Source organism: Medicago sativa, chromosome 3, assembly GCF_051527215.1.
Source record: "Medicago sativa cultivar Bolivia chromosome 3, Bolivia_mono, whole genome shotgun sequence".
Lineage (NCBI taxonomy): Eukaryota > Viridiplantae > Streptophyta > Magnoliopsida > Fabales > Fabaceae > Medicago > Medicago sativa.
This window is the reverse complement of record NC_140751.1, coordinates 68,687,392-68,831,570: the sequence shown is the minus strand read 5'-3', so window position 1 is coordinate 68,831,570 and position 144,179 is coordinate 68,687,392. Positions and strand designations below refer to the sequence as shown.

Genomic DNA, 144,179 nt, shown 5'->3' with positions numbered 1-144,179 from the left:
CGTTCACATTCAAACAAAAATCCAATCTTTAAAAATTATTGATCCATTTCATGTAGCGATTAAGGGTTATTGGTCGGTCATATCACTATAGTCAACAAAACCCCCAAATCTATTTCAATACTTAGTGTTCTTGCTGTGAAAATCTCATCCGTTTAATCACTAGTACATTACAGTGATGGGCCTATAAATGGGCTTCAGGCCCATCCCATTGGGCCTATTATGTGAGAATCAATTGAAATGCTGACTTGGACAACTGCCACAACAGAAACAGTTATATTTCCCTCTATAACACTAACAGCTACTTTTCCCTCCATAATCTGCGATTCAAGTTTCAACCTTCCCCTCAACAATGGCGTCAACCTCTAGTTCTTCTGCCTCTAGGAAGAGACCTTCTTCTCCGCCACCGCCACCACCACCACCACCACAACAACCTCCCCTACGCAATCCGTTTGATCCGGATATAAACCCGCCACTGCGCAATCACTTGGAAGAAATAATGAACAAGAGAAGGCGCATCGAACATAACCAAGATCAATCACTCATCCACGGCCTCCAACTTCAAGAACACGCAACAAGATTCCTCGGATCCAACGACCTCTTGTCGCTGCGACAAGCAATCCAAGAATACACTCAAACCAATGACGAATCTTTGATGAAAATCTTTAAATCATTCGCACACCATTACGTTAATGGCTTCTCATTGAAGCTTGCCAAAATCCTCGAACTCCACCCTCCGCTGCAAACAAGAACCGTAATCGTTTCTCTCATTCTTCAAACACTTCCCAGAGGGATAAACAGTTCAATGAGTTTGTCTATCTTACTCGAACTAAAAAATCCTCTCTTTAATTCGCTCAAGGTAGAATCCGAAGAAATTCTGTTTCCTTCGCTATGCGAAATGATGGGTTTATTCGCTGACAGGTTGTACCGGTTTACTCACAGCAGTTGGGGGGAGCTTCTCCAGTATGTTTGTGATTGCATTTCTGGGGATGTGAGATCCAACAAAAAGAAGGGGCTTTTGTTGTTAACGGAATTTTCAGTGCTCGTTGTTCAAAACAGAGAGTTCTGGCTGAATCAAGGAAACCTTGATCTCGTATTCTCAAACATCTCAGAATTGATTAACTCAATGGATCAGGAATTGAATGCATTGGCATTCAATGCATCACTTTCGTTGATGTTATTGTCGAAGGATCTTCAGAGAACAGACGTATACGATTTTCTCTTGCCGGTTTTGTTGAATATTATCAATCAACATGGAGAAGAAGAGATTCTGGTGAATCGGATTAAACGTTTGGGGGATTTAGCTAAGCTGGATGATGGAAATATCTTTAAGGGGAAACTTGGTGAAGTGTTTTGGTGCATGATTCGAGTAGCGGAGATAGAAGATGCAAGCGAGGAACTTAAATTTTTTGCGGTTAGTGTCATCAAAGATGTTGGTTCAGCAAACTCGAAAGAGATGGGAAGTTTGATAAAAAAAATTTCTCATGAGGAAGTGAGAAGGGTAGTTACAGTTGCTGTGAACATGTTGTCGTGTTTTATTGATGATCCTCTTTGGTATGATATTGATGATAAGAATTGTATTACTGCTGGGATGTTAGATGCTTTCTACCACGGGGTCTTCTTGTTCAAATCGCTCACTACAGATGGGCATGAAGATGTTTTTGTTCCCACGGCAATTGAGATGATGACACAGCAATATGTATCTCATGTTGATTGGTGGTTCCGTTGTGCAGCAATGCTCGCCATTAGTTGGATTGCAGAGAGTAACATCAAAGGGGGGGTATGTATGCATATTCAATGAGCTTTAAGCTCAAGTGTTTTCTTGATGATGCGTTACCTTATAGAAATCATGTCATGTCAACTAATTTTTCTGTGTACTCTGTAGAACATAGTTTTCAGAAGCATATACGTGTTTCTAAGCATTACAAAAAAAAATGATTAAAAGGATAAATCGTGTGAGCTAGGGTAAATCGTGATAAAGGATTTAATTAGGTCTGCAGTCGTACTGCATTGTTTGTAACTTCATGCAGATTAAGTTGTGCATTTGTATTTTGGTTTCTCTTACAGAAACCTAAATCTTAATGACACCACCGAGTTTTGGACTTTCACTTATCAATCAATAATATTTAACAAATTAAAATTTAATGGATTATGTAAGTTACCGGATACTCGGCTTGTAACTCTGTTGGTTACTTGTATTTGTGTTATTAGAATGGTATTTATTAATGGATGCTTGCACCATGCATTCCTGTGCCTGAAGTTGACCATTACGAACCTACAATAATATTTGCTGATTTCATACATATCATGTTATTTGTAATGCTAACAATCTCATTCATATATGATTCTCTCTTCCCTTTTTCTACCACAGAACATGATGCTACACTTTAACCACGTTGCGATGCTGGCCCTTAACTCACTGGATGATTTGGACCCTCGAGTACTTTGGGCTACTATGCCAACAATTTCGTTTTTGAGTGAACATAAGGAACTACTAATTCAGGCTCAATATCACAAGAAGTTTTTGGAGAAACTAGTTCCCATCATTAGATGTAACCCTTGTGCCCGTGTACAGGTACAAACATATTAATGCTGCAGATTTCAATGTATACTTTGAAGCACTATTTGTTAAGTTGTTTTATAAATGATATCCTTTGTTTACTACTTTCTTCAGTCAAATGCTGTTCTCGCCATTCACTCCTTGGTAAAAAATTGTGGCTTAGACAAAATATCGCCTTTTGGGGAACAGATTGTAGCATCAGTACTCGTATTAATTAAGGTACTTAGTCTCTAATTTTCCCTGTGTATATATTAACTTCTCATTTGCACATGTATTATGCTTTTATATGCAATTATTGCATACTGTTATTAATCCATGTGATTGTTTCTGCATATTTACATATCGTATTTGTGTAGTCTCAACCATTATTTTTCTATGGTTACTTATGTTTAATGTACTTACAATAAGCTAATTGGTTTTTCAGCATGAAAAGCAGAAGTTACAGATCGAAGCTACTGATACCCTGAAAACGTTTGCAGCTTTAATGCCGGTATACATTAACATCAGAAGTCTAGGAATGATGTAGGTTTTTATTGCGGTAAATGATTATCCTCATGTGATTTGATGTGTAATTGTTTCAAGCAGGGGACTTTTCGCCAAAATTATTACGATACAACGATGGAAGCACTTAAAGTCCTTGTGTTTGATAATAGCAGTTTACCCAAACTGGTGCTCTGTGCTAAATGTCTAGAATTCATGATATATCTTGTTAGGAAAATTGGGCCAGATAATTTCGAAGAGCAGGAAGCTGTTCAGGTTAGTATTTCTCCTAATTCTGAGTTGACTCAAATTATATATGATGTATTATTGAAACCAAAGTTAAAATTGAGATAAGTAGAAAAATATTTAATTATTTTATTGGTCATACAAATAATTTTGCGATCGTTCAAGAATGATCATGATGTACCTTATGATCTTGGTATATATCATTCAAAATTTTGGTACATTTGTGACAAATTCGTATGTCTTAAAGGTTGCCAAATAATTGTGAATTAATTTCTTTTTGTGCTAATGTATCATGTAACCTTCAAAGGTCATGGAATCTCTAATATCGCTTGAAGGAAAATTGACCAAGACAGATTACTTAACAAAATGTATCATCCTAAAGGTATATCTGAAATCAATGATAGTCAATTTCACTCATAGTTGAAAGTTTGTATTCCTAATTGAATAAACATTGTGCAGGCTCTGGATCACATTCTTCAATGCCCTAGATTGAGTATTAACAACTTTATTGCTAGAATTATGCCAATGTTGCTTGGAACTGCTGAACCCCGTTGTGACTTAACGGTTGATAAGATCAAGGATGACGATGTGAAGCATTCGGTTGAAACTATGATAGTTCAGGCTTGTAATACGATGTCATATTGTGCTGTTCGGTCACCTATAAACTTTTCCCCCCACATTGGTGAGGTTAGTTTGATAGATCTGATGTTTCTGGTTTATGTAGAGGTTTCTAGCTAAAAACCAAACCTGCAACTGATTAAACATGTATTTAAATGTTTAGGTTGCTACAATGTTTATGCGCTTGATTGGTTGTTCTAATTCTCAACTTCGCAAGGCTTCTATTTTAGGTGACTATAAATTTAATTTATTTGAGTTCAATTTAAAATCTTAAATTTCTGTTTTAGCCATTTTTGATAAATTAATTTACTTTCTGTTTTTAGGTCTTCCAAACTTATTAATCTCACTTAAAGTATGTGACAAAACTAATGACGCAAAAAGAGGCATAACTTTCTGGATTGTGCGAGCTCTGATTGAAATCTTGAAGAAGGTATTGGGTAATTGTCTTTACTTTTTTAATTTATCATTTTAAGCATCGGCTTATTTCTTGACATTGCAAAACACATACAGGAAAAAGATAGTGTTTCGTTTACAACATTATTGAGGTTACTCGCCAGATGCATTCAGGTAGAATACAATTCTGCAAAATATATATTGGTAATATGTTCAGATCATATTTTTCCATATAAGTAATATGCGTTCATTATGCAGATCTGTAGTTCATTTTTCAATGATCAAATGATCAAGGTTATTGCTAATGTGATAAAAGCTGCAATACAACAGATTAGCAAAATTCAAGTAACGAAAACACAAGAATTGGGAACTTTGGCAAGTAGACCTGTAATTTTACCAACAGAAGATACACTTCAGGTTGTTTCTGTAAATTCTTTTGCTATTGATTGAATACATATGCATTATTCTTTTGTACTTTAGCAAGGCACTGGTACCCTTAAGGTGAAAATAATTCAAAACTTAAATTCATTTGTAAATAGTTAAATATAAAGAATGACTTAACATTAAATGATTGGGATGTTATGCATCATATCGAACAAAACACTTGGTACATAGAGTGTTCACCTAATTTTCATTTTCATTTTCATTTATTGATCCTATAGAGTATGAATGATAATCAGCTTTTTTACTCATCACAGGGGGTAGCTCACTTAATAGAAACAACACTTGACACATTTAAAGACCGATTCGTGCAACATGTTGATGACCTCATGACGAATGCTGTCGTGTTTTTGGTATGTTCTCCTTTGCTATTTCTTCTCATCTCGATGTTTTTTAAACAGCATGCTAGAAAACCTGCATTTATAATTTCAACTTCCTGCAAGAATAAAAGATTATTTTCAACTTACCATTTATATTTGAGTTATATATGATGTGATGTTTGATATGATAGATTTATTTGTATATTTTAAACTTTATATTCTTTTTTTGTTTATTCTTTTGAAAAATTGAAAAATCAATCCAAGCCATTTCTATGCAAAATCAATTCAATCCAATCCACACAGACACTCTTCGTTACGATGTCAACTACTAAGAAACTAGAAAATATTCATATTCAAAATGGACAGGATGTTATGATGAATATCTTTATATCTTCTACTTAATCATTCTTAAGTAAAAATTGTGCTCCATGTAATCTTTTGCAGGCTCATGAAAATCCAGATAGATTGATAGCTTTTGGAATTTCCATTTTTAACGTTATCATCCCACTATTCCCAGACAAATTACCAGCGTAAATCTAGTTTCTTTTATCGTTTAGTTGTAGACTTGTAGTAATATTTGTTTTCTTCCGAACATAAAAAATTATTGGTTACATCTTGTAGCAATAACAAATGCCTTAAATCTAGTTTCTGTGTGTTATTTGAACAGGTATCATGACAGATATATTTTAGCCTCCTATTTTGCTTTAAAGAGAAACTATCCTAGTTCCAAACTGGTATTTTTAAATATGTGTCAATAATTTTCTTTTCTTTACTTGTTATATAAGAAATGTGAACATTACTTTTTCGGTAATGATTATTACAGCATGCTACACGGGCGATTGGTATTTGTGCTATGCTTGGAGGAGATCAATTTAATGCCCATGCTAATGGTAAATTTCTGTATGCTCTTAACTTTTTTTTCTTTCTGAAAGGTTATTTAAGCTCTTAACTTAAACTACGAAAGTTTATTTTTGTATATATATTAAATATATTGATTTTTTTTTTTAATATGACAAGTAATTGGTTTAGTGCAGAGGGTATCATAAGACTATCTAATGTCATGAGTAAAAGACTTCCAGTTAGGGATGTTACATTATGTGATACCGCAGTTGCATCTCTTGGAAAAATCTATGAATTTCATCATGACAATGTCGGCCCTAAGGTAATAATCTTCCAAAATAGATTGTCTACCATTGATATTTGGCAACTTTGTTAACTTTAGTTAACAAAGATGAAATGCATATTGTTAAGATGCTTGCAGAATAAATGCTGTTGTTGACATCACTGATTTATTGTTTAGATGGACCCTAAATTCTTTCTGCCAAGTACCAAGTATTAGATAAAGAATATAGTCAGGCTTATTGGAATTATGGGATATTAAGTAAAAAAATTAAAGAAAATTTCATTTTAACCCTTTCATGCTTCTGAAGCTGGAATACAGGAGCAGGACATTGGTTCCGTAAGTTCCTCGTATGCTTCAAATTATAATATACAACGAGATTAAATTTTTGTGCCGGATGTTAGATAGTATTATGTTAACATATAATTCCTCATTTGAATTTACAACCAGATAAATTGCTAATTTTTCTCAAGCATCTACAATATCAGTCATTACACCTTCGTCCGTGGAACTAAGTTAGTAGCACGATAGAAATTGTTAACTTTTGTCATTTTGTGCCGGATTTTAGATAGTATTATGTTAAATTTTGATCATTATAGTTACAATAGTAATTTAGACTTCTGCAATTGTTGATCTACAATGTTACTGCAAGTGCTATCCTTTATTTTGTCATCCTCAATCATAATGCTTTTAAGCAGGCGGTTCAGAAATGGTTAAGTTTCTTGCCATTGAAGCATGATTTCGACGAAGCTAGATATGCACATGGACTGCTTTCTAAATTGATACAAAGGTGCTAAATTGTTATTAATTCTCCTTCATACCACTTCAAATTATTATTATATATATAATTTGGTACATGTATTGACTAAGCAAAAGTTGTATACTGCGTGCATTGATCAGATCGGATGAACACCTATTTGGAAGTTATAATGAGAATCTTCCCGAGATTATTTCGGTTGTAAAAGAAGTAAGTAGAAACAATTTTCTTTACTTTGTGAAATAGGGATTTATTTGAATTAACATATTTTTCTTGTATCTGTAATATATATTTTCTTATAGATTTTATCTGAACCTAACCGCCTGGGAACCGAGGAAGCTATTAATCAGATGGCTGACTTCATATATAGATCAACATGATGGAATGGAAAGTGGAACTGAGGAAGCATCAAGCACTGAAGGAAGTGAAGGAAGTGAAGAAAGTGATTGATTTTTTGATTTCAAATTAAATTGTACAATAGACAATAAGAAAAGGAAGATTTCAATCTTTCCAATGTGTAAAGGTACAACAGCATTTGTGCATACAAATAATACAAATGTACAGTAGTTTTATACAGCATTTGTGTTTTTCCTTTTTTGAGAGCACCCTTAAGATTTGGCTTTTATAACAAATTATAAAACATAATTTTTTATATTAGGATTTGTTTTGATAAAAGTATTTTTCATCTGATGAGTAATCAATCGCACAGGTACAATTGTTGAGTGGAGTGCACATGTGGATTTAACCACAAATTGCAGGATAGGAGTATTTTTTTAATAATTATATTGTGAACTATGTAGTAGTGTACTAGTGTGTTATTAATTTTATGTTATCTTCTATATATGCAAGCGTTTGAAGATATGTGACTCTAGGTATAACAAGGTTGAAATATTTCATTTGCCTTGTTGCACAAGCATTGCTATCTGTGAGAGTGAGACAGCATGGTCCAAGTACAAACCTACCTGTAGTTGACAGCACCAAGGACTGAATTACTTGGTCTGGAGTAGAACCCTAATTTGAAGAAGGGGAAACTGAGATTTGCCGAAATTCTAAGAGAGAGGACTAACATACACTTTTTCCTAGATGTTTCGGTTGTATATAATATATTAATTTGTAAATATGTATGTATTTATTTGTAATTCTTTACTTGTGACTGAGTTATACAGTTCAACCAATGACTCGCTAATTTGATTGATGATTTGGCGTTACCGATTGGCTCATCGGCTGATCCGAGTTTTAAAAGATTGAATGAAACAGCTAAACTTAATTGATACTAGACCATCGACCCGTGCTTACGCACGGGGTCATATCGATAGTAATAATTGACAATGAAATATAAAATAATATGAGTGAAATGGCATAGTTCATTCCATAATGAAACATCTGTTTTGCGAATGTAACATAATATAATATTGAAATGACATAAGTCGTTTAACACAAAAGAAGGTTTTATATTTTGCGAATACATTCAAAATGACTGTATGTCACATGTTCTTCCATTGATTTGATTTTTGCATATGGTCATTATACATAAACCATATTATATAAACCATATTATGAGAAAGTCTTTAGTTTTGGAATAGTCATCTGATCTGAGATATAAACGGTTTTGTAATACAATCAATTTACTTTTCTACACTCAAAGCAAAAATATAATTATCTAATTCTATAAGTGAATCTTGAAAACATAAGAAATTATAGGCAAATTATATCTTATGATACATTTCACATTTTCACCTACAATCAAAGCAATGCATCAACAATACATTTAGAAAACCCAAGAATTTCCTTTTTGTGATTCCTCTTTCAAGTGATTCTGAAAACTAATAAGATTCTTAATTTGAAATCCCTAAATGAAAGAAAGGATGAGTTGAAAATAAAAATAGCACCATATGTATTTTTGTGAGATAATGAGAGAAAAAGGAACAACAACCTTTACTTAACGGCGGAACAAAAAAATTAGGATATAGGGCCCATTTGGATTGAGCTTATTTTGAGCTTATGCAAAATAACTTATGCAAATAAATAAACTTTTATTTATTATTCATAAGATTGTTAAGGTAGTTTATGAAAAAATAACTTATAAAGGTAAAATTTTCGTTAATTAGAACTTATGAATTAATATAAAAGCTTATTTATTTGCATAAGCTATTTTTCATAAGCTCAAAATAAACTCAATACAAACAGGACCATAGTAAGAAAAAAAAACTTGCTGCGACCTTTTTTGTTGTTGTGCCACATCTTCTTCTTGTTTAAACATTTTACAGTAGTATTAACAAAACATGAACCTTATGGTATTTGATTAAGGAGGAACGTGATCAATAATTTCAATATCAAATTATGTTATAAAATATGTTGTTAATCAAACCTCAGAGAAGGGGGATCAACAAAAAAAAAAATCTGCAAACAACAGGGGATATGAATAGAGAAATCTACAATAATTAATGCGATGCCAAAGGAGGAGTATAGGTCAACATCAATTAATGCGGATTATAGGTCAACATCAATTAATGTGATGCCAAAGGAGGGAAATTTTTAGGTTAGAATTAGGGTTAAGTATAGCTTGACCGATTAAGATTTATAAATAAGAGATATTTGTTCAAATGTGTACCAGTCAAGCAGTGATAGGACAAAAGAGTTTCAATGTTTCTCTCGGCCATGTTGAATATGAATATGGAAGAGATGGGGCGATTTGTTTAGCACCTGGTCAAGGCAATTTGTTTAGCAACTGGTCAGGGCGATTTGTTTAGCAACTGGTGAATTCTTTCCAAAATAATTGCACTTAAATTGCCATTAGAGTAGGAAGGGGCGCGGTTATTCCTTTCCAAAAAAATAGCTCCTAAATTGCCATGAGAGTAGGAAGGATTAAATTGCCAGTAGACTAATATAGGGCGGGGTAATTCCTTTCCAAAATAATAGCATAAAATTAGGAACATAATTTGACTTTAGATAAACATTAAATGCAAAAGTGTGGATGGAAAAATTAGGTTTAGGTTTAGTATAGCGAGACAGGTTAAGCAACTGCTTAATTATTTCCAAAATAATTGCACTTAAATTTCCATTAGAGTAAGAAGGGACGCGTTTATTCCTTTCAAAAAAAAAATAGCACCTAAATTGCCATGAGAGTAGGAAGGATTAAATTGCCAGTAGAGTAATATAGGGCGGGGTAATTCCTTTCCAAAAAATTAGCATAAAATTAGGAACATAATTTGACTTTAGATAAACATTAAATGCAAAAGTGTGGAGGGAAAAATTAGGTTAAAATTAGGTTTATGTTTAGTATAGCGAGACAAATTAAGCTTTACTAGACCATCGACCCGTGCTAACGCACGGGTCATAGAGAAGGTAATATTTGACGGTAATATGTAACAAAATAGTTTAGATGAATGTCATGATTGTCATATAGTATTTCATAATATTAAGAAGCATAAACGTTGGTACTGTACCATAACATAATTTTTCATGACATCGTCCTTGATACCGTAACGTAACATAATAGGTTAAGTATAGCAAGACGGGTTAACATTTATAAGTAAGAGATTAGGTTAAGTATAACGAGACGGATTAATGGTTATTCCTTTCCAAAAAACAGCATATAATTAGGAACATAATTTTATTTTAATTTAGATAAACATTAAATGCAAAAGTGTGGAGGGAAAAATTAGGTTAAGTATAGCGAGACGGGTTAACATTTATAAGTAAGAGATTTCCAAAAAAATAGCATATATAATTAAGAACATAATTTTATTTTACTTTAGATAAACATTAAATGCAAAAGCATGTGGGAAAGATTAGGTTAAAATTAGGTTAAGTATAGCGAGACATATTAACATTTATAAGTAACGTAACATAATGGGTTAAGTATAGCGAGACAGGTTAACATTTATAAGTAAGAGATTAGGTTAAGTATAGCGAGACGGGTTAACGGTTATTCCTTTCCAAAAAAACAGCTTATAATTAGGAACATAATTTTATTTTACTTTAGATAAACATTAAATGCAAAAGTGTGGAGGGAAAAATTAGATAAAATTAGAGATGACATTTTGCATAAATTAAATCTAGGGTTAATATAGTAAAGTCACGCGAAAAAATTAGGTTAAATCTAGGGTTAATATTGCGTCACGGGTTAACATTTAGAAATAAGAGAAATATAGTAAAGTCAAGCGAAAAAATTAGTTTAAATCTAGGGTTAATATTGCGTCACGGGTTAACATTTAGAAATAAGAGATGACATTTTGCATAAATTGAATCTAGGGTTAATATAGTAAAGTCACACAAAAAAATTAGGTTATATCTAGGGTTAATATTGGGTCACGGGTTAACATTTAGAAATAAGATAAGAGATGACATTTTGCATAAATTAAATCTAGGGTTAATATAGTAAAGTCACGCTAAAAATTAGGTTAAATCTAGGGTTAATATTGCGTCACGGGTTAACATTTAGAGATAAGAGATTTGTTAGATTAAATTGCTGCTAATCTAATGCAGCATTTTAGAGGGAAATTATTAGATTAAGTTGCTGCAGACCTAATAAAATTAATAAATAAGGATAAGTAAGAGATGTCAGTAGAGTAATATAGGGCGGGGTAATTCCTTTCCAAAAAAATAGCATAAAATTAGGAACATAATTTGACTTTAGATAAACATTAAATGCAAAAGTGTGGAGGTAAAAATTAGGTTAAAATTAGGTTTAGTATAGCGAGACAGGTTAAGCTTTATAAGTAAGAGATGCAAGTAGAGTAATATAGGGCGGGGTAATTCCTTTCCAAAAATATAGCATAAAATTAGGAACATAATTTGACTTTAGATAAAAATTAAATGCAAAAGTGTGGAGGAAAAAATTAGATTAAAATTAGGTTTAGTATAGCGAGATAAATTAAGCAAGTAAGAGATATTTCAAACAAATTTGAAAGGAAAAAAAAAACTGATCATATATATTATAAGATAATTGGCAGCAAACTAGTGGAAACAAGAATGGGCTTTAAATACATTGGTATTTTTTTTCTTCCAAAAATTAATAATTTAGAACGACATTTTCTTACGTAATTTGAAGTTACAAGGTTAAGAACTTACCATTGAGCTACTACCTCAAGTGTGCCATAATGATATTGAAAGAACAAATGTAGTAAAATAAATTGATGTCAAACAAACCTCCCAAGATAAGAATTTGCTAGAAAACCTCCTAAACATAAAATATTTTTGGTATTAACCGTTCGGTTCCTAGGAAAAGGGGTCTTAATAATCTGAAGTTTGACTGTGAGGTAAGTAAAATCTAGTCTAGCCAAGAAATGTTTACGCTAGGAGAGTTTTAGTAATTCGGAGCTCAACTTTGTGAAGATAAATTTTGAGTTGTTCATTGCTTCCAAGTGGTTGTGGATCCTGTCTTTGTCTTTGGTGGTTAAGATCTAATGCTTCTGCCCTATGGTGGTTTAGCATTTTTCAATCTCTTTGGGCTTTTGCCCTATGGTGGTCATTGGTTAAGCCTTTTTTTTTCAGTCTTTTTGTGCTTCTTCCCTATGGTGGTTAAGCCTTCGGCCTTATGACTCTGTTGATGATAGCTTCCATCATACGATAGTTAAGCATATTTGCGTTATGGCTTTGATTTCAGCCAAAGTATTTTTAGCATCTCATTGTATTTTCTGTAGATTTGATGGTCATTTGTATTAGTCATCGCAAACTAAAAATGTTATGAGCACCTGCCATCTTACGGAGGGCTATTGGAGATATAGGATTAGACACTTAGTTGGTCCTAGTAAGATAGTATAGTATATATATTTGTAACCCTCTCATTAGAAGGTATCTTTATTATTGTAACATTCACATTTACGATCAATACAGATCCCTCAACTTTATCCATGTATGTCATGTTTCATAACACTTTGAAGCTCTCACAGGTTCTTTTTCGTGGATTAGTACCACCCGTCAAGTCTACTCAGCATTTTATGATATTGTAACTCTCTTTAATCTTGTGCTACAATGACCATCTATTCTTGGACTGCCTTAATCTCATGACCTGTGGCAAGAGAATTTTTTTTCCTTTTGATAAATAGAGATAACTTTCATTAACCAAAAACAGTTATTACAAACTACATGACCAGAACAACAAAGAAACAAGAGCTAAGTAAGCTCATACAATCCCAAGAAAAGGCCACAACCTCGCAATCTTAACACTAGGCTCTTCATCTGATTAGTTTTCAAACCTCTAATGTAGACAATCTCTTTGATTTGGCGAAGGAACTCTTGAGCTGACTGATGAATTTCCTGAAATATTATGGCATTCTTTTCCTTCCAAATCATATATTGGGTTACACTCAACGTCATTCTACTCAATGTGCAACATTGTTCCTGTTGCATTAACTTTGAATATATTGCATCACATCCTGCCAAGTACTAGTATTAATGTTCATGTTACTCCATTGTGTTGCACCTTTCCAAACAATCTTAGTCCTTAGATACTCACAAGTGAAGAAAAGATGATGATGAGTTTCATTCTCTTTTTTGCACACAATTGGGCACATTGTATTTCGAATTTACTCAATCTATCACAAGTTGGTAATCTACCATGTATACCAACCAAGTAACAAACAAACATTTTGCAGGAGCAAGGTTATTAACATGTCATTTTCCTCCAACTAACCTTGGCAAAATCACCTCTTAAATCGTTATACATTCGCTTAAGAGAGAAGTGATCTTGCTGAAATACATTACCATTGATATTTGAAAAGGTCTTTGCTGCATCAAAAACCTTTTTCACTACCCATGAAGCTTGTGGAGGTGCCTCCATGAGTAGTATACTCCTCCCTTTTATGTAGTATTCGTCACTTCACCCATAAGACATCTTTTTTATTGGCCAAGTTCCAAAAATGTTTAGTAAGCGCAGCTTGATTCTAACACTTCAAATAATAATAATAATAATAATAATAATAATAATAATAATAATAATAATAATAATAATAATAATAATAATAATAATAATAATAATAATAATAATAGTAATAGTAATAGTAATAGTAATAATAATAGTAATAATAATAGTAATAATAATAATAATAATAATAATAATAATAATAATAATAATAATAATAATATTGACTTCTTCAAAAAAAAAATAATGATATTGAAATTTAGGAGGATGATATTGCATTCAGTGTGGTTTGACTTCTTTCCAACTCTTAAAATGTAGATCTGTACAGTTTCTACTCTTTAAATTAAGTTCTTAATTATGTTAACCATACACACTACCAAAAAATTATCATAGTCAAATTGATGTAATTGTTAAAAAGAAGATTTTTTAAATTATTGTACCTTATTAGTAATTTTGTGTTTCTATAAGTACATATTGTGAATGGTCTCACATTTTTTTAATATATTTTTTTGTTCATATTAGGACTTTTTTTAATCCTTTGTTCATATTTGGACATGTTAAGTCATTTTGAATATTTTCCCTAAAAAAAAAGTCATTTTGAATATTTAAATTTTTTTTTTGAATTTATTAACACATTTTCTATTAGATTCAGAGAGGTAGAAATCATACTTAGTTAAAATCTACGATAATTGATGCAATTAAGTAACAAATATATTCGCTTTAAATCTGATTCCATTGATATTAAAATTGATTTGGTTCCATTTAAATCTACTTTCATATACCGTTTACCCTCAGGCCTCCGAAGATAAAGAGCCTTCAAGGAATCACTTAAAAGAAAAGAATAAGTCTTTATGCAGGGAGTCTCAAATCTTGAACTTGTCATCGCTGACAGCACTCAATTTAGCCAAAAAAATCTGCACTAACATTCCCTTAATTAAGAGAGTGAAATAAACTTCTCAATTCATTCTCAATAACTCTTGAGCACAAGCAACGACAAAAGCATAGCAGTGGTACCTGTTAAGCAGCTTGGTAAATAATAGTTTTTGAGTCTGAATAGCAACAAATTCAATTGCAACCCATATTCTTAGCAAACTTCAAACCTAGAAAAAATGTCATAAGTTCCGCATAAGTATTATTGGCAATACCCAGAAAGTTGTTGAACCCAATTACCCAACTACCATCACCTCATCTAATTAAACCACCAGCTCCAGCTCTACCGTCGCCAAGGCAGCTTTCCATCCACGTTAAGAACAAAGCAATTCTCTCTTGTTGGATGCCAAGACACCCATCTAATGTCAATTGGTGAAATTCTATTAGACTATTATGTACGTTGGAATGTGTAAATTCAAGTTTAGTCTGTGTACCCATTGTGGTATATATTATACCTGTTGGGGTATATATCGGAAATGCTACTTATCCCGACATAATGTTATCACGACAACCTCACGACAGTACTACACTTTATACCATGCTTCACCTCTTTATTTGCAGCCACCCATGTATTCCAATCCATTCTAGATCTAACGGCCACAATCCATTCGGGATACTTTCTTGATTTTTCTTTCGCTTTAAATAGCATCTCCCGGGTATATATTATACCCGTAGGGGTATAAAAGTCTTAGAATATCATTATTGTAAATTAAGTGTAAATTGATTAGTATTGATTAGTCATGAATGTATAGGATCAATTCTATACATTCATGACTAATCAATTTACACATACCAACATACATAATAGTCTAATAGAAACATTACTGTTTGGAAAACAAACTTCCATAATATAGGCAAGTTTTCTTGTTTTTGCTATGACTTGAAACAAAAAGATGGTTTCCTTTCCCACACAAACAATATTACAAGTTCTCCAATTCCACCAAAGCCTGACTAAGAACAGACACATTAATTGAAGGGCCAGTGGAGTTAGTTTGAATCCAATCCTGGAGAACCAAATTTGAGAAGAAGTTGATGTCCATGAATCCAAGACCATGCCACACTTTTTTAGCAGCTGAGCAATCTATAAGACAGAGAAAAATAGTTTTCTCATAAAGTAAACACTGGAACAACAAACAGATTAGGACATATTTCTCTTGTGAAACATAGATAAGGTAGGAATAAATTGGTGGCAAAACGCACCAAATAAAGAATTTGATTTTTTTTAGGAGCTTTAAATGGACGGATTGGATGCTTTTAATGGATGTTTCTCTTGTGATTTTAATGGACGGATCAACATATTCTTATAAAGATGCGGAACAAATGAATGCACTCTTTCTTTCAAAAAAAAAATGAAGAAAACTATTCTTATAAGTGGACGGATTGGAACCATTCATATTTTTAAATGGAAGGATTGAATTCAATCTATTAAAAAAAATTGTTTGGTGGAACATACCGAAGGAACTTGTAATACAAGTTCAATCTATTACTGAAAAAAAGTGTTTACACTGGTAGTTCATTTTAATTTTTCTCATTTTGCACATCCGGTATCTACATATCGAAGGCACATTTTCAAACTGTTGGAATTACTGAAAACATTCAGAGTATTTTTTTGTACACTTAGACCTTTCGCAATTGCAACCTCTTTTGTGCCTAGTTGATGCCGGTGTTGTCATATTCACATCTTCCTCCAAAGGTCACATATAAAAAATATCACCTAATTTTTTAATACAAGCAGGTTGAACAACAGTGATATATGAAGATCTTATATACCATATTATTCCGTGGAACATCAGCTGCACATTGTACAATCTTGGGAGCAAATGCTTGTGGATTACGGGATTCAATTTGTTGTTTTGTTTCAAAAACTTTCTCCTGAAATTCTACTATGTTACCACAGCCTTCGCAAGCACAACCGTCACCACAGAAGATTCCAGCACCAAAACAATCACAGTAACTGCAAAGTACACAAAATCAAAATACATAGATATTGCATATCGTAGAAAGTACCTGTAGTTGAAAATGTGCCTTCAGTATGTACATACCGGAGGTGAAAAATGAGAAAAATTAAAATGAACTACCGGTGTTTATCTACCGGAGGTCTTATAAAAGGTTATTTTTGTATTTTTAGGGGGTCTAAAAAGCAATCATCGTGCTACTAAGTATTTTGATTTTTATCCCGTACATGAATTATATGTGTCAACGACTTCTTTAGTGATGTATTTCTTTAGTCGACGATATTAAAGAAGCACTAATTTTAATTAATCTTTAGTGACAGACATTTGTTCCGTGGAAGGTTTGTAAAATAAACTTAAATTAGTATATTATACTTTTATTATTTAGAAAATATAAAAAAAATACTAAATTTAAAAAATTGATTAGTGATAAACAAACATTTGTCTCGCATATGAGTTGTATGTGATAACGACTTCATTAGCGACTAATTTACACAAAAAAAACATTAAAAAATTGAAGTGTGAAAAAGTTTATAGTTAGTGTATTATAACTATTTTGATATGTGTTAATGCACTATATTCGTTCTAATATTTATATTCAATATTTATATTATCTTGTCAAAAAAAATATTCAATATATTAAAAAAAACTAATCTTAAAAACAAATAATTATAATTTGTTTTTTTAACAAATTATAATTAGTATATTGTAATTATTCTTATTTTTATTTAGAAGATATTCGAAAAATTAAATCTAACTAATTGATTCGTTACAACATGGCCGGATATAGAAGTGGAGGTGCTACCAACATGGTTGAAACCAGAGGCGAATGCTTGTATAGATAAGGGGTAGCAATGGCTGCCCAAATTAAAATTAAATTAAATTAAATGAGTATGTATATTTTTATATTTAGCTACCCTTAAAATATATATTTGGCTACCCAAATTTCGATTATAATTGGAATAATTTTTTGTTTGACTTTGATTACTTTTCGATTGAACTTTGAATTACTAGATTCCGTCTTCCAAAAATTGAAGAATATATCCTTGATAATATCATTTTTTTTTTATTTATCAAAGAAAATATTACAACAACGACAAATTTTTAATCTGTTACTATTGATTCAAACATATATCATATAGTCCCACCACCCACCCAGTATTATTGTTATACTAAAATTATAATATTATTAGTAAATAAATTGGGCAAATGAAAGGAAATAAGAGCATCTCCAATGGGGGGTCTTTACTTAACAAGGACCACTCCCCGTTAAGGACCCTCCATTGGAGGAAGAAAAAATGAGTTCCCGTTAAGGAACGGACAACTATATAAGGACCTTCTCTCTCCTGGGTAACTAACGGGTCCCACGTTTAAAAAAGTAATAAAATGTGTACTACTTGGTCCCACTTGCATAAAGGAGTAATAAAATGTGTTCTACATGGTTCCACTTGTAAAAAGGAGTAATAGAAAAATTATTTTTGTTTAATGATATAAAGATAGTAGGACATATTTAAGTATTTTTTATTGGAGTCCTTATTAGTGTATTACCATTGGAGTCATTGAGTCCTTAATAGCTACTTTTATTAAAAAATTATAAATAAGTGATGTGTCACGTGGGGTCCATTTAAGGAGTCCTTGTTAGGGGACTACCATTGTGGATGCTCTAACGTATCATTTACATTAAAAATGATATTGCAAGTCATTTTAACCCGCACTTATCGCCTGTGCAACAATGGCTTGAACAAGCGCATGAGAATTGGTGCACCAATGCAGCTTGCACATGCACCACGCCACGGGGTGCAAAAAGTGCAGATGCATCCTTCACCATTTCGTATAGAAAAAAGTTACATTAAATATATAAAAAACTAAATCTCAACCTACAAACATTTTCGAATTTAAATCTTCTAGTAAATCACAAAGAACACCTAAATTTGAATATGAGTTTTTGAATCGAAATCTGCGAACACAACCTAAATCTCAACCTAATCGACGAGTTGTTCCAAATCAAAATCTGTGAACTGCAAACATTTCCAGGATAAAGATTAAAATTAAAATTGACGAGTAGTTCCAAATTGAAATCTCAACCTACAAAAGGTTCCAAATCAAAATCGGCAACACAAAATCAACAAGATCGAGATCGAAATTTGCAAACGTCATAAACATCTAAATCTCAACGTGCATGGTTTAACTCAAGGAATCAACACATATTCTCAAACGCAAAAGCAGGGTGAATATAATCAACAAAAGTAGTCAAGGAACGAAACTCAAACAACAACTCAACAAATGAAAATAGTAAGAAGTAGAGGTAACACAATCACCTTTGATATCCAAGAAGAAAAGAGATGACATTAATGATAAAAATATTGAAATAGTTGTTACTAATGTTGAACAAAAATATGTCAAAATATTACGCTTTGATAAACATGACGCTAATGTGTTCGGTGTTTTTTTGATATAGAAACCTCAATCACTTATCAATAAGTCACCAATCTTTACAGTGAAAAAAATCTAAAAAGAAAATAATAGAATAGAAGAGCGAAAAAGAAAGAAAGAAAGAAAGAAAAACAAGTCTAATGAGGGAACCCGAACACCCACAAACCGATATAAAGGAGGAAAATAAATAAGAAGAAGAAAATGAGAAATTAAGAAGAAGGGGGGGGGGGGGGAGGGAAGTGGTTACAACCTCTTTTCCTACCTGTTGTTGTTATGTGGTGAGATGGAGGAAAGGTTATGTCATTTATTTTGTTTTTTTTTCTTCTTTTTCTTTATTGGGTTTTATAACAAAACAACCATGAATCAGATGAAACAAGAGAAACTCTTTTCCCACCATGAGAAACTCTTTTCCCACCCTATATTGTTCTCACATGCTCTGCATATTTTTAATTTTGCCTCATTCGAATTATATAATTTGAAACATAAAAACACGATTATTTGAATTATATAATCTCAATTGTAATTATATTGCATTACTCAACCACTTTCTCTCATCTTTTCTCGGAGAAATTCTTGTGTAGGAACGAACCTAACATATCATTCTTACAAACAACAAATTAAAAACATGACACATCATTGTTTTATTTTAAAATAATTTGGAAATAATTTAAGTAAATGAAAAATAACTGCTCCTCCTCTCTCTCAACCATTATTTGCAGTTAGTATTCACCACCACCAATCATGGTTAAAAGAAAAAAAATGACGTGTCATGTTTTAATTTGTTGTTTGTAAGAATGATAGTTAGGTTCGTTCCTACACAAGAATTTCTCCTTTTCTCGTATCAATTTTCAACTAAATTTCATCAAATTCTTCATATTAGAGCCGTCTTGCACAACTGAACAAGAGGTTAATATACATTTTCTCAAATTTTGATGGTTTGATGGATTTTTATTAGTTTACTTATGTATTTTAGATTATATTTTCCGAAACATATTAATCATTTATTTAAGTTATATGATCCAAAATAGGATTATAGTTGCTAATTTTTGTCTAGTTTTTATTGTTTTAATATGTCTACCTCCAAGTTTGTTGATGAAAGCTGAAATAGGTCAAGGTCGGCCGGGTTTCTTCAATTGCAATTCTCTTTGTTTTAAGGGAGGAATTTCGCCCCTTAGCTATGACACAATTTGTTAGAGTCGCATTATATGATCGGTCGATCTCGAAAACTAAGATGATGTGACGCAATTTGTCAAGGTTGCGCGTGAACAATACCATTATTGTGACATTTTAATAAAAAAAAAACTAAAATGTGTCTTCCAAGAATGGAAAACATCAAGGGAGTAGTTGATAATGTTTTACTCCATAACTCAAGTGAGATAATCTTGGACCATGAACAGTTTTCACAATTGGATCAAATAAGTTGTGATAGGAATTATTGATCCAAGATGGAAAACAAACTTATGGATGGTGCAAAATTAACTTATTTGTACACATTGAAACAAAACCACCTTTACAATCTAAAAAACTAAAATGTCTATTTACTATCTTACTAACTAAGATATCTATTTGTGGAAATAATGTTTTCGGTGAGTAGTTGATACATTTATATACCTGAAAGCTCCGATGTCTATTTCTTGGGAATTCTTAAGCATAAGAATAAGTGATGCTGCATTGGATGAGTTTTGGTGAGTTTTTATAAGGGCAGAGAAGCAATACCTATGTGAGGAATCTACTTACTATCTACTAAAATAAATGTATCATGTTTTTACATTTTTGCTCTTAGGAGGGGCAATTTAGTAATTCCATAATTCATGTGCAACATTGTTCCTGTTGCATTAACTTTGAATATATTGCATCACATCCTGCCAAGTACTAGTATTAATGTTCATGTTACTCCATTGTGTTGCACCTTTCCAAACAATCTTAGTCCTTAGATACTCACAAGTGAAGAAAAGATGATGATGAGTTTCATTCTCTTTTTTGCACACAATTGGGCACATTGTATTTCGAATTTACTCAATCTATCACAAGTTGGTAATCTACCATGTATACCAACCAAGTAACAAACAAACATTTTGCAGGAGCAAGGTTATTAACATGTCATTTTCCTCCAACTAACCTTGGCAAAATCACCTCTTAAATCGTTATACATTCGCTTAAGAGAGAAGTGATCTTGCTGAAATACATTACCATTGATATTTGAAAAGGTCTTTGCTGCATCAAAAACCTTTTTCACTACCCATGAAGCTTGTGGAGGTGCCTCCATGAGTAGTATACTCCTCCCTTTTATGTAGTATCCGTCACTTCACCCATAAGACATCTTTTTTATTGGCCAAGTTCCAAAAATGTTTAGTAAGCGCAGCTTGATTCTAACACTTCAAATAATAATAATAATAATAATAATAATAATAATAATAATAATAATAATAATAATAATAATAATAATAGTAATAGTAATAATAATAGTAATAATAATAGTAATAATAATAATAATAATAATAATAATAATAATAATAATAATAATAATAATAATAATAATAATAATAATAATAATAATATTGACTTCTTCAAAAAAAAAATAATGATATTGAAATTTAGGAGGATGATATTGCATTCAGTGTGGTTTGACTTCTTTCCAACTCTTAAAATGTAGATCTGTACAGTTTCTACTCTTTAAATTAAGTTCTTAATTATGTTAACCATACACACTACCAAAAAATTATCATAGTCAAATTGATGTAATTGTTAAAAAGAAGATTTTTTAAATTATTGTACCTTATTAGTAATTTTGTGTTTCTATAAGTACATATTGTGAATGGTCTCACATTTTTTTAATATATTTTTTTGTTCATATTAGGACTTTTTTTAATCCTTTGTTCATATTTGGACATGTTAAGTCATTTTGAATATTTTCCCTAAAAAAAAAGTCATTTTGAATATTTAAATTTTTTTTTTGAATTTATTAACACATTTTCTATTAGATTCAGAGAGGTAGAAATCATACTTAGTTAAAATCTACGATAATTGATGCAATTAAGTAACAAATATATTCGCTTTAAATCTGATTCCATTGATATTAAAATTGATTTGGTTCCATTTAAATCTACTTTCATATACCGTTTACCCTCAGGCCTCCGAAGATAAAGAGCCTTCAAGGAATCACTTAAAAGAAAAGAATAAGTCTTTATGCAGGGAGTCTCAAATCTTGAACTTGTCATCGCTGACAGCACTCAATTTAGCCAAAAAAATCTGCACTAACATTCCCTTAATTAAGAGAGTGAAATAAACTTCTCAATTCATTCTCAATAACTCTTGAGCACAAGCAACGACAAAAGCATAGCAGTGGTACCTGTTAAGCAGCTTGGTAAATAATAGTTTTTGAGTCTGAATAGCAACAAATTCAATTGCAACCCATATTCTTAGCAAACTTCAAACCTAGAAAAAATGTCATAAGTTCCGCATAAGTATTATTGGCAATACCCAGAAAGTTGTTGAACCCAATTACCCAACTACCATCACCTCATCTAATTAAACCACCAGCTCCAGCTCTACCGTCGCCAAGGCAGCTTTCCATCCACGTTAAGAACAAAGCAATTCTCTCTTGTTGGATGCCAAGACACCCATCTAATGTCAATTGGTGAAATTCTATTAGACTATTATGTACGTTGGAATGTGTAAATTCAAGTTTAGTCTGTGTACCCATTGTGGTATATATTATACCTGTTGGGGTATATATCGGAAATGCTACTTATCCCGACATAATGTTATCACGACAACCTCACGACAGTACTACACTTTATACCATGCTTCACCTCTTTATTTGCAGCCACCCATGTATTCCAATCCATTCTAGATCTAACGGCCACAATCCATTCGGGATACTTTCTTGATTTTTCTTTCGCTTTAAATAGCATCTCCCGGGTATATATTATACCCGTAGGGGTATAAAAGTCTTAGAATATCATTATTGTAAATTAAGTGTAAATTGATTAGTATTGATTAGTCATGAATGTATAGGATCAATTCTATACATTCATGACTAATCAATTTACACATACCAACATACATAATAGTCTAATAGAAACATTACTGTTTGGAAAACAAACTTCCATAATATAGGCAAGTTTTCTTGTTTTTGCTATGACTTGAAACAAAAAGATGGTTTCCTTTCCCACACAAACAATATTACAAGTTCTCCAATTCCACCAAAGCCTGACTAAGAACAGACACATTAATTGAAGGGCCAGTGGAGTTAGTTTGAATCCAATCCTGGAGAACCAAATTTGAGAAGAAGTTGATGTCCATGAATCCAAGACCATGCCACACTTTTTTAGCAGCTGAGCAATCTATAAGACAGAGAAAAATAGTTTTCTCATAAAGTAAACACTGGAACAACAAACAGATTAGGACATATTTCTCTTGTGAAACATAGATAAGGTAGGAATAAATTGGTGGCAAAACGCACCAAATAAAGAATTTGATTTTTTTTAGGAGCTTTAAATGGACGGATTGGATGCTTTTAATGGATGTTTCTCTTGTGATTTTAATGGACGGATCAACATATTCTTATAAAGATGCGGAACAAATGAATGCACTCTTTCTTTCAAAAAAAAAATGAAGAAAACTATTCTTATAAGTGGACGGATTGGAACCATTCATATTTTTAAATGGAAGGATTGAATTCAATCTATTAAAAAAAATTGTTTGGTGGAACATACCGAAGGAACTTGTAATACAAGTTCAATCTATTACTGAAAAAAAGTGTTTACACTGGTAGTTCATTTTAATTTTTCTCATTTTGCACATCCGGTATCTACATATCGAAGGCACATTTTCAAACTGTTGGAATTACTGAAAACATTCAGAGTATTTTTTTGTACACTTAGACCTTTCGCAATTGCAACCTCTTTTGTGCCTAGTTGATGCCGGTGTTGTCATATTCACATCTTCCTCCAAAGGTCACATATAAAAAATATCACCTAATTTTTTAATACAAGCAGGTTGAACAACAGTTATACCATATTATTCCGTGGAACATCAGCTGCACATTGTACAATCTTGGGAGCAAATGCTTGTGGATTACGGGATTCAATTTGTTGTTTTGTTTCAAAAACTTTCTCCTGAAATTCTACTATGTTACCACAGCCTTCGCAAGCACAACCGTCACCACAGAAGATTCCAGCACCAAAACAATCACAGTAACTGCAAAGTACACAAAATCAAAATACATAGATATTGCATATCGTAGAAAGTACCTGTAGTTGAAAATGTGCCTTCAGTATGTACATACCGGAGGTGAAAAATGAGAAAAATTAAAATGAACTACCGGTGTTTATCTACCGGAGGTCTTATAAAAGGTTATTTTTGTATTTTTAGGGGGTCTAAAAAGCAATCATCGTGCTACTAAGTATTTTGATTTTTATCCCGTACATGAATTATATGTGTCAACGACTTCTTTAGTGATGTATTTCTTTAGTCGACGATATTAAAGAAGCACTAATTTTAATTAATCTTTAGTGACAGACATTTGTTCCGTGGAAGGTTTGTAAAATAAACTTAAATTAGTATATTATACTTTTATTATTTAGAAAATATAAAAAAAATACTAAATTTAAAAAATTGATTAGTGATAAACAAACATTTGTCTCGCATATGAGTTGTATGCGATAACGACTTCATTAGCGACTAATTTACACAAAAAAAAACATTAAAAAATTGAAGTGTGAAAAAGTTTATAGTTAGTGTATTATAACTATTTTGATATGTGTTAATGCACTATATTCGTTCTAATATTTATATTCAATATTTATATTATCTTGTCAAAAAAAAATATTCAATATATTAAAAAAAACTAATCTTAAAAACAAATAATTATAATTTGTTTTTTTAACAAATTATAATTAGTATATTGTAATTATTCTTATTTTTATTTAGAAGATATTCGAAAAATTAAATCTAACTAATTGATTCGTTACAACATGGCCGGATATAGAAGTGGAGGTGCTACCAACATGGTTGAAACCAGAGGCGAATGCTTGTATAGATAAGGGGTAGCAATGGCTGCCCAAATTAAAATTAAATTAAATTAAATGAGTATGTATATTTTTATATTTAGCTACCCTTAAAATATATATTTGGCTACCCAAATTTCGATTATAATTGGAATAATTTTTTGTTTGACTTTGATTACTTTTCGATTGAACTTTGAATTACTAGATTCCGTCTTCCAAAAATTGAAGAATATATCCTTGATAATATCATTTTTTTTTATTTATCAAAGAAAATATTACAACAACGACAAGTTTTTAATCTGTTACTATTAATTCAAACATATATCATATAGTCCCACCACCCACCCAGTATTATTGTTATACTAAAATTATAATATTATTAGTAAATAAATTGGGCAAATGAAATTGCAAGTCCCACCACCACCCACCCAGTATCATTTACATTAAAAATGATATTGCAAGTCATTTTAACCCGCACTTATCGCCTGTGCAACAATGGCTTGAACAAGCGCATGAGAATTGGTGCACCAATGCAGCTTGCACATGCACCACGCCACGGGGTGCAAAAAGTGCAGATGCATCCTTCACCATTTCGTATAGAAAAAAGTTACATTAAATATATAAAAAACTAAATCTCAACCTACAAACATTTTCGAATTTAAATCTTCTAGTAAATCACAAAGAACACCTAAATTTGAATATGAGTTTTTGAATCGAAATCTGCGAACACAACCTAAATCTCAACCTAATCGACGAGTTGTTCCAAATCAAAATCTGTGAACTGCAAACATTTCCAGGATAAAGATTAAAATTAAAATTGACGAGTAGTTCCAAATTGAAATCTCAACCTACAAAAGGTTCCAAATCAAAATCGGCAACGCAAAATCAACAAGATCGAGATCGAAATTTGCAAACGTCATAAACATCTAAATCTCAACGTGCATGGTTTAACTCAAGGAATCAACACATATTCTCAAACGCAAAAGCAGGGAGAATATAATCAACAAAAGTAGTCAAGGAACGAAACTCAAACAACAACTCAACAAATGAAAATAGTAAGAAGTAGAGGTAACACAATCACCTTTGATATCCAAGAAGAAAAGAGATGACATTAATGATAAAAATATTGAAATAGTTGTTACTAATGTTGAACAAAAATATGTCAAAATATTACGCTTTGATAAACATGACGCTAATGTGTTCGGTGTTTTTTTGATATAGAAACCTCAATCACTTATCAATAAGTCACCAATCTTTAGAGTGAAAAAAATCTAAAAAGAAAATAATAGAATAGAAGAGCGAAAAAGAAAGAAAGAAAGAAAGAAAAACAAGTCTAATGAGGGAACCCGAACACCCACAAACCGATATAAAGGAGGAAAATAAATAAGAAGAAGAAAATGAGAAATAAATAAGAAGGAGGGGGGGGGGGGGGGGGGGGGGGAAGTGGTTACAACCTCTTTTCCTACCTGTTGTTGTTATGTGGTGAGATGGAGGAAAGGGTTATGTCATTTATTTTGTTTTTTTTTCTTCTTTTTCTTTATTGGGTTTTATAACAAAACAACCATGAATCAGATGAAACAAGAGAAACTCTTTTCCCACCATGAGAAACTCTTTTCCCACCCTATATTGTTCTCACATGCTCTGCATATTTTTAATTTTGCCTCATTCGAATTATATAATTTGAAACATAAAAACACGATTATTTGAATTATATAATCTCAATTGTAATTATATTGCATTACTCAACCACTTTCTCTCATCTTTTCTCGGAGAAATTCTTGTGTAGGAACGAACCTAACATATCATTCTTACAAACAACAAATTAAAAACATGACACATCATTGTTTTATTTTAAAATAATTTGGAAATAATTTAAGTAAATGAAAAATAACTACTCCTCCTCTCTCTCAACCATTATTTGCAGTTAGTATTCACCACCACCAATCATGGTTAAAAGAAAAAAAAATGACGTGTCATGTTTTAATTTATTGTTTGTAAGAATGATAGTTAGGTTCGTTCCTACACAAGAATTTCTCCTTTTCTCGTATCAATTTTCAACTAAATTTCATCAAATTCTTCATATTAGAGCCGTCTTGCACAACTGAACAAGAGGTTAATATACATTTTCTCAAATTTTGATGGTTTGATGGATTTTTATTAGTTTACTTATGTATTTTAGATTATATTTTCCGAAACATATTAATCATTTATTTAAGTTATATGATCCAAAATAGGATTATAGTTGCTAATTTTTGTCTAGTTTTTATTGTTTTAATATGTCTACCTCCAAGTTTGTTGATGAAAGCTGAAATAGGTCAAGGTCGGCCGGGTTTCTTCAATTGCAATTCTCTTTGTTTTAAGGGAGGAATTTCGCCCCTTAGCTATGACACAATTTGTTAGAGTCGCATTATATGATCGGTCGATCTCGAAAACTAAGATGATGTGACGCAATTTGTCAAGGTTGCGCGTGAACAATACCATTATTGTGACATTTTAATAAAAAAAAAAAAAAAAACTAAAATGTGTCTTCCAAGAATGGAAAACATCAAGGGAGTAGTTGATAATGTTTTACTCCATAACTCAAGTGAGATAATCTTGGACCATGAACAGTTTTCACAATTGGATCAAATAAGTTGTGATAGGAATTATTGATCCAAGATGGAAAACAAACTTATGGATGGTGCAAAATTAACTTATTTGTACACATTGAAACAAAACCACCTTTACAATCTAAAAAACTAAAATATCTATTTACTATCTTACTAACTAAGATATCTATTTGTGGAAATAATGTTTTCGGTGAGTAGTTGATACATTTATATACCTGAAAGCTCCGATGTCTATTTCTTGGGAATTCTTAAGCATAAGAATAAGTGATGCTGCATTGGATGAGTTTTGGTGAGTTTTTATAAGGGCAGAGAAGCAATACCTATGTGAGGAATCTACTTACTATCTACTAAAATAAATGTATCATGTTTTTACATTTTTGCTCTTAGGAGGGGCAATTTAGTAATTCCATAATTCATGGATTTTGATTGATGCCACCTCATCATGCCATGAATTTCCATTTTTGCCCCTCATCAATTTTTTTAATTATTATTTTCTAATTTTTATATTTTAATAACTTTTAACTATTTTCCAATTTTTATATCTTTAACAATTTTTTAATTTTTTTCTCCCAAATTCAGTTGCTTCTACATTGCCGTTGTGGGAGATTAAGGTATCGTTTGACCCGACTTTTTTCCAACTTCTCTACATTTTTAAGGAGAAGTTAGGCCAAACACAGTATCAATTAAGTACTTACTAAAAAAATACTTTTTTTAAATGCATAAAATTGAATGGAATGAGCTTTGGCCAAAAGTTGTTGAATGTTACTTTAAAAAACTAATTCTCGACAATTTATTTCACAAGCACCTCTTTTCAACTCACGCTGGGAACCTTTTCTTTTATTTTTTTAATATTATATTTCGATATTTTTTTCTTCCATTTAACTTTATTTTATTTTATTTTATTGAACCGTTCCATTTAATTTTTTAAGGAAGTTCCATTTAATTTTATTATCTTTTTTCAAAGGAATTTTATTATCTTTTTTCAAAGGAATACCAAATAATTTTATTTTATTTCTTCAACCTCGCAAATATATACACACACACATTAGCGTTTAGAGTAATATTTTATGTGTGTCTGTTTTTTTGTTACGCTAATGCGTATAATTTTTTTTGGCATTGCATAATGCATATGATTATTTTTATAAAATTTTGATTTTAATTAAAAGTAAAATTGTAGATGTCTTTTCTTCAAAAAAGGTATAGATTCCTAAAAAATTATATATATATATATATATATATATATATATATATATGTATATATTTTGCAACTTTATATTGTAACAAACTATTCATATCTTTTTCTTATTCAAAAAAACTAAACATAGAAGTTTCCATAACACCAACAATGTAACAAAAATAATATCATATAATATAAATTCTTATCTTTTTCAAAGACACCAAATTTTTTTATTTATTATGTTAATTCATAATAAATTCAAAGTTTTGTCCTCGTGAGCTTAACTCAGTTGATAGAAACAATGCATAAATACATGCCAAGTCCGAGGTTCGAACCCCGGACACCATAAAAAAATAAAAAAATTCACAGTTTGCACAATATTTTGCCAAACAACATTTAACTTAAAAATAGCTTTAAAACTAAAAAAACAAAGAAACCAAACAACTTTAACTTCTTTCTTAAAGGCCTTTATTTTAACTTTGTTTTGAAGTAACTTTGAAGTCGTAAAAAACCTTGGCCAAACGGTATCTAAGTTCAGCTGGAAACACTGTTTCACTTTCTTCTTCATAAGAGGTCATTTTCATCCTTTTTTCATGGTTCTGAGACCATGCATGACTTGAGTTGACTGATTTTTATGGCTTAAGGGGTTCATTTTTCGACATTGTTTCAGTTTGCCTATTCAAAGTTCTGCATTCAACCTAAAATATTGTTTTTGGCATGTGCATCAGCTTTGTTCTTTGTGTGCATTGAATTTTATCATGGTCTTAGCTTAGCTTTCTAATATTTTTCCATTTGGTAAGTTTCAAGTTTATATTAACAAGCATCATTTGTTGCATTTTTATCTGTCAAATATCTTCATTTGTTAATCCTAACATGATGTATGTTAAGATTTTTTAAGCTACCATGTTGCCGTTTTAGAGACTTAAAGCAATAAATATGATGTGTACCACTAAATTCATTAGATTGAAACAATATATGGATAGTGGTGAAGAATGTGAGTTTGAAAAAATTGGATTGAAACTATATATGAATTTTTTTATAGTCCTCCATCCCCAAATAGCCTCAGCAATGAGGAGGAAATTCACACTCCTTTTAAGACCACTTGCACAGGTAAGGAATCAACGAAGGACTGTTTTATAGATAAATCATTCTCTCTATTGTTTTCAAACTATTGATGTGGGACTATTTTAATATGTTTTTCCAACTATAGATAAAACTGAAAAGATTTAGAACAATATCTTTATGTTCTTCCATAGCAATTGTTGTAAAATATGACATACAATATACAATATTGGTGGCATTTATGATGGGAAGGCTTGTTAATTTTCCCATGATGGGAGAATATCAAATATACCATTGATATATTCATAAAATATTAGATGGCCTAGATATGAGATTGGGTACCTTTTGTACCAATTGCCTTGTTAGTTTTAATACATTTATGAATGTGCCCCTCCATTTTTGTCCAATTATAGATCTTAATCAAATATAGGATCTCTGATGGACTGTCTCTCTTTTTTCTTATATATATTTTTAATTTGCTGCGGACTATTTAAGTAAAAAATATTTATGTCCAGGGACGAATCCCTTCATAACAATGGGGCAGCATTGGCTACCTCAAAAGAAAAATAAACCTTGTGTAGTTTTGAACATAGCTACCCCATTAATATATTATTTGGCTACTCCAAATTTTTTTGTTGGTTTAGAAGAGATTATTTTAAAAAAATACTTATAATTTATTTAGTTTAGTGTCAATTATAAGTAAAATTTATCGTAAATTTATTTTACTTATTAATTAAGTTTAATATAATTAATTTTTAAAATATATTTTATTTCTTCTTTATATTTGACCCCCTCGAAAATATATTTTTTATTGAAGTTTTAGCAAATATATTTGACATGTTTGTTACAACATGTATATAATTTTATTTTTTTTAGGAAACAGTATATCAATATTATTTCACGCGTGTATAAATATTTATGTTACATGACTATAATATTTATACACATGTAAAAAATGTAATTCTGGACGGTTTTAACCAATTAAAAAATGTAATTCACGAGTGAAAAGTAGAAGAATGATTTTTTGTGAGTTACAGTATCAGGCAAGTGAATGATTTGTTGAAAGATGGGTGATATCAAAATAGATGGGTGATATCAAGGATTTTTTTTTTTTTTGGGTTAAGAAAAATCAAAGATCTTCATTTGTTATGTACTGTATCAGGATTTGAATGTTGTTGGGTTACGGAATCAGGATTTAGTTCAATGATAAGAATTTTTTGTTTTTTTTTTGTGGTGTCCGGGATTCGAACCCCAAACCTTGCATATATTATGCATTGTCCTTACCAACTAAGCTAAGCTCACGAGGACAGATAAGAATTTTTTGTTAATAAATAAGGGTTTGTGTCAAAAAAATATAATAAACACAATAATTGAGTAGTACAATCATATTTAGTTTTCTGGGGTGAAAATTGTAATAAAGGAAAAACTGGTAGTACTTGCTATAACCAGTCAACCAATTTCTCCCATCATGGGAAAATTAAGAAGTCTTCCCATCATAACCTGCACCTACAATATTAGCAAAAATGGCAAGGCTCCATATCATTAGTGAAACACCAGAGTTAGAGAACTATGCCTACTTTTATTAACAAAGTACCTTAAAAGAAAGAAGAAAAAAAGTTGACCTCATGATATTCTCTAAAGTCTATGTTATTTATGGACTATGGTTGTGAGCAAGCCATAGCGCATGAAGGGGAAAATAACGTTCTAGATTATTTGTTCTTGGCTTGGCTTCTTTGATCTTTTATGGGTGCGTTTGATTTGCTAAAAAATGAAGGACAGGACAGAACAACTCTAGTTGTCCAGTGTTTGATTTGTAAAACAGTTTCAGGTACAGGACAAATTGGAGGCAAGGGACAGGACAAAAACTCATATTTTTGTCCCTCACCAAACCACAGCACAACTTTTTGTCCCACGTACAAGTTGTATAAAATACCAAAATAGCATTTTGTCCCCCAAAAATCGTATAAAACATAAAATTACTCATTGCCGTAAAAAATTTGTCCTGTGCTGTTCTGCCTTGTGTTGTGTTGTTCTGTCTTGTACTGTTATGTCCAGTACTTACTGTTTTGCAAACCAAACACACCGGAATTAATTTTTCAACAAAAAACTTACGGAAAAAGGAAAAGGAGGTTTTGGACAAGAACACGCTATTATAAACCATAACATATTAATAATGATAAATTATTATTTATGAATGGATGAGAAGTTGGATTTTTGTGATAGAACTGACAGAAACATCATCAAACACGGTTGTGTATTGCCTAATCAATTTTGGTGTAACAAATTGATAGAAGTTACTATAGTATGCTCAAGGACACACAAAATCATGTTAGAATTTCTTATAATATTTTGTGGGCTGCAATCAATTGTAGGTTTTGATTTTAATAAAAAAGAACTGATGTTGTGATACATTGATGATGATTAGGCCATAATAAAAGTGATCAATAGATAATGAGTTTTTGGACACTTAAAATGATTTGTGTAGAAACATAGTGTAGGCCCAAACACTAGGGCCCATGATGGGTGGTACCTAGGGTTGCACGGTTATAAATAGAGAGGCTAGGTCCCCTTTGCCATGACTATGACTATTCTGCTCATTAGCGGTTTGCCCCATCGAAAACCTTAAGTTTCGGAGCATATGAAAGGCAAAGGAAGACTCTTGTCTCAAATCTCAACAAGTACGGTAATTATGGTTCCCAAATAAATGTATTCTAATCTCTATCTCTATTATATATATTTGTCTTGAAAAATTGTAAAAGTACACGTGGCACTCTAAATTGTTAATCATCATTAATGCTCTAATTAATGCTCTAATACACCTAAAACTTCAAATTTCAACTTGATATTCCATTTGAAATTCAAATTTCAAGGCTTAGTGAAATAGGTAATGACAATCTGACCATTAAAAAAATTAATTTCATTTAAATTGTTTTAAGGTATGACTTTGATATTATTTTTGTAATTTTGAATAGAAATAATAATAATAATAATAATAATAATAATAATAATAATAATAATAATAATAATAATAATAATAATAATAATAATGATTTATCGTTATAACATTATTTAGATATCAAGTGTCTATATGCACAACAATTATTGAATTTGTTTTAATGTATAAAACTTATAAAAAAAAATATGAATCCTTACATTTTTTAAAAAAAATTACTTTCTTATATTTTTTTTGTAATTTAAAAAAAATCCAAAATAGAGAATAAAAAAAATAGTTTGCTTTAGAAGTTTATTAAAAAGGATGATGAACAATATCAATATAAATGCTTGATGGAATTAGCACAAAGAGAGGTTATAAAATTAAAAGAAAAAGATTTCTAATGATTTCGTTATAAAGACTCATTTTTGAATGTGCTTGGTATGAAACAAAAATACTAAAATACCCTTGCAAAATTGTCTATATAAATGATATTCGAAAGACCATTGCAAATTACATCGCTTCTTCCATGTATTCTCTTTTTCTTATTAGTTTCTTTGCTTCTTTTTTTTTGTCAATCGTTGGTTGCTAATTTTTTTTTTGTGTGAATGAGAAATATTTTGTTTGCCAAACAATATTTGATTGCTTTTTTTTTGGTGGTGTTACAATATTTGATTGTTTATGCAATTTATTTATTTTTGAAAAAATATGATCTTTAGTAATAATCGTTATTATAGTAGTTCCCGTATTGTTGTGTTTTTTTGTGTCTTAATGATTATAACTATTTTTCTAACTATTGTGTTTTATTTATTTTTTTGAGAAAATCCATGTCACTGTTAGAGAACTCTCATAGTATGATAAGATACAGAGTTAGGATGAGAAGATTAACGACACTGTAATGGAAGATTATACATTTGTATTTTAGTTGTCATCTATTTTCATATTCAACCAATTCATTTTTTTGAAGGATCTAATTCATTTGTTTGCTTTACATGTTGTAGTTTGTAGCTATATTTTGTTCTTTTTTAATATGTGTTAGATACACTTTGTTTTTTCATATCATGTTAGAGAAATGAGTGTCATCTTTATAAACATCAAAACTCTTTTGTACATAATGTTTTGTATTATTATTTATTATTTAATCAATTCAATATATTTGTTTATTTTAAAAAATGCTTACCTTAAAATAAATATTTACCTTATAAACTTCTGTGGTCAATTTAGTTTTTTTGTTTATTTGATTTCAATATTGTTTTATCATATTACTCGAATTATTATTTTACAACTTGAATGATGATATTGTTTAAAAGAGGAACTTTTTTTTTTTTGAGGGGTGTTTAAAAGAGGAACTTATATAATTACAAAACAATTTGAAAAATATATATTATCTAAATTTTATTATATTTTTACACAAAAAAAAAAACTTATGTATATTGCCTTTTTTTGGTCACATATGTGTTTTTAATTGAAGTTAACACTTTTATATTGATTTATATTTAGAAATATCATAATAAAAAATCATTAATGTAAAACTTATGTATATTGCCTTTTTTTGGTCACATATGTGTTTTTGATTGAAGTTAACACTTTTATATTGATTTATATTTAGAAATATCATAATAAAAAATCATTAATGTATTTGTTCAAAATAAAATCTGTAATCAATGTTTGTAAACATAAGGTCATAAGTTTCTCATTTATTTTTTTTAAGGAAGTTTCTCATTTATTTATTAATAAGTTTTTAATTTTTTTTTGTTCAAATATGTTTTTAAATTTATTTATTAATATGTTTGTAAACATAAGGTCATAAGCTACCTTTTCATAATTTCACATTTATTTTTTAACATGTTTTTTTTTTAATTTAATGAAACTAAATATGCAAAAGTACATGTGTATTATTTCTCCCTAATTAACTGCTTACATAAAAAAAATTATTCACAAATTAATATGACCATTAATACGCACATTAAACACAAATGGTATTCTTTTTATCTTTTTTTTATCCCCTATTCTTTTTATCTTTAGCAAAACATATTCTTCATCACACATTCAAATTTGTCAATGAGATTATATATTTTAAATGTCCATCAATTCTTAATCTTTATGTTGCATAAAAAAGACAATCTTAACATTTATGAAATATTATACACTTTTTCTACTCAAAACCGAATCAAATTGTTCAGCGCAAATTATTAATGCGCTAATTAAAACATGAATCATAAGTTCCGGTAAAAATAAAACATGAATCATAAACATTCAAAATTAAAACCAATTCAGAACGTGTATCAAAATTATTCAAAATGCACGTATACGGACCTAATCATTAAGGGGAAAATTAAGGTAATTTCTTTTTCATCAATCCAAAAAAATCGAAATTACTAAGTTAAATAATCTCTTAGCCATGAAAGTTGACTCAATTGGTAAGTAATTGACTCATCCGGATGGTTGAAAATTACTTTTGTAAGCGTTCTAGGAATCCAATTCACTTATATTTATTTCCAAAAAAAAAGTTGATGTTAAATTTGTAAATTCATACGGTATAAACATAACTTTTTTTTGTATGATTTTCTCTGTAAAAAAGACAACAGTATAACGTTTGCTTATATTTTTCCCTAATAAATACATTTGCTTATTGTGCCAAAACAAAATACAATTACTTATAGATCGTGAGATTTTTTACTATAGGTAAATGTGTGGGTTCCAAAATTTTATACAATTTACTCATTTTTTAATGACATGTTTGGTCACCCGTCTATAATCATCCTTACAGTTTTCAAAATTTTATACAATTTATTTGTGATTGACTCATTTCCAATTATAAAAAATTTATACATGTTATTCAAGGGTATTTGGATGGGATGGTAAGAGATTTTCTTAAGCTTCATCAAAAATCATATGTTCAAATATAGCCTAAAATATACAACAATGTTAAATCTCCTAAGAGAAACCTTTCCCATTCGTTGTGGTCTTACTCGACTCCATTTACGCTTAAAAGATACACGGTAAAAAAAAATAGTCAATAATACTTGCTTGATTAATTTCCATGAACGGTAGTTACTATAATCATTGTTGTATGTTTGAAACATTAAAAAGTTGTCATCCAACAATAGTGCTTACCAGTTGGGTGGTTTATTGCCTATTTTAGTAACTTTACATTTTTCAAGTATTTTTTTTTGTAAGCCGGGAGAAAGGACAAATATCAAAAGGAAACAACGGCATCTCAACTAGGTTCGCATCCCGTATCCTATGCCTCCAAACTCAAAAAAATTATTAAAAAAAGGGGGGAAATATATACACAAGAGGGGGACTAAGCCAAAACCCTCAAAAGCTGAAAATAAAAGAGAATGTAAAATAAAAGGGCAACAATTTATGTTAAACTTTTAGCACGAGTCTCTGGAATTGCAAAAAGTCAACATCACCAGCAACATGGCTTTGATTTTCATCAAATCCACCAAAATCATCAATAAACATTCAGAACCTGTTCGACACCGCGAAAATCAAAGATTCCGCAATAATAATTAACAATGGTTTATGAGACGGAAAGCAACTCCTGTGTCCGAGTTGCCAATACCTTAAGCACTCCAATATAGGACAATCATTGGACACTTGGAGATGAAGCACCCCTTGAGCGGGTTCTATACGGCGGTTTCCCAAGTACATGTTGTTGTCTCAATTTCTGTTTTTGCTTCTTAAACAAAACCAGTGTGAATAGATATATTTAAGTTTACATATATAATATATATTTAAAACAATTTTATAGTTTGAGAAAATTAGTCCTAAAAATTCCTAACTCAAATAATAAAAATGTCAAAATTGTTTCATCGGATGTTATGATTGATATTCGATATCGGACTCTTTCATGGTGCACACAATTTTTTAGGGGAGTGAACACATTTTACAAAGAAGATCCACAATAGAAATCCCATTTTATGTACCTAAGTGGATCTTAAATGTATACGCCGTTTATTTTATAATATACATCTAACTTACAAGAGTTTCAAAGTACACGTTGCACATAATCTTGCTTTCTATCATTAGTTGATTTCAATTGTTTTTTTTCTAATTGCTACCATTTGTTCATGTCTCTATTGCTTTAGTGGTCTATTTCTTTTTTGGTAACGATATCTTTGGTACTAATATTTTATAGAAGTTGTCGAAGTCAATGCAATTTTCTTTAATGTCTTCCCTTTTCACATTAAACGTATTGAATGCAAATAAAAACGTCTGACAATAATTTTGCATTGATTTTGGGTACCTATTTTGTATTCAAATTTATAGTCATGTCTTCACTATATATACTCACGTTACTCGAATTATTTCTGTACTTTTTCTTTACTTAGTCTCTCTTCACACACATCCAACGAATTTTTATTTTTAATTTACAATTTTTTTATAGGTACAAAACATGGAGTACACTTATAAAAACAATTTTTATATTCATGACATATGCAGAATTAAATAAAATATGCAAAATTATTTTTCTTGCACATTATTAAGTATATTTTTTTAATCTTGGAAAATGTTTTGATGACTTTTCTTATTCTCTTAGTGTTGAATCATTCACTACACGATAGATTCAGCCACTTATCAGCGTTCACTCTGCAACTGATTCAACCACATATTAGCTTCTTATGTTTGTTTTGATTCATGTTGTGCTTGATTCTTAAGCCCGTGTGTGTGTATGTCTCTTATTTTTTTCATTCAACTTTTTGTGTGTATTGAATCAATTTATTTTGGTTTTTCCCCTATGTTCAATTGTTTCATAAGAAGAATTACTACAAACGATTGATACGAGTAATGATGAAATTAACACTGTTTTTCAACTATACAAGCAATATTTGAATATCTATCATATTTCTCTATACATCGTTTTTTATTACAAAATTCATGTAAATTTATTATTCATTTCATCAATAAATTCTTTTACGGTTATTCTACTATCTTTTGATAATATACATATCTATGTAGAAGGCTCTTAGACCATCCACAATGGTGTGTGCTTCACCTATTTAGCACCACATTAAATAGGCACCCTCATTGTGGAGTATAACATATGGGTGCTTAATTTCAAAAAAAAAAAAACATATGGGTGCTTATGGAGGAGGGTGGTTATGGAAGCACCCTCTCTCTCTTCATTTTTCACGGGGTCCCATTTAATAAATCTTAGTAAAATGAATAATTTTTGTTAAAAATGTAATGATATAGAGTTATTTGTAATGGCCTATTTAATAATTCCTTTTGAGGTGCTAGGTTGGAGAAAATTGGTGCTTATTAAGTATTACCGTAAAATTAATGATATGGACATAGGGGACCCACTTAAGCACCCAATGTTGGGTGCTCTGTTGTGGATGGTCTTACATTCACAAGTATGGAATGAATTTCGATTAGAAATTTCTACCTCAGGTCTGGGTTAAAGGATATGAATAAATATTTGTTTTTTCTAGCATTTGTTCTTCTACTTCTTTTACTTCCTTTTTTTTTCAAAGCATTATAATGTATCATTGATGAAAAAGTTCTTGGATGGTCACAAGGATTTAGACACTTCGTTTGGTCGCACACAAACAATGCTTATGATATAATCATTTAAAAACTAATGATTCTTTAATTATTATTTTTCTATTATTTTTGTTCTTTTTATGTATGTGATATCAAATGAAGTGTCTAATTCTTTATGTTCACACAATAATTCTCTCATAGATGTCATTAAAAAGCATTAACATGTATTCAAGTCAAAATTCAAAAAAAAAATCATATTTACTTTCTATACCTTTTTTTCTTTCTAAAATATATTTTGTTGTCATATTTACCTTTTTTATGTTGATTTATTCTTTCTTTTATATAAAAAAAAAAGATTCATTCTTCTACCAAAAAATAAAAGAGATTCATTCTCATATGTTTTTATCTCTTTCGATTATTCTTCGTTATCTATACCTTTTTTTTACACAATCAATTTAAATAAAAATCACACCTTATGAGAAGGAGAATATTACTAAGTGTTCCTGTTTTCTTGAACAATTGTTCTCTTTTACATGTTAAGGAGCAACATATATTTTTAATAGGAAATGTCACTTCCAACCAACTGTTTTGTTCTTCATTATAGGATTGGTTGAATTTTTTTCTCAGTTCACTATTAACTTCCATGTGTATGATAATTTTGAGATATTTTGTTTTTAATTTGTTTAATAGTGTATATTTTTAGTTTAAATTAGTAGCTTAATGGATTTGGTTTTGAATCCACCTTTTTTTTTGGGATTTCCTTTTTATTCGGAGTAAGTTGGTCTAAAAGAAGCTGTATTTATCGGATAATGTTAAGTTGTGTGTCAATTTTATAATCCTATATGATAATCCCTTCATGTATATTTGACTTCTTCTAGATTCTTTTTCACAAATGAAAGGTCTTTTGGAATTAGGAATTCGCCTCAAAAGACAACAAATAAGATGTTGATTTCAGGAACGAGTGAGCGATGATCAACAAAAAGTTATAAATGTGGAAAATTATCAAGTTACAGCAAAATTTTACTTTTGTAAAAATTTGCATCAACAAATTAATCAATCTATATAATTTGTTTTTTCTTTTTCATTGGTAATTTTTTTTAACATATCTTTCTTAGTGTGAGACTATCTACGTTTGTGATTTGGTGACATAGTCAAATAAGGTCAAGCGGAGGCCTAATATGGTAAAAAAATGTGGGTTAATGATGATTTGATAGAGGTAGGTTTATGTTCCTATCCTTCATGAAAAGAGCAAAAGGAAGTATCAAAAATAGAATGAGTTACTGGTAATTTTGTAAGTTAGTTGAAGGAGTTGAAAATTTATGATTGATTATTTTATTAAAAAATAGACTTAATTAAAAAATGCCACGTTATTTTAAAAGAGAAATGCTTCTTAGTACGGAACGAAAAGCTAAGGGAAGAAAATGCATTACGTGGCAGCCAATTTTTTACCCCCATATTGCCTTTATTCCATCCAATACGGAATTATAATTCTCCCAGCGTGAAACACCTATGAGTTTCGTCTTTTTTCGTATGCAAAGCTCCGTACTATATAGCATAACTGATTTTAAAAATGTCTAATTAGCATGTACTTTATCAATTCAACATAACATATCTACATTTTTTCATTGTTAGGCCCCACCAAAGATCAAAAGTGAAGATATTTAAAACATGGAGGTTGGATAAAAAAATTGTATGAAAGCGAACGACATCCAAAAACTTATATTTAATTTTTTTTTTTTAGCAAATGACATCCATATATTAAGTAAATGGATCATCACACTTAAATAATAGAAACCCCACAAGTGAAATTAACATCATATATTCACCCAAAACATTAAGACATTAAGTGTATTGGAAATCTCACTTATATGTTGCACAATTCTACTACTGCATCAAATGTAGATGTTTAACTCACACATGACACATTAACATCTTTATCTTAATTGTGTGACTCTTTGTGTCTGTGATCAGATGAGATAGCCAAATAAGATCAAAGAAACAACATGATAAAAATTATGGGTTGGTGACGGTTTCATCATATAGGGATATTTTTGTTCCATTTGTTCTTGCAAAGAGAGAAAATAAATTAAAAAAAGAAAGAAAATGAAAAAGTAATTTGAACATGATATCAGTGATAAGGGAAGAATTTACGGGGTGTGTATTTTATCTATGATAGTATATGGAATAATGAGTTTCTGTTAATTTTATGAATTTGTTGAAGGATCATTGGAGATTATTGGGTAATTATGTTACCAAAATATCATACTCATTTAGAAAATGCTAGATCAATTTAAAATTTCTAATAACTATGTATTTTTTAAGGATAATAATCATATATTTTGTCAACTTAGCAAAACACATATATATTTTTTCATTGTCTGATCCTACCAAAGATCGACGGTAAAAGAATTCAAAATAATAGAAGTTGAATTAAAATGAATGATATCCAAAAACTAAAATTTAAGATAGAAAATTAAACTAATGATACCTAAAAACTAACCATATAAATCATCATAATATTGAGATTTATGTGGGAGCGTACATTGAATTGCATCATCATATTCGGTTAAGAGTAACCACATAAGTGAGATAGCCATTACATCATTATTCACAGTCTTAAAACATTAGGTATATGGATCATCTCATTTTCAAAGTCTTAAAAGATATATGGGTCATCTCACTTATATATTGCTCAACATCTAATCTTGCATCCAATTTAAAATTTTAACTCGACACATTAACATCTCTCCGCTAAGTGTTGAACTCTCCGTGTGTGTGGTCCACCACCAAGAACCACTCCTGCTCCCCCACAATGTTGAACTGAGATATGATACAACTGTTGGGCCTTCTTGAGGAGTCAACACTATTGTGGATCGACACGCTGAAGAAAGAGAAAACACACAAGTGAGAATGATGCACCGTCTTATCCAAAATTTTAAGGCTTAGGTATGAGTTTTTTTCGCTTGATTTTGGTTCGACTTCCACTCTTTTATCCATTGTTGAGCTTTAGGTGGCACTTGATAAATCACAATATTCTCTACTTTGAGTATGACAAAATTCTAGCCCGTGCTTGGCACGGGCCCACATACTAGTTATATATATTTGCCTTGAAAAATTGTAAAAGTACACGTGGCACTCTAAATTGTTAATCATCATTAATGCTCTAATTAATGCTCTAATACACCTAAAACTTCAAATTTCAACTTGATATTCCATTTGAAATTCAAATTTCAAGGCTTAGTGAAATAGGTAATGACAATCTGACCATTAAAAAAATTAATTTCATTTAAATTGTTTTAAGGTATGACTTTGATATTATTTTTGTAATTTTGAATAGAAATATAATAATAATAATAATAATAATAATAATAATAATAATAATAATAATAATAATAATAATAATAATAATAATAATAATAATAATGATGATGATGATGATGATTTATCGTTATAACATTATTTAGATATCAAGTGTCTATATGCACAACAATTATTGAATTTGTTTTAATGTATAAAACTTATAAAAAAAAATATGAATCCTTACATTTTTTTTTAAAAAAATTACTTTCTTATATTTTTTTTATAATTTAAAAAAAACCCAAAATAGAGAATAAAAAAAATAGTTTGCTTTAGAAGTTTATTAAAAATGATGATGAACAATATCAATCAATATAAATGCTTGATGGAATTAGCACAAAGAGAGGTTACAAAATTAAGGGTGTGTTTGTTTCAAGTTATATTTGTTGATTCCCGAGAATAAAAAGATGGGAATATATATGCCTATGTTTGTTACAAGTTTACTAAATTTTATTCCCGGGTATAAAACGTTCCTGGGAATAGAAAAAATTTCCCAAGGAAAAGGGTGGGAATAAAGTTCCCATGGAGATGGGAATAAATTTATAAATAGTTACCTATTATAATCCCTATTTTTATGGTTCCTAGGAATATTATAAAGTTAACCAAACATATTTTTCCTAAATACCTTGGAATAAAATTCCCATCTTTATATTCCAAGGAATGTTATTCCTAGGAATAAATTTGGTAAACTTGAAACAAACACAAAGAAAAAGATTTCTAATGATTTCGTTATAAAGACTCCTTTTTGAATGTGCTTGGTATGAAACAAAAATAATAAAATATCCTTGCAAAATTGTCTATATAAATGATATTCGAAAGACCATTGCAAATTACATTGCTTCTTCCATGTATTCTCTTTTTCTTATTAGTTTCTTTGCTTTTTTTTTTGTCAATCGTTGGTTGCTAATTTTTTTTTGTGTGAATGAGAAATATTTTGTTTGCCAAACAATATTTGATTGTTTATGCAATTTATTTATTTTTGAAAAAATATGATCTTTATTAATAATCGTTATTATAGTAGTTTCCGTATTGTTGTGTTTTTTTGTGTCTTAATGATTATAACTATTTTTCTAACTATTGTGTTTTATTTATTTTTTTGAGAAAATTCATGTCACTGTTAGAGAACTCTCATAGTATGATAAGATACAGAGTTAGGATGAGAAGATTAACGACACTGTAATGAAAGATTATACATTTGTATTTTAGTTGTCATCTATTTTCATATTCAACCAATTCATTTTTTTGAAGGATCCAATTCATTTGTTTGCTTTACATGTTGTAGTTTGTAGCTATATTTTGTTCTTTTTTAATATGTGTTAGATACACTTTGTTTTTTCATATCATGTTAGAGAAATGAGTGTCATCTTTATAAACATCAAAACTCTTTTGTACATAATGTTTTGTATTATTATTTATTATTTAATCAATTCAATATATTTGTTTATTTTAAAAAATGCTTACCTTAAAATAAAATATTTACCTTATAAACTTCTGTGGTCAATTTAGTTTATTTGTTTATTTGATTTCAATATTGTTTTATCATATTACTCGAATTATTATTTTACAAATTGAATGATGATATTGTTTAAAAGAGGAACTTATATAATTACAAAACAATTTGAAAAATATATATTATCTAAATTTTATTATATTTTTACACAAAAAAAAACTTATGTATATTGCCTTTTTTTGGTCACATATGTGTTTTTGATTGAAGTTAACACTTTTATATTGATTTATATTTAGAAATATCATAATAAAAAATCATTAATGTAAAACTTATGTATATTGCCTTTTTTTGGTCAAATATGTGTTTTTGATTGAAGTTAACACTTTTATATTGATTTATATTTAGAAATATCATAATAAAAAATTATTAATGTATTTGTTCAAAATAAAATCTGTAATAAATGTTTGTAAACATAAGGTCATAAGTTTCTCATTTATTTTTTTAAGGAAGTTTCTCATTTGTTTATTAATAAGTTTTTAATTTTTTTTTGTTCAAATATGTTTTTAAATTTATTTATTAATATGTTTGTAAACATAAGGTCATAAGCTACCTTTTCATAATTTCACATTTATTTTTTAATATGTTTTTTTTAAATTAATGAAACTAAATATGCAAAAGTACATGTGTATTGTTTCTCCCTAAAAAAAATTTTATTCACAAATTAATATGACCATTAATACGCACATTAAACACAAATGGTATTCTTTTTATTTTTTTTATCCCCTATTCTTTTTATCTTTAGTAAAACATCATCACACATTCAAATTTGTCAATGAGATTATATATTTTAAATGTCCATCAATTCTTAATCTTTATGTTGCATAAATAAGACAATCTTAACATTTATGAAATATTATACACTTTTTCTACTCAAAACTGAATCAAATTGTTTAGCGCAAATTATTAATGCGCTGATTAAAACATGAATCATAAGTTCCGGTAAAAATAAAACATGAATCATAAGCATTCAAAATTAAAACCAATTCAGAACGTGTATCAAAATTATTCAAAATGCACGTATACGGACCTAATCATTAAGGGGAAAATTAAGGTAATTTCTTTTTCATCAATCCAAAAAAATCGAAATTACTAAGTTAAATAATCTCTTAGCCATGAAAGTTGACTCAATTGGTAAGTAATTGACTCATCCAGATGGTTGAAAATTACTTTTGTAAGCGTTCTAGGAATCCAATTCACTTATATTATTTCCAAAAAAAAAATTTGATGTTAAATTTGTAAATTCATACGGTATAAACATAACTTTTTTTGTATGATTTAAAAAAGACAACAGTATAATGTTTGCTTATATGTTTCCCTAATAAATACGTTTGCTTATTGTGCCAAAACAAAATACAATTACTTATAGATCGTTTGTCAAAAAAAAATTACTTATAGATCGTGACATTTTTTACTATAGGTAAATGTGTAGGTTCCAAAATTTTATACAATTTACTCATTTTTTAATGAAATGTTTAGTTACCCGTCTATAATCATCCTTACAGTTTTCAAAATTTTATACAATTTATTTGTGATTGACTCATTTCCAATCATAAAAAATTTATACCTGTTATTCAAGGGTATTTGGATGGGATGGTAAGAGATTTTCTTAAGCTTCATCAAAAATCATATGTTCAAATATAGCCTAAAATATACATCAATGTTAAATCTCCTAAGAGAAACCTTTCCCATTCATTGTGGTCTTACTCGACTCCATTTACACTTAAAGGATACACGGTAAAAAAAAATAGTCAATACTTGCTTGATTAATTTCCATGAATGGTAGTAACTATAAACATTGTTGTATGTTTGGAACATTAAAAAGTTGTCATCCAACAATAGTGCCTACCAGTTGGGTGGTTTATTGCCTATTTTAGTAACTTTACATTTTTCAATTATTTTTTTTTGTAAGCCGGGAGAAAGGACAAATATCAAGAGGAATCAACGGCATCTCAACTAGGTTCGCATCCTGTATCCTATGCCGCCAAACTCATAAAATTATTAAAAGGGGAAAATATATACACAAGAGGGGGACTAAGCGAAAACCCTCAAAAGCTGAAAATAAAAGAGAATGAAAAATAAAAGGGCAACGATTTCTGTTAAACTTTTAGCACGAGTCTCTGGAATTGCAAAAAGTCAACATCACCAGCAACATGGCTTTGATTTTCATCAAATCCACCAAAATCATCAATAAACATTCGGAACCTGTTTGACACCGCAAAAATCAAAGATTCTGCAATAATAATTAACAATGGTTTATGAGACGGAAAGCAACTCCTGTGTCCGAGTTGCCAATACCTTAAGCACTCCAATATAGGACAATCATTGGACACTTGGAGATGAAGCACCCCTTGAGCGGGTTCTATACGGCGGTTTCCCAAGTACATGTTGTTGTCTCAATTTCTGTTTTTGCTTCTTAAACAAAACCAGTGTGAATAGATATATTTAAGTTTACATATATAATATATATTTAAAACAATTTTATACTTTGAGAAAATTAGTCCTAAAAATTCCTAACTCAAATAATAAAAATGTCAAAATTGTTTCATCGGATGTTATGATTGATATTCGATCTCGGTCTCTTTCATGGTGTACACAATTTTTTAGGCGAGTGAACACATTTTACATCCACAATAGAAATCCCATTTTATGTACCTAAGTGGATCTTAAATGTATACGCCGTCTATTTTATAATATACATCTAACTTACAAGAGTTTCAAAGTACACGTTGCGCATAATCTTGCTTTCTATCATTAGTTGCTTTCAATTGTTTTTTCTAATTGCTACCATTTGTTCATGTCTTTATTGCTTTAGTGGTCTATTTCTTTTTTGGTAATGATATCTTTGGTACTAATATTTTATAGAAGTTGTCGAAGTCAATGCAATTTTTTTTTAATGACTTCCCTTTTCACATTAAACGTATTGAATGCAAATAAAAACGTCTGGCAATAATTTTGCATTGATTTTGGGTACCTATTTTGTATTCAAATTTATAGTCATGTCTTCACTATATATACTCACGTTACTCGAATTATTTATGTACTTTTTCTTTACTTAGTCTCTCTTCACACACATCCAACGAATTTTTATTTTTAATTTACAATTTTTTTATAGGTACAAAACATGGAGTACACTTATAAAAACAATTTTTATATTCATGACATATGCAGAATTAAATAAAATATGCAAAATTATTTTTCTTGCACATTATTAAGTATATTTTTTTAATTTGGAAAATGTTTTGATAACTTTTCTTATTCTCTTAGTGTTGAATCATTCACTACACCATAGATTCAGCCACTTATCAGCGTTCACTCTACAACTGATTCAACCACATATTAGCTTCTTATGTTTGTTTTGATTCATGTTGTGCTTGATTCTTAAGCCCGTGTGTGTGTGTGTGTGTGTGTGTGTCTTATTTTTTTCGTTCAACTTTTTGTGTGTATTGAATCAATTTATTTTGGTTTTCCCCTATGTTCAATTGTTTCATAAGAAGAATGACTACAAACGATTGATACGAGTAATGATGAAATTAACACTTTTTTCAACTATGCAAGCAATATTTGAATGCCTATCATATTTCTCTATACATCGTTTTTTATTACAAAATTCATGAAAATTTATTATTCATTTCATCAATAAATTCTTTTAAGGTTATTCTACTATCTTTTGATAATATACATATCCATGTAGAAGGCTCTTAGACCATCCACAATGGTGGGTGCTTCACCTATTTAGCACCACATTAAATAGGCACCCTCATTGTGGAGTATAACATATGGGTGCTTAATTTCTAAAAAAAATAAAAACATATGGGTGCTTATGGAGGAGGGTGGTTATGGAAGCACCCTCTCTCTCTTCATTTTTCATGGGGTCCCATTTAATAAATCTTAGTAAAATGAATAAATTTTGTTAAAAATGTAATGATATAAAGTTATTTGTAAGGGCCTATTTAATAATTCCTTTTGAGGTACTAGGTTGGAGAAAATTGGTGCTTATTAAGTATTACCGTAAAATTGGTGATATGGACATAGGGGGCCCACTTAAGCACCCAATGTTGGGTGCTCTGTTGTGGATGGTCTTACATTCACAAATATGGAATGAATTTCGATTGGAAATTTCTACCTCAGGTATGGGTTAAAGGATATGAATAAATATTTGTTTTTTCTAGCATTTGTTCTTCTACTTCTTTTACTTCCTTTTTTTTCAAAGCATTATAATGTATCATTGATGAAAAAGTTCTTGGATGGTCACAAGGATTTAGACACTTCGTTTGGTCGCACACAAACAATGCTTATGATATAATCATTTAAAAACTAATGATTCTTTAATTATTATTTTTCTATTATTTTTGTTCTTTTTATGTATGTGATATCAAATGAAGTGTCTAATTCTTTATGTTCACACAATAATTCTCTCATAGATGTCATTAAAAAGCATTAACATGTATTCAAGTCAAAATTCAAAAAAAAAAATTCATATTTACTTTCTATACCTTTTTTTTCTTTCTAAAATATATTTTGTTGTCATATTTACCTTTTTTTTATGTTGATTTATTCTTTCTTTTATATAAAAAAAAAAGAGATTCATTCTTCTACCAAAAAATAAAAGAGATTCATTCTCATATGTTTTTATCTCTTTCGATTATTCTTCGTTATCTATACCTTTTTTTACACAATCAATTTAATAAAAATCACACCTTATGAGAAGGAGAATATTACTAAGTGTTCCTGTTTTCTTGAACAATTGTTCTCTTTTACATGTTAAGGAGCAACATATATTTTTAATAGGAAATGACACTTCCAACCAACTGTTTTGTTCTTCATTATAGGATTGGTTGAATTTTTTTCTCAGTTCACTATTAACTTCCATGTGTATGATGATTTTGAGATATTTTGTTTTTAATTTGTTTAATAGTGTATATTTTTAGTTTAAATTAGTAGCTTAATGGATTTGGTTTTGAATCCACCTTTTTTCTTGGGATTTCCTTTTTATTCGGAGTAAGTTGGTCTAAAAGAAGCTGTATTTATCGGATAATGTTAAGTTGTGTGTCAATTTTACAATCCTATATGATAATCCCTTCATGTATATTTGACTTCTTCTAGATTCTTTTTCACAAATAAAAGGTCTTTTGAAATTAGGAATTCGCCTCAAAAGACAACAAATAAGATGTTGATTTCAGGAACGAGTGAGCGATGATCAACAAAAAGTTATAAATGTGGAAAATTATCAAGTTACAGCAAAATTTTACTTTTGCAAAAATTTGCATCAACAAATTAATCAATCTATATAATTTGTTTTTTCTTTTTCATTGGTAATTTTTTTTAACATATCTTTCTTAGTGTGAGACTATCTACGTTTGTGATTTGGTGACATAGTCAAATAAGGTCAAGCGGAGGCCTAATATGGTAAAAAAATGTGGGTTAATGATGGTTTGATAGAGGTAGGTTTATGTTCCTATCCTTCATGAAAAGAGCAAAAGGAAGTATCAAAAATAGAATGAGTTACTGGTAATTTTGTAAGTTAGTTGAAGGAGTTGGAAATTTATGATTAATTATTTTATTAAAAAATAGACTTAATTAAAAAATGCCACGTTATTTTAAAAGAGAAATGCTTCTTAGTACGGAACGAAAAGCTAAGGGAAGAAAATGCATTACGTGGCAGCCAATTTTTTACCCCCATACTGCCTTTATTCCATCCAATACGGAATTATAATTCTCCCAGCGTTAAACACCTATGAGTTTCGTCTTTTTTCGTATGCAAAGCTCAGTCATATATAGCATAAATGATTTTAAAAATGTCTAATTAGCATGTACTTTATCAATTCAGCATAACATATCTACATTTTTTCATTGTTAGACCCCACCAAAGATCAAAAGTGAAGATATTTAAAACATGGAGGTTGGATAAAAAAATTGCATGAAAGCGAACAACATCCAAAAACTTAAATTTAATATTTTTTTTAGCAAATGACATCCATATATTAAGTAAATGGATCATCACACTTAAATAATAGAAACCCCACAAGTGAAATTAACATCATATATTCACCCAAAACATTAAGACATTAAGTGTATTGGAAATCTCATTTATATGTTGCACAATTTCTACTACTGCATCAAATGTAGATGTTTAACTCACACATGACACATTAACATCTTTATCTTAATTGTGTGACTCTTTGTGTCTGTGATCAGATGAGATAGCCAAATAAGATCAAAGAAACAACATGATAAAAATTATGGGTTGGTGACGGTTTCATCATATAGGGATATTTTTGTTCCATTTGTTCTTGCAAAGATAGAAAATAAATTAAAAAAAGAAAAAAAAATGAAAAAGTAATTTGAACATGATATCAATGATAAGGGAAGAATTTAAGGGGTGTGTATTTTACCTATGATAGCATATGGAATAATGAGTTTCTGTTAATTTTATGAATTTGTTGAAGGATCATTGGAGATTATTGGGTAATTATGTTACCAAAATATCATACTCATTTAGAAAATGCTAGATCAATTTAAAATGTCTAATAACTATGTATTTTTTAAGGATAATAATCATATATTTTGTCAACTTAGCAAAACACATATATATTTTTTCATTGTCTGATCCTACCAAAGATCGACGGTAAAAGAATTCGAAATAATAGAAGTTGAATTAAAATGAATGATATCCAAAAACTAAAATTTAAGATAGAAAATTAAACTAATGATACCTAAAAACTAACCATATAAATCATCATAATATTGAGATTTATGTGGGAGCGTACATTGAATTGCATCATCATATTCGGTTAAGAGTAACCACATAAGTGAGATAGCCATTACATCATTATTCACAGTCTTAAAGCATTAGGTATATGGATCATCTCATTTTCAAAGTCTTAAAAAATATATGGGTCATCTCACTTATATATTGCTCAATATCTAATCTTGCATCCAATTTAAAATTTTAACTCGACACATTAACATCTCTCCGCTAAGTGTTGAACTCTCCGTGTGTGTGGTCCACCACCAAGAACCACTCCTGCTCCCTCACAATGTTGAACTGGGATATGATACAACTGTTGGGCCTTCTTGAGGAGTCAACACTGTTGTGGATAGACACATTGAAGAAAGAGAAAACACACAAGTGAGAATGATGCACCGTCTTATCCAAAATTTTAAGGCTTAGGTATGAGTTTTTTTCGCTTGATTTTGGTTCGACTTCCACTCTTTTATCCATTGTTGAGCTTTATGTGGCACTTGATAAATCACAATATTCTCTACCTTGAGTATGGCAAAATTCTAGCCCGTGCTTGGCACGGGTCCAGATACTAGTTTCATATAATAACTCGATCTCCATCATTAATTTATTTACATGTGGTATCAGAGCTACAAATCATACCAAAATATGTTCAAGTATAAAAAAAAATTAACTTCTTAGGAGTTTCCTTTTATTGATGGAAGTTATTGAAATCATGGAGAACACGTTTTAAAGGTTTTCCATAACCCAATAACTCTCAACAATGAGAGGAACCCAACAACTCAAGAATGAGGAGGAGCTTCATATAACAAATGACATGACTCCATTACCTAAAGTACATCGCAAGGTGAGACGGACTGCAGTTTTATAGACAAGTCCTTCTCTATATTGTCTTAAAACTCCCGATGTGGGACTGTTTTCATACATTTCGTTTATAAGCGTAAACATCCATGTGGGGCTATTCTTATCCTTTTGTTTTTTTTTTTAAAGGAGATCTTATTCATTAATAGTTTAGATTCTCTTTTATTATTTTTTTTGGTACAATTTAGATTCTCTTTTATAGTAATTGCCAATCACATTGATACTATTTCTTTATTGAATTACTACACTATGTAACGACTTTCAAATTTTGTTATGAAAAATGAGTGGATGTGCATTAGTCATAACTGATCATACCATTGACTCATGTAACTATATTATTGTATTTTCTTATAAATAGGGTTCACCTTCTGGATCATACCATTGACTCATGTAACTATATTATTGTATTTTCTTATAAATAGGGTTCACCTTATAATAGAAAATAAACCACGAGCTTGTTCAAAAAATAAATAAATAAATAAACCACGAGAGAATATTATATAATACATCTCACTTTTTTCTCTTTCTCTCCTTCATCTATACTTTTGTTCTTATTAAGGAATTTCATAACACATTATCTAAATGAACCTCTACCATATTGTAAAGGTGTACCATTTTTTATTTATATTTAAATATTTAGATATGTTGTAATCCTGTTTTTGGAAAGAGAAATGATATTTTGACAACCACTTTTTGACAATTTTTGGACAACTTTCTCTCTCATACTCACATGATGTTGTTATCCTCTCTCTTCTTTTTTCTCTCTCCATTGTTTTTGACCAATAAGAAGTGAGAAAACCAAGGTTGTCAACAAAGTTGTCATTAAATGGATGTCAAAATATCATTACTCTTTTGGAAAGGCACCCATGTTTACTTTGGTGATGATAGATTTGTTTGAACTTTGTATATTGATGATAGATTCAAGGCTTAATAGCACTTTTGGCCCCCTATGTTTGCCAAAATTGCGATTAAGGCCCTCTATCTTTGAAAACTACAAAACCGCCCCTTATGTTTCGGTTTCGTTGCACTTTTGGCCCCCATGGTCAATTTTGACCTGGTCCACGCTGACATGGCATCCACATCACTTATGTGGGGGGCCAAAATCGCAACTTTTGCAAACATAGGGGGCCAAAAGTGCTATTAAGAATATTTTTTATTTTTTTAATTCATTTTCTTTTTTTTTTCATTTTTTTGTTTTGAAAAAATTTAAAAAAAGAGGGAAAATTAATAAAAATCGAAAACAATGAAAAAAATACTGAAATTTTTTTTAAAAAATAGTAAAAATTAAAAAGAATGAAAACAAAAATCTGGAAAAAAAATTTCGCATTTTTTTATTTTGAAAAAATAAAAAAAAAACAGGGAAAATTAATAAAAATCGAAAATAATGTAAAAAATACTGAAAAAATTTAAAAAAATTGAAAAAATTAATGAGAATGAAAACAAAAATCTGGAAAAAAAAATTTCGCATCACATGTGTGTATATACATACCACATCATTAAATCATTTTAATAATAAAAAACATTAAAAACTGAAAATCTTTTAAAAATAACAAAAAATCAGATTATCTTTTTAAAAAATAAAAGTTTAGATTTTTTTTGCGAAATAAAAAACTGGAAAATATTTCAAATTTTAAAAATCTAGATATATATTTTTTAAAATCCAATTACAATATGAAAATTAAATTTTAAAAATCATATAATCTGAAGAAAAAAAATCAATTTTAGTTCAAAAGAGATTGGAAGAGAAACTTGTGGTACTCACTTTTTAAATTTTAATGTCTCCTAAATAAGACACTTTTTAAAATTTTACACGCATTAATAATTCTTTTTACAAAAATATTCCTATGTAATTCAAGCTTCACAGATTTTTTTCCTAAATTTTTAATTAAACTAAAATCAATTTTTTTCTTCAGATGATATGATTTTTAAAATTTAATTTTTCTATTATAATTGGATTTTAAAAAAATATATATCCAGATTTCCAGTTTTTTATTTCGCAAAAAAATCTAAACTTTTTTATTTGGAAAAATTAAATTCCAGTATTTTTAAATATCTTCTATATTTTGTAAAAAATCCAAACTTTTTTCTAATTTTTTAAATTTCGAAAAAAAATCTAAATATCTTTTCTGCTTTTTTCTTTTATTTTTCAAAAAAAATAATCCGATTTTTTGTTATTTTTAAAATTTTAAAAAAATAAATCTTTTATTTTGTAAAAAGATAATAGGATTTTTTGTTATTTTTAAAAGATTTTCAATTTTTAATGTTTTTTATTATTAAAATGATTTAATGATGTGGTATGTATATACACACATGTGATGCGAATTTTTTTTTCCAGATTTTTGTTTTCATTCTTATTAATTTTTTCAATTTTTTTTAAAATTTTTTCAGTATTTTTTTCATTATTTTCGATTTTTATTAATTTTCCCTCTTTCTTTATTTTTTCAAAACAAAAAAATGAAAAAAATGCGAAATTTTTTTTCCATATTTTTTTTTCATTTTTCCAAATTTTTTAAAATTTTTTCATTATTTTCGATTTTTATTAATTTTCCCTCTTTTTTTAAATTTTTTCAAAACAAAAAAATGAAAAAAAAAGGTAAAATGAATTAAAAAAATAAAAAATATTCTTAATAGCACTTTTGGCCCCCTATGTTTGCAAAAGTTGCGATTTTGGCCCCCCACATAAGTGATGTGGATGCCATGTCAGCGTGGACCAGGTCAAAATTGACCATGGGGGCCAAAAGTGCAACGAAACCGAAACATAAGGGGCGGTTTTGTAGTTTTCAAAGATAGGGGGCCGAAATCGCAATTTTGGCAAACATAGGGGGCCAAAAGTGCTATTAAGCCTAGATTCAATATCAAGAAACTTTGTAAAGTGAATGATTGAGTTATATGATTCCAAAAGTTTACACACTTTGAGAAGGAACTTTATGCCGTATGAACTTTGTTCAAAGTATTATAATAATAGAGTTTTGGTTTTGTTGCATTGTTACATTAATTCCTTTAAGGCACGTTTGATATTAATATAAGTTAGGTGGCATTTCACATGGGAAGGGTGATTCCTTTCCCACCATTGAAAAGTTTTTTTTGACCATTAGATCAAGTAAAGAACCTATTCATATCCTACTCTCTCAACATCAAATCTAAAACCCATCTCATATCCATTGCTTTCTTCCTCTTCTTTGCCGTCATAATCCCCCATTGCCAATCCTAAGAAAATCAACAAAATAAAAACAAAATCTTCAATTAATTAAATCTCCACACTTCCAAATTCATGTTTACATATGTTTGTATTTGTTGCATGTAAGTTAAATTTTACATTTGAACCATAATGAGAGAAACTGTAATTTACTCCCTTAATCATTGCAAGACAGATCTACATTCCTAATTAGTTCTTAATTGTCGATTTGTATACTGTCAAAGCTTGATTTCCATCTTTAACTTCCGTTCATGGTTTCTAATTGTGTAAATCATAAAAGGAAACTTAAAACCAAACCGACAACCAAAAATGACAAAGTAGAAGAGATGGAAGAATAATTTAATTTTCTGACTTAGCAACTATAGAATAGACGGTACAAAAGCTATTGACATGGGGAGGAGCTTTGTTTTTTTTTGTGAAGAAGCATGCGTTAGATCTTAGCATTTGGAGAAGAAAATTATGAAACTCTTTAATGATTAAATTGCAGATCCAAACAAGATGTGTTTGATTAAGAATTAGTTTTCTTTGTTTGATTAAGAAACTTTATACATAATGGCATTTTTCAGAATAGTTAATTAAGAAGATGGGAGAGATATGGATTATTTTGCAGATCTAGTGATAATGCTTGTTTTTCATGTTGAAGGAACGAAACTGGAAAGAAGAAAGAAGATTGGGGACGTAGCATTTTTTCCAGCTTTATAGTGTTATGTGTCTATGATAAAACTATGTTCATCATTTCATCCAATGGTCACAATTAACTTTCCCATGGTGGGAAAGGAATCACCCTTTCCATGTGAAATGTCACCTATAAGTAATGTCTCTTGTTTGATGCACCAATAAAATATGATAAATTAAACTTATACGTTGTATGAACAATTTATAATCCAACTACAATACAATGCATTTGATTGATTTTCTTGAAAATTGTTTTTCTGTTAGTCAAATGTACTTTTTTTTTTTGAAGGATGTTAGTCAAATTTACTTATCTTCTACTTATTACTATCTATTAAAATAAATGTATCATGTTTTTACATTTTTGCCTTTAGGAGGGGCAATTTGGTAATTCCATAATTCATGGATTTTGATTGTTGCCACCTCATCATGCCATGAATTTCCATTTTTGCCCCTCATTAATTTTTTTAATTATTTTCTAATTTTTATATTTTAATAACTTTTAACTATTTTCCAATTTTTATATCTTTAACAATTTTTTAATTTTTTTCTCCCAAATTCAGTTGCTTCTACATTGCCGTTGTGGGAGATTAAGGTATCGTTTGACCCGACTTTTTTCCAACTTCTCTACATTTTTAAGGAGAAGTTAGGCCAAACACAGTATCAATTAAGTACTTACTAAAAAAATACTTTTTTTTAAATGCATAAAATTGAATGGAATGAGCTTTGGCCAAAAGTTGTTGAATGTTACTTTAAAAAACTACTTCTCGATAATTTATTTCACAAGCACCTCTTTTCAACTCACGCTGGGAACCTTTTCTTTTATTTTTTTAATATTATATTTCGGTATGTTTTTTTTCTTCCATTTAACTTTATTTTATTTTATTTTATTGAACCGTTACATTTAATTTTTTAAGGAAGTTCCATTTAATTTTATTATCTTTTTTCAAAGGAATACCAAATAATTTTATTTTATTTCTTCAACCTCGCAAATATATACACACACACATTAGCGTTTAGAGTAATATTTTATGTGTGTCTGTTTTTTTGTTACGCTAATGCGTATAATTTTTTTAGGCATTGCATAATGCATATGATTATTTTTATAAAATTTTGATTTTAATTAAAAGTAAAATTGTAGATGTCTTTTCTTCAAAAAAGGTATAGATGCCTAAAAAATTATATATATATATTTTGCAACTTTATATTGTAACAAACTATGCATATCTTTTTCTTATTCAAAAAAACTAAACATAGAAGTTTCCATAACACCAACAATGTAACAAATATAATATCATATAATATAAATTCTTATCTTTTTCAAAGACACCAAAAATATGATATTCTTATAACGAAATTTGTTATAGAGTATAATTGAAATAGAAAAAACAAACTATTTTGATATTATTTATGTTATTATTTCAGACTCCTTAAATTGTTTCTCCTATACAAATATTTAACAAGTCATTTATATGATGATACAAATTTGTATTCATGTTACACAAAATAACGTTATTGAGTAAATATAGTATTTGTAAAAAAAATATCTTTTATTTTTTAACATTTTTAGCCTTCAAAAAATATTTTAAACATTTTTTTATTTATTATGTTAATTCATAATAAATTCAAAGTTTTGTCCTCGTGAGCTTAACTCAGTTGATAGAAACAATGCATAAATACATGCCAAGTCCGGGGTTCGAACCCAGGACACCATAAAAAAATAAAAAAATTCACAGTTTGCACAATATTTTGCCAAACAACATTTAACTTAAAAATAGCTTTAAAACTAAAAAAACAAAGAAACCAAACAACTTTAACTTCTTTCTTAAAGGCCTTTATTTTAACTTTGTTTTGAAGTAACTTTGAAGTCGTAAAAAACATTGGCCAAACGATATCTAAGTTCAGCTGGAAACACGGTTTCACTTTCTTCTTCATAAGAGGTCATTTTCATCCTTTTTTCATGGTTCTGAGACCGTGCATGACTTGAGTTGACTGATTTTTATGGCTTGAGGGGTTCATTTTTCGACACGGTTTCAGTTTGCCTATTCAAAGTTCTGCATTCAACCTAAAATATTACTCCCTCCGTCCCGCAATAGATGACCCATTTGAAAATGTGTAATTTTGACCTAACTTACTTTGACCGTATTTTTATATTAATATACAAAGATAAATAATATCATATAAGATGTCGTTAGATTCGTCTCGATTAGTATTTTCAAAATATCAAATTTTCATATTTTTTCTAATATATTATTCACGATATTTAAGCTTAAAGTTATGCATTGGCATGCGTAATAAGGTCAACTGTGTCAAGTATTATGGGACGGAGGGAGTAGAGCTTACTTATAAAAAATAAATTATAGGGAATATTTTATCTTGGCTTGGCTGTTTAGGATAGAGAATATTAAGTTCATGTGATTCGAAATGTTAATATGTTTGTTGATGATTATACAATGTGATATCATAACTTATTGCACCTCAATGTTTGCAGGAAGAGCAAACAAATGAGCAGGTGATGATGGAAAGGGAAATAGCACAAAAGAGTAGAATTTTATATATCTTCTAGATTGAGTAAGTTGAACTTCTTCTTTAAATTCTCTATTTTGGATTTCTTTCAATCTTCTTTAAATTAATATATTGTTTTTGGCATGTGCATCAGCTTTGTTCTTTGTGTGCATTGAATTTCATCATGATCTTAGCTTAGCTTTCTAATATTTTTGTATTTGGTAAGTTTCAAGTTTATATTAGCAAGCATCATTTGTTGCATTTTTATCTGTCAAATATCTTCATTTGTTAATCCTAGCATGATGTATGTTAAGATTTTTTAAGCTACCATGTTGCCGTTTTAGAGACTTAAAGCAATAAATATGATGTGTACCACTAAATTCATTAGATTGAAACAATATATGGATTGTGGTGAAGAATGTGAGTTTGCAAAAATTGGATTGAAACTATATATGGATTGTGGTGGAGAATGTGAGTTTGATAAATATGTGCATCCTATTGCATTACCTGTATAATCTTGCTATGGAACTTTCATAGCTTAAATCTCATGAAGACATTGGTGTGAAAAATTCATAGGTGTAAGCTTACTTATATGATGGCTACCGGGAAGACATTGGTATCGTTGAGGCTTTCAATAATGCAAATCTCGGAATCGCCAAAAAGCATGTACCTGACTTCAGGTAAATAAACAGGCTATATACCATATAATCATCATATTGTCATGTCATTGCACTTTATGAGAGCATCTTGGTCATGGTGTCAATGGATATTAATTTCAGTTTCTATGATCGTTCATCTCCAGTTTACACTCAACTGCGATATTTGCCTCCGTCGAAGATGCTTGATGTTGATATCACTGATAGTGTTATCGGGGAAGGATGTGCGATTAAGGTAAATTATTTCCGAATCTATTCGAAGAATGTGAGATTTAAACTTTTCTTGAAAAAGATGTCAAATATGATTAAATGGATTTAATTATGAGAAACTTTAATTTTTCTGTTTCCTAGAATTGCAAAATCTTCCATTTAGTGGTTGGGCTGCGGTCTTGCGTTACGTCCAGAAAAACGTAAAAATTCAGCAAATTACATTCAGGAGCTGAAAGGAAGGAAATACATGAAAAACTTGATAAATGGTTTATGATACTTGATTCCTGTGGATTCGGTAAAGTCCCTTTAAGCGCATTTATAAAAAATGCAAATTTTTGTTGGATATTTCTTCAGCTGGTACCTCATCTAACTTTTTCTTACCACTTTAGGTTTAGGATCCATATGAACCTTAATCTGTCATACTGCATTGGTTTCTTGGACCATGTCAGTACTTGCCGAGGCAATCCTTAGTCCTTTTTGGTCTATAAAAGTTAGAACTTATTAAACCACCTTTCACATACATGTATTGTTAGCTAGGTCATTTATGGTCATGCTTGTGGTTGTGCTAACATATATCATGCTTACATATCAAACCATTATATTTACATATCTAAAGTATGGTATTTGGTGCAGAAAATTCGGGTTTACACGTCTTTGACTTCTTTGCTAATTCAATCCTTAGAGAGGTTCTCTTTGCTATTCAGAAGGCAAAACCAGATGCATTTTCTCCTGGAAGACTAGAGTTCTTGAAAAATTGCAAATCAAGCTTGGAGTGCTTGGCTTATCTAGAAGGTAGTAGTCATATCTCCTTTTAGCTAATCTCACTTTTCACCTTGAGAAACAGAAATAAAGAAGAAAATGTGGCCTTAATGTGTCAAACAAATTTGTTAATTTAACAGTGTATTTGCTAGATTTATCGATACATGTCCAAGAGTATATATTCACTAATATATGTCATTTAATTCCATGCAAGGCTACTGTACGTCCAGATCTGCTGTTGCTAAATTTCGATCCGAAGCAATCTATACCGAGTTCATGAAGCAATGGAATTGGAAACTTAGAGAGTATTTTGCTTTGAGGTGATTTTTATCTTTAAGATGGTCATAACTTTATAAGAATACCTGAATTATTAGTGATATGGATCTCATATCTTCAATTGCCTCAGATTTCAGGAAATAGCAAGGTCTTTAGATTCTATGTTGACAACATCTAGTCCTGTCCCCATTCAAAATTTAGATCATGGCGAAGTAAATTATCAGGACTTAAGGCTAAAATCAAGTGTAACTCTGTTGGAGAGTTTGAGATTGTGTTGGAGAGAAGAAAATGGTTGTGTAGTAACTTGCTGGCAGGACAGGTCTTTGTTTTCAACAACAACTTGGAGAGCTAGGAAGTAATTAAGACTAATTTTCAAGTAAGAAGAAGAACGCTATATTAGAAAGAAGAAAAATATGATATGAAGTGAAGAAATGATGGGTAGAGTTTTGAGGGTTTTAATTTTTCTTTTTGTTTTTCTTTGTTTGAAGAAAGAGTTTAGTGAATATGATATGAAGTGAAGAAATGATGGTAATGAGTATTCATTTCATCATTGTCAATTTAGAGATACTTTTATTTTCCTACTTGACTGCTACTCATTTTGTTCTTCATGAACTCCAATACTCTAGCATGTATGGTACTTGAATGTATAATACTTTGGACTTACCCTTAACTCTAATCCAAAACTATCTTAACTTGGAAATGTTGTTTCTTTGGTTCATTTTGTGTCATGCGAATGTAATCGTAATTTGCACATCATTGGTTCCTTCATCGGTTCCAATTAGTTTAATCTTAATTATTATGTTGTTTTTCCGATCTCATGAACAAAATATATGCTCTTTTCATGAATCAAGACCTGGTAAAGCTTTGATAAATATTTCTACACTATTTAATTTGCTTAATTTGCTCATTTTTCCTTTGAAACAATTTTTTTACAAAATACGTTCTTCAACCCGTGCGAAGCACGGGTTTGTAACTAGTTGTTTGAGTAAAATTAAGAAGAGTTTGACATATTTTTCTTTAGGATGAATTCTTATGTGGACAAAAAGAAATACCTAAACCTAATGGATGATCCATGCTGACCTGTTCAACCAACTTAATTTACCGCTGGAGATATCAACAACTTTATTTTATTTTCGCAACAAAGTTGGTGATATCTTATTTATTAAAGCTTAACCCGTAAAGCTAACCCTAAACCTAATTTTTCCCCCCATTTTTTCCTCCACTTTTCTAAGCCATTGGACCTTGCGCATTTAGGCGCCATTCAATTTTAGCCATTGATCATATTATATTTATCTCTTCTATTTTCCGAAACAACTATTTCGTATTTATCTCTTCTATTTTCCGAAACAACTATTTCATATTTATCTCTAATTATAATTTTGGTCATATCCGAAATTTGTTATCAATTCACTTAAATCCGAAATTTGTTTTGCTATAGTTTTGGCCAGCCGAATCCTTATTTATAATTTTGGCCATATCCAAAATTTGTTATCAATTCACTTAAATCCGAAATTTGTTTTGCTATAGTTTTGGTCAGCCGAATCCTTATTTATAATTTTGGCCATATCTGAAATTTGTTATCAATTCACTTAAATCCGAAATTTGTTTTGCTATAGTTTTGGCTATCCGAATCCTTATTTATTAATTACCTAACAAATTTCCCTTTCAAAAAAAAAAAATTTAACCTAACAAATTTCATTCGTATCCTCCTTTTTTTTTTTTGAAACAAATATTTTCTACACTTTTACGATTGCAATTTAACATAACAAATTCCATATAAAAAAATGCATCGCACAAATTTTATTCTTATCCTCTTGCCTTTTTTTATGAAGCAAATATTTTGGTTATATATACGAAGCCCTAAACCTGTTTCTCTCAATAAAAATAAACCCTAAACCGTGGTAAATTTCACACACAACACAAAAATCATATATTTTGATATTTAGAGGTTTGCAAATGGAACGACGTGACCTTACAACTTTCCTCTCATACCACTCCTTAACCGGTAACTTTGATTCAATTCTGAATTTTTTTCCTTCCATTTTTTGGATTGTTATTATTAGTGTTTTTTGAATTATACAATTGTCATACTTTTTGTAACATGTTCTTTTCCATTGATTTGGTAGGTCCTTTGATGACTCATCCTGTTACTGAGATGGACGAGACTATCACCAAACTTCAATTGAAGTACATAACATACATAGTTGAGTACGACACAGAAGATGTAATTTGTCGTTTTCCTTCCTAACTTCTTCCTCTTTTTTTGTTTTCCATTGTTTAATATAAATTTGCTTCTCTCAATTATTATAGTTAACAATTTTAGTGTGCTGTAGAAATTTTAGATCCTGATGTAGTAATCCTCAAATATGTTTTGTCCATTGCGTGTTTGTGTTTTATGCAAAGATTATATTCTTCCTGCTTTAGATGTTGCATAAGCGTTATAACTTGCACTTGATATTTAGAGCACATGATATTTAGAGCATGATGCAGTGAACCTCAAATATGAACCACTAAGCAACCATTATGGTCTACAAGCCGTAAATTAAAAGAAAAAATAAAATTTTCGCTTGACGACAATTGAACTAAAAAAAATCTAAGGACAATTGAACTATGTTTTCTATAAAATGAAAATATAGTGGATTTAGGGTGCTGTCTTCCTAACTTCTTCCTAATATTTTATTTTTTAGGGCACAAAACATGTTAAGTTGTCGTTTTCCTGTCTTCTACTATTTTAGAGATTATGGAAAATGCACTCAATAGCACAAACAAATATAAAAAGTAAAGGCCATAACTGCATGCATTCAATTTCCTATCAATCCAAATAACACCAAACCAAGAGATAGCAGAACGCGGGAAAATCAAAGTGCTCAGGGGACCGGTTTTCACACAAATAACATACATAGTGAAGTTAATCAGAGAAGTAAGATGGGGAATTGGTTACCTCCTCCTTCAAAGTCTGATTCACCTTCGCATCAGATCCGACAGCAACAAAAAAGGTTCATATTCTCTCTAAAACGCCGTTAACGTTGCCACTGTTATCGTCACCGTCATCTCCCTGTGAAACAAAACTTGTGTGAAACAAGAGAGAAATAGAAGAATCACATAGTCTATAATTGAACAATACAATTATACTAAGAACACAAAGGTGTTGTTTGTTACTTCTTTCTTTCATACGGTATAACTATAAATACACATGACCATGGCTGTGAATGTCACCTTCATCCTTGAATTTTCTTATCCATGAAAAAGAAGAAGAAATGGTAGGTGAGAAAGCATGAGTGTGGCCTGATAAATTCTTTCTAAAGATGACCATAGTTTTTTTTTTTCTTTTGATAATAAGTGGTTTGTTGTTGTTCATGTTGTAAGATGTTGAACTGCTGACATTGTTGTTTGTGTTTTAGATGAAGATTGTCACGTGCGCCCCTTTCCATTACCTTTTTCTTTTTTGTTTCTTTAATTATAATATACACATGTGGCTTTTTCTTTTAAATTTAATTGAAAAATAATGCATGTGGCGTCCAACTCACTTAAGTGATGAGCCACGTGGGCGTTGATAGAGTCAAGATTAAGGGGACCTTAAAGTTGAAAAAAAAGGGTAAACTTAGGGGGTTAAAAAGTGGCTTTTTTAATAGGGGACCAAAATTGCAACTATGATAAAGTTAGGGGCCAAAAGTGCGTTTAAGTCTTTTAAATAAGATTTAGGTAGAAGAAAATCCAAAAGAAATTTGGGATCCATTTCCAATTAATATAATCCTTCTTTTATTTTTCAAAAAAAAAATATATAAAATCAATTCAATCAAACTCAATTTTGGTCACCGCATAATCAAACACATGCATAGTAGCTTCTAAAATTGTTTAGTTTAAGTCGATTCTCCAACATGGGTATAATCTGTTGTCGCCCTTTATCATATTTATATTCATGATTTCATATTACTATGATATTTAACTATCGTTATTGTCACACTAAATATCGTATAAGAAATTTTCCCTTTTCTTAACCATTAATTAAAATAATATTTAAACGAATTTAAAAAACACGGTAATAAAATATAGTATATATAGACATAATTATATTTTTAATTTTTAATTTATTTACATACTTTATATTTAACTTATTACAATTTATAGTTTCTTTATCTATATCTAATGAAATTTTATGTTTATAAATAAATATGTTTAGTTCCTATAAAATCACGACATTTTTAAGTTTACTCTGGAATTTTAAACGGTTGCGTGACTATTCATTTGTTTGCTAACAAATCTGTGTGCTGGTATTCTCCTAATATAATTTTTGGTATACTTTTTTAATTTTATAATTGAAACTATGGTTCCCTTACTAAATTAGTTACTAATCAATCAATGTATGGTAACTGATCTGTTCGGTGAGGAATCGATGGAGGCAACAGTGGTGGAAAGTGTTCTGATACAGTGGCGATGAGTCTTTACGGTGGAATGGAAGGTGCATGCAGGCACGTTAGCTCTACGAGACTAAAGTCAGTAGAGAAACAAATACAATTAATAACTCCGACGATGGATCTGTTGTTGAGCTTAGTGTGGATTGTGCTGCGCCAAACAATTCAAATGTTCAGATGGTAATTATTACATTAATCTTTCATGAGTCCGTAAAGGTTTAATCCGTAACACAATTGATCAAATTGTTTGCCGCCAATGTCTGCAGGATGTACCAGAGGCTGAGGACTCATGCAGCAATACATGTGTGATTGACACACCAACCACCAAAACAGGTGCTAAGAGGTCCTCTAATAGCATTGACTATGTTGCTGTTGATGATAATGAAGCTGGCCAGACGTCGGCCACAAAACCTACCAGAGTTGTTCGTGTCAAAATTGAGCACAAGGACGACAAAGATGTTTAGCTTGCTCGAATGCTAGAGCCGTTTGCTTTGTTATCGAATTCCTTCAATCTGCATAAATCAGACATTAAATAATCTGTGTTTTTTCCTTTTGTTTTTTACAGTTTGATTTTTAATTTTCTTCAAGTTGCTGTGTCGGCTATATTTACTTAGCTAAGGAAACTTTTTCCAGTCCACCTAAATAAATTTATTCATTGCCATAAGTATTAATTCAACAATTTATTATCATTGTCTTTTATTAGCGCTTCGACCTCTAAATGTACGAAATTTATTTTTAGATTTACCTCCAGAAGGTGTTAATATTTTTCTGAATGTTAGATAGTCATTCACCAAGTTGGTATGCTTGATGAAGAAAACCCAATACTGATTTGGCTTGAGTAACTAGATCCCACGCATTCACATGTTAAATTAAAAGTACAGATTGATAAAACCAAGTTAGTATGCTTGCCTTTGCTTAGTATGTGTTTAAGCGAAGGAACATTTTATAATGTTTTAAACAAGTATGTAACAGATCATTAAAAAATTTAAAATTTTAAGCATAATTAAATAAATTTTAATTTAATAGGGACTAAACTACGTGCTGAAATTTTTTATAGAAACCAAAATCTATCAAAAAAATTTACGAGGACTAAAAACGAAATTTGATATATTTATAGGGATTAAAAACTTTATTAATTATTCGTTTTATTATGTATCAAATTATTCCGGCCCGTGAGACCCGTGCGTTGCACGGGTCGGCGTTCTAGTTTATAATTAGAATTTTAGTCTGTGAGGTCTTATTATTTCAAAAAAATAAGTAATTTTCAGTGGAAAACAATTGCAAAAAATTAGCTTCAATTTGAACCTTCATGTGAAAAAGGACAATTAAATCGATAACAATGATTAAAGAGAGACGATTTGATCTCTAATAAAGAGAAATTCATAAAGAATCTCTTCTTTAAAAAATTACATAATATTTTCGTCTTTAGCATTCAAATAATCAACATCTACTTAGATGACGAAGATGTGTCCTCCTAGTGGTAAATCTCATGGAACATGGTTTGAATTTCATCTCGAGTATTTATAAAATAACAATTTTTGCCAACGTTATTAAGGGTAAGAATAGGCTAGACTAGCTAGATTTTTCGACTGCAGCTTAGGAAGTTAGGCATTGGTATACTTAGCCTTTTGGTAAATAATAGCGAATAATTGATGTTAGAGGAGTGATAAAAACACTATTTTTTCAACACATTCTTTATCACTCACTTATTTATTTGAGACACACAATTTTATGTTTCTAAAGTATATCACCCACATTTATTTCACACGTTAAAATAGTGAATGTTGGTGAGAAGTTGAGATCCTCTCCATTTAATGAATCATTTTGTACAAAGATAATATTATTTTTAATATAATTCAATAGATTTATTTCTTTCCAAATGGTTGTGTCCATTAAATGAAAGAGAATTATAACTCGTTAAAAAATGTTAAAAAGAGAATGTTCTTGACACTTTTGTAGAAGTAAATAAAATTGTAAAAAGAAGAAGTCAACTATACTAAAGAAAATCTCTTTTGATATGAATCCAATCAAATGATACTATACATGAGATTTTATTGTTACATCATTAAACAATTTCACAAATATGAGTTTGGTTCCTGGTATTGTAAAACTATATGATCTAGTATCTCATATCATCAATATTCTAAAATAATCTTTGAATTGAAAAATGTTAATAAAGTTTATCCTTCTCACTTCTATTTTCTGTTATTTTTCTCTACATCTATGTAGTTTTGCATGAGATCTTATACCTTAACGGAGTGTAATCTTTTTGCATGTTGTAATGAAATTTTGATTCTTAGATTAGTAGGATTTATACGAGTAGTATGTTAGAGATTCTACCAATATACTAACTCATTAGAATTTATATATTTATATAACTTTGAGACTAAATTTTTTTTTAAGTATAAAAAATAGTTATTGTTTAGGACTAAATTTAAGATTTATTTTTTGTTTAAGTTGTGTACCGTAGTTACCTTACAAGTCTATTATTAATATTTTTAACCATTATATTATTGTGATTTTATTCCTTTCATTAGAGTTTTTTTAATCTTGATGTGTTAGTATGTTGCACTAGAGTTTTTTTAATCTTGATGTGTTAGTATGTTGTATTACTCCATCGGTTACATGACCCCCCACAATCAACATTTATTAATCTGAAGTTTCCTATGATAAAGTCTCTATAATCATATTTTTGGTCTTGCCACCAAAATCCAGTGTATTAGGTCACTCCTGAAAATCGAAGTTTTGATGTACTTCCTTTGTCGCCTCAACTTTTTCTTCCTTTTGGAGGATATAACAAAAATCAGTCTTAATATTACAAGGCCTCCAGCTCCACCATATGTTTGGTTCTACTTTGAGTAGAATTGATTTTGTCTAAATTGATTCTGACTAAAAGTAAATTGAAGATAAATTGATTTATGGTTAAATACATTCATATAAAAGTAAAATAAACTATAAATTTATATCTAAAAATTAATTCTAAAATTACGAAAAATGCTAACAAGTTCCCTTAAGGCAAGAAACTTAAAAGAGAAAGTTTATCTTGGAAATGATGTATTCAACACCTTAAAAATTAAAAAATGTAAGCAAGCAGATAATAGTGTTGTGGGTGGGCACACTAAGCATCGAGTGAAAGTTGATGTTATGTGGAAGAAACCAGAGGATGGTTGGATTCGATTGAATACAAATGGGGCTAGTAAAAGAGATATTTCCGCTTTGGGGAGTCTTTGATGGTCTCCGAATTGCTAGAGAGAGAGGTTTTGAGAAGGTTGAGTTGCACATTGATTTTAGTGTGGTGGTGCGGACCCTGCAGACAACTAAGGATGGAAGGAGTCAAGATCCTCTCCGTTTTTGTCCTTCTCCATTTCTACCATTTGGAGAGATATAGACACACAAAGTTTTGAAAAAAGCAAAAAATAATTAATGATGGTGGTACCCACTTAATTGTAGGACCCACATTCAATTTTTTGTGTGTATCTCTTTCTAAATGGCATCCTCCATTTATTTTCATACATGGAGAGGATCCTTACTCGGATGGAAGTGTAGTTGGTTGACGTCTCATTCAAGAAATTCTCCCATTGCTTGCTTTGGAGTGGGAAGTGAAGATTTGTCATTCTTATTGTGAGGCGAATTCGTGTGTAGACGCTCTTGCAAACATGAGTTGTGAGCATGCGTCTAGGTTGCGTGTGTATGAGCAGTGTCCACCTAGGCTAAGTTATCTTGTGTTAGCTGATATTATGGGGATAACGACCCCTTGAGTCATCTCTGTTTAGTTTTCTCTTTCCTCGGGTTTAGGCTCCTTTGTTTCCCAAAAAAAAAAACTTCAAAAATATACTCCCTCCGTTTCAAAATTAGTGGTCACTTTAGCAAAAAAAAAATGTTTCAAAATGAATGTCACTCTTACACAATTATCAATGCAACTTTAAGTTTGTCTTTTTCTTATAAAGTAATGGCAGTTTAGTAAAAATGTTATGTCTAATGATTATTTCATTCCATTCCTTAATCTGTGTGCAATTAGCTAAAACGACACTCATTTTAAAACGGAGGGAGTACTTTTTTTACATCAAAATTATAATTTATTTCTATTTTTAACTTCTTAGCTAAAAAATTTATTGAAATAAAATCAGTTTTACTTAAAAACAACTATAGTATCTACTCTCTCCGTTTCAAAATATAAAGCAAAATTCATTTTTTAGATTCATTTATTTAATGATGTATGTGGTTCATAATATGGACCACATACATCATTAAATGAATTAACCTAAAAAATAAATTTTACTTATATTTTGAAACGGAGGGAGCATGAAAATAAACTTCACAGCTAGAGAAACAGTTCGAACCTTTCTATCGGTAAAATCAGAAATACACTAATTAGAATTTAGAAGTGGAAATAAGCTAATTAGAAGTGGACCAACCACCAAAGTGATTAATGGAGTGGGCCCAAAAACCCAGCTGCGAGGTCAGTTAATTAATGTAATATTCACCTTTTAGTCATCAAATTCTCAACTGAAAAAGCGTGAAATCTCGAAATATCTAGCTAGGGTTTTGGAATCTAAGCTTAAGCGAAAACATGAAATCAATCGAAGAGAATCTCCGCCACCGGATTCCAAAAGCCTCAGAGAATTATCGAGTAACGGGCTTCAGGCCCGCCTCTCACATTGAACCTAAACGACGGGCTTCAGGCCCGTTCCATTCATTACAAAAGCTGACGTGGACAATTTCCACAACAGAATAACCGTTTAAATTGAGTAACGTAACTAACCGTTACTACTCTTCCCTCCAAAATCCACATTCGAACTTTCAACCTTCCTCAACAATGGCGTCAACCTCTGAATCTTCATCACCGCCGCAAGATTCTTCCTTACGCAATCCGTTTGATCCAGAAATCAACGCGCCACCGCGCAATCGCTTGCACGAAAGAATCCACAAGAGAAGGTCCATCGAAGAAAACCAAGACAGATCACTCATCCACGGCTTCGAACTTCAACAACACGCCGAAAAGTTTCTCCATTCCAACGACCTCTCGTCGTTGCAAGAAGCTATCGATGAATACTCTCAAACCAGGAATGAATCTTTATTCACGATTTTCAAATCTTTCGCACTTCATTACCCTAACGCATTCTCATTCAAACTCATCAAAATCCTCAAACTCCAACCTAATCTTCAGAGACGAAGTGAAACCGTTGATCTTCTTAAGGTAGAATTCAAAAATCCGATGAGTCGAATGTGTTCGATTATCCTAACTGCATTAAAGAATCCGCTTCTTTATTCGCTTAAGGTAGAATCCGAAGAAATTCTGTTTCGTTCGCTCTGTGAGATGATCGGTTTATTCACTGAAAGGCTGTACATATTTTCTCTCGGCGGTTGGGAGGAGCTTCTTGAGTATGTTTGTGATTGCATTACCGGCGATGAGAGATTGGAGAATAAGAAAGGGCTTATGATGTTAATGGAATTTCCGGTGAATGTTTTTCAAGACAGAGAGTTCTGGCTGAATCAAGGGAACTTGTATCGCGTAGTCTTGAGCATTTCGGAATTTGTTTCCTCGATGGATCAGGAATTGAAGGCACTGGCATACGATTCATCAATTTCATTGATATTATTGTCAAATGATTTTCTGAAAAATGAAGTATCCGATTCTCTCTTGCGGAATTTATTGAATATCATCGATCAACACGGAGAAGAAGAGGTTCTGGTGAATAGGATTAATCGTTTGTGGGAATTAGTTAAATTGGATGATGGAACTATCTTCATGGGGAAACATGGTGAAGTGTTTCGGTGCATGATTCGAGTAGCGGATGTAGAAGATGCGAACGAGGAATTGAGGATTGTATCGGTTAATGTTATCAAAGACCTCTATGATGGGAATGTGATCAACAATCTTTCTCGTGAGGAATTGAAGAGGGTCCTTGTAGTTACCATAAACATGTTGTCGTGTATTGTTGATGATCCTCTTTGGTATGATGTGGACCATGAGCATCGTCTTACTGCTGGAATGACAGATGCTTATTATCGTGGGGTCTTCTTGTGCAATGCACTCTGTTTTGATGGGGATCAAGGTGTGTTTGTTCCCATGGCAATTGAGATGATAACAATGAATTATGCATCAAATCTTGATTGGAAGCTTCGTCATGCAGCAATATTTACCATTGGTTGGATTGCAGAGATAAACTTCAAAGGGGTATGTATCTATATGACATATGATATTGAATGAGCTTTGAACTCTCAAGTGTTTTTTCGATGATGCATTACCTTGTAGAAAAAGCAATCATGTCATGTAATTTTTCTGTGTACTATGTAGTCATTGTTTCGAGAAGCATGTATGTGTTTCTAGACAGGCACTGTGCTTTTTTTTCCCCTTCATTTTTGTTATCATGCGAGCTAAAGTAAATCGTGATCAAGGATTTGAATCAGGTCTGTAGTCGTATTGCGTCGTGATCCATAATATTATGAAAAATTGCAGACTTGCAATGTAGCTGTAGGGACAAGGAAAACAATTACATTGCGGCCGCAAATACAGTTGCGGGGCATTTTTCAAAACCTTAATTGTCATAAATGTATGTCATAGTGCATGTGTGTAGCTTTATGCAGATGAAGTTTTGTATTTGTATTTTAGTTTCTCTTACACAAGCCTAAATTTTAATGACACCCCCGAGTTTAAATAATTTCATTCCATATGGACTTTCACTTATCAATCAGTAATATTTAACAAATTAAAATCTAACGGATTATGCGAGATATCAGATACTCAGTTTGTAACTCTTGCCTGGATACTTATAATTGCGTCATCAGAACGGTATTTATTAACGGACTCGAACCATAACGGACACTTGAACCATGAAAAAACAATCTTGACCGTTATGCAACTAAGTTTCTTCTGAATACACACAATGCTAGAAAATTATTATTATTTTTGCTGATTTTGTTCATATCATGTTATTTGTGATGCTTATAATTTCAATTATATATGATTCTCTCTTCCCTTTTGCTACTATAGGATATGATACAGTACTTTGAGCAAGTTGCGAGTCTGGTCCTTAAGTCACTTGATGATCTGAACCCTCGGGTACTTTGGGCTACTATGCAAGCAATTAATTGTTTGAGTGAATATAAGGATCAATTAATGCTTGCTGAATATCACTTGAAGTTTTTGGCTAAACTAGTTCCGATCAGTATAAGTAACTCTTGTACTTGTGTACAGGTACAAACATATTCATTATGCTGCTTTATATTGCATACAATTGATTAACTCTTCTTATATTGTGTACAGTTGCAGACAAATAGCTAGTACACATCATGATTGATACTTGTGGGCTTTGCGAGAGATCTTGACCTACTTATCTTATTTTTAACATGTTTTATATTTTTGCCTCTTTTTATAAATTTTCTTCCCAAATATTTGCTATTGTTATTAGTGTACTCATATTGAAATATGTACATTACCTCATAAATTTTTTATCCCTAATTTCTATACATAGTAATTATCTTAAAATCTGATTTTACTGAAGTTTTTCTATGTATACATTGAAGCGTTATTTATTAAGTTGTTTTTATAAGTGATATCCTCTGTTTACTATTTTCTGCAGTTATATGCTGTTACTGCCATTCAATCCTTGGTAAAACAATGTGGCTTAGACAAAATATCACCTTTTGGGGAACCAATTATAGCATCATTACTTGTACTTCTTAAGGTACATAATCTGCAATTTTCACTATCAACTTCTCATATATACACGTATTGTGGTTTCATTTCATATGCAATCATTGCATACTGTAACATAATCCATAGGATTATTTCTACATATTTACACATCATATTGTCTAGTCTCAAGTCTCTACCATTGATTTTATATAGTTTCTTATGTTTTATGTACTTACAATAAGCTAAATGGTTTTTCTGAGTTTTCAGCATGAAAAGCAGAAGATACAGGTTGAAGCTATTGATACCCTGAAATCGTTTGCAGTTTTAATGCCGGTATGCGTTAATATCTGAAGTCTAGGAAAGATGCCGGTTTTGATTACTGTAAATAATTATCCTAATGTGAATTTTAATTGTTGCATGCAGGAAACTTTTCGCCAAAATCATTACGAAACAACGGTGGAAGCACTGCAAGTCATTGTATTTGATGAGCATAGTTTACCTAGACCGTTGATCTCTGCAAAATGTCTAGAATGCATGGTATATCTTGTTATGAAAGTTGGGTCAGATAATTTTAAAGAGCAGGAAGCTGATCTGGTGAGTACTTCTGCTGATTCTGTTTTGAATTGACTCAAATTATATAGAATGTGTTACTGAAACCAATGTTAAAATTGAGATAACTAGAAATTCGAATTTAAAAGGGAATTTATAGGTATTGTGATCGTTCAAGAATAGTCTTGATGCCTAATGATCTTTATATATAGCATTCATATATCTTAAAGGTCGTCAAATAATTATGAAATGATTTCTTTTTTGTGCTAATTGATCTTGTAACATTTGAAGGTCATGGAATCTCTAATATCACTTGATGGAAAATTGAGCAATACAGAATACTTAGCAAAATGTATCATCGTACAGGTATATTTGAAATCAATGATAGGACATTTACCTCCACTCACATGATAATGCTAGGTGAAAGTTTATATTCCTAATTGAACAAACATTGCGCAGGCTCTGGATCAAATCTGTCGATGCCCAAGTGTGAGTATTGACAAATTTATACATAAACTTGTGCCAATGTTGCTTGAATCCACTCAACCCCATCTTGACTTAGCGGTCGATAAGCTCAAGGATGACAATGATAAGCATTTAGTTGAGACCATGATAGTTCAGGCTTGTAATACATTCTCATATTGTGCTGTTCGGTCATCAATAAAGTTTTCCCTTCACACTGGCAAGGTAAGTTCGATAGATTTATGTAGAGGTTTCTACCTTAAAAACAAACATGCAACTTATTAAACATGTATTTAATTGTTTAGGTCACTGCAATGTTTGTGCGCTTGCTTGGTTGTTCTAGTTTTCAAATTCGCAAGGCTTCTATTTTAGGTGAATATAAATTTAAATTATTCGAGTTCAACTTATAATTTAAATCTGTGTTAAAGCCATTTTGGTAAAATTATTCACTTTGTATTTCTAGGTCTTCCAAACCTATTACTCTCACTTAAAGTAGCTGACAAAAAGATCGACGTTAAAAGAGGTTTGACTTTCTTCGTTGTGCAATCTCTGCTTGAAGCGTTGAAGAAGGTATTTGGTTATGTTCTTACTTCTTAATTTATCAGTTTATGGATCGACTTATTTCTTGCCATTGCCAAACACATGCAGGAAACTGAGAAGGTTTTCTTTTTGAACAAGACTGATAAGGTTTTCTATACAATAGTATTGAGAATTCTCACCAGATGCATTCAGGTGCAATACATTCCTGCAAAATATATATTGGTGATTTGTATAGATCATATTTATTTTTCGTATAAGTAACATATGTTAATTATGCAGACCTCTTCTTCATTTGTCAATGATAAATTGATCAAGGTTATTGCCGACGAGATAAATGATACAACAAGAAAGATTATTAAAATTGAAATAGAGAAAGCACAAGAAGTGGTTGCTTCAGAAGATAGATGTGAATCTTTACCAACAGAAGATACACTTCAGGTTGTATCTTTAAATTCTCTTGCTATTGATTGAATACACATGCATTATGCCAAATTCACTTGCTAAACACTTTTCTGATTAAATAATTTGTTTAAAAATAAAATAGTGAAAGATAGAATCAATAACTTGTTAGTATTTTGTATAGTGCATAATATTTAAAAAAATGTAAATGTAAATTAAAGGAAAAACAATATCTACACCGTCGATCCATAGTTATCAAGAGGATCCTTTGCTATCCTAGAATTTGTTGGGTACATACTGGTTTCATATCCAACAAAACTCTAGATACCGATTATTTTCATTTACATTTAATAACTTGTATAGTGTTCACCTAATTGGTACACTCCTAAAATTTCATTTACATATAATATCTTTAGAGTAGAAAACATAATCAGACTTTTTACTCATCACAGGAGGTAGCTAACTTAATAGCAACAACAATCGACACACTCAAAGACCGATTCATGCTACATGTTGATGACCTCATGTCAAACGCTGTTGTGTTTTTGGTATGTTCTCTTTTGTTATATTTCTCATCACGATGTTTTTTAATCGAGCATTTTATAATCATCGTGGTAGAAAACTTGCATATATCAAACAAGAGTAATATAGATCAATTGAAAATTATTTTCAACTTTCTGTAAAAGAAAGATTACTTTTTTTGAAAAATTGAAAAATGTATCCAATCCAAACCATTTCTATGCAACATCGACTCAATCCAATGCACAAACACTTTTCGTTATGATGTCAACTAATAATAAATTAGGAAATATTCATATTCAAACTAGACGGGATGTTATATAATTAATAGCTTTATATCTTCTACTTAATCATTCTCAAGTAAAAATTGTGCTCCTGCAGCTATTTTTCTCATAAATTTTATTATTGCTTCCACGTAACCTTTTGCAGGTTGATGACAATCCAGATAGACCGATAGCTTTTGCAATTTCCATTTTTAACGTTACCTTCCCACTATTCCCAGACAAATTGCCACCGTAAATCTAGTTTCTTTTATCGTTTAGTTGTAGCAATATTTTTTTCTTCCAAACATAAAAAATTATTGGATACATCTTGTAGCAATAATTTTAGATGTAGCAATATTAAATGCCTCAATTAGTAATACGTCTTGTTCCTGTGTGCTATTTGAACAGGTATCATGACAGATATATTTTAGCCTCCTGTTTTGCTTTAAGGAGAGGTTATCCTTGTTCTGAGCTGGTATTTTCAAATATGTGTGACTAATTTTGTTTCTTTACTTATTTATATATGAGATGGAGGGTAATGAACATTAGTTTTTGGGTAATGATTATTCCAGCATGCTACACGGGCGATTGGTATCTGTGCTATGTATGGAGGAAATCAATTTAAAGCCTATGCTAATGGTAACTTCTTTAAGCTCTTAACTTTTATTTTGAAAGGTTATTTAAGCTCTTAAACTTAAAATTACTAAAGTATATTATATTATATATGCATATGAATATATCGATTTTTTGTTGGAATATGACAAGTGATAGGCTTTATGCAGAGGGTATCTTAAGACTCTACAATGTCATGATTAAAAGACTTTCAATAAGCAAACAATGTGAAGATGGAGATGTAAGAATATTATGTGATACAGCAGTTTCAGCTCTTGGAAAAATCTTTGAGTATCATCGTGGCAGTATCGGCCCTAAGGTAACAATCTTCCAAAATATCAATAGAAAATAGATTCTCTACCTTTGATATTTGCTAACTTTGTTTATTTAAGAGAGAAAATACTTAATAAAATAAGATTATTTAGATGAGAAATAATAGTTGGTTCACTGCTGCAACTATTATTCTTTCATGATCCCAAAGCAGGACAGGAATATAGGACCAGGACATTGGTTCCATAAGTTCCTCTTATGCTCAAATTGATCATTAGAGTCTACAATTAGATTAATTTCTAATTTTTCTCAAGCACCTACAATGTAATTACACCTCTGTCCTTGTGACTATAATTTTGTAAAAGGCCTAAAACCTAAGCACGATGCAAACTGATATTATGAATACATTGTATAAAATATTTATCATGGATATATTGAATGAATACAAGAGTAACAATAGTAATTTAGACTTCTATTTTCTGTTCCTTTATTACTTTATCAACATGACTTCTGCAACTGTTGATCTGCAATGTTACTGCTAGTTCTATCTTTGCATTGCCACATTTTTTTTTGTTTTCCTTAATCATAATGCTTTTAATCAGGCGGTTAAAAAATGGTTAAACTTATTGCCATTGAAGCATGATTTCAATGAAGCTAGATATGCACATGGACTGCTTTCTAATTTGATACGAAGGTATTAAATTGTTCTTAATTCTCCTTTGGACTACTTTTGCTTTAAATTCAAATTATTACTATATATTCTACTTTGTTACATATATACATTGGGCTAAACAAAATTTGTAAACTGTGTGCATTGTGTGCATTGATCAGTTCGGATGAACAACTATTTGGAAGTAACAATGAGAATCTTCCCAGGATTATTTCCATCGTAAAAGAAGTAAGTCAAAGCAGTTTTCTCTACTTTGCTTAAATATGGATTTGTCTTAATAAGTATATTTTCTTATAGATTTTATCTGGACCTGACCGTTTGGGAACTGAGGAAGCTATTAATCAGATGATTGATTTCATAGATCAACATGGTGGGATGGAAATTGAATTAGGAGGTTAAAGTTTTTTCAGTGCATCAAGCTCTAGTTTTTAGGCTTCAATTTCTCTGTAGAAATATTCATTGACCAGGAAGGTGAAAGATTGATTGTCTAGTAATTGAATTGTACAACAGACAATAAGAAAGGAAGATTTCAATCTTTCCAATGTGTAAAGGTACAGCAACATTTGTACATACAAATAATACAAATGTACAGTAGCATTTATACTGTTTTTCAGATATGTTTTTCCTTTTCTGCAAAAAAAAGCCTTCTTGAGGATACCCTGAGATTTGCCTCTTGTAACAAATTGTAAAACATAAATTTTGACGTGAGGATTTGTTTTGATAAAAGCATTTTCATTTCAAGAAAATATTTTTACATACTTAGAGAATAACGGGCCATATAACAAGTAAAGATAATGATCCGGTCAAGAAAGAGTACCTTAAAATAAAGAGTTGTTTGGTATTTTACAACCATACCATTGACAATTTGAGTGGCTTGGTGGTCTATATTTGGGAATCTGGTTTTATTGATTAATGTCTAAAAAAAGCATATAATAGACTACAAAGAGCATATATTCCAGCAGTATTAATAAAAGATCTGATAGTCAAGAGTAATTAATTGGTAAAACACCAGCAAATATTGGTCTCTGAATCAAAGAATGTGGATAGATGGATTCTGTTTTTGGAAATCGAAAAAGAAAATATCTGGCCATTGTATTTGCTATCATATCCACCTCAAGTGAAACCACCTTATTAGATAAACGATGAGTAATATGAACACTCTCATTCTAGTACACTTTCTAAGAGTCACTCTTTTAATTGGGTGAAACTCATGTGAGTCTCGCAGTTTAGAAATGAGTCTAATATAAAATGGTGAGATCCACATAAATTTCACCTAATAAAATATGAGTATTTAAGAAAGTGTTAGAAGTATTCCTAACATTTTTCAAAAAGATTAGTTCAACCTCAACCACGTTGAGAAAACACAGAAAACAAATTAGTTTTGTAGATGTTTATCATTGAATGGTGTGTGGCTACTAACTTGAGGTTCATGTTCTATTGTGGTCTACAAGATCAATGATTGGATTCATGATTTAGCTTTTATTTTTTTTTAATAAATGATGTAGTTTCTAAGTTAATTCACCAAATTACAATCATAATATAATCCAACCAAGGACAAATTTTTCATTTCGATTTCTAGGTGAAAACTTTTTTTATTTTTAATTTTTATTATTTTAGATAGTCAAAATATCAATAATCACTTGACAACTCATACACATAAAGTGAGGTATTTAGGTTCAAACATACACTTTCGGTCATTATTATAAGTAAAATTTGACATTTTAGATTCATTTATTAAATGTTGTATGTTATCTATAATAAAGACTATATATATCATTAATTAAATGAATTTAAAATGTAGATTTTAGCTTATAATAGTGATCGGAAGGTGTAATTCACAACATTTAATCTAACAATTTTGACGGTAGAACTTAAGACTTATAGACAAATGGAGTAATAAACATTTATAGTTGAGTTAGGATTTGTGACACTGAGTTGAGATTTAGTAGCTAGAAATTCAATAATTCAATAGAGTATTCTCTCTCACTTACTCTTAACTGGAATCGCAACCAAAGAAACGCTGACGTGGACAAATGCCGAAAACAGAAAAACAGAATCCATGAAATTAACCGTTATTTTTCCCTCCAAAAACCGCGCTCAAACTTCCAAGTTCGAAAACTCTCTCAACAATGGCTTCAACCTCCAACTCCATCTCCCCACCTTCCTCACCACCACCACCACCACCACCTCCGCCACAACCCTCCCTCCGTAATCCAATCCCACCGGAACTACTACCACCAACACGCGACTACTTAGCAGAAAGACCACACAAAAGAAGACGCATTAAACAATCCCAAAAGAAATCACTCATCAACAACTTCGAACTTCAACCACACGTAACAGAGATTCTCCGATCCAACGACACTTCCTCTCTTCTTGAAACAATCCAAATCTTTATCCAATCCAAGGATCCTTCAACCCAAACCGTTTTCAAATCCTTCGCTCATCATTACCCTAACGCATTCGTTTTCAAGCTCGCGAAGCTTCTAGAATCTCACCCTGAATTCGAGATCCGAAACGAAGTTGTTTCGATTCTTCTTCACATTTTCAAAAAATCTGATAAATGGAATCCTAGTATGCTTTTTGAACTCAAAGAACCTCTTCTTAATTCGCTCAAGAAAGAATATGATGAATCTCTTTTTCAACCTCTCTGTGAAACGATCGGTCTTGCTGCTGCTAGGGTTTATCAGTATCCGTATCTCGGCGGTTGGATTGAGCTTCTCCAGTATGTTTGTTTTTGTTTCTCCGGCGGAAATGTAAGACTAATGAAATGGAATCAAATGAAAGGATTAATAATGTTAGCAGAATTGCCGGAAGAAGTGGATGAAAATCGAGAATTTTGGTTAGATCAAGGGAATTTTGATGCTGTGTTTTCGAATTTATTGAAGTTTGCTTACTCGGAGAAGGAAGATTTGCAGGAGTTAACGTTTAATGCGTCGTTGACAGTTATGAAACTGTCGAAGGATTTAGAGAGAACTGAAGTTTGTGATTCTTTGTTACCGATTTTGCTGGGTTTTATCGATCTTCAAGATGGAGAAGACGAGGATTTGCCGGATATGGTTAAGCAATTAGAGAATTTGGTAACGCTGGATATTGGAACAATTTTTGATGGTAAAGAAGGTGATGTGTTTTGGTGTATGATTCGTGTGGCGGAGATGAATGATGCGAGCGAGGAGTTAAGGTCTGCGGCTGTTACTGTTATTAAGGAGCTTGATGAAGCGAATTCGGATGGGATGGAGAGTGTGGTAAAGAAATTTTCTCCGGAGGAAGTGAAGAGAGTATTTTCTGTTATTATGGATATGATGTCGCATGTTGTGGATGATCCTGTTTGGTACGATGTTGATGATAAGAATTGTAAAGATGTTGGGTTGATAGAGGATTATAACCGGGGAAAGTTTTTGCTGAATTTACTTTCTTTTGATGGAGATGAGCGTGTTTTTGTTCCCGTTGCAATTGACATGATAGAAAGTAAATATGCAGTTCATTCAGATTGGCGGGTGCGTTATGCAGCAATGCTTGCCATAGATGCAATTGCAGATAAAAACTTCAAAGGGGTATGCATATATATGATTTGATGATATTCAATAAGCTTTAACTCTGAACTTTGATGTTTGAAGTGTTTTCTTTATGGTGCATTACCTTATAGAAATTTCAATCATGTCATTTACTTTTTATGAAATTGTTTGATCTATCAACACAGTATTTATCAATGAACATTTGCATCTTCCTATTCCAGTGCATGAAGTTGATCGATATGAAATCTTAGTATAAACAATGCCACAAAATGGTATTCTGTTTTGGTGGAATTTGTTCATATGTTCTGTTACTTTTTTATGCCAACAGTTTTATTGATATATTCTTTTACATTCTCTTTTTCTATCGCAGGACATGATTTCGTACATTCATCAAGCCCTTACCCTTGTCCATAAATCGCTTAATGATATGAATCCCCGAGTACTTTGGGCTACCATGCATGCAATTAAGTGTTTGAGTGAATACAAGGACATATTAAACGATTCTCAATATCGCCTCAAGTTTTTGGCTAAACTAATTTCCATCATTAAAGTTAGCCATTGTCCACGTGTACAGGTACAAACAGATTAGTTCTGCAGCTTGACTTGTTGTCTATTTTTAAAGATTATTTTTTGCATTTACTATTTTCAGTATTCTAAACAAGGGAGAATTTTTCAAGTAAATGTGAAAGCAGAACATGTTTTAAATGTTTGCCTCTTTTTTTCCTTTCGAAATATTACTCATAAAATCTGTACATAGATTCATCCTCAATTTTCGAAAAAGTAATAATCTTAGAAGGAGATTGCCATGAAAATTTTCTCTATATGTATTGCAGTTTTTACCTACATTATATCCCTTGTTCGTTGCTTTAATACTTATTCAATTGTATCATATTTTCTGCAGGCACAAGCTGTTGTCGCCATTCGTTTCTTGGTTACAAATTGCGGTTTAGAGACAATATTTTCTGTTGGGGAAGAAATTATAGTATTATTGCTTAAACTTCTAGAGGTATATGGCATGTACACACTGCTTGTGTATACAATCATTGCAAACATTTGTAATCTTTGTGATTGTTGCTAGTTGCTAAATATTTCCACACCATATTAATTTGTGCAGTCTCGCCCCTTTATTTTTGTATGTTTTAACATTTTATGTACTTGCAATAAGCTGAATAATGATTTTTCTGAGTTTGCAGCATGAAAAGCAGAAGTTACAAGAAGAAGCTCTAGAAACTCTAAAACCAGTTGCAGTTCTAATGCCGGTATATCTTTGATATCTTATGTCTAAGAATGATGTAGGTTTTGATTGAAGTAAATTATAATCCCGATGTGCAATTGTTCCTTGCAGGCAATTGTTTATCAAAATCATTACGATACAACAATGGCCGCATTGCAAGTTTTGTTTAATAACTGTAATTCACCCAAATTGCTTCTGATCCGTTCCAAATGTCTAGAGTGCGTGTGCACTCTTGTTAAGAATTGTGGGCGAGACAAAATCAAAGAACATGAAGTTGATGCGGTGAGTATTTCTTCTAATTCCTATTTAAATTTCAAACTTGCAAGTTGCTTCAACCTTACAGGTGTTATTTAAATTTCAAAGAACATGCCAACTATCTGTAAATACTTTGTTGAGGTATACACAACACACGTCTTGTTTCTTCAAATTAATTTAATTATCGTTTGCAATCGTTACTTTGACTACAATATTAAGATTTTAGAAATCTTTGAATGTGTAATGTGATCCCATCTGCAACTTACCAGTCACATTTGTCCAAAGATTTATATAATTTCAATAAAGGTTATATGATTGTAACAACAATTTATACCATGGCTTTCATAACAAAAATTTGAGCCACATAAGGCATCAGTAGTAGAAATAAAAAAATAAAAAACAAATTTCAGGATCTGAGAAGCAATATAAAATGGTGTCAATTCAAATAAAATTTGATTTGAGGAGAAACAAGATTTGACTCAAAATAGATAAGGAAAATGAATTCTGGTTGGATTAATTGGATTAATTGGTACAAATCATATAGAATGTACTTTTATGAAACCTTTAATTGGTTAAAACTGTGATTTCATAGCATTATAAATTAAAATATACACCTTTAGAAGTCATTCAGATACTTTTGCAATTGCCCAAAAATAATATTTTTGTATCATATATATACGATCTTGGTAGATATCATTCAAAATTTGATTAAACTTGTGATATGAAATAATTTCACTCTATGCTAATTCACGCTGTAACGTTTGAAGATTTTGGAAGCTCTAATATCAACTGAAGGAAATTTGAGCAATACAGACCACTTAACAAGTTATGTCATCATAAAGGTATATTTGAAATCAATGGTTGATCATTTATCTCCTTTATACGGCAATTCTGGTTTGAAGGCTGTGATCCTAAATAAATGAACACTGTGCAGGCACTGGATCAATTCTGTCAATGTCAAAGAGTGGATATTGACAAATTCATCGATAAAATTATGCCTATGCTGCTTAAATATGCTCAACTTGATCTTGACTTAACAGACAGTATGCCCGTGGATTTGAGGTTTGCCTCTACATTTTAGTACTACAATGATAAAATAATCTCCATTAGGTTTGATTTGAGTGAATAATATTCTATTGTATTGTGAGACAAATCACAATGTATAACAGGAAGGTAAATTATAAAGAATAACAATATTTGTGTTTGTGCACATCTCTATCCAAGAAATTAATGAATGTTGGAAAGTGAAACCATTCGATTAATGCTCTATTGTTACTAACAAATCGATTACTCATTTGCAGCCTAGATGATAAGCATTTGGTTGAAAAGCTGAGAGTTCGGGCTTGTAATATACTTTTTGCCCCCAACATTAAAATGGTTGGTCTGATACATCATGATTTTGACTTGCATAGTGTTTCTACCTAAAAACAAATATGCGACTAAACATTTAAATGTTCAAATGTTTAGGTCACTAATATATTTTGGAGATGGATTGCACGTTCTAGTTTTGAAACTCGCAAGGCTTATATGTTAGGTAAATATAAACTTAGATTGTTTGAATTTAACTAAAACTCTTGAAAGTATAGTGTTTAATTCATTTTTGATAATAAAATTCACTTTCTGTTTGTAGCTCTTCCAAACCTATTGCACTCAATTACAATAGGTGTGAGTGACCAACAAGATATAATAGATCTAACACAGCTCATTATCAAATCTCTGATTCAAGCCCTAGAGAAGGTATTTGATCATTGTTCTTAATTTTAATTTATGAGTTTATACGTCGACTTATTTCTTGCCATTGTGGAATACATGCAGGAAACTGATAATGATCTGTCTAAAAGAATGTTTAGGTTACTTCCAAAATGTATTCAGGTACACTAAAATTATGCAAACTATATATTTGTGTTATGTTTTGATCCTATTCTTCTCATACAAATGACACATATTTGCAGACCTCTGGCGTTTACTTCGACAGTGAACTTATCTCTAAAATGGTCAACGAGATAAACCGAACACTAAGAAAGACCGTGGAAAATGAAATAGAGAGAACACAAAATGCTGGAACCTCTGAAGCAGGAAGTTACTTTTTACCAACAGAAGGAACAATTAAGGTTATACTTTAAATTCTTTTATTTTAGTGCTTTTGATTTTAATATGTACTCACCAGTCCTCCTGTTATAAGAAAAAATTAAATTCACCTTTTAATTCATTGAATAACTGATGTATTTTGTCTATAATATAGATCAAATACATAAGTTATTCAATGAATTTAAAAAGTGATTTTTTTCTTATAAAAGGGACCAAAGGGAGTAACTTACACTCACTCATTATAATAACAACTGACTTATACTCACTAAAGTATATGCAATTATATGTGCACAAGTGCACAGACCACTGGACTGTTCTTTTATTAATTGATTACGACTGAAACTAAATTTTGTTATATGTTCATGCTTTGATTGCAAAGAGTATTTATCAACCAGAATACTAACTTCATAGTTTATAAACTCGCATCCAGATGATATAATTAATTATAACACGAGTTAAAGAAAATTGTGTTTAAAGAGAGTTCCGGCAGCTCAATTGTGCTTAAAAATTCAATTTGGTAAAGTTTAATAAGATTTAAATGTATGTTAAACTTATTTCAACATCTAATGTCCAATCATAATATTGCTTACCGACATTACATTGGTCTAACTTGAACTTGCGAGTTCAAGTTCGGGAATGTCAGAGGGGTTGTGAGTACTATCATGTTCTTCATCTCCGTCCTTAAATTACTCCCATCCCTGCTCCCCACCTCAGGGAGTTTTCTACCTTATACCCGTCCCTGCATATCCCCAAGAATCTCCCTGTGTCGGTTACCCTGCATGGGTCATACAAAACAACTTAAATAATAGACTAAATTCAATACATATATGTAAAGTTATAAAAGGTTGTATTTTATGACTTACTTGAAAGAAAAAAAGATATGATTGAATCATTCTCTTATGACACATGTTAGCATTCCCTAAAACTATATATGACGTCTCTAAAAAAAACTATATGTAACGTTTTTCTCTCTTTACAGGATGCAGGTTTTTTGATAGCCACAACAATTGACACCTTTAAAAACCGAGACGCGACATATATTGTTAGCCTCGTGACTAATGTTGCACAGTTTTTGGTATGTATGTTATCCTTTTTGTTTGTACATGTATATTATTAAAAACCGAGATGCGACATATATTCTTAGCCTCGTTTCCTTTTTGCACAGATTTTTAAACAAAGATTATACATTTTTCTTTCATGAGCTTAAACAATGGGCATACAAAATTTCGAGAGAAATTATTATTTATTAAAGCGAGACCATGTTTATTTCTCATAAATTATTTTATCGCTTGTGCATGATCTTTAACAGCGGGATGACATGCCAGATAGAGTGATGGCTTTAGCAATTTCCATTTTTAACATCTTGGTGCCACAATTCCCAGAAAAAATTCCGGGGTAAACCTAGTTTCTTTTATCAATTTTGTTTGAAATTATGGTGATAAGTACCTTGTTAATAATATATCTTCCGTTGTGTGCTAATTGAACAGACACCATATCAAATATGTTGGAACTGCCTGTTGTGCTTTAAGGAATGACTATCCTCATGCTCAACTGGTATTTGCAAATCATTAATTTTGTTTCCTTATTTATTTATTTATGATAAATTGTGAAGATCTGTTTTTGAATAATGATTCTTTCAGCATGCTACACGGGCAATTGGTATTTCTGTCAAGTTTGGAAAAGATGAAATTGGTATCTACCTTGTTAGTGGTAAGACATGTTTTTCAACTTAAACGCACAACAATATAAACATATGCTTTTTTATTTTAATATAATGGCAAGTAATAGGCTTTATATGCAGAGTGTCTCGCAAGATTATCCGATGTGATAGCAAAAAGACTTCCAATTAGTGAACAATCTGAAGATGCAGCAAGTTTATGTGACACGGCAGTTGCAGCTCTTGGGAAACTTTGTGAATATCATCGTGACAGTATTGATGGCCCTACGGTAATATCTTCCTAAGAAAAAGAAAGCAATATTTTCAAATTTTAATGCCTATTTTGATCGTCTAAAAGATCTCTATTTATTTGTGTCATTGTGTACCGAAAGAGGGCACACGCCTTTTATCAATAAAATACTATTTGAAAGTTTTTAGATAAATAGTATAGCTGAAGTCTGCATATATTTTTTAAATTGAGCTTTGAGTTTGACAAAATTTTTGATTTAGATCCCAAATTAAGCATACAAACTTAATTAAATTCTCGAACTTTAATTTTTTTAAGCAACAAAGAATCATATACCAAATTTTCCATGAGCATACCTCCTGACAAGAACCACCAATCGTCTGCCAAGGAAATGGAAGCCGATATGAGCAACTTTCAAAAAGCTTGTAATCAAATCTATAAGTTTTAAGTAATTTGTAATTGGGTTCATATTTATTGAGAAGTTAAAAACAAAACAACAGGTCTTTTACTAATTTATTGATGACAGAAACAGAAGAAACCAAGTTTCAGGCTTCTTTTTCTTCTTCACCTTATGAGGATTTACTCATCAATATTAAAATCCTTGCCTTCATGTTGGATAAATATAATTTGATTCCTTTATATAGTGACAAAAGGTATGTAGACCTTATGAGTTTTTATGCTATTGAGGAGTAGCAATAAGGTGTAGAAAACAGTTAAATAAATATTTTTGTTGAGTATATTATATCAACCTGTCTACAGATTTGAGTGCAAATATACAAAATAAATTATTACATAGTTGAGTTTGAAGATGGTGTCATGGTATATATAGCTTTTGTAAATTGAGTCTTTAGTGCATATAGATATGCAGCAGGGTCTACTATCTTCAAGGAAAACTAAGTTACATAGATGAATGCATATTATATAGATGCTTACAGAAATTAATGTTGTTGTTGACAGTATATATTGGTTAGATGGACCCTGAAATCTTACTGTCAAGGGCAGCTGTTATTGGACATTTTATTGGAAAGTGGAAAGATTGCAGATAAAGAATATAGTCAGAATTATTGCAAAATTAAGTATAAAGTGGATAAAAAATACTCGGATCTGCATCTGAAGCAGGACTACAGGACCGGAACATTTTCAGTCATTACACTTACGACTGCTCACTATTATTGTTTTATATAATACAAAACAGTAGTTTTGTCTAAATGCATTATCTTGGATAGAATAGATTCTGTGCCTTTTTTATCGGTTTATCAATATTCCTATTGTCAACTGATGACCTGCAAAAAGTTTACTGCTTTGCTCTTTTTTTTGATCATTTGGTATTTTATTCTCATTCATGATGTTGTTAAGCAGGTGGTTCGAAACTGGTTAAGCTTCTTGCCATTAAAGCATGAGCTCAATGAAGCAAATTCTGCACATAGACTTCTTTCTAGATTGATACGAAAGTATAAATCTTTCCTAATTCTCCTTTTGACCACTTTTTGCTCTATATCTAAATTATTAGATTCATTCATACTTTGGTACACATATTGGGCTAATAAAAAGTCTGTATGCATTGATCAGGTCAGATAAGGACCTATTTGGAAGTGAAAATGGTAATCTTCCCACAATTATTTCAGTCGTAAGACAAGTAAGTAGAACCTATTTTCTTTATTTTGTTGAAATTTGGATTTATCACAATTATCTTGGTACACAGTATATATAACAACTCTTTTTTATAGATATTATCTCAACCCAACCTACTCGGAGATCAGAGAGCTATTGTTCAAATGACTGAGTTCATAAATCAACATGGTGGAATGCAATGAGAGCTTAACATTAACATTTACTCAGCACATCATGACATCCACCACTATGTATATTTGTACAGGATACCCTTCAAAATACCTCTTGTTCATTCATTGAATTGTAAAGTAGACCATAAGAAAGGAAGATTTCAATTTCATTCTTCCAATGTGTGATGTAAAGGTTCAACAATATTCCCGTATATAGATAAAAACAAGTGTATTACTATCGAATCTTCTATGTTTCATGTGTTTTTCTTCTTTTGCAAGCAACACTTAATTACGAAACATAATTTTTGTTATAGGGTTTGTTTTTGGAGAGTAATATCAATACACTCTTACCTTTTTATATTCTCTTCCAATTTTAACCTTATTAATTTTACTTTATTATTTTTAATATGAAAAAACTATCCATGTTCATATCATATGTGTTAACTACCCACTTTTTATATCTTTCAAAAAAAGAAACTACCCACTTTTGGTGCAAAGCCACTTGCACGTTACTACCATATATTTTTTTTCTTCTGCTTCCTTTTTTTTTTTTTTAACTTGCCTTCAATTCATACAATATAATATATAGTTTTAAATTAAATCTACAACAAATAGTAAAATCATTTTAGTAAAATAAAAAATATTAATTGAATTCATAAAAAACAGTTATCATTCTGGAGATGAAAATAATTTAAAATTAAATAAATAAGTAAAAAAAATGTGTATATAATTTATAAAAAAAATGTCTTTTTATGTCATTTTATATTTATCAGTCACTTCAACTGCTAATTTTACCAAACATTATTTTTAATAAGCGAGTTTTTCAGCTATCAGTCATCAGCTATAAGCTAACTTTTTAGCTATCAACCAGCTTATCAGTTATCTGCTAGTTTATATCTTCTTTTTACCGAACAGAGCCATAATGTATAATATGGTTTAAATACATTACTCGTTAATTCCTATGATCACATTCAATTTTCAAACCACTTTTCCCTTTTTATTAGAATGATACGATACTTTCACTACTAAAAAGAATGATACTTTCTCATTCTTTTTTTTTTTTTTATGATGTATATGTTCTTACTAATGTAATTATTAATTCACTTTTGCCATAATGTATAATATGGTTTAAATACATTACTCGTTAATTCCTATGATCACATTCAATTTTCAAACCACTTTTCCCTTTTTATTAGAATGATACGATACTTTCACTACTAAAAAGAATGATACTTTCTCATTCTTTTTTTGTTTTTATGATGTATATGTTCTTACTAATGTAATTATTAATTCACTTTTAAATCTATATATTACAAATCCAATTATATTTCATTCTCTTTTTTTATAGGCATATTCCATTCTCCATTACATTCAAATGAATTGCATGAATCAACACACTAGTATAGATACACAATAAAATTAAAATTAGAATTAAAAAGAAGGGTATGTTGTTTGAGATATGTGGTATGAGATATTTCTAAATAAAATTAGAATTGGAAAGTATATGTTTCCAAGAATTTTTGTTGTTTGAAATTGGTGGCTTACGAATAAATAAATTCTTTTAACTTAGAATGTCATGGTTGAGATCTCAATTAAATAGTGACCATTTTCGGATAATGAGATTTGAGATATGATCTTGTGCAAATCACACCTAAATTCAAACGACTTACCCACCCTGCTAGCTACAACCAACTTACCCACCATCGCCGCATATTTCTCCTCTAAGACCTCTTTCCATGGTGGCTTTGTCATTTTGAATCAAACGCCATCTCCATTTCATCAAAAGGCTCAAATTCACCGCACTAACATCCCTCGCACTCAACCCCTGTAACTCTTAGACTAATACCTACTGTTTATTTTTTTTCTTTCTAACCATAGGCTCTCATTTGCATTAAAAATTAGGGAAATGCTAACGAGTACCTCCAGACACTCTTTAACAACCATAAATGATAATTTTTTATGAAAATTTGTGTGTTCAATGTATTGTATTACAACAGGACACGAGAATAATGGCAATAATAGTAAAAGACAGAATGAAAAATGACACAAGATTTAACGTGGTATCCAGCAATGTGCTGACAAATCCACGGGTAGAGCCACTGAAATGAATTCATTATAATCGATAATTACATATTACAGATACTGAATAGTAGAGGTAACGCCAGTTATAGCAAAACCCGCTAACTATTGGTGCAAGAAACACTAACACACAAGGCTTTTATTTATATGGTCAAGTCTTTGCATATTTATTCATATTATCTGATGTGGAACATTTTCCCAACACTAATTCAAGGCATATTTCAACAATTCTCCACCTTGACTTGAATCCTGTCCAGATAACCAGATGCACCAGATGTAATTGATGTACCAGATGTGTCAGATGCATTACACATTAATGCCCAGATGAGCCGGCTCTGCCCCAGGTCTTGCCCCTCCAAGGGCAACCAACAACTTCTAACATTGAGCAAGTTCAAACAATGTTGAAACTTGCTCTGCCGAACCGGCTTGGTAAACGTATCATATGGGTTGTCTGTTGTATCCACTTTGTTTACCTCGAAAGTGGATGGGTCATAAGGATCCACTTCTTGTGCAACCTGTAAAGCATAGGAAACCATGTCCTCATAGCCATACCTCGTAGGAGGTACCCCAAAATTAGATCTTTTAGGGCGATTAAGAGCTATACTGTGATGTTCCCCTGATGCTAATGGAACAGTTGATGCTTCTGCTTCTGAATGTGATTGAGGAGAGCCCTTCTCTGCTTCACAAATAGCCTCGGTTCTCTCTGCTCCACCTGCTTCTCAATACCACAGTCTTCCGGAATAGTGAACTTCACAGTTGGGTTAAACATGGAATTTTCATCAAAGACAACATTCCTACTTAAAATAACCCTCTTCCACTACAAAAAAACTGGTGAATTCCGGCAGGTTTATTGCGGCGGCTACCAATAACTGCCATTTTAAACAGTACGTTGTGGCGGTTTTAGTGACCGCCAGTATATACCGTGTATTACGGCAGTTTTAGCCGCCATTAAACTCTATTAATATTAAATAATTTATGCTGTGCATTATGGCAGTTTAAGCCGCCGGTATTCTCCAATTTTTTTTTTGGCCAGCCCTTTTACTTTCCCTCTCTCGAAAAACAAATTTTTACTTTCCCTCTCCTCTTTTTTAGTGAAATTGTCCCTCTCTTTTCTTCCCCCTTATTCTTTTCTTTTTCACTTCTTTATCCGTAAACAAAAACTCCCCTCCCTCTAAACAAAACACTTCTCTCTCGTCACTGGATCTTTCCCCACCGTCTGTCGGAAACCTTTGCCGTCGTCTCCCACTTCATGAGGTAAGTTCGTTTCCGTCGTCTCCAATATTTTAGAAACTGCAAGGTTAATCGACTCCCCTCTTTGTTTCAGAAAACATACATTCCTTGCGAGTTTATCATCATCATCCCTCCATTGTTGGTGAAAAATGCAGGTTTGTTTTCTAATTTAAGTCTTTAATTAGGTTCAATCTCTCTTTTGCGTTATTTCTTAAATCCCATATGAAAACCCTAATTTATTTTGATGTTCCCTTCTCGTAAGAAATTTTACTTTGGGTTGGTATTATTTGTTCATGTATCAAGGATTCAATGTTGCTCTGGTCTAATTTAGATTTTGGAATGTGAAGACATTTTTCTTTGATGTATATTCAATCATTTTTTTACAGATCTTGGATGTCAAATTTATCATTAGTCCAAGAATAATTCGGTTATTTTTATTTTTTTATGGATTTTTTTGCTTAATCAGTCAAAGATGGAAGCTTATCAATTTTTGGATTTTGGGTTGTGGAATAGTTTGGGTTTTCATGATTGTTTTTGTTAGTTTGGTTTTAATATTTATATTTTAAATGCTTGGTGTTCTTTTCATTCTGAAGGTGAAGCTTTCTAGTTCTGAGTTTCATGTTATTTTTTAAATCTTTGATTTTGAAACCTACTTGTAAAGCTAAAAGCACATGAAAAAAAGCTTAATTAGTTGGATTTTAATGAACAGGTTGATTGGAAAAGTAGTTGCAGATCACTATCGCAAGTGGATAATTCAGCAGACTCAGTGAGTAGAATTAAACTAATGTCCAAGTGCCATCAATAATCTCAATATGTACTATTTAAGTGAATATATCTTCGTGTGGATTTCAGGTGACGAAGTTGTGTGACTCGAGGTCTTATGATGATGGTATATATTGTGTCCAGTGAACCAAGGTGGGTTCTTTCATATCCATTGGCACAAATGGTGCTCAAGTTTGCCATGACATGCGGGTTTCAAGTGACTCTATTGGCATGTCTGTAGGTCACAAGTATGAGATGAGAAAAGAATTTGGCAAATACACATTGAACTAGCATTAGTAATAATGTTTTATAAAGTTAATTGTATGTATGTAGTGAAATTGATGGCAATTTTTATCTTTCAACTTGACAGGTATAATGGTCCTGTGTTGACAAAAAAACTTGCTTCTAGTGGTAATGATAATCAGGTATGCCAACTCACACAACTTTGAGACTAATAGAGCACTCCGGTGTCCCCTCACCCGAGCACTCTTTTGTCTGGAGGTGGAACTTCTGACAGGTGTATTCGTTAATGGCACTAGATGTCACTTTGCACAGCATGGCAATTCATCTGAGTTTCCTTGATAGAACGCGGCAGAGACACCTTCGTATGAGATTTGGAAGAGTTTGTTTGACGACAATTGCACTAGAAATTGGGTAATATATATAGTTTGCTTTAGTATTGAATCCTAGGTGATTGTACTGCTATCATCCCCTGCATTTAATTTACTATTTTGCATTCTAATTTATGAACAACAATTGTGGAAATAACTAATATTTCTAAAACTATTTTACCGATATACTCTCGATGCAACTTATATGAAGCAGGAACTAAGAAAAAGACTTTTGAATTTCATATCTATTGCCCTGTAAATGGTGTTAAATCATTCTTTTACTTACTGATTTATAATCTCAATTGGTGTCCTTAATATTTTTCTTATTTATATTTGATGTTTAGTTATGTAAATAATTTATATATACTTTGTGAAAGAGTCAGTTTGGTGATGGTATTTTGCAAATATTGTACATGATATGAGCGGCTACTATATTGTTTACATATAAATAGTTAGTTTATACTCTAGTCCAGCCATATTGGACAGAAATCAATTGTTAATACCCCTTATGGTTACTAATTGGTGTGATACAATTGGTTGTTTACTCTGCAGATAGAGAAGACCAGAAGTTTGGGTTCACAGTATCTGAAGAAGACATGTTTCTGAATGGTTCTCAGCCATGCTTGCCAACAGAATCTAAGGTAGAATCTACGACAATGGAAACAGCTACACATTCTCTCAAAGAGGTTGTCCATTTATGTACAGCTTGACAGTCCATTTGTAAGGCCAATTGACCATATTGTATGAGGTCGTGTTGTTATTATTTAGTCTTAACTATTGGTACTTTGTGTGAATGATTGAGAATATTTTTGTTTTCATTTGTTAACTCCAAATTTTATGGTGCTAGGACATTTAAGTATTCTTTTACACTTCAATATGTTTTTCCTTTCTTTTCTATCCTTTGTAGCATAAAAGGCTAGACTTTCATATTATGATGCTGAAGACTTTACAATATTGACATTGCTGGGTGAAATTATTCTATTATATTATGAGAAATTATGGAGAAAAGGCTCAAATGAATAAGATTATTTTCTACCATTTTTTTGTTGCAAAATGTACAAATTATGGCAGTTAAAACTGCCATAATCTGCTATTATTTTTTTAAACAAATGGTGGACATTGTGGCGGTTAAAACTGCCGCTATGTACATTTTTTTTTGTTGCTGAAAATGTATATTACGGCAGCTAAAACTGCCGTTTTATTCGAAATTTTAGCTGCCGCAATGCACAACGCGTATTCTGGCAGGTACCATGGCGGCTCTTATTAAACCGCCGTTTTAAACTTTGTGGCAGGAAAAATTTCGGCAGTTTTGAAAACGACACTTTTGTATATAGTGGCGGCTAAAACCGCCGCAACAAGCAAATTTTAGCCGCCGGAAATCACGCGATTTTTTGTAGTGTTCTCATATGGGGACCAAATCCTATATCCTTTCACACCATCTCTATAACCTACAAATACTCCTTTATTCGCTCTTGGCTCCAACTTCCCCTCATTGACATGATAGTAGACCATGCAACCAAAAACCCTCAAATTAGAATAATTAGCAGATTTCCCAGACCACAATTCATAAGGAGTTTTCAGATTTATACATGTGTGAGGTCCACGATTTATCAGATAACATGATGTGTTAATTGTATTTGCCCAAAACATTCTAGTTAACCTAACATTCGAGAGCATACACTGAGTTCTTTCCAGAAGTGTCTGATTCATACGTTATGCTACACCATTATGATGAGGTGTATTCCTAACCGTATGATGCCTGGAAATCCATTCAGTCTTGCAAAACTCATTAAACTCAGACCAACATAATTCCAAACCATTATCAGTTCGCAGTCTCTTGACCTTCTTCCAAGTTTGATTCTCCACTAATGTCTTCCAGTACTTGAAGTTCTTGAAAGCATCACTCATATGCTTCATTATGAATATCCAGGTCATCCTTGAATAATCATCAATCAACAATAGAAATTACTTGTGACACCCAAAAGACACCATACGTGAAGGCCCCCAACAATCAGCGTTGATGTAATCTAGTGTGCCCTTTGTTCTATGGATCATTTTTGGAAACTTATTGCGATGTAGTTTCCCAAAAACACAGTGTTCACATAATCCAAGATCCTTTATCTTCTGCCCACAAAGAAGATCGTCGTTAGCCAGAATTTGCATCCCCATCTCACTCATATGCCCAAGCCTCATATGCCACACTTCGTCATATCTTCTTGGTCAATCTTAGAGGAAGCAACAACCCTAGAATCAGTTAGGGTAATACCTTGTAGAAAGTACAGAGTACACCGCTTCACACCTTTTAAAATTACACTTGAACCCTTGCAAACATGTATAACTCCACCTTCACCTTTGAAACTAAACCCCTTCTTGTCCATAAAACTCATAGATATCAGATTCTTCGCATGTGTCGAACATGTCTAACTTTGTTTAGTGTACATAATTTACCATCATGAGTCCTAATCTTGATATAGCTCATCCCAACCACCTTGCAGGCAGAACTATTGGTCGTAGCAATATTGAACCATCATGCTCTTCTGAATCATCTTTACGGAATAAAGGAGGAAAGATGAATTGAACCAGATACAAAATTCCTTCTTCTATTTCCTCTAAAAAAAAATCATTTCCTTTAACACAAAATTATTTCCTCTAAAATTCTTGCCAATGAATTTCTGGATATTGAATTTCTTTCTTTATTTTTTGTCAATTGAATTTTTGGATATTGAGAAATAAAAAATAGGTAATTGGATTTTTTGATATTGAATTTCCTTCTTCTTCCTTCGAATTTAGTTTTCAGCTTCCGGTTCAAAATGAATGAGTAGATCTGAAAGAGGGGGAAAGCGAAGGGGGTGATGTTGTAATAAAAGGAGAACACTGATTCACCGATCTAGATCTTAGTCATCAACATCGACAACACATTGACGGTGATGTGTCATTTATGGAGGGATGCGTTTTTTTGAATCTAGTCCAATAACTTCAGTATTTTTAATATCAAAGAATGAGGGTATGTTGTTTTGAAGATTGGAAAAGAGATAATAAGAGTATAGATGAGTATATACTTTTTTGGGTTGTTGTTGTTTTTACTATTGTTTGAATTTGATGAGGGATAATGAAGAGTTTGATGATGATGAAAATTTGATGATGATTTTTTATTTTATTTTCTGAGTTGATTTAATTTTATGAAGAAGACTAAGTGTTTGATTTTTATTTTGTTTAAGGTGTTTTTCCTTTTTTTTTAAATCCTTATTTATTAATTTTGTTAGGTCTGCAGCAATTTAACCTAATATTTTTCCTCCAATTTGCTGTTTTAGGTTAGCAGTACTAGTAATTTAACCTAACAAATTTCATCTCAAAAAAATGCATCGCACCAATTTCATTCATATCCTCTTACTTTTAACAAAATTTTATACACTTATTTAATACTAAAAAAATACATCGCACCAATTTCATTTCTATCACTATGCACGATGCATTTATTATTCACAACTAGACGTTGCTTTTATCTTAAAGAAGACATGTTTTCCATCACAAACTCAAGCAAAATTGTTGTTGGTAAATTATGTCACATTTTCATTAATTCTCATTCACTTCAAATGGATAAATACAAAACATATTTTTCGTTCCTATCGTCGTGCCTTTTTTTTTTGACAATATTTTATACACTTTTATTTTTGAAGGAAATATTTTGTACACTTATTTAATACTAAAAAAATGCATCGCACCAATTTCATTCCTATCATGTTACCTTTTTTTTTTACAATATTTTCTACACTTATTTAATACGTTTACAAACATAATACCTTAATTTCCATGCAAACTCGGCTACCCTAATTTCATATTTTATATTTCTCCACTTATTTAATGTGTGATGAAACTACATGCCATGTACTAAAAATTTCATATTTCTTTTACCGAATTATTGATAGAATTACCAAATTTTCTTTTATAATATTTTGTTTTTTTTTTAACACGGCGAACAATTTGGGAATTCCACTTTAAGACATATTGATTTTTCTTGTTCAAAAAAAAGACATATTGATTTTTTTTAATTTCTTCTATAGAGGCATTTCGCCGTCGAAGATGATATCCAATTCATCTTTAAGTTGTGCGGCTCTAGGTTTTTCAATTGGTTGATGGATTTCGCTTTTCCACCATTTTTTATTATTCTCTAAAAAAAAGCATATTTTTTATTACTCCCTCAGGTCCTTATTACAAGAAGAAAAGTCAAAAAACATCAATACCAATGCTATTATTAATTGTTGTAACTTTTTAAATATTTTTACAAATATATCCTTATAGAATGTTATGAAACATTAAATACATCCACTAATATTAAAATGACAATCGTTAAATGAGGGATAAAAAAGTCTTTTAAATAATAACTACATCTTAAATGTTGTGACTTTTTCTTATAATTAGGACCAAAACATTTTTTAAAAAGTACTCCCTCCGTTTCAAAATGAGTGTCGCTTTAGCCAAAAAAATTTGTTTCAAAATGAATGTCGCTTTCAGTTTCCAATGCAATAATAACTTTTTCTTTTCAATTGTACCCTCCAATTAATACTCTGCACACTACTTCCAAAGTATTACTTTTAAAACTAACCAATAGTTAATAAGGATAATTTGGTAAAATAACCATTCTCTTTCTCTTAATCATTGCATTTCTTAATATGTGTGTAAACACCTAAAACGACACTCATTTTGAAACGGAGGGAGTATTATTCTTATCTTGTTTTTTATCATGTGTGCACCAAACACATGATAGTATAATTGTCTATCATATCATTATCATATCATATTCGTATTCATCACCTTATCATAGCATGTCTCTATGATCTTCGTTCGATAGTTGATATTAAAGGCGTGTTTATTTCACTTGTGTGAGCAAGATTTGTGATTGGAGTTGAATAGGGCTATGAAAGTAACAACGCTGTCATCGAATCATACTTGAGAGTTCCAAGGATTGTTAGTGTTATTTATTACTATCCTTCTTCTCTTTCAGCCGCCATACATAACATACCCTTCTATCTCATGTATTTTTTGTAATCCAATCTTTGTTTTCTTTCTTTCTTTCTTTATAGTATCTAGCAAGAACAAGATAGAAAATCACCCTCCCTCACTCTCTCTATGTGCGTCTCTCGCATGATCATTCACTCACGTTAGTTACACCAAAACCAAACAACATATCATCAAGAACAAACCCTAAAACCCTTAATCCAATTGCACTCATCACATTCTCACAATGGAATCTGAATTCCCTTTAGAATTACAATCCGAAACCTTCAAGATTCTAAGTTCCAACGATGACAAAGCCATGGAAACTCTCTTCTCTCACCTTTACCCTAACCCTACTCAACACCAAAACCATGAACAACAACAAAACCGATCAAAATCACTCACATTCCTTCAATGTTGCAAACACCACCACCCTGATCTCCTCATGATCAAACTCTTTTTCCTTCTAACCTCATCTCCAGAAATCCCCACTCGCACAAACGCTGCACGCGCTCTTGTTTTTGTCAAACCCTCTCATCTTTGGCCCAAACTCCGTCCTCAGGCCCAAGCCCGTCTCCAGGCCCATTTCCTTAAATTCATAACCGAAGAAAAGTCAGTCCACGTCCTTAGACTAGCGTCACTTGTCTTAGCCGAAACCATTTCAGTTATTTATCAAAACCATCAACACTGGCAAGAAATTCTGGAATTTCTCTTCTCCTCGGTTAATTCAACCGAAGAGAAGCTTCGAGAATTTTCCTTTTTAGTCTTTGCCTCACTGTCAAATGACTGTTGTTTAATCCTCTCCAAATCTCTACAAGACCGTGTTAAAGTACTTCACTCTTCGTTCATAGGTGCACTTGCTGATTCACGAAACCCTAACGTTCAAGTTGCATCATTTGGTGCAGTGGTGAACCTGATTCGTTTGTTTTCAGATCCATCACTTTTTCACGAACTACTTCGAGCCATGATGGTCGGTGTATTTGCACTCTTGCAAGGATATGAAAAAAGCTACTTCAAAAGCGCTTTTGCAGAGTTGGTTAAGCTTGTGTCTGCTGAACCTTTTCTTGTGAAGCCTTACATGAGTGATATGGTCTTAGATGCACTTCAGATCGCAGAGAGTAGCGGTGTTAGCGATGAAACACATCGTTTGGCTTTTGAATTGGTGCTTGCGATGACTGAGTTGAAGGAATGTGAACAGATGCTGATGTCTTTGCCTCATGAGACGGTGGTTAGGTTATTTATCATTCCGATGAAATCGTTGGTTTTGTCTGTTAAAGAGGACGGTACTGGTGCTGGTTGTGGTGATCGTGGATCGGATGAAGAAAAAGGAAAAGGTGTAGATGGTGAGAATGAAAAGGTTGATGATGTGTATGAATTTGGAATCAAGTGTTTGAAGAAGCTTTGTGTTGCATTTGGAGGGGACAAAGTTGTGGCTGTTGCAAATGAACTGTTGACTAAATATTACTTGGATTCAGCTGACTGGAAAATGCGACATGCAGGAATTACATTGCTCACTGTGATTTCTAAAGAGTTCTCTGATGAAATGGTGACTTCATCATAACTATAATCTCTTGTTCTTTCATTAACATATTTCATGCATATGATATTGATACTATGCTACTAAGTTGTTATTTCACCAACACACACATCATTTTATGCATAGTTCTTGCCCTAACACATACATAATTTCTTGCAATAGCAATTGTTAGGGTATATATAAGGACTAAGTTTATATTTTGATTTTTCTCTTGTAAAAAAAGTTTATATTTTGATTTATACTTGAGATTTTTATAAAACATAAAAATAATAATATTATAGATGATCATGTAACATTTTATCACACTTGATTTTTTTTTTAAATGTTTTAGAGTTCTTAATTTAAATAAGAAAATAAGTTTCCGCCTCCGTTCTCTTAATAAATCCTCCATTCAAACACACTCTTCTAAGAAAGGGAAAGGATTAAAAAGCATGTTGTTGGTTTGCAATACAATGTCGTGGCTAATTTGAAAAGCTAGAAGTAGCTACATTTTTTGTTCAAAGGTGTCGAAAGGGGTTGAGGTTGTGAACTCGATAAAGAGTTTATCTTGGAATTGGTTTTTAGGGAGAAAGTCGGGATCGGATCCCCGTGTCTTTTTTATGAATGGTTCTCCCGCCTTTTAGTTTTGAACGTTTTTGTGTAATCCTTGGTTGTTTATGATGTTAATTTATATTTTATTTGCATATTATTATCTATAACTTATCTTAAAAAATCTCTTCTATCTCATTACCCCTTAAAAATATCTTCAATTCTTTAAAATGCATTTTCAATCTATGATATAAAGAGGAAAATATTAAAAAAGGAGTGTTGCATCCACTGCGTTGAGGTATTGCACAGTAGACTTTTTCATAATTTATAAATATATAAAACACAATTAGCGTTGTCAATCACATATTGCAAAAAATAGTGATTTGATCAAATTTTGTCACACAATAGTGTGTTATAGCGCCGCCTTAGCCGCTATTTGACAACTTGTTGTACTAAATATAGTATAAGGGAACAATAGTGATTTGTTCAAATTCTGCTATGCTATATAGCTACTAGACAGCATTGAACACAAATACCATAATGGAAATCACCAAATTGTGGTCGCATCGATAGATGAATAGTATTTTGACTCTTAGGAAATTATTGTTTCTATAGCACCTTTATAAAATTCTACTTTATTTTTGTGGTTTGATTAGATTTGAAGATGGTGATTCTCCCTCAATATGTCCCATATACATTTGTGCAGGTATTGATGGATAACTTTCTAGGGGAAATGGTAACCAAAACTTTGAAGTTATTCCAAGACTCTCATGTTCAAGTTCGGTTGGCTGCTTTTACTTTGATGGAGATGCCTATAAACTTTGTCCAAGCGGCTCAACTTCTTTATCATCATAGGTTTATGCATGCCTTTTTCATTGCACATGGCAGTGATGAGGACAATAAAGTAAAGGTATGTATATGTTAACTGACTAATTTCATGCAAAACCTATTTTTTCTTTAATCTAGAACTTCCGTATAGTCCATGCATAGTTTCTTCAACTCCAACATATATATTTGCTTTGTTTACTTTGTCGTTTTCTTAATTTTGAATGTTGTCAATCGCAGATTGCGAAAAATATCGGTTTGTTTAGATTCTATTACACAATAGTGCTATAGCTGCGACCACGTTTTGAAAATATTCTGTACTAAATAACGTATTGCATTGTAGAACAATAGCGATTTGTTCAAATTCCGCTACACTATAGCCATTATTTCACAACATCTATTTGAACTTGAAAGCATGAACAATGTCGAGATGTGTTTACTTATTTCCATTCCTACCGCTTCTTCATTCTTTACAATTCGCTCTCACGGAAGCACAATATTCATGTTATTATCAACATTGTATGTCTTCTTTAGCACATTTTTAATGTCTTTTAAATTTTACATGATGCTTTTCTAGGAACAAGCTGCCTCCGCAATGTTGAACTTTCTAAAGAACACTCTTCCTGATAGCTTAGCACTATACCAGAATGCAGATATTGTAATGAAGAAACTGTTATCAATGATTCAGGTAAAATTATTGTCTTACAATATGTTCGATTTCATTATCCGTGGAAAAGTTATCACATTTGATTTCATTATCCATAGGAATGTTGTCATTATTATTATAATTGCAGTCAACAATCTGCAATTGCGACCGCAGTATAACAGTATTACATGTCGCAGGAATGACATCACTATTGCAATTGCGGCTGCATTAGCTTCATTTTCTGCTTTCTTTGTAAGGTTTTGTTTTGAACTTGCCATTATGACTCATAATATTTTTCTGCTTTCTGCTTTCAGGATAAAGGAAGTGCTAAGCAAAGAAGGATTGGTTTGTTAGCCTTTAACATAGTTGCACAACGTTGTAATGAAGTAGCACACAAGTATCTTCCTCTTCTTGTATCTTTAAAAACATGTTTACCACCAATTTCATATTAATTGATGATGATACATTAAAAGTTTATATTTGTTTTTTGGTAGGTATTTTGCAATTTATCTTCCAAACTTAGTGGAAGCATGCAGTAACAAAGATTCTGTAATCAAAGAGGTTTCTTATCTTTTTGCGACCTCGGTTTCATTCTTAATACAGTTTTTGTATGTTGTTATTTAATGATTTTGCCCCTTTTTCAGGAAGCAGCTAGGGGAATTCGAATTTGTGCTGAGTTTGGGACGCCAAATTTCAAGCCTTATATCAATAGTATGTTGTTTGCTCTATAATTCTTCCATTGTATTATCAATAGTTTCACAACTAAATTTTTTGTGGTTTTCAGTGATATTGTCAGAATTCAGTATTTTTATCAAAGATCCGAACCGATCAGAGAATGCAAAAGCATGTGATATTGCAGTTTCTGCTATAGGAAGAATTTGTGAATTCCATCGCGATTGCATTGATGGCTCTATGGTAACATTTCCCTTCTAATGTCTATTGGTGTATGGATCATCATCTGATTATTCTATATAGATTTCACCATGGTTTTAAATCGTGGTTGCAGTAATTCTGCACCTTTATATTGAGGACAAAATGCGGAAAAATGTGTCCTATGTGGTCAAAACTGCAGTTACATTGTTGATATGTAGACCTCAAAATCTTTGATATTGAGGCTACGATTATGGTTGCGGACCGCAATTTAAAACCATGGATTTCCTGTCTGTCTACTACTAATTTTATTTACTACTGTCAACTACTAACTTTAGTGTCTATATCTAAATTTCATCAAGTTGTATACTCAATATTCCAATTGGTTACAACAGTTGCAAAATCGTGCAATTTTTTATACTCATTTCATTCTTGCAGTTTATCCCTGCTTGGTTAAGTTTCTTGCCCCTTAAAGAAGATTTGGTTGAAGCAAAAATTATGCATGAACAGCTCTGTTCAATGGTTGCAAGGTAAGAAAGTTCAAAAGAATCTTTTTGAATTATCAAGTTTTCAGCATAACATGCAGGTTTATTAACCGGAATGCTTTATTTGCTTTTCAGATTAGATAGAGATCTTTTAGGAGCTGGTAATCAAAATCTTGTTAAGATTATTGCAGTGTTACTTGAAGTGAGTTATTCACCTGCATAGACCTATTTGTCTGAGTTATTTCTTTATCTTTTGTGCTGATTTCTTATGATGAAATTTTATTAATTATAATGAATATTGATAACTATATATGCTAACATTTTTTTCTTCAGGTTATTGAGAAGGGTGACAAATTGGCTACAGCACAAACAATCAACCAGATGAATAATTTGCTGAGACAGCTTGGGCAGACCATTCCTCCTAGTGCGTTCGAGAAAATTTTAATGTCTTTGAGTGCTCAACAACGGGAATTATTATTGCCGTTTGTATCATCATTCTAATACAAATGTATGTATATACCAGTACATTAAGTCGTGCTATACCTCTGGTCCGAAGAAAAGAAAAGGCCATGCTACACCTAAGATCTAGAACCCCTGCAACCAAAGGGACATAATTGTTGTTATTAAGTTATTTTGTATTAGTTATCTATTGTTGTCTTGTACTCGATATATATTTCTGTGGATTATATGATTTTGTCAAACTAACTACAGATCCAATTCCAAACACACACTTGGTTATTTTATCAAATTTTATCCGGATACATATCTATAAATTGTATGATTTTGTAAACAACCTAGCTATAAGGAAACAGGTTTGCAGCCAAGCTCTAAAGATTTTTTCACAGCATCAACTACCAATTGAGTCTTTCTGCTAATTTCTGGCCATTTTGTAGAAGGCTGAGATCCATAATCTCTAATACTTGCAACAAGCCTAGCAAACTCTTGTATCATCAAAGCTTCTTGAGGGAGCTTGTTGGCAACATGAACTTCCTCTGGTCTCACATTCCACCCAATGTGAAGATCAACAAATTTTGCACCAAATGTGAAGTCAAATGAAGCACTAGTCTCCTTGTATGGGATTATGAAGTCCTTAAGATGCATAGACCCATTGGAACCACTTACAGATAAGTCCATGGACGTGTGAGAAAGAAATGAGCAGTGAATATTTGCAACTGTTTGATTTGGTTGGTCCCATTGCAAAGAAGATGTGATTGATAATATGACTCCGGCCGCATTTCGTGTGACGTCGGGAAGCGCGGTGACGGTGGTTGGTAGCTTGTAGCCCTTTGCCCATAAGGATGCACCAATGCAGTACCATGCTAAGTCACCAAGGGCACCAAGAGCATCCAGCTCTGGCTTTACTCTAATGTTATTCTCCAAGAATTCTTGAGTTGTTGGCATTGTTGATGTGCTATGGATCTTCAATACACAACGTTATGCAAACAAAATGTTTATACATTATAAACGAAATCTAACACAAAAATTAATATTAAAGTATAAATTACTTTTTTTATGCGTAGAATCAAACTCGATAGTTCAAAATTTATGATACTCATACACACTACGCATCAACCACTTGCGCTAGACCTCAATGATAGTTGTTAGGTATGAATTATTTTTTACACTATGTCCTCAATTTTATATCCAAATTTCCTAAATATATTTTTTTAGTTCAATAATATTTTTAAAAATAAAAAATATTAGTTGGTATTTTTGTTAGTCGAATAGTTAATTTAACTTATGATATCTTATCACTCCAACTCTTATGTTATTCCCCCAAACCACCAAACTGTTTTTTTTGTTTCCCCTTTTCTCTTTCACTTGATGTAATCTTATTCGAGACATGACGGATATTGAACATGAATATCTCTTCCTACCAAAATTTAAATTGTTAGTATGTTAATTGTTATGTTAGTATTTTTTTTCCTTTGTCAAAATTTAAACATTGTACATTTAACTCTTAACTCCTTTAATCCCTTGTCAGGATTCGAATCATCGTTTGCCACGTTGTTGGGGTCTAATTTTTTTATGCTAGACCCGATCCATACTGGTAAAAATGAAATAGTCCTTATAAACAAATTTAGAGTTTTTTCTTTGAAAAATATATAAGATATAATGAAATAGGGGTCCACTTACAAATTGAACGGGTCCAATACCATCGGAATTAGAAAGATCAAGCAAGTGTTCCATGTTCACAGTCCTAGGATGATGCAACCACATAGTCCCATCCATAAACTGCACACCATTGGCCTCACAAGCTTCTAAGATCAAATCAAGCTCCGCCACATCAAGTGCCGCCGGCTTCTCCACCAGCACATGCTTCTTCTTCCTCGCGGCAGCAACTGCCCACCTCACATGTAGACTCGTCGGGAGAGGAATGTACACTGCATCCACACCTGAATCCTCCACAACCTCATCATAGCTACCGTAGATTGTTACACTGGCTGGTAAACTGTTTTCGATGGCAAATTTTGATGCCTTTGATATGGAGCGGCTTCCTATGGCGGAGATGGTGGCGTTGGGAGTGAGAGTAATGGCTCTTGCTAGTTTTCTGGCGATGGTGGCGCAGCCTAGGATGCCGAAACGCACTGTATCTTTCTCAGTCATTTTATGGGTAGTAAGAAATTGCAAAAAAAAACTAGCTAGCAAGTAAGAACCATGCATATTGTTCTTGGCTGTGGATAGGATAGGTCCTACTCATTAAACCTCTACCAACAAATTGAGTGGTGGGAGCAATTTTTTAAAAAAGCAAGTGTAACATGAAATTTATATTTGAGGGTTTTGTTTTTTAAATACTAGATCTTTTTTAAAAGTATTCAAAAATATGTTTTTCATTAAGTTCTTAAATATTTATTTTAGGGACGCAACAGTATATACAATGAATATTCTGGAAGGGAATATTCTTTACTCACGTAGCCTCTTCAGATCATACAACAAATATATTTTCGCAAATAGTCTCCAGATTAAACAAAATAATATATGCTCATTGTGGCGTTAATTTCTTGTACAGATTGTAAACTATGCTACAAGCTTGAAACCATGTGCATTGATGGGTTGAAACATTTCACGACTGATGAATGTTTTTTTGAAGGATGGCTGATGAATATTGATATGTGAATATCTAAGACGTGCATTTAGCATGTAGCAATTGAATCTCAAAAGACTCAGAAATCCATTGTAATTAACAGAAAGCTCAAAGGTATCATACACACACAGTTTAACACATAATTTGTCCATCGTCTATATTTGAAACTTGGAAATAAGCTAGATACTGTTTGAAAACAGAGGATTGAAGAGAAGGGTCCAAAGGATAAAGAGAGATTATTGGTATGGTATACCAAGAGAATCCATGCATTAACTTCATCAAATTGATGCATTAACATTTTTTGATTAAACAAATGGTCGTACCTTTGTTTTCTCTGATTATTATCTATCTTTTGCAACGTAATGGAAAAGAATCATAAACGGATTATAGATGTAACTTGATGCAGACAGCACAACTTGAATTAAAAATTGCATGCCAAAAATGGTTGCGCAAGGAGTTAAAGATTAATAGATTTGTGATCAGGCTAAACATTATCGAGTTAATCCTCCAGTCCTTTAATTTAAGAAATAAAAGCATAAATTATTAAAAACTAAATACTACAAAACAAGTACACCTTATAAACACAACCAGAGCAAATAAGTAGTCTTTCACTGATTTTAAGTTACTATGTTATTTAGACAAAAAGTAATTTAAAAGAATGCTAAAAAGGAGCAAAAATGAACTTAAATAGAGAAAGGATAAAGATAAAAATTCAGGCAAAGCTAGCTTGAAGGAAAACTACGATTTGAACAAATTTGCTGCCTGTGATCTTGCCTGACAATTATGGTTTCCCTTACCACGACCAGTGACCTTGAAAGTAAAATGGTTGGAGGCATATCTTTGAGGAATGAAACAAACTCAACATCAAGAACATCATTGGTTTCTATGGAAGTTTGATAAAAGAGAGTTAACAGCAAACCCAAAATAATAATATGTATTATTACTATATCTGAATAACAACCACATATCATTCTTGCAGAATAAAAACATAACCAGAGATTGAAAATTAAAACAGCACAAACAAAAAGAGAGTACCCTTGCATCAACAAAACTAAGATTCAACATATAAATTTCTATTTCAGGATAGAAGTGACTTATGCTTATTCAGCCATGTTATCGCCGCCATCGTCACCCTCACCCTCACTCAGGTCAAGATCTTCAAGCCCAGTTAGCAGCTCATCCCATGGAACAGAAGGTGCCTCTTCACCATCAGTCACAGATGCCACCTCTGATGGTTTATAGTCTTTATTTTGGTATAATGATATGTTGAACCGCAATTCAGGGTTTTCTTCTAGCTCTTTCAAGAAAAGTTCATATTCTGCACTTCTCTTATCTTCATTAACTTTAATCTTATCATCAGCCTCCATGGGAATTCGTCTAAGCTTAAATGAACGAGTCTTGCGATCTTCATAGCTCTTCTTTATCAAAACCACTTCAGGAATATTTCCTTTGTACCTGTCCAATTCCATGTCATTACTGTTGGCAGCATACAAATCATAACCAAGAGCATTGTCACCAGGCTTTAAAAGATGGCCCAAATGAGTTCTGATAGAAAACATCGTGTCATTCTTTCCAAAATCAGACACACGGGCCACTTGAGCATCAGCTAAAACATATTTCGTGCCACCGACATTAACCTCAGATGAAACAACTTCCACATCCAACACTATATACTCCACCAACTGTCTGCTAGTAAGTAAAGACTTGAAGGATGTCCTCCAATACTGCTCAGCATCCAAGAAACCAAACTTCAAGGTAAGTGGATCAAGCAAAGCAATGCTGTTAGTAACCTTCGTGCAAATCACAATAGGACCGATATTTCCCAAAATTGCAGCAGCTTTAGGAGGCAAACAAATTAAATCCTCACGACAAATGGGGCTGATTTCCACAGAAAATGTGTACTTATAATTGTAGTTATTACTCTTCGAATCATGAGAAACAAGTTGCTTATCACTGCGGCTCTTAACAGGGGCTACTTTCCCTACAAATTCAACAAACTTGATCCCATGACTTCGATTAGAGAAATAGAAGTCAATACCGTGATCCATCTGTTTGATTCTGATAGCACGAGCAGCAGCACCATGCCTTAGAATTAGCTGCTCCAAATAGTAAAAAGTACGCCTATGAGAGACATGTTGCCTGAGTTGCACAGCAGCAATCCACTGATCAGGGTTAGCTGCAACCCTAGAGCAAGATTCACACATGTGATCCTGTTGAACATACTCAACAGGGTAAGACTGTTCGAGAATTGCGCCGTGATAAACTTCCTTCTGGACACTAACCTTGACTTTAACCCTCTTGGAATGTGGCTCTGTCCAAATAAACTCAGCATTTACTAACTTTGCCTTATTGATATTCATATTCTTCTGCAATTTTTTCAAGCAAAATGTCAGCAGCTCCTTTGATTCTAACTGAAGTTTGACCCAAGTTCTCGGTGGCTGCAAGTAACTTTCACACTCAGGACAATGAACAAGCACCAGACGCTTAAGTAATCCTTCCGTGATATCAACTTCTGAGCGCAAACACTTCACACACATATTGGCTGCATTTGGTTGCATACGAATCCCACATTTGCAACACAAAACACTGCCAATTGTTTGGTGAACCATGAACATACCGGCTTCTTGTGCCATCTCGAATACACCTGGCATGATAAGGAACAAAAAACAGTATTCCATTGTGAGAAAGTATAAAGAAGCAAAACTTAAAAATTAAATTAAAAAACATAAGTACGCTTCAGGAAGAAGAGAGAAAGAAAGAAAAAAAGTGCATATACAGAAATACAAAACTAACTGAAATCAATATTTAATTTATTTCAATATAATTAACTTAGGTCCTGTTTGGATAAACAGCTTAATGTACAGCTCATGCATAAGTGCTTTCTTATGTATATAGGGTCTGTTTGGATTGGCTTATTTTTTAGCTTATGCAAATAAATAAGCTTTTATGTTAATTCATACCTTCTCATTAACGAAAATTGTATCTTCATAAGCTGTTTTTTCATAAATTATCTTGAAAAGCTTATGATAATACATAAAAGCTTATTAATTCGAATAAGTTGTTTAGCATAAGCACAAAAATAAGTCAATCCAAACAGGCCCATAAGCTATTTCTATAACAAAGAATAAAATAAAGCTATATTGTTTTGATATAAGTTATAAGCTGTTTTCATAAGCTACATCGGATAGTTTATGAAAATAAGCTGAAAACAGGTTATGAACATGTTATAAGCTATTCTCGTAAGTTTTCTCAAACAGTATCACAATAAGCTCAAATAAAACCAATCCAAACAAATACTTATTACAAAATACCTAGATTACAGCGGATTCATATATCAATTCTATGTTTTTCATGATTTCGAACATTGGTGGAAACCAAAATAACAAAAAATGAAAATGGAAAACGTGAACGAGTTTCTCACCGTTTATGATGATCGGAGATTAACTCTGTATGCGATTTTCCGGTCGGTGGAATTCGGCGCGGTTCCAATTTGGTTCTGAGGGGCAAAGCGGTGCGAAACCTGCTTTGTATGAAGCTGCTGAGTTTTGTTGAATTAGGGTTTTAAATGGCGAAAATGGTTTTTGCTTTTTTGTTTTTGTTTTTTTGTGAATGATGAAGATGGGCTTCTTCAAAAGGATATTGTTTGGGCTTGGGATTAGAAGCCTATTTGATAGAACAATTACTTTTCTCACATACCTAATTGCTCTCCTAAAAGACCATTATACCCGAATGACAATTAACTGTCACTGGTTTCTCAACATGAGAACCAGTGGAAGTTAATTTTTGATAGGGATATGATGGTCTTTTACTAGCGTGGGTGATCAATTAGGTATGTGAAAAAAGCAATTTCCATTTGATAAGCCTTTTCACCGAGGATTTCTTATCGCATCTCTCATTTTCTCGTGTGCTTTACATTTTTCGATTTTATCCTCATCGAATTCTATTGTTTGAAATTTAAAAACACACTTTGAAATTGAATTATAGAATCATAGTTGTACCTGTATATGTACAGTGCTCATCTACTTTCCCTTTTAACCTAAAAACTATAAAAAAAAATAAAAAAAATAAAAAAAAAACACATTAATCTAAATATCCTTTCATCGTATGATTTTTCAACCAAACTCGGTCAAATCCAATGAATTTGAAACGTTTATAACAACTATACAAAAGGTTAGTACACATTTGCTTAACTCATTAGTGTTTGATTTTTTTTTACTTTGGATTTTTAGTTCAACTTCCATAATCTGAAATGAATTCTGTCAATTTGGTTTCTAAAATATGAATTGAGTTCATAGATGCAAATTGCTAATTTTATAGTTCTGATTCTATAGCCTTTACGCTATATGAACAAGAATCTACCCTTATGAAGAAGAGAATAAAAAATGTTCCGCCTAATCTTGACTCATTGGGATTTTATTTTCCCGCTTAGGTATCATGTTTTGGATGATATTAAATGTTAAGGATTAGGTGTTATGTTTTGAATGATATTATGTATGAACACTTGGGTCTTACGTTTTAGATGATATTATGTGTTATATTGTTTTCTATTTTATTATATTATGTTCAAAACTTGTATATGTTCAGAATAGGTGTACACAAGTTTAGAAAATTGCATAATCCTATGCATTCTTAGTTCGGATTCTATAAACTGAACTAGTATTTTACACATTTGGTTTATAGAATCTTAAACATGTCAATATATGGAAGTCTAATGTGTTTGAAAACTAGTATAGTTCTGATTCTATAGCCTGAACTAGTAAAACAAACTATTTTTTATGGTCTACATGCCACATGCAATATATGTAGTCCACAACACACAATTTTTTTTTTTTATGAATTGGTTTATTTGACTTATTTTCACTCCACACCATAAAACAATGAACACTTATCTAATAGAAACGAACTCTAACCGAGTTGTAGTTTAGTGCAACTGGAAGAATCTAAATTTATTTAATATTAATGTTGATGTTACACTATCTAATTTGAATGATCAACTGAACCAAATGAATGTCCGTTTTAACCACGACGACATGAGAACAATATTTAGTGTTGAGTATCATTGGGCTTGAGAAAATAGTTGGGTTTGAGAAAATAGTTCACTCCAAAATCTAAATTAAATGTTATTTTTAAAACCATAGAACTTTTGATTTATTATTTTTGTTTTCATCGAAGAGAATTTCAAATATGTAGTATGTTATTTTTATAACATATATATAATTATTCCATAGACTATCCAAGTGGAATAAACAACTTCTACCATTTTTGTGAATCAATAGTAAGAGAATAGAAAATTAATAGAATCTCACAAAGAAATCAATTCATCCTTAAGTCTGCTTTGAAGTCGTTGTAACTTAGACTTGAACGATTTTTATTCTTTGATTGAAAAAAAAAAAAGTTTTCATCATATTTATTTGATGTGTTTGATGTAGAACATGACGAAAAAACAAAAAAGCAAAATCTTATATTAGATATTTTAATTATTTATTTTTCCTATATTGTTGGATGCGTGTAGAGGCCCAACAATGTGATCCTTGCAAAGAGCATTTGCGAAAATTTAACTTGATGATGAATACCATAAGTGTACTAAATCACACAAGTAATAAAATACTCCCTCCGTCCCAGAATAACTGACCCATTTTCTAAAAAAAAGTGTCCCAAAAAAAACTGACTCATTTCAATTTTCAATACAACTTTCATCATTCCCAATACAATATAACACTAAATAATACTACTTTTATCATTCCCAATACAATATATTCCACTTTTCCCTTTATTTATACACTTTTCTTAATCTGTGTGAAAAACCAAAGTAGGTCAATTATACCGGGACGGAGGGAGTAGTAAGTTAAACATCTTCACAAGTATTGTTTTTTCTACTTTGAAATGAAAGCAATACTTAATAAAAAATAGTAAAATGATGGGTTTTCAAGATTGGTTTGCAACTTGAAAACACTACTAAAAAAACACGATTTAGGGACGGATTTTAGGGAGGGAAAACAATCCCTCACTAATAGTGACGGATTTAGCGACGGATTTCCGTAATTTCCACAAAAGTTGAGCTGCCAAACATTAGTAACGGAATTGTGTAAACATCCGTCACAAAAATTCCCTCACTAAACCTCCGTGACTAAATCCCTCACTAAATTCTTTAGCTGAATGTTTGTGACGGAATTTGACATGGATTTTATCCCTATCTAATGTATCCCTCACTAAAACCCTCACTAATATCAATTACATATCTCTATGTAATGTATCCCTCACTAAAAGCCTCACTAAAGTCATTAGCCAAAACTGAATTATTTTCCCCCTCATTTATTTTCACGTTTTGGTTTCCCTCCTCTCATACTAAAATATTCCCCCTCTTCTTTTTTTTTTGCTCACAAACCCCAAAATAAATTATCCCCCAAATTTTACACTCACAAACCCAAACACTCATCTTCAAAACTTCTCACTCCCTAAAACTCAAGATGAACCCAAACCCTAAAATAAAATTAACCCAAAATTTTCCCCAAACACTTAATCACTCTCTCAGATGAACAAATTTTCCCAAGCTTCTCATCTTCAAAACTTCTCGGTCCCTCTCAATCGCAAGCTTCTCAATCACTATCTCGGAATCGCAAGTTTCTCACTGAACAGCTCTTTCCTTCTCAGTCCCTGAATCGCTCTCTCAACCTCTCTCATCTTCTCAGTTGGAACCCCTCTTTCCTTCTCAGTTGGAATCGCAAGCTCTTCTCAGTTGGAATCGGTCTGTTTCAAATTTCTTCTTTGTTAATTGAAATTTCTTCACATTCTTTACTAATCTATGTGTTTAATTTGTAGATTCTTCTTAATTTGAAGCTGAATTTCTCCAAAAATCTGAAGCTGAATTTGAACCCTAATTTACGGTGCTAATGCTCTCACAACACAAATCTTCACTTAATCTCACTCCCAAAATCGAATCTTCTTCCTTCTCCCAAAATCCTTTATCAAATCTTCAGTGAGTACTCTCAAAATCACGGTAACCTCTCTCTCAATCTCAGAATTTATTTATTATTTATTATTATTTTTTTATTAGTTTTTTATAGTTTTTCTCTTCATTGAAGTTAATGTTTGTGATACTTGTATTTCTGATGTTGTTTTAATTTATATTAACTCACGAAGGTTGTATTAACCGGATACGCTCCATGGCACAAAATCCCCATATATGTGCATCTTGGGCAGAATCTGGTCATGTCCAGGTTAGTTTTAAAAATCCTATGGTTTAGTTTTTGTATTTGTAGTGAACTTGGATGTAAGATTCACTTATTTTTTGAACTATTGTGAAAATTCATGTGATATGGTAGTGTCAGTTTTCGATATGTAATGATTATATGTCACACTAATAATGATTGCCTTTTAACTTATAACAACACATGTCAGTAGGGGAAACTTCAAGTGGGTTTTATTTTGTTCTGTTCAACTATTATGTGTAGGACTCCTATATTTGATTTTAACATAACTGTTTAATTTTATATACAAGCCCTTTTAGAACATGTATCAATAACAAGTGTGACCTACGTGCATCATTAATACGATTAGTGATGTACAGACTGGTCCTTAGCCAAGTAAATGTTTTGGTTAAAGCAAGCTAGTGTACAGAGTTAATTTTTTTGGTCCATAACTGTTTTGACGAGGTAAATTTCATAGGGCTGTTATGAAGTAGGAAAATTGCATGTATTACACTTGAATAAATGCTTTTTACCTTATTGAGAAAATGAATTGACCCCTCTTAATCATCTTTCGATGAAACGAGGCTGCTGTGTTTTTTCTGCTGCTGGTGTGAGTGTTTTCTCTGTGCAGGGAGGTGCTTTTAGCATTTGGGGCCTGTTTTCCATGACTGTTTTTTAAGCCTAGTGGACTGTGTGTTGGACTGTGTGTGTTTTGTGTGTTTTTGTGCTGTTTTTAGGCCATTGAGGTGTTTGAATAGCAGCAGTTTCAGACCTGTTATTTATCATTCAAATTTTACATATTAAGAAATAAGCGCAATGAGTAATTTTATTGATAAGTCACATGAGTACAAGATAAATTGAGACACACTTAAGTACTGAACTAGTCACACTATTTGTCTAAGAAATGTTTTTACAAAAGAGCACACTTTAGAGCTGAACCTTCTTTCCTCTCGCAGTAGATCTAGAAACAAATTTGATTTCTTTAAAATCAATTTCATGAATGGTGCTGCCAGTTACACTTTAGAGTTTCAAAAAATAATGGTGTCACCTGAGATGACTCACTCTTCAATTATAGTTTAGCATAATTGACAGGGAGCCTCACACTCACATCAGGGGCATATCGTTTTTGGATACTTGAATAGGTCACTGAACTAGGATGTTAGTTTTTGCTTACTCTTGTTTACATGCTCTGTTGCTATGCTATTTTATCCATTTGTATATCGACTTTATGTTATATTTGATTATTAATTCTGATTTTGATTGAATGGATGTTGTCTCACTCGCAGTTCTTGAACCATTCCTTTTAAATAATACATCAGCAATGGAAGTACCTGAAAATAGAAAGTGGATGTATAACAGAGTTGATTGTTACAAGAACATTACTGCAGAATTTAATACTGAAGTTCTGGAGTTTATTAAGTTTGCTTTGGAACAAGATAAAGATAACATTGGAGGAAGATGAAGATGAAAGGGAGGAAGATGAAGATATGTATGAAGATATAGATTCAAACTAAGTCATTGATCCAAGCAAATGGGTTTCCTCAAAATCAAAGGATATTGCTGTAAGTTATTACTTCATGACCTTATTGAACTTGATGAATATTTAGTCTATTTTTAAAGTAGTTGAACTATGATATGGAGGTTCTGCACTGATGCTAATTGTTAAGAACTGATGCTATTTTTAATTGTTTTAATAGTTCGCACTGAAATAATTGTTCACTGATGCTATTTTATGGAGGTTATGCACTGATGCTAATTGTTAAGCACATATTAAGAAATAATATAAATGTACCTATGACGTAGATTGAGCACTACCATTTCAATTTTCTTTTTCTTCTTCCATACCAATCCTAACTCCACTTGATTATTTTTTTGACATAAAGAACTCCATATGAAACTATGTCCATATTTAAGAAGCAGATTGAGAAAAATAATGAATTATCTTGATAGGAAGATATATTAGAATGTTAGTTTGTTTGATGCTTCTGGAAAACTGATATAGGCAAGCAGTGAACACATCATAAGTTTTTAGGACAGCATACTGGGTAAAAATCAACAACATTGTTTTTAGATAAGGTTTTAGGCGGTGGATTTTGTTTGTTTGTTGCTGTTATTCATCTGTTATTCATTCTGCTATTTTGCAGCGTGTTTTTCTGTCATGGGGTTTGCTGTTCTGCTTTTTCCCTCCCTCTCCTTTCTGTTGAGCGGCTGTTGGTGTGTTTAGTTTGGTGTTTTATGGCCTGTTCATAGGTGAGACAGGGGTATGCTTGGTACTCGTAGGTATTCTACTACCTCAGCGATTGATGCCACCTTTATTTTTGGTTTTTTGGGTTGTTGGTAGTTCCGTATATTTGCGGCTACAATTGTATTTTTCCCTTATATCCGCGAGTTTTTTTGCTTCTTGCAATGGCTCGACGTGAATAAATTTCCTTGTGACTTTTTATGTATTTTTGAGAGTTTCCTTGTGACTATGTATTTTGAGAGTTGAACAATGGTTGTAAACTTATTGAGAGTTTCCTTATGACTTTTATGGTGATGAATGTATGTGTTGGGTATGAAGACAATTTATGAAGTGTTTTTTGTTGTATATTTATAATTTTCAACAAGTTCAATATGGTTTAATATAGTAAATGCATATACAATATTAATATAATTAATTAATGAAATCTGGTTTGAAATGGAACATTAAACTACTGATGCAAATTTCTGTTTGGATCAGTGAGGGAAATAAATTTCTCACTAAACTTGTAGTTTGTGAGGGAATTCAATTTCATCACAATTTATGCCTTCATAATTTGAAAGGGAAAACCAATCCGTCATTAATTAGTGATGGAAATAATGGTAAAAAAATGATGGAATAGTCCCTCACTATTAGAGAGGGAACAAGAATCCCTCACTAATTACTGACGGATTTGTCCAAGTTTTAGGATAATTCTGGTTCATATTTAGTGACGGATTTAAATAATTAGTGAGGGATTGTATCCGTGTCAATTAGGGACGGAAACCAAAATCCCTCACTAATATTTAGCAAGGCCAATATTCTTAAGGGATTACCGGTCGTCACTAAATCCCTCACTAAATTCGTTAGTGAGGGAATTATGGTAGTTTAGTGACGGATTTCTACCCTCTCTAAAATTGATTTTTCTAGTAGTGAAATAAAAGATAATTTGAAACAGAATGATGATGACCGATTAGGATTTCCTTAATATCCCCTCTTTGTCCTTGATTGATCAATCAAGTGTCTAATCAAATTCGCAATTTGAGGTATATGTCCACGACTTTTAACAAAGTAGATAAAGTCCATCTTTGGTATAAGATCTCATTTATCTAATATAGAACCCTAATTTCTTAGGTGAATTTCCTATTATCGATATCTTTAGCGAAAGTTAAATCAAGTCACGCTAATAATTACTATCTCTAGTAGATTACGGTACCCAACATTATATCTAGATCAGGTTATAAAACCTAGGCTAGTTGTGATTCATAACCTAGATTTGTTTCAAAATTGATCTTAAACTGAAAACATTAAGAACAAGATATATTAATTAAACATAAATTGCATTTGAAAAGGGCATTCGAATTACATGTTTCAAACAATCCTATAAGGGATCATCATTCAATCCTAATTTAAGATTTTTTTTAGTTACTCATCATTTCGTAAGTGAATATATATTCAAAGATAAATACGGTTACACAGACTCAAAGTGAAGAGAATTAACTTCAATCTTATCTCCACTAGAAGAAACAACAAATATGTCGATGGATCTTATTGTTTTAAAACACACACACATTCCTTTACAAAACTAAAAGATGGCTAGAAAACACACAAATCCTAATCCAAGCTCGCCACACAACACTAAATCAGAACCTCCCATCATAAAGTCAAGAATACCCCAATTAACCGGTTCACGAACCTTTTCAAAATTCACCTTAACCATAAGACATTCTTGACATGTTTTCTTGCTTGATCAATGATCTCGTTCAATAGTTGTCTAACCTTGATTATTTTTTTCAAGAAACCAAACTCCACCCTTGATTGATGACTATAATGAGGTCACATCATTGCATGAATATCCCAATATATAATAAATAATGAACTTTCTTTTTGATCGACCTTTCATGCCACATTAATCTTTAAAGTTTTTTTTTTTTATTGGAGAAAATCTTTAAAGTTACATCTTTTGTAATTGGAAATTTCTTGTAGTTTTATCTTTCGTTGGTGTTGAGTGGCCCTTGTATTCATCCCCTAAGTCCCCTAAGTCGGGTGAAGTATTATTTGCACTTATTCCATTATTTATATGAATATACATGTTTTAGCTGTTCGAAAAAAATATCTTAAAAATTATAACAAACTTCATGCGGTATTGTTTAAATTATTTTTAATACAAACAGGAACCAATTTCATAGGTCGCATCCATGTTAAGTGTGATACTCACGAATAGCAGGTTCTTTAACTATAAGAACTAAGTAAGAATATGGTGCTGCAAAATGTTTTTAATTAAGAGTTACATTGAAATTGACAGAGCAAGAGGAAAATAAGAACTAGTTAAACTAAAATAAAAGTTTACTAGTAATTTCTTCTTCCTTGTTCTTCTACATATGCAGCTACATCAGCTTCTTCTTGTAAATAAATACCTCCTCCTCACCAATAAATAAAAAATAAATACAAGAAAAAAGCTAAACAAAATTGTTCATGAACTCAGAAAATTACTTCTGAAATTATGTAGGGCTTTTATCTTCTCCTTCACACCAATTTATATATTATATATCAAATACACCTCTGCATGACGAAGTTATGTCATATTGTGGATTGTAATTAAATGAATGCAAAAGTAATAGAGACAACTAATATGGGAACCAAAGGAAATTAATTAAGCTTGTCCTTTGCCATTCCAATCTGGTATGCCTAATGTGAACTCCAAGCTTGGGTTCTTACACTCTAAATTAGATCCTGACAAATTGTTCTTGAGCTGATTTGAATCACACTCCTGTAATGGAAACAATCATTAGTAAATGAGATAATATAAAAATAAAAATAAAAACTAATTTGTATGCAACATCATGCTAAAACAGTCTATAAGATTTACTGTTGTCACAACATTCAATAAATTTAAAATTACATAACTTGATATATTTATTAAATGATGTAGCAATATATATATACATAATTGAAAGCATTTTTTTTTGGACTTAACCTTTACGATTTTTAGGAAAATGGTCAATATGGAATTCAACTAGAATAATTTGTTTAAGAATAGTCACTACTAAAGATCGAGCTCGAATACTCTTAATCGATTCGACCTGAATTGAAATTCATTAATGGATAGTATGTGTAAAAAACTTAATTGAAAATGTACATAAATTATATGCTAAATTATATTTTTAGTCCTTTAATTTAATTTTAGATTTCATTTTGGTCCCTTAAGCTACAAACTTGTACAAGCTAGTTTCTTAAGTTGGTTCGTTTTAGTCCCTTAAGTTATGAATGTTGGACATTTTTGTTCCTTAAGTTACAAATATTAAGATATTTTGATCCCCGAAATGATAAACTAAAATGTCTAAAATTTGTAACTTAAATATCAAATTATCTAATATTTGTTAGTTAAGCAACCAAAATGAAACGAAAAAAACTTAAGGAACAAAATTGTCTAACGTTTGTAATTTAAGGGATCAAAATAAAACAAAAAAAATTAAGAGACTAAAGTGAAACCTAAAATTAATTTAAGGGACTAAAAATATAATTTAAGCCTAAATTAAATACAATTTTTTTTTTGGTTACAAATTAATGATAACAAATATATTAAACTCATTAGTTATACCTGAATTTGATGTCCTCCTGATATTGGTTGTGATTGGAAGATAGTTGGTCTGAAACCATCTATGTCGTTTGGACTTGTTTGTGGCCATGGTTCTCTACTACTGATCATAATTTAATTAAGATGAAATGACACAACCAAGAAAAAAAAAAATTGCATCAGTTCAATGGATTCTTTATGTATACCAAACATGCATGAACTGTTTTGTTGATGGCAGTGTGCAAAACTTCACTATACATCTATGTCTTTAGTATAGATACAATTCAAGTACGATCACACTCCAGAATTTATAAACTTTTTTCAGTCTTTATCACTTTTCCAATGTAGAATATTATTTTTCCAATAATTGGAGATGCTCTTGATGGATTAAATGTACCACTTAAACCAATCCTAAGGCTATGTATTACAACTATACATGTAAGCACTGATTCAAGTATATGATATATTGATAGGCAAGTCACATGCTAAAATGCCAATTACACTCGAATATATTTCCAAACTTACTATTATGAGCCTTGCATGGTAAGCCTCCACCACCACTAATGTTTACTTAATGAGAATTGTAGTGATAATTTGTTTGTGTCACAATGAGATATTTCATGTTTACTTAAGGTAATGTTTTTTTAATCATGACAAACAGTAGATTTTTTTTTTTTTAGACTAAAAATGACAGACAGTAGTTAATAGGTGTTACTGTATAAGTTTTAATATATATTTATATCAAGATATTACCTAATAAGAGAAAGACATGCCTCTCAATTTTTAAAATATCTTGATTACTATAAAGGTAGAACTGGACATATGAATTTAGATTATTGCAGAGAATGTCGAGTGTCAACATCAAAATAGTTAACTGTAAGTAAGATTTTTACATAAAGTAGCTCAAAGACAAAAACTTAAATCAAGATTTGTTTATCAAAAACAAAATAAAGAAGGTTTATAGGCTACTTTCCCTCAAAAAAAAAAAGGTGTATAGGCTACTTCAAATTAATTTAAACTTAGGTGCAAGAGGGTCAAGTTAACCCTCTTTGAATCTAAATCAATCTTTTGCTTTTATTTTTTGATGGAAAATCACGACCACAAGGATTTCACCACATGGTTATTCTAATATAATTCGTGTAATTTAAGTGGAAATTTAAGTAAAGGGTGCACATTTCCAAATACAACATATGGTAATAATTTCATGGATGCACATTTACCTGTAGACTATTTTTTAGAGGTCCATATTAGAATTTGTTAGGTTTTATAATGAAAAATATATTTTTGTTTATGTACCATTTATAAATTTATATGTTACATTTACTATATTTTCTTTTTCCAGATTATATTGTCAACTTATCAACTATTTTGGACTTACTAGAGTGAGCCAATATGAAGTGTAACACTATAATTGAAATCTGTTTATGGTATTTAGTTACCACTATTTCTTGATTTGTGCAAACCAACTTTAAAAAACATATTATAAAAACAAATTGAGTGTGGTATATATTTCAAAATAAATTGTTAATGTTACTTGGAAGAATACATGGTCAATATATGAAGGACTTAATTTGGGTTTTATGTAATCTACAGGTGCAGAAATCAAGATCCATATCAATATTCGGGTTATGATCAAATAATTAGCCTTGAAATTTGTAATATTAGGAGACAAACATACACACAAGTCAAAGGAAGAAGGAAAAAAAAAGCAAATTACTGAAGCTTTGTGTTGCTTTCCATTTATCCTAACGAATTAGCATTCGATTATGTCTTGTAGCATTCTTTTGTTATATGAATTCACCAATCCACCAAATCACTAAGGTACAAAAGATATACAAAGGAAAGAAAAGAAAGAAGAAAATGAAACACACAAGTTTAAAGCAAAAGCTGCCACAAGAACCCTTTTTATTCTTCATAAAAAAGAGTGTTGTGGACGTGGGTTTGCATTGATTTTTATACAAGAGATACTCCATGCAAAAGCAAAAGTAAATAAACAAAGTCGGTGACAAAAAAAATAATTAAATATGTACATCTATATAAGCACATAAAACATATGTACTTCAAAATTTAGAAAAATAGTAACATTGAAAAATAATGTTACCTTGAAGAATTACTCCATAGAGTGTTGGTGGATGAGTAATCCATATCTTGCTGTATTGGTCGATCTGTTAGCCCTCTTTGATCTGAAAATTGACGAATTCCACCATTGCTTCCAATTTGTGGTACATCATCCTCTCCAGATCCATCTGAAAGGCCTAATCCAACAGTTAATTTATTAATTAATGTAAAGTACATGCATGCACACATCTTGCTTCATAATTTTATATATAAAAAATTTAAGCAAGGTAATTAAGGTGGAATTTTTATATATATGTTTAAGAGGCAAAAAGCCTCAAAAGTGTTCACATATATAGACTTTAAAGGTAGAAAAAATAACAGTAAAAAAAATGTGAAAAGAATAAGGTAGTAAGTCACAACTCACAAGTGATGACATTCTCTATAAAAACAAGAGAAATTAATACATCCGTAATTATTAGACTAATTAAGGGAAAAAAAATGGTTGAAGATTGAGCAATACGAATTACCTGAAGAAGCTGCAGGTTTGTCAGTTGTCTTAACAGTTCGATACATCTGTGAAGAACAAATCACAAAACAAAACAAACATTTTATACTAATTACAAAGATACTTCCACAATTTCAACACAAGAAATTAGTATGAAAATATATATATAAAAAATAAACCTATTTGTATTGAATAAGATATATAAAAAATATATAAAATATGCATTAATCACGAGGTTGATGTTTGATAATAAGGTTGTAATGAGAGGATTGTTGCATTATTGGAAAATGATGACTTTTATTTGTTGTTGTCAGTTTTCTCTCTCTTTCTATGACTATAATCAGAGACTGTGTCATGTCTGGTCGTCTCAGATGATAAAGTCTCCTTCTTAGCTTACTACTACTACTATCCACTCCCACACATTCATTCATTCACTGCACCACTTTCTTCTTCATTGGCTATTGTGCCCAATTTCATTTCAATTTCATATAGTAGTAGATAGATACATACAATACATACCTGCAAATGGCTTTTTACATGAGCTAATGTGAGATCCTTCACATCCATCAGTTCCAATACTGACTTTGGTGTTGCTCCTAAAATTCACCATCTAAATTACATTAGCCAAATACCTATAATATAACACCAAACATAATAACAACAACAATAAAATTAAAAACTAAAAATTTAACATAATACCCACCTAATAGTCTCACTCTCACAAGTAACAAGTAAACAACACTCTTTCTTCTATTATTTAAGAAAAAAATTAATTACTTTTATAAAAAATATGATAAATATTTTGTAATCTCAAAAGACGAAGATCAAATCTAATACAGTTGTAAAATGGTCATTAATATTACCGTATCCAAAAAATTTAAAAGAAGAAAATTAAAGTGGAAGAGAAAAATGTTTACTTTCATGGCCACCAAGAAGCTCAACAGCATGAACAAATCTAGCATGGAGTGTACTTGTCCATCGCATTCTTGGTGCTCTCATGCTTCTTTTTGTCGGCAATTTAGGCAAAAACCTTGATCTCATCATGGATGCTTCTGAGCTACCAAGTCCAACACTCCCATAGTGTGAGTGATGATGATGATGGTGGTGCAATGGATATTGATGAGATTTGAAAGGTTCGTTATTAAACCTTGTGGCTACGGCGGCTCTATAAGCCGCAGAGCCACTGGAGTTTAAAAACGACATGGGATCTAAACCCCCTGCAGCTATGTAGGGGGAAAGAGGTGAAGATGACGAAGAAGGAGACGGAGTTGAATTAGGCATGTGGTGATATAAACACATCTTTGGATCTTTTTCTCTTGAATGTTCCATGGCTGGTAAAAAGGGGAATGAACGGTTATGATAGACTGGAATCCCTTTGATTGGTCTTAACCCTTCTGATGATGTTGATGACACATCAAGCAATGAAACACCATAATTTATGTGATTCATGTGACTTGAAGAATTTGTTGTAGTACTTGTTGTTGTTGTTGTAGAGCTGTGATTGTTGTGATGTTGAAAGTGAGGAAAATGAGCTTGTTGGTTTTGATAATAAGGGTTATGTGGTTGTTGTTGATGTTGTTGTGGTTGTTCTTGAGCACCACAACTAAAATTTCTTCCAAGAGATAGTTCAGTGTGAGCTTGAGCTTGAGCCAAAGTTGTTCTTGAAGAATTATGAGGTTCATAATTGGATGGTTGAGTTGTGTTAATCAAAGAAGAATTAGAAGTACTTGGAGGACTTATGTGAAGAGAAAGATCAGGTGGTGTTGTTGATGTTGAAATTGGTTCAATGAAAATCCCTTCCAAGGGCATCTTCTTTAGAAAAAGGTGGAACTAACCTTTGATAATATATGGTTACAAAATATATATGAAAGACAAGATGAGCTTCTTTTTTATTTTCCTTTATTAAAATCAGATTAAAAAAAGGAATTAAAGTGCAATATTCACAAGCAAGGAACTGTTCCAATCCTTTTGTTTTTGTTCAAAGTCCTCAAACCCAATATTAAGGACTTTTTTTGTGTGTGTTTTTTTCTTGCTCTTTGTTTTCTTTTTTTAGGCTTTTCCTTGGAAAGAATCTGGAAAGCTAGTTAACTCTCTAGCTCTATAATATCTTCTATCTGAGAAGAAAACCTTGTGCTATAGCTTTTGAATAAAATAAGATAAAAAATTAGAAGAAAAAAAAAAGATTGGAGAGAGAGAGAAAGCTAAGAAGAAAAAGAAGAAGTCATGGCAGTGTTTAACAAACAAAAAAACAAAGTCAAGAGAAAGAAGAAGGGACCATGAAAGAAAAGTGTGATGAGAGAGAGAAAGAGAGAGAGAGAGAGAGAGAGAGGAAGAAGATAGGGGAAGACTAGTGTTTTGAAGTGGAGAGAAGAATGATGGAATGGAAGGGAAGGAAAATAATTGTTTTAAGAAGAAAGGAAAAGGAAAAGAAATATTCCAGAAAGGCATAGAAAAGAAAACAGGTGGATTTGCGTTTTGTTTTCCTCGAGAGTATATCTTGGAAAATGACACTAGTGAGACGTATGATAAACAAACATTTTTTTTAAATGTTTCAGGAATATAAATTAATTAAATATTTACAAATCAGACCATTAGAGGATAAGAAGAAGACTTTATAATATACTAATAAACTACATTCTAAAAAAAATATATAAAAAGTACATATATGATAGGATCTGAATTCTTAAAAAATAAATTGAGAGAGACGGTGTTTTAATTTTATAACCTAGCGATCTTCAATTTTATTTTTAAAAGGAAATTCATAAGTACCAAAATATAGAATATGTTCCTTTCAAAAAAATAGAATATATTGCTAATATCCTTGGTGGAGAGGAAAATGTAAATTCATTTGTAAAATATTTTTTGATATCTTAGATGTTCTCTAAATTTGAATTGAGGCAACATCTCCTCACCATCAATTTGTATTTACTATGATAATTTGTATATATCGACGATATATAGTTTTTTTTTTTTTTTTTACAAATGCTTCCATTTAAATCACAATATATAGTCCCGTAAGTGTAGCTCAGTTGGTAGCTACCAGGGACAATTTATGTATGGGCCGGGGTTCGAATCCTTGATTCCCTACTTCTCCACACATTATGTGTGTGAATCTAGCCACTAGGCTATTTGACCAAAGTCACTAGGCTACTTGACCAAAAAAAAAAATCATAAATAATTCACAATATATAGATATTTTATAAACTAATAAAAGAAAATGATATCTATGTTGTGATTTGACTAAGGCTTTGTTTGGGAGTTTGGAGGGGAAGGGAGGGGAGGGCTTTGGGGGGTTGGAAATATATAGAAAAATGGACAAAAAATTCACATTTTTTGAAAAAGCAGTTTTTTAGAGAATGATAAACTAATACTTATGATTAATATACTTTTAATTTTAAGAATATAATAACAACATAGATTGAATTTGAAAAATTCATATAAGCCCTCCATAACCCCCCAAAACCCTCCCCCAATACAATTTTTGAATTCCCCCAAATGAGGGGGATTTTTTATTATGAGTAAAAAATTAACCTCCAAAGCTCTCTCCTCCCAATGTCTTCTATTTCTTCCACTTGCTCCTTCCTTTTTTCCAAAACCCTCCCCTCCCATCCCCTCCAAACTCCCAAACAAAGCCTAAATGTATCTGTAAAACTATGTTGTTGTTACAACATGAAAGTTTTCTCGAACTCTCACGCACTTAAATAAATTGTTTTTGCACATACAACCAACTAATATCTCTTCACTATGTCACTGTTGTATTAACTCTTTAAAAGAATTATATAAATGAACCTTTTATTAGATGATAAATCAACTTAAAAAGTGACATTGATGTTATATATATTTTTTGTATTAAGCCTTTTTTTTTTTGCAAATTAAGCCTCTCTTTTTTTTTTTTTAGCAAATTAAGCCTCTTTTATTAAGGAAGGCCTACTGCGTCTTCATCTCTTGCTTCCAAGCGAGAGTCAAGAGAAAGAAAAGGACCAAGCAAGGGTTAAGATTTGTTCTCACAGAGAATTAGGGAGAAGAAAGAAGATCGTAGGACTGCAGAGATCTAGCAAACCATTCTAAGCACAGATCATTGGTGTTGGATGCATCGTTAGGTTGTGCCAAGTCAAATCTGCTCCGTTTTTTTTCCGTTGCATGTCCAAAATGAAATATGTACATTATTGAAAGCTCATTTTCTCTAGCACACAAAGCAATGTCCCGCAAATCGAGTGTTAACACTCCGCGTTTACCTAGTTTACGTTTTTAGGTACTAAAATCGTGTTCACTCAAAGGTAAACTCGATTTCTGGTAAAATCGGAAGGTTTGACGAGTTTGACCGAGTTAACACTCAGTAAACTCGTGTAAACTCGACCGAGTTTACCGATTTTTACGAGTTTACATCTAACAAAAAAAACGGCCTTATTTTTTGGGCCAATTTTTTTTTTAAAAACCCAATTTCTTTTCTACAAGCTCAAATACTGAAACGTTTACTAAATAGTTATCTTTACGGTAACATGTTGTTCCTGAGATGAAACGTTTCTTTTTCTTTCTTCTCTAAGTTCTCAAACCATGAACATGGGAGCACATATCGGTTAGGGTTGCGATTCCAACGGTGGAAATTCATATTTCAACGCCGGTTAGGGTTGTGGTGGTGGTGTTTATTGAATTTTTGAAGAAATTAACTAGTTTATTTTCTAAATAGTTTTATTAACAACTTTAGAAACCTGTGAAACTTGGTTTTTTGGATGGTTTTATAGATGGCTTAAACTTAGAGACTTATGAAACTTATGATTTTGTGCGTTAATTTTTGTATTTTGATGCTAAGTTGAACATAACATTTTATTATGGTAGTTTGGTATAATTTGTCTTTGTAATTAAGTCATATTTTGCACTATTGACCTATTTGCAATATTATATTGAGCAATGTTATATCTCTAGAAAAAAACATCAAGAAAGAATAAAAAGCAACCAATCACAATGCACTATTTGCCACAATTCAAGGAGGTGTGGCTGAAAAATAGGAAGTGGACAAATAAATCATGCAATTAAAACTTGCCACATGTGTCTTGAAAAATTCTTGATGCTATTTTTCTAGATAAATAGCATTTTTCCTATTATATTAGCTTATATATGTCATACATATAATAAATTTTATATAATTTTAATTTTAGGTAAACTCGTACGAGTTCTCGAGTCGAGTTTACGAGTTGAGTTTACTTAAGCAAAACGAGTTGAGGTAAACTCTCGAGTTGTAAAACCTTATAATAGGAAAAAATGCAACGAGAGTTCACAGTCAATTACAATGGCAACAATGCCAATAAAAGCAAATAGGTATAAATCAATGCCCAAACAAATTAATGGATTATTAAGCCATCAGTTATGATAACAAAAACAAAATAAACATGTTTTGCTTTCAAATATCTATTATTTGAGCCAGGTTGGATTGAGTAAGTTTCTTTTTTTCTTTTTTGAGGGAGTAAGTTTCAAAATATTGAAACCAAGTATATATATACTTGAGGAGCTTCTTGCAAAACCAACAAATTTACATTATACAGAAAATTATGGTGACGACTTTGGATAAAACGTAATAGTATAGAAAACACAAAGAAATGCATCGTCATGTGCGACATATACTCCCTTGCTTAAGTGGGAAAGTTCGGTTACTGGACAATGCTTTATGTTACAATTTTTATATTCTCAGGTCGGACTGGGATTTTTATAATGTTCTGTATGTACTGGACTACTGGCTACTATATACTCAATTGAATAATTAAATTAAATGAAAAAACACCCATTGACTAAAGTGTGAGTGGGAAAGACCACCACAAAGGGTTTTTTGTCTGCTTCTTCATTTGTATGCTTCTTGAAAACTAATGCACCTTAATTAATGACCCCACATGGTGAGTTATACAATTCTCATATGTCTCTGAGTATAATCCTATTTACTTCCTCTTAAAAAAAAATCAATTTACACGGGTGATTCAATTTCCACACGGTGAGTTATTCAATTTCCAATATATTGAATGCACACTTTTTTATAAAATAGACATTAAATAGACATTTTCATTGTGGAGTATAATATATGGATGTTTATGGAGAGGGTGGCTATGGAAGCACCATCTCTCTCTTGATTTTTCGCAGGTCCCATTTAATAAATTTTAATAAAATAAATAAATTTTGTTGAAATGTGTAATGATATAGAATTATTTGTGTGACCTATATAATACTCCCTCCGGTCCTTATTATAAGAAAAAGTTGACTTTTTAGGTTCATTGTGTAAGTGATGTATCTAGTCTATATTTATAACAAGATACATTAATTATTCTATGAACCAAAAAAGTCAATTGTTTCTTATAATAAGGACCGGAGGGAGTAATATCTTTTGAGGTGTTGGGTTGGAAAAAATTGGTGCTTATTAAGTATTACCGTAAAATGAGTGATGTGGACGTAGAAAAATTATTTAAGCACCCAATTTATGGTGCTCTATTGTGGATGGTCATTAGCATTGCTCTTTAATCATAATTGTTTGATCTATTTGTCAAAAAAGTAACCATTAGACCTTGGATGTCTATTGTATGTAATAGTATATGTTTTATCTTGGTTTTCGGGTGTCAAACATGGATTAAGTTTGAACCTTTTTAACCTTTGATATCTCATTTTTTCTTGGGAAGGGAAAAATAAGAAAAACCCTTGAGAATCGAGGTACGGGAGTTGTTTTCGCTACGGGAAGGTGTTAGGCACCCATAACGACTATAGTATCCTATAAGAACCGTCTTTACTTTCTACGCGCGCGCTTTATTTTTAAATGCTATTTGAAAAGTGATATTTACACCTAAGAGTTTACTAAGTGAAGAATTGGAGGGAGAAGAAGATGTTTGAATCTTTATTTTATTTGAATTGAAGGAATATTGGTTCCTTGCCTACGTACCCTTTTAAGGGATCAAATCCACCGTAGTTCTCTTCCAAAAAAGGTTTTTGTTTTGTTGATTGATTTTAAGTTTGAAAATTGGAATTTTGAAGAATAAGAGAAAGAGGCCTCAAGGGCATGAGATTGTGAAAATATGAGGTTGAATTAGTTATTTTGCAAAAGAGAGTCTAAGTATTATTAGAATTCCTTAAAGTTTTTGTTTAAGAAAATATAAGGAAAATGCAATGGGATTTTGATCCCAAGGCTTATTTGGAAAATGATTTGAGTGATGTTGTTCATATTTTTGAAAAGGGAATTTTTGTCTAAGTTTTAAGGCTCCTAAACATACATCTAGGCATTCATTCCCTAAACATACATCTAAAGTAACCATGTGATGTGTGTGCATGTGTCGGTGCTTGTGTCGGTGTGCATCATTAGAGTCCATTGTCCTTTACATCATTGGCCTAAATACATGCTATGGTCTTGCAAGAAATTAAAAGCATAAAGAATAGTACAAAAAAACCCTAAATTTTTACATGCTAATTCTTTGCAAGGAATATAAATTGCAAAAAAAAAAAAAATTTGAATCTAGAGGAGAGAGATGAGGATGCTATGAATGAACCATGAATGAGAGGGTTAGTAGCATAATGTGTAATAATGTGGGTAGAATTATAAGCAAGCAAGATAATACTAACAAAGTAACATGACTTAGCAAACAAGTAGCAAAATATGTCTAAAAAGTTCACCATGACAACAAGGCAATCACATGACCTATAATTCTCATATCATGACCATTTTACAAAGTGTTTTACCCCAGCTATGACACAAGAATTATGAGGAAATATCAAGCCAAGACTCATAGCACACTTTTAGGCATATTTTGCACTTCATTTTCACAAGAAATATTCACATTACTTGCAAAACAAGAAAGCAAGAATTAAACACACAAATCAATAGAACCATAGACAATTTCAGAGGTGGACAAATCACAAAATCAAGTTTCAAGCATCCATGTCACATAGCAAAAACTATATGATCAAAATTTGGTAAAATGACACAAGATTTATCAAAAAAAAGTTGGTAAGAGAACAAGATATTATCACATATATTTTTCCCAGGATTATCATGTAAAAAAAAACATCAAAAAACAACTAGAAATATCAAGAAATGCATTGATAATTTTTTGGACTTTTTTTGTATGAAAATTAAACAACGTAGGGGTGCAATTATCAAAAGTAATGTACAAAATAGCAAGAAACAAGTAAAAACGAAAGTCTGCAAAGAAACAGGTCCATGCCCAAAGGGAAATGGATCCTGGATCATCCAAACGCATCAGGGGCGTTGGATTGATCCAGTTCGTTCTAACCCTAGATCTGACGGTGGAAAGCTCAAGGTCCAAGAGTGAACCAGACTGGTTCAGATGAACCGGTCTGGTTCACGTTCCTTTAAATGCTCAAGAGGCCGGTCCAAGGCCATTTCCCACTTCTCTTTCTCTCTCTTCTCTCATTCTAGTGAGAGAAGCTCTCACTTCTCTCTTCCCTCGTTCATCTCTCCATCGCCGGTTTCTGGAATGAAATGGCTGGAGACGATGAAGATTCATCGGAATCTTCATCGTCACCGCCGTGAATTCCAGATTCCGGCAAGACTCATACTACTCCGATCTGTATAGATCTAAACCCTAACTTGTTCTATTTTCCACACTGACTTCAAATATGAGTTTAGATTCGAAAGATAAACGGTGAATCTTCGTAGATCTACATCTTAGGGTTTCGGTTTCAAACTTTTTTCAATCTTTTTCAAACTTTTTCGAAAGAACAAGTTTTAAAACTTGTTAATCTACTCTGTTTCACCGTTTATTTTTGTTTGTGCACCTTCGATGAAGATTTGGAACGAAAACGAGAAGGTTTTATGAGTTTACCTGGATTTGAACGGAGATTCGAGTGAGACGATGAAGAAAGACCTTGTGGATCTTCCTTGAGCCTCTGGTAAGTGTTGAACCGAAAATAAATCGGTGATTTCTCTTCTTCTTCCACACCGGTTCAATTCCTCTTTGATTCTTCTTCTTCTCTTCCTCAAACCTCTTTTTGTGATCGTTTTATACTTGAATTGCAAGAAGAGAAAAGAAATAGTTCGATGATGATGATTTTCGCGGAAAATCACTGAGAACTTCGCTAATTTCAAAAGATTTGTCGAATTGAAAACGTCTCAGCTTTGATTTTATGGAAATTTTGTATTGATTATGTATGTTTGATGATGAATTTTATGGAAGATTGATTCGGTTAGGGTTTTGTGATGATGAATATTGATGAAGTTCTTAATGAACTTCAACAATGTTCTCTAATTCTGTTGAGTTTCGATCTAACTGCCAGGAGAGAGAAAATTTCTTCCTGTTTCTATGATTTGATGAGTTGGCGTGTTGTGAATGGGACTCTGTTACTGTGTAAGTGGTGATGTGGCCTTTATATAGGTGACATGTGGTCTTGAGACCCAATGGATTGTTGACACCTGTATTTGGACTTGTTTGGCTCGGCCTTGGACTGTTTTGGACTTTAGGGACCTTTGTGCAATTTCTAGAAGTTGAAGGACCAACCTGCAAAAAAAAAGACAAAAATAAACTTGATACAAAGTAAGGACCATTCTGCAAAAAAATAAAAACTAAAAGGACCAATCTGCAATACTAAGAAAAGGGCTAAAAACAGAATTAAAGACTTTGAAGGACTAATATGCAAAAAAGGACTAAAAAGTCAAATTAAAATTAAAAATGACTTAAAATTGGTAATTGGAAAAAAACTTAAAGTGAAACAAAAATAAAAAACACAAAAAGGACTAAAATGAACCAACTACTTAAATGAGGTACTTCAAAGTAACCTCTCTCTGTCAAAATTTTACGTGAAATGACCAAAATGCCCCTAGGGACTGAAACGACTCAAAACGACTCAAATGCAATTTTATAATGGTTTTTAATGGGGAATTGAAGCAAGAGCTTATACAAGCAAATTGAAAAGACTCAGAGACAACTTTTAAGGATCAAAAGAGTCTTAACACTGGAAATGACTAAAATGCACCTAGGGGCTAAACTGACTCAAAATGGCTCAAATGTAATTTTTTGAAATGGACTTTTACATGGGATTGAAACAAGGACTCATACAAACCAATTGAAAAGACACAATCAATTCTTAAAGACAAAAATGAGTTTGAATGGGAAAATGACTAAAATACCCTTTTTCATGAATTTTGTAAATAACATTGAAATAAAACGCAGGGAGATATGCAATTGATCAGAGACCAACTCAAAAGACTTGAAATGCAAGAAAAATATTTTTGGATGACTTGAAATGCAAGAAAACATAGACAAATGCACAGATGAAAAGATTTTTAAAACTAAATTGGAAGATAAAGCAGAGTAAAATATCAGTGTAAAGCAATAGCAAATTGGCAATCTTTCAAGAGTAATAGACATATATCAAAGATGGAAAAAATATTTTGAGCAAGTATTTTTAGGTCCAAAATTAGGGTATAACAGTATATTATCGCCACCTAATATTTTCCATTTTCTTATCTTCTTCTTCCTTTCTCTTCTTTTTCATGTTCATCATACACCTACATGAATCTTCAACACAAAATCCCAGCAAAAAGAAAAAGAAAAAAAAAGTTGGCATAACTCAATCAATAATACACAGGTTCCATCTTATAACACCCCGACTTTTAATATTAATCTATTAGTATTTTTATTGGATAATATTAGTATTATTATTAGTATTAGTATTAATTGTTTGATATTATTAGTTAAATTATTCATAGTTATTGAGTAATGAGAAAGTATATGGGTTAACTGGTGGGTTAAAGAATGTGAGAAAACAATTTTTAAGAAGAAAATAGTGTTTTTGACAAGAATAAGAAGGTATGGTGCAAACATAGGTGCATTAGTAAAACTTGCTATAAAAGAGGTGTAAGTAGTAAGCCATGTAGTGTTTTAGTGATTTGAATAGGGGAGGTGTAAACAACAAGGCTGTGTAGTTATAAAAAGAATAGTAATCAATATAGGGGTGCAAATAGTAAATCTATCTAAAAATTATGTGAGCAAATTAAACCGAAATAGTGTTTATAAATAGAGAAAAGCATTAGAATATGAAGGTTAGAAAAGGAAAGAAAGAAAATAGAAAGAGCAAGAGAAAACTAGGGTTTGGAGGCAAAAGAGGCATAGAGAGAAATCTTAGGTAGAGATTCAGCAGTAAGATTCACTAATTCTGCAAAACATCGAGGTAAGGGGAAATTTTATTCAATCTAAGGGTGGTTTATTCATGTGGGTAGCGAGGAGTTATTAACCTTCAGTGTTTCTTTTTAATTCTTTTGTTGATTCGTTGTTAAATTTGTGCTCTTTTATGTTGTTGTAATTATGTGTTTGATTTACGTTTCTGAATTGTGATATTTTCATGTTGAATTCATGGTTGAAATATGGTTATGTTGTGTTTTGGAATATTTAAGCAAAAGTGAGTAAAAACCATGGAATTAGAGGTATACTTGATGTTTTAAGGTGTAATAAGTGTTAAATCGAAATCATAACAACCTTAAGGTAATATTTCATATCATTCTGGAGTCATAAGGGTTTGAAAACAAGGATTTTTTTTGACAATTTAGAAGCAATCCTGATGTTTAAAACTGTGCAGAAATATTAGATTAAAAAAGCCATCGCAACGTTGTGCTGCTGCTGGGGCACCTAGCACCGTGCTTCCAGGAACTTGGCGCCTTAAGTGTATGGTTCTGGCACCTAGTGCATGATGTCAGAGAAGTAAAATTTGCTTTGTGTGTTGGGTGCAGAGGGGTCTTGTCGGGGCGTTCCAGAGCACTCTTTTTGCGTCCAGTCATTTCTGTTTTGACATTTACTTGTGAGGAAATGAGTAATCGAGAGACTTATCATTTATTATGTTAAATTGGGATTAAAGTATAATGAATAAAGGAATTTTAATGAACTTAAATTAGTAAATCAAATCAGTTCAGATGATGATTATTTGAGGAGTGCACTAGGATAATAGTAGGGTAATAGGAAATAGGATGGTGGACTTAAGGAATTAACTTTCAATGTTAGTGATTCCATGTCATCTTACGTTATTCTTTTTTGAAGAAGATCATACGTTATTTTTAGCATGTTTTTCAGTCATTTTTAGTAGGTTTTACCGGCAAAACAGAGGAGTATTAGATCAATTGCCTATGATTTCGGAACTTTTGTATTGTTTTCTATATTTGAGTCTGTAATTCTATTCTTCCCGAAACATAGCAATTTTAAGGTATTCTTGATGCAATTCGCGAAGAAATCAAGTAAAACAGACAAAGCAAGTCTTCCGAAGATTTATGTGGTCCTTGGGAAGATGAAGAATGAAGATTCAAGAGGTCGCAGAAGACTTTACAGAGGGAGGAATTTTGTTCCCAAGTTCCAAGACATCTTACATTGAAGAAAATACCTAAACAATAAAAAAAAACAGGCATTTCAGCACTGAAAACGCACTGAAGCGCCTAGGCGCACCAGAGAGGGTGCTAGGCTCCCCGAGCTAACACGGACATGCGCCAGGCGCACCCTAGGAGGCGCCAAGCGCTTGGAGCTACCAGGCACATGCACGTAGCGCATGGTCTTAGGCGCCCAATGCCTGGTTGCTTGCGAAAAAGTCATATTTTATGACTTTTTCGCCCCTAGAAGCCCATGTTTTTAGCCCAAGTCAGGTGGAAACTTTCCCTATAAATACCGTCTTCCTCATTCATAATTTCTCGTTCAGAACTGAAGCAGTTCAAGAGGAAGGCGATTCTAGGAGCCAAGGATGAGTTCTATCTTCTCCTATCTTTTCTAGAGTATGTTTTTATCTTTCTGTATTTTGTCATATTTATCATGTGTAACTAGATATTTATAGGCTAGGGTTCTAAGATGAACCTTGATTTATTTTGTTGGATAATTATTTAATTTAATGTCGTTTATTTTAGTATATTTTCTGTTTGCTATTAAGTTTTATTAGGATTAGTTTATTTTCGGCGAAGTGCAACCCTAGACTTGGTACTTAGGTTGTGACAGGACCTAATATTGATGTTTATATCTTGATATTTATATCTACCTCTCTAGGAAGTAAGTAGTTAATAACTAGACGAAATATACCGAAAATGAGTTGACCCTATTAGTAAGTACTTAGGAGGTGACATTACTAATATTGAGTAAAATCTATTGAACATAGGATGTAACTAGTTATTAATTATGGAAACAAGTACCAATGGGAGTGAACCGATCATAGTAAGACCCTTCTCCTCGAGCTCTTGGTAAGGTAGACGCTGATAGAGCTGCCTGTTTGTAGAACTACCAAGGGGAGAAGGAGAGTGTTCTATGAGTGTCCTAAGATTCATAGATGGGAAGACCTTCAGGAACATTGACCTTCATTGCCATTGGAAATCTAGGAGCGCCAATTTAAGTCTATGTTTCAATTACCTTAGAAATAGCAAGACCCCGCACGTAAGGATCACCGTGCGATCAGTAGGTGCAGTTAGCCATCGGAAGGATAGACCTCGATCAACCGAGATAGTATAGACCCCACATGTACAGATCACTGTTCGATCAGCAGGTGCAGCTTGATAATCGACTAGTTAGAACGTCCCAATGGCCTCATTACTTGTATAGTGTACTTAAGATAACTAAACGCGGCATGAATGTTATTTAATGCCAACAAAATAAATAGTGGGATTCAAAGAGTCCTAACCGCAGCTTACTTTTCTGCAACCAAATAGGTAAGTTGCTCTGTTGCAAACAGCTAAAAATTGCAATCTCTAACCCTTAACTCTTTTATTTTATATCGTCAAACTAAAATATGTAATGCAGATTGTTTGAACGAAGCGACAATCCATATAGATATGATACTCTACTTAGCTATATGAAGTAACTTAATATACAAATTACGCCTAGTTTGGGGTCTCCCCAGCAACAAATGCTAAGCAAATGCTATCGCCTTGGAGGATGTCAAACTATTCTATTGTTTTATTTAAGAAGTAAATAAATTAGTAATATATAGGATTACAAGAGCGTTCCAATAAGGAAAAACTAAATTATACCTCTTTTGTTTATTCTTCAACTTATTGATGGTCAAATTTAGGTAAGTGTACCAAATCATTTACCAAGTAATAAAGTGTAAGTAGAGTATCATATTCACAGGGATTGTCGTTCCAATTAGGCAGTTCACATTACTTATTTGGGAACAATAAAAAAAAAGATAATTTCGAATGCGTGAGTATTTCGATCACTTTGATTTTGTCACATTATTTATAGGCATTGTTTTTGTTTTATGTTATTAACTTGGATAATGAGTGTTTGTTCGCAGATTCATCATTTTCCTTTTTAGTGATGTTGAATTTGTGTTTGTTAATTTCTAATACTCTAGAAATTTGATAAATGAGTATAATTTCTTAAATAAACAAAGAATTATTGGAAAGTCAATGAAATTTAAGTTATAAAAAGATTATTTACGTAGGTTGTTTAATATGTCGATAAGATACATCAAAATTAACCTTTTTTATAATAGTTCACAAGATGTTAATTTTGACCTATCTCATTGAGATATCAAATGATTTTCAATTAATGTAAAATTTTATATACATAATCTATATTATAATATCTTTTAATCTAACGCTCAATTTTATAATACAATTATACGGTAAAGAGAATTTTCAGATGTGAAATATATTAAGTTTGATCATCGTCGTGTCGATTGATCCTACTATGTAGGTGTGTCCTTTCTCATCCACACTTTCTTGTGGGATTTGACAACTTCAAAGAATTAAAATGAAGAAAAAGTGTACGATTTCCAAGTAACATATGCCACATAAAATCAAGACTATAAAAATGGAAACTATTGAATTATAGTATGGTCATCCGACCCCTATGCTCTCCCAAATACGTGATTTGAACAAAATTCAAATCAAACCCAACTCCAAAGGATTAAAAATGAGAGAAATATATCATTATGCCTTTTTGAAGCTGAATATGACCAACCAAACCACATGACAAAAACAACCATCTTTCTCTCTTTAATTGGCAAAAATTCATTCTGAAACGTCTCCTCTCAAGAAGTTAATGCTCTTTTCATACTTTGATATAGTTTTTGGTGATCCCCCATCTACCTTTTCCTACATCCTTAGAATGGCATTACCTTTTACAAGTGATGGTCATTGCATTCTTGAAAGCTGATCATAGCAAGTACTTCAAATTAAAAGGATCTTTAGACTCTTCAATTCATTCATTCTTGAGTTTTATTTTTTTTCCCTTTTCCTTTTCTATGTAAATACGTCACTGATTTCGTACATCCTTCATTTTCAAATATGCTCCCAACCACCATTACTATGTTATGTTGAATGAGTAATTTTTTATGACATCCTAACGATAGCTATAAATATTGCTAATATACAAATTTTTTGGAATTCGACACATTCAAAATATATAGCTTTCTATAAAAATGCGTCGAGTGATATTTTAAAGCCATAAACAATTCGCATGTTGCTTTAAATATGAAATTTTATATGAATCAAACATCAACCAAAGTGATTTACTTTTTCATATTGTATTGGTTTTATTTCAAAGGACTTCTCTTAAGTGGAAACAATATGTCTCTCTTTCATTTTAGTCCCTCAATACATTGTCATCTACGTGGTATTTTGTTTCGCACACATAAGTATGTATGGTGGAACACACGTCAACGTTTTGGATAAAACTAGCTTCTCCGATTAATGTTAGGGATGACGATTAATATTAGGGATGAAAATGGCTAACAAATTAAACATTAAATATTTAATTATCTTTTTTGCTAAAGTCAAAGACTAATATGAGAGCGTTTTACATGTCTTGGGACAGAACTGGTTGTTTGTCTAGACAAATTGTCTAGAAACTTATTTAGTGACAATCTTTTAAAACATAATTGTGTTTAAATTTGGTTAATGTTTTTTTTTTACACATTTGGTCAATGTTTGACTATTAGTTATTTAATTAACTTATTAAAAGAAGATAATAATGAAAAAAATATTTAATTAGACTAACAGATCAATTGTGGACTGATAAAAATGGGAAGCAAATTTCAGTTCAAAAGAAAGAGGCAAGCAAACAATAGTGGTGGAATAACAAAGCCAAACGTGGAATTATATTAAACCTCATACTCGTGTCATACCGTGCAACATGTGATTTGTTTATTTATTAACCCCTGGTTCTTAGGATAAAGGGGCCATAATAATCTGGATTTTCGTCGAGATGTAAGTAAAAGCCGACTAAGAATTGTTTCCATAAAGAATAGAACCCGAATTCTTCCAAATAATTTGTCTTAAGGAAACCCATTAACCGCTAGAACTCAGTCACTTGACTATGTGTGTGTTTGGTATGACGGTGGTGAGAATTGATTTTGATAGAATTGAGTTTGAGAGAATTGATTTTGATTAAAAGTGAGTTTGATGTGAATTGGTTATGTTTGGATACACTCGTTTAAAAGTGATTCTTATGAGTTGATGTTGTTTGGGTAATTTGAATCAAAATTGATTTTGAACATTAAATGACCAAATTACCCTTTTAATTGTATTTAACTAAATTTCCATTCTCATTTTAGATAATTATTTCAAATTATCTAAAATCATGAAAAATGATTTTCAACTTCAATATAAATTATAAACCTTTTTTTTTCATTAAGTTTTTTTTTTTTTTGAAGAATTCATTAAGTTTTTTTTTTCACAACAAAAGAAATAGTACTACCCAACCCAATACATTATGCGCATCTCTTTTGTTTTCCCAGAACTATCTACAATGGTTCACACCCTTTATATCTCAATAAGTTTCTTCTTCCTCCATCTATCCATAATTTCCTTCCATTCTCTCATTAAGTTTCTTCTTCTTCATCATTTCTTCACCCTTTATCTCTGTTATGGCCTTCAATTTAGATAGGGAAATTCAAATCTGTGTGTTGGAGTGCTGGATCTGGGTATAGTGAAGGATAAAGTTATGGGTGATTTGGTAAAGAGAAATTGAAGGCTTGAATTTAGGGGTAATTAGGTAAGTACCTGCAACTTGAGAAATTAAAGGCTGAAACGTGGTTTTCATCTGCCGTAGAAGCTCTAAATTCCAGCTTAAAGAAAACTGCGTTTTGGAGACATAAACGCGTTTTAGAAACTTGCTTTTTCGTCATCCAAACAACATGGAAAAGAGCAAAACCGCGTTTGGCAAAAGTAAACCACGTTTAGAGCCCAAAAACGTGGTGCCAAACATGCACTATATCATATTTGATTTATTCCTTAAACCATCCACAACAGAGCACCCCAAATTGGGTGTTTAAATGGGTCATTTGGGTCCATATCATTAATTTTACGGTAATACTTAATAAGCACCAATTTTCTCCAATCCAGCACATCAAAAGAAATTATTAAATAGGTTACACAAATAATTCTATATCCTTAAATTTCAACAAAATATATTTAATTTATTAAGATTTATGTAATAGGACCCGCGAAAAATGAAGAGAGAGAGGGTGCTTCCATAGCCACCCTTCTCCATAGGCACTCATATATTTTACTCCACAATGGAGATGTCTATTTAATGTGGTGCTAAATATGTTAAGCATCCACCATTGTGGATGATCTAAACATATGTCATTTATTTTATCCGGATTACAATGTCCTGCATAATAAATTTAAGGACTCATCCATAAATTCTAGTTTAATCGATAAAAATGCATAAATTGCAAGATCGGACATTGTGATCAGGGTTCGAACATTGGCCCCTCTACTTATGTTTGTGAGACTCAACGATTATTCGTCATTTCATCTATCTATCAATAAAAGGACCAATGCTTTTTTAAAATTGGGAAAGCAAATTATTACTCGCTCCGTCCTTAATTGCTATAAATTTATTTTACATGAAAGCAAATTGCTCATAAATATAAGACCCTCTACAAATTTTTATATGCATTTATTATTCTTTTTATACTGCTTTTTTTAAGAAACCAAACTAGCCCACTGAAATTGGTATTGGGGTACTACCAATATATGTATCTACTAACAGAGTAATTTAATAATATTTACACATTTAAACAAATTTATTACTCCATCAATTTTTCTTAATACATATTATTTTTATTACAATGGGAATATTATTTCTTAAGAGTAACTATAATGATCATTTATTATCGTCGTTTTATAACTGTCTCAAATAAAATTCGAACATGTCTCTTCAAGTTTGGGATGACAATTGGACACAAACCCGTTGAACACCAGCAAAAATACCCACAATAGACAGGGTAATTACCTGTTTATGGGTCCGAACTTGGGATCAAGTAATTACCCCCGAAATTTGAAAGGGTACATACACTCTAATGCCCAACTAATATAATATTATAGGGTTTTGTTAGAAGACACCTTTTATGAAGGTGTCTTTTAGCAAGTTATTCTATGAACATTTGTTAAAAGACACCAACTAATTTTTATTAAGGTGTCTTGTAGCAAAGTTTTAACTAAAAAGTGGAAATCACACCTTGAGGTGTGGATTGCTAAAAGACACTTTCATAGGTGGCTTCTAGCATAACCCAATATTATATCCAAGGGTCATGGTTTAACCCTCTCATCTCTCACAATAAAACTCCTCTCACTTGATATGGAAAATTGTTGTTGACACATCTTGTTAGGCTGAGAAACACTAGTAAAAGACGAAAATGCCCTCTCGGTAGTTAACTGCCGAATTATGAAATCGGCTGCAGTTAACTACCGAGGAAAACTTCGGCAGTTAACTAACGAGGAAAATTGAAAACTTCGGCAGTTAACTGCCGAGGAATCCTCAAACCATTTTTTTTTTACAAAAACCATTAATTCTTTTTATTCTTTAAACCTAAATTTTCCTTAATTAAATTTAATTCTTTAATCCTTTTAAGGAATTAAACACAATTTTTTTTTTTATGATTTCATTCATGTGATTTTGTTGCCATAAATGAAGAAATATGAGAGATGAATAATATCTGCAATCGGTAGTTAATGGACCTAAAATGATAATTCAATAAAAAAAATGCAACAACAAAAAACGTTACAAATGATAGAATAATTATATTTGTAATTATTAGTAATTAATTATAATATTTAATATATTTTTTTGTTGTTCACAAATTATAATATTTCAGATATTATTCATCTCTCTTTCAAATAATTATATTTGTAATTATTCTATCAATAATACCTTTTTTTTGTACAAATAAAACCACTTTTCTATTCTTCAAAAAAAACATTTTTTTTTATTAATAAACGTGATTGAATATTTAGTAATTCTAGGATCTCATATTTTTTTTTTATGGTAACAAAATCATATGAATGAAATCAACAACTTTATAAAAAGAATCGTGTATTTAATGGCAACAAAATCCATATTTCTTCATTTATGGCAACAAAATCACATGAATGAAATCATAAAAAGAATTATGTTTAATTCCTTAAAAGGATTAAAGAATTAAATTTAATTAAGGAAAATTTAAGTTTAAAGAATAAAAAGAATTAATGGTTTTTGTAAAAAAAAAAATAAGGTTTGAGGATTCCTCGGCAGTTAACTGCCAAAGTTTTCAATTTTCCTCGGTAGTTAACTGCAGAAGTTTTCCTCGGTAGTTAACTGCAGCCGGTTTCATAATTCGACAATTAACTACCGAGGGGGCATTTTCGTCTTTTACTAGTGTTTCTCAGCCTAACAAGATGTGTCAACATCAATTTTCCTTGATATGTCCTATATATATAATATTTAAATTTATACATCATTAAAGTTAATTAATTGTTAACTTTTTTTCAATTATTTAAACCTAAACGATTGTTGTTGTTGCTTCTTTCTTATAAGCTACTGATCGACATCTCTTCTTCTTTTGTGCATCCATTTTTTGTTATTGTCTTGTTTTTATCGTTAGTCAACTATCAACTATGGATACATATGGTTCCAAAATATGAATTGTTGAATCATCTCTAAATTATTTGTTACGTTTTGTTGTTGTTTTTTATTGTCTTTTCGATGTTAAAGTGCGGTACAAACACTTAGAAACTCATAGGGCATGTCGATGAACAATAAAGTTGTTGTCCACATGGGTATGGACTCGCATACATGCATTTTTCGTAGATATGGGAACAGGTACTATAGTACCCCATCCATTGGAGGCCATTGTTATATCTAGTTCAAGTTACAAAGTCTAACTCTTACCGTTGAACATTTTCAGACAAATTTAAGAGATCAATGTAAAGGTTAATAAGAGTATAGATGTTTTTGCCTATAAAGTCAAATTTGAGCCCACATAATATAATTGATGAAGCACATAACTTTCAAATTGAATTGATCAAGTATTTATAATCAACATTTCAGCAAAGGTTGACTGATTAAATATTGTACACGATAAGACAAAGACTCAACGTATGAACCAATTGCATATCTAGATTCTCAAACTATGTAATATCAAAATTTGCCGACACAGTATGAACTATGAAGAGTCAAACCAGGAGTCATATTGTGATGTGTGTTATACTCTAATTTTGGACCTAAAAATACTTGTTCAATTCTTCTTTTCTTGCATTACAAGCTATTTGAACTGTCTCTGATCAACTGCATCTTTCTCTGCATTCTATTTCAATGTTATTTGCAAAATTCACATGTAAGGGTATTTTAGTCATTTCCTATGTCAAAATTTCTTTCAGTCTTTTAAAAATTTGTTTGAGTCTTTTCATTTGGTTAGAATAAGTCTCTGTTTCATTCTATGTCAAAAAACATTTCAAAAATTGCATTTGAGGTCATTTTGAGTCAGTTTTGCCCCTAGGGGCATTTTAGTCTTTTCATATGTCAAAACTCTGTTTAAACCCTTAAAATTGTCTCTGAGTCTGTTAATTTTGCTTGAATAAGTCTTTGCCTCAATTCCTTGTTAAAAATCCATTTTAAAATTCGTATCTGAGTCATTTACAGTTGTTTTAGCCCTAGGGGCATTTTGGTCATTTCACACGAAATTTTGGCAGAGAGAGGTTACTTTAAAGTACCTCATTTAAGCCATTGGTTCGTTTTAGTCCGTTTTGTCAAATTTTAGACGTTTCACTTTACGTTTAGTCAAGTTACCATTTTTTATTCCAATTTTATTTTTAGTTTTTTTCTCTAAGTCCAAAGTGTCCAAAATTTCATTCAAGTCCCTTTTTAATTTTCTTTTTAGACCTTTAATTTCACATTTTTTGTGTAATAGTCCTTCTTATTTCAATTTTTCTTTTTAAGTTTTTTTTAATTGCAATTAAGTCCTCTTTTCCATTTTTCAGTTTTGTCCCTTTAGTTTCCTTAGTTTGCAGAACAGTCCTTCAGGTTTTCCAAAATTGCAAAAAGGCCCAAGTCCAAATCCAGTCACTTTCTTCGAACCTTAGTCCAAGTCCAGGTGGCAGTTTCCTATTCGTCCAGAGGAACACTTGGCACCTATAAAATGGTGCCAACTCAGGTCAAAGGGTCAGAATTTCACCATTCCAGAAAAGCCAACTCATCAAACTACACAGTCATTGTTTTTTCTTTTCACGCGCCACCACAACAGAGCTCTAACAAACTCTCTCCGCCACTGAAACCACCGTAACCGTTTCCAATTCACCAAAAACACACACAATTGCACCAAATTCATCACAAAAAACACTAGAATCAACACAAATTGCCAGAAAATCGAAGCAAAAGAAGCATGTCCAATTCAACAGAGTTTCTACGAATTGATTGAAGTTCTCAGTGGTTCTCTGAGAGAATCCTCATCATTGAACGTTGATTCATTGCAATTCAAGCGTGAATCCATTCATAACTGACGAATTCAACACGATCGCAAAGAAAACATCAAGAGAGAGAAGAAGAGGATCGAAGAACTAGGATCAAACCGGTGAAGAAGAGAAGGAAGAACGCCGATTTATTTTCGGATTCAACAACTTACCAAAAGATTTGCGTGGATCTTCGTTCGAATCTCCAGAATCCAAAGAGGTAAACCCCAAACTCACCGTTATTTCTCAGTTTTCAATTGTGCAAGTGATGTTTCTTCATTGATCAGTGTAGATCGAACAAGAACGTGAAAGCCTCTTTCGAAAGTTGTTAAAAAAAATTTTGAAACAGTTCGAAACCCTAATTTCAAGTATAGATCTACACTGATCTGGTGATTTTTAGGGAAAACGGTTTAGGTTTTCGAACTCAGGAAGGAAGAACGAACACATTGATGTAAAAGGTTTTCAAAAATAGTCAGAAATAAGATTCCGACGCGGCGGTTCCGTCACCGGAAACCTAACCACCGCCGGAATCTTCATCGTTGTTCTTCGTTCTTTCCAGAAAGCGTGAGTTTGAAGATGAAGATGTAGAGAGAAGAAGGAGCTTCTCTCTCTAAGGAAACTTAGAGAGAGAAACGAATGAGAAGAATGATCAAACCGGTATAAACATGTTTATATAAGGGGGGGTGAACCAAGCCGGTTCATCTGAACCAGGCTGGTTCATCTCCAAACCGGTTCCATTTTTCTTCTCCACCGTTTGATCTAGGGTTTGGATCCCTGGATCAATCCTGTGGCTCCTGTGTCTCTCTGCGATCCAGAACCCATCAAGGCTTTGGGCCTAGGTCTCTTTTCTTTACTGGATTTCGCCCCTGCTTGTCTTGTGCTATATGAACACTGCCTTTTAGTATTTGCACCCCTGTCTGCCTAAATTTGTTTATAAAAAATCCTAAAATTTTTCTAATGTGTTCTTAATATTTTTCTTGACATTTTGATGACATTTTTTGCGCTAAAACTTGAGAAAAGCACTTGAAGCATTTTTTTTCTTATTTTGTGTTAAAACTAGCAATTTTCTTGTAATTTTTAGCCCAAAAGACCTTTAAAAAAATTTCTTAAAAATTCACATAGGTTTCTTGATAGTTTTGTAGCATTTTGTGATAATTTTCACATGTTAAAATTGGTTAAAAAATAAGGTGTTAATTTTCTTGCTATTTTTGTCATATTTTGTGCTAAAAAATGAGTGAAACTTTGCTTGATTTCAATCCAAATTGCTTGATGAATTTTGGTGACCTATGCCACTTGATTCCATAGAAGTTTAGCCACTGTTTGTGCTTGATATTGATGCATGAGTATGAATCTTGATTGATTACTTAGCTTACAAGTTAGTTGTGTAATGATGCAAATATGCCTAAAGTTTGTTTTAAAATGCCAAGTAAACCATGTTGCCTTAATTCCCATTCCAAAACTTGATTCCAAACCTTTTAAAAATGCATGGGAATGTGAGAATTATAGGTCATATGATTCTTGCATTCTATGAACAAATTTTAAGCCATGTTTGCACTCATTTTCTATCCTTTATGTTCTAGTGTTTCTCTTGCTTTATTTTCTTTGATATTGCCATGTGCTACTAACTCCTTCCATTTCATGTTTCATCATTTCATAAGCATCTCCATTTCATCCCATATTCATCTCTATTTCTTTCTTGCAATTTAATTTGTACCAAAGTTAGAATGTAAACACTTAGGAGTTGTTGTAATATTTTTCCTTTATGCACTTTTAATTTTCTTGGCAAAGAGGCCATAGAATGTATCTAGGGTGTGATGTAAAGGACAATGGACTCTAATGATGTACACCGACACAAGCACCGACACATGCACACACATCACTATATAGTTAGAATATGCATGTTTAGATGTATGTTTAGGATTGTATGTTTAGATGTATGTTTAGGCCTTATACTTAGAAAAATCATTTTCCCAAAAAACTTGAACAAACTTCACTCAAACATTTTTCATAATAAACCTTGGGGTCAAAACCCCATTGAATTTTCCTTTTATTTTCTTAATCAAACTTCAATGAAAAATAATCAAACTTTGACTCCTTTTGCAAATGACTAATTCAACCTCACAATTTCATAATCTCATGCCCTTGAGGCCTCTTTCTCTCATTCTTCAAATTTCCCATTTTCAAACCTAAAATCAACCAACAAAAACAAAAAACATTTTTGAGAGAGAACTACGGTGGATTTGATCCCTTAATCGGGTACGTAGGCAAGGAACAAAATTCCTTCAATTCAACTAAAATAAAAATCCAAAAACATTTTTCTCCCTCCAATTCTTCACTTAGCAAACTTTAGGTGTAAATATCATTTCAAAATAGCATTTAAAAATAAAACGCGCGTGTAGAAATTAAAGACGGTTCCTATAGGATACTATAGTCGTTATGGGTGCCTAACACCTTCCCGTAGCGAAAACAACTCCCGGACCTCGATTCTCAAGGGTTTTGCTTACTTTTTCCCTTCCCAAGAAAAAATGAGACATCACCGGTTTAAAAGGTTCAAACGTAATCAATGTTTGACACCCGCAAAACCAAGATAAAACAATGTGTAACAAGCTTTGCTAGACACAGTATGGGCTAAAATAAACATCACTTATGTACGGAAATTAAAATATTTTAATCTTTGATATAATTATGCATATTGTCTGAACATATGACTAATTGAACCTTAAGAATTAAGACACGTGATTTAGTAAAATTGAGATTTAAAAACAATATACCCCACATCCAACCACTACCTATATGCCATTTTCAATTTAGTTTAGAGCTTTCGCTTTCTATATTCATGCAAGCATTGACTTTTGCAAGAAGTCCATACACATATACATGTAAGTAAGTAAAAATTTGAGGGAAAAAAAACAAAGAAGATGAACGGAATCGTCCTAATATTTGTCCTTTTTTAAAATAAATTGATAGTTGAATAATTTCATAGTCACGACATTCACTATATAATAGTATTGTTGATGATAATGTCATCAGGAGTTGTCCAATTCTAAGTTTTGGACGTTAGGGCA

General features: G+C 31.5%; 6 protein-coding genes, 3 long non-coding RNA genes and 2 pseudogenes across 20 annotated transcripts; 8 read left to right on the top strand and 3 right to left on the bottom strand.

Moving 5' to 3' along the window:
- The first annotated feature begins 349 nt into the window (after positions 1-349).
- On the top strand, positions 350-7,508 carry LOC146939554 (uncharacterized; annotated as a pseudogene). Its single transcript, XR_015031691.1, has 19 exons — positions 350-1,777; positions 2,369-2,572; positions 2,672-2,776; positions 2,982-3,047; positions 3,143-3,313; positions 3,591-3,665; positions 3,743-3,970; positions 4,065-4,131; positions 4,225-4,331; positions 4,412-4,468; positions 4,553-4,711; positions 4,993-5,088; positions 5,500-5,585; positions 5,723-5,789; positions 5,879-5,945; positions 6,090-6,217; positions 6,874-6,965; positions 7,076-7,142; positions 7,235-7,508. The product of XR_015031691.1 is annotated as an uncharacterized LOC146939554 (transcript).
- A 50,135-nt stretch (positions 7,509-57,643) lies between these two features.
- On the top strand, positions 57,644-59,859 carry LOC146939553 (uncharacterized; annotated as a pseudogene).
- Positions 59,860-63,560: 3,701 nt separating this feature from the next.
- LOC146939552 (uncharacterized) lies at positions 63,561-64,293 on the top strand. The gene is made up of 2 exons (XR_015031690.1): positions 63,561-63,735; positions 63,822-64,293. It is a non-coding gene; the product is annotated as an uncharacterized LOC146939552 (long non-coding RNA).
- Positions 64,294-67,935: 3,642 nt separating this feature from the next.
- LOC146939551 (uncharacterized) lies at positions 67,936-76,091 on the top strand. Of its 2 annotated transcripts, XM_085753174.1 has the most exons (19): positions 67,936-69,733; positions 70,550-70,753; positions 71,139-71,243; positions 71,462-71,527; positions 71,618-71,788; positions 72,035-72,109; positions 72,203-72,430; positions 72,511-72,577; positions 72,669-72,775; positions 72,854-72,937; positions 73,025-73,183; positions 73,597-73,692; positions 74,093-74,178; positions 74,335-74,401; positions 74,499-74,565; positions 74,709-74,857; positions 75,411-75,502; positions 75,640-75,706; positions 75,776-76,091. In XM_085753174.1, exons 1-19 carry the CDS (start codon positions 68,372-68,374, stop codon positions 75,875-75,877), a joined length of 3,354 nt encoding a protein of 1,117 aa, XP_085609300.1. In that variant the 5' UTR covers positions 67,936-68,371; the 3' UTR covers positions 75,878-76,091. The 2 variants fall into 2 exon arrangements, 1 of the variants encoding a protein (XP_085609300.1); XR_015031689.1 differs by lacking the exons at positions 74,093-74,178; positions 75,411-75,502; positions 75,640-75,706; positions 75,776-76,091 and having other exon boundaries at positions 74,709-74,720.
- A 980-nt stretch (positions 76,092-77,071) lies between these two features.
- LOC146939550 (uncharacterized) lies at positions 77,072-86,498 on the top strand. Its single transcript, XM_085753170.1, has 20 exons — positions 77,072-79,032; positions 79,364-79,567; positions 79,895-79,999; positions 80,187-80,252; positions 80,339-80,509; positions 81,250-81,324; positions 81,417-81,544; positions 81,784-81,859; positions 81,950-82,016; positions 82,113-82,219; positions 82,298-82,354; positions 82,435-82,593; positions 83,550-83,645; positions 83,880-83,965; positions 84,058-84,124; positions 84,211-84,280; positions 84,372-84,517; positions 85,834-85,925; positions 86,044-86,110; positions 86,202-86,498. Exons 1-20 carry the CDS (start codon positions 77,608-77,610, stop codon positions 86,286-86,288), a joined length of 3,351 nt encoding a protein of 1,116 aa, XP_085609296.1. The 5' UTR covers positions 77,072-77,607; the 3' UTR covers positions 86,289-86,498.
- Positions 86,499-89,148: 2,650 nt separating this feature from the next.
- LOC146939549 (uncharacterized) lies at positions 89,149-91,783 on the top strand. 7 transcript variants are annotated; one of them, XR_015031684.1, is made up of 7 exons: positions 89,305-89,588; positions 89,659-89,719; positions 90,274-90,330; positions 90,417-90,479; positions 90,697-90,751; positions 90,844-90,980; positions 91,490-91,783. It is a non-coding gene; the product is annotated as an uncharacterized LOC146939549 (long non-coding RNA). The 7 variants fall into 7 exon arrangements; XR_015031682.1 differs by having other exon boundaries at positions 90,417-90,574; XR_015031688.1 differs by having other exon boundaries at positions 89,309-89,588; positions 90,866-90,980.
- A 4,161-nt stretch (positions 91,784-95,944) lies between these two features.
- LOC146939548 (uncharacterized) lies at positions 95,945-101,571 on the top strand. Its single transcript, XM_085753173.1, has 10 exons — positions 95,945-97,478; positions 98,704-98,907; positions 99,400-99,510; positions 99,783-99,865; positions 99,963-100,029; positions 100,113-100,179; positions 100,253-100,383; positions 100,777-100,868; positions 100,959-101,025; positions 101,157-101,571. The coding sequence occupies exons 1-10, from the start codon at positions 96,180-96,182 to the stop codon at positions 101,322-101,324; spliced, it is 2,289 nt and encodes a 762-aa protein (XP_085609299.1). The 5' UTR covers positions 95,945-96,179; the 3' UTR covers positions 101,325-101,571.
- On the bottom strand, positions 101,541-103,463 carry LOC146939547 (putative oxidoreductase At4g09670). The gene is made up of 2 exons (XM_085753172.1): positions 102,960-103,463; positions 101,541-102,242 (listed from the first exon to the last, which is right to left on the bottom strand). The coding sequence occupies exons 1-2, from the start codon at positions 103,428-103,430 to the stop codon at positions 101,622-101,624; spliced, it is 1,092 nt and encodes a 363-aa protein (XP_085609298.1). The 5' UTR covers positions 103,431-103,463; the 3' UTR covers positions 101,541-101,621.
- Positions 103,464-104,815: 1,352 nt separating this feature from the next.
- NMD3 (nonsense-mediated mRNA decay NMD3 family protein) lies at positions 104,816-107,445 on the bottom strand. The gene is made up of 2 exons (XM_085753171.1): positions 107,330-107,445; positions 104,816-106,552 (listed from the first exon to the last, which is right to left on the bottom strand). The coding sequence occupies exon 2, from the start codon at positions 106,539-106,541 to the stop codon at positions 105,009-105,011; it is 1,533 nt and encodes a 510-aa protein (XP_085609297.1). The 5' UTR covers positions 106,542-106,552; positions 107,330-107,445; the 3' UTR covers positions 104,816-105,008.
- Positions 107,446-109,861: 2,416 nt separating this feature from the next.
- LOC146939545 (uncharacterized) lies at positions 109,862-113,667 on the top strand. The gene is made up of 5 exons (XR_015031681.1): positions 109,862-110,653; positions 110,728-110,905; positions 111,049-111,125; positions 112,382-112,657; positions 113,240-113,667. It is a non-coding gene; the product is annotated as an uncharacterized LOC146939545 (long non-coding RNA).
- Positions 113,668-115,571: 1,904 nt separating this feature from the next.
- KAN (Homeodomain-like superfamily protein) lies at positions 115,572-121,830 on the bottom strand. 4 transcript variants are annotated; one of them, XM_085753166.1, is made up of 6 exons: positions 120,371-121,830; positions 119,973-120,049; positions 119,476-119,521; positions 118,992-119,145; positions 116,915-117,014; positions 115,572-116,083 (listed from the first exon to the last, which is right to left on the bottom strand). In XM_085753166.1, the coding sequence occupies exons 1-6, from the start codon at positions 121,260-121,262 to the stop codon at positions 115,967-115,969; spliced, it is 1,386 nt and encodes a 461-aa protein (XP_085609292.1). In that variant the 5' UTR covers positions 121,263-121,830; the 3' UTR covers positions 115,572-115,966. The 4 variants fall into 4 exon arrangements, with proteins under 4 accessions (XP_085609292.1, XP_085609293.1, XP_085609294.1 ...); XM_085753167.1 differs by having other exon boundaries at positions 116,915-117,011; XM_085753168.1 differs by having other exon boundaries at positions 118,992-119,136.
- Positions 121,831-144,179: the final 22,349 nt, after the last annotated feature.

What these genes read in the sequence shown, in the direction of transcription:
- LOC146939551 (XM_085753174.1), top strand. Translation starts at nt 68,372, where the DNA reads ATGGCGTCAACCTCTGAATCTTCATCACCGCCGCAAGATTCTTCCTTA. An exon ending in CATTACTTGTACTTCTTAAG is followed by an intron (nt 71,244 to 71,461) that starts GTACATAATCTG and finishes CTGAGTTTTCAG; the next exon opens with CATGAAAAGCAGAAGATACA. An exon ending in ATTTAAAGCCTATGCTAATG is followed by an intron (nt 74,566 to 74,708) that starts GTAACTTCTTTA and finishes GGCTTTATGCAG; the next exon opens with AGGGTATCTTAAGACTCTAC.
- LOC146939550 (XM_085753170.1), top strand. Translation starts at nt 77,608, where the DNA reads ATGGCTTCAACCTCCAACTCCATCTCCCCACCTTCCTCACCACCACCA. An exon ending in CAAGTTATGTCATCATAAAG is followed by an intron (nt 81,325 to 81,416) that starts GTATATTTGAAA and finishes AACACTGTGCAG; the next exon opens with GCACTGGATCAATTCTGTCA. An exon ending in AGTATGCCCGTGGATTTGAG is followed by an intron (nt 81,545 to 81,783) that starts GTTTGCCTCTAC and finishes ACTCATTTGCAG; the next exon opens with CCTAGATGATAAGCATTTGG.
- LOC146939548 (XM_085753173.1), top strand. Translation starts at nt 96,180, where the DNA reads ATGGAATCTGAATTCCCTTTAGAATTACAATCCGAAACCTTCAAGATT. An exon ending in ATGAGGACAATAAAGTAAAG is followed by an intron (nt 98,908 to 99,399) that starts GTATGTATATGT and finishes ATGCTTTTCTAG; the next exon opens with GAACAAGCTGCCTCCGCAAT. An exon ending in AAGATTCTGTAATCAAAGAG is followed by an intron (nt 100,030 to 100,112) that starts GTTTCTTATCTT and finishes CCCCTTTTTCAG; the next exon opens with GAAGCAGCTAGGGGAATTCG.
- LOC146939547 (XM_085753172.1), bottom strand. Translation starts at nt 103,430, where the DNA reads ATGACTGAGAAAGATACAGTGCGTTTCGGCATCCTAGGCTGCGCCACC. An exon ending in GTATTGGACCCGTTCAATTT is followed by an intron (nt 102,243 to 102,959) that starts GTAAGTGGACCC and finishes TGTGTATTGAAG; the next exon opens with ATCCATAGCACATCAACAAT.
- NMD3 (XM_085753171.1), bottom strand. Translation starts at nt 106,541, where the DNA reads ATGGCACAAGAAGCCGGTATGTTCATGGTTCACCAAACAATTGGCAGT.
- KAN (XM_085753166.1), bottom strand. Translation starts at nt 121,262, where the DNA reads ATGCCCTTGGAAGGGATTTTCATTGAACCAATTTCAACATCAACAACA. An exon ending in GCTTCTTGGTGGCCATGAAA is followed by an intron (nt 120,050 to 120,370) that starts GTAAACATTTTT and finishes GGTGAATTTTAG; the next exon opens with GAGCAACACCAAAGTCAGTA. An exon ending in CAAACCTGCAGCTTCTTCAG is followed by an intron (nt 119,146 to 119,475) that starts GTAATTCGTATT and finishes CTGTTGGATTAG; the next exon opens with GCCTTTCAGATGGATCTGGA.